The following is a 144,179-nucleotide window of genomic DNA, read 5'->3' on the forward strand; positions in this document are numbered from 1 at the left end:
ATTTTTGTATTCACATCAGAAATATTTAAGATTTTTGCATTGTAGCTGTGCTCTCATATTCTGTGAAGAAAAAAAAAAAAGAATGAGAGGTGACTTTGCGGAAGGGGAGAAGGGAAAACGCTGGTTTCAAAATTCCAAAACTCACCGTTTAATATTACCACGTTGTGTTTAGTTGGTGGGTGCGCAAATGGTAAGCCACCACGCTTGCATATAGCATTTTCCATAATAATAAAACCTAAAATTGTCAATCACAATACAAGATACCCATAAAACCAAAGCCCACAATAGTTCAAAAGAAAAAGAACCAGCCTTAAATAAAAGACCATAACTGAAAAACCTGCAAGAAAACCAAGAAGTTGCATGCAAAGTAACAATAGTAAACAAATAAAACCAAATGCAACTTACCAGGCCACTATGAGATACGCAAATACGGAAGACCAATTCTATCTTATGCGGAGAAGGCCTCTTAACTTGTTGGGCAACCTATCTTGATCACCATACCAAGTCTTATTTAGGCCCTCAGCTCCTACATGCGAAAGACTTGTATAATATTACATCATCAAAAATGCCTTTCACATCCGTCAATTACAACTTCACTAACTCTACCTGAACTCATTTTTCACACGACTTGTTTGAGTAACTAACAGTTTTGGACCTTTGGTGAATACTTGGGAGCTTTCATGTAAAGAAAATTGCATAATTCTAAGGAAGTTAAAAATTCAAGTTTTTTTTAATTTCATTTATTTATGTACCGCTCAAATAACATACATTTCAACACACCTAGCTAGTATAGTACTTACATGACATAATTTTATTTGAAATATAAATTTTAAAATTTGAATCCTACAAATCAAGTCTTACCATTTAAGTGACCAATTTTGGACACTTGTCATCTATGAACCATGATTTAATGAATTGCTAGTGTTGTGGTAAATGGATGGGACCATGTCGTCTCTTAATTTGCAACTATGTCATGATAATGAGCAAAAACACCGAAAGATGTGAGAATACTCCACATACCTGAGTTGATGGATTTGTGGTAGGAAGCGTTATAGGAGATACATACTCTTTCCCTTTCCCTTTCCCTTTCTTCATGTACAGAATATTTAACAATATTTTAGAACAAGAAAAATTATCTGAAAAAATTGAAGTTACTTAAGCCTTTAACTAAAGCTGCTTGTTAAAGCTAGCAAGTAACAGAATTTATAGAGTTCAGGTAATTAATAGAAAAGTAAATGAAAACCCAATTAGAGAATCTTGACCTGAGAGAAGAATCTTGTTAACTAGAACTAGTTGTCAAAATGATTGCACGTGCCAACTAGCTTGATCAGAAAAATCTAGGTGCAACCTTAAAACCTGCAAAAGGAAGAACACGATCAAGAACAAATATTCGATGCCACAAATAAATATAGGGGAAAGTTCGGTCTAGTCCGGTCCCGAGAGGTTTTGTGGACCGCACCGGACATATTCGGTTCAGGATTTTCTCACCCTGGACCTAACCGAACTCCCTAAGAACAGGGATGGTCTAGTCCGATCCGGTCTGGTCGTGCCACCTCAAACCTCCTTTTTTTTTATCCAAGGAAATTTTGTTTAATACTTATATAATTATATTGTGATATATTTAATATATATACATATAGTATACTATTATATATATCTATTAATATATATATATATATATATTAGTAGTACGCTAATACTATTAGTCTATTAGTATATAATAAATTAGTAATAGTCATTAACTTATTTACTATAACTAATAACTATATGTAATATACTAGTATTGCTATTTACTATATCTCTTCAAAACCCACATATTTATTAATACTCTATGTGATATTATATTAAATAATAGTAATACTCTTATTACTAATAATCTATGTAGTTATACTAATACTCTATGTAGTTATATTAAATACTATATTATTAATATTCTATGTAGTTATAGTGATTTAATACTAACATATTGCATATTAAGTTAACTATACTAATACTATTATAAATTTGTACATATATGATATATTATAATTTATACTATAACTCTTATAATATGTTAATATTAATATATACTAGTACTATATATTATATTTAATAGTTATACATTAAAGAATATAATAATACATTGATACTAAATGTATATAGTTATAGACTTATAATGATTTAATTATTATGAATTTATAATTAATATAGCTATATAATAGTATTAGTATTAGACTGTTAGTAATTTAGTATAGCTATATTATAATGGTAATATTAGTTATGTTGAATCAATAGTTAGTATAATTATACTCTACATTATTAGTATTAATATGAATATTAGTATTAGTTATAGCTATATACCCTATATTAGAATTGAGAGTCTTAGACTGTATAATAGACTAATAGTATTAGTACAATTATATATGTATATTGTATATCTATATATTAGTATTAATTATAGTAATTAGTATAATTATATAATAATATTAATAGTAGACTATTAGTATAGCTATATATTAGTATTAGTTATACTGTTATAGTGATTTAGTATATCATAATTTCTATATTATAATTTATACTTTTATAATATGTTAATATATACTAATACTATATAATATAGTTATACATTAAATACTTATAGTTATACTTATAGTTATACTTATATAGTTATACTAAATATATATAGTTATACTTATAGTGATTTAGTTATTAACTTAATATGATTAGTATAACTATATAAATTATAATAGTATTAGACTATTAATATAGCTATATATTAATAATATTAGTTATGGTGAATCAGTGATTTAATATAACTATATAAGTATTAATTATAGTGATTAGTGTAACTATATAAATTATATAATAGTATATTAGTATTAATAGTAGACTATTAGTATAGTTATATATTAGTATTAGTTATCGTGATTTAGTATAACTACAGTCTATATTAGACTATTAATATTTTTTTTATTGATTTCTCTCTATTAATTTAGAAATGACATCAGAAACACAACTTAGAAGATAAATTGGGTGCGTAGGAATGTCCAGCACATAGCTGTCTGGAGTGTTGTTTTCCTTTGGAAGGTGCCCCCACCCGGCCCCAACCCCAAGGTCAAAGGAAAGGGAGAAGTTGTGGTTGTCATTCTGCCTTAAACAAAGCATTAATCTTTGGTGCTACTTGTTCATGAAAATTTAAGCATCGATTACTTTGTAAGGAGAATCTGCAATCACCAATCTAAAAAATCTCACCGGAAATCTGCATCAAATGGAGAAGATGGCAAAGATTTTAGGATTTCTCAAGGACGAGAAGATGAAGCTTGAAACTGACGTTGGCTGCCTGCTGAGATTCTTCGGGTTTTCTTCTATTTCTTCTTCTTCTTCTATTGCACTTGTTTCATGTTGGAGTTTATGTTTACCAAAAATTCATTTAATATTTTGAGAAATTTGAGTGGACAAATTCATTTTCACGGCAAACCCCCCATTATATATAGAACACGTACACGTTAGATCTCGTATTTATCTTCTTCCTCTAAACTAGGGTTGCCGCTGCACCACCTTAAGGTAGCCACTGCTCAGTCCATGCACGGAACCTCAGCCACCCAAACTCCTTAAGAGTTCACCACTCAAGCCATGGCCATCTTCGGAAACACCATGAAAATAGCCAAGCCACCACAACACCGCCCTACCCCTCGGTGCCTAGCCAACCCGAAACCGCAACACCACTGCACAACCACTACACATGAGCCCCTCCAAACGACAACTCCACTCCCTTTCGTAGCAGCAACTCGACTCCCTTTCCTAGCAGCAACTCGAATGGAAAATCACCACCCTTGCTCCTCCACAGCACCCTACACGTCGAAAACACCACACGGGTTACGCCAGTGTACCTCCTCTTGGTCACCACCTCAGTGCACGGTTTATCCACCACAACAATCCCGGTTTTGCATGCATAAAAACATAGCATTGCCCCCTTCTCGTTGAACCACGACCCAACTTCTCCACCCACTCAACCACCAAACAGCCTTCAATTCCCTCTCCACTGCCATTAAGCCTCTATTTTTCTACCCCCAAAACAAAGCACGGGTTGTGCTCTCAACCCCTTGTGTGACGAAGGTCTAGCGTCATCACCATTTGCCACTCATTTGCCATCGTCTAGCCGTAAGACACAGTCACCTTTTCTACTGTTTCATTGTCCCTATCACACTAGATCCAACCCTCTTAGTTAGCCCAATTTTATGTATTTTTGGGTTCTTTTATCTTTTAGAAATTTTGTTTGTAAATATTTTTGTTTAACTTCCCAATTTATTTTCCTAAAACATCCAATTTACAAGTTATATGTTCAATTGGAGATTTATTGAAGTTATATGATTTTCTATAGGTGACGATTGATTATTCGTTCAGCACTGTTGTGAAGAATTTTTGCAAGACTAAGAAGTTCAGGTAAACGTGGTTCCTATACTAGACTTTGCATAAAAGATATGAAATGAGGTTGATTTTGAAAATATGCATATTTGTTGTGACGCCGCCAACTCCCATGTACGGACACGTGGAAATCGAGGCATCGGAATGATGACAACACGGGTCACGCATCCCATCGCTAAGTGCTAAGTGTGTGTACATGCAACACGTGTACAACAAAACAATGCAACGGATAATAAAAGTGAGTCTACTAAGTACCATAATTGTTTAAAATATAAATTCGTTTAAACATAAGCGTACTAAAAAAAATTACAATTAATCGGTAAAAAAGTCATAAACTAAATACATAATTTAAAAGTAAGAAAATAATTTCCAACATATACAAGCAAGAGGCACCCAATCAATTCTTCGGTAGAGCCGCATCCTCAAGCTCGGCCTCCTCATCATCTACATGAAAATTTATGATACCAAGAAACGGTACCGCAGGTAAGTAATCATCCAAACAAACGCCGTGATAAAAATACATTCATACCAAACAAAATGCATGAATATGATTCCATATGCATGAGACCCAAAAATCATCATTTTCTCGAAAAGAATAATTTTTTCACGCATGCAAAAAATCTCATTTGGCCCAAAAATTCAATCCAAATCAACAGTCCCGCCATTTTTCCAAAAAATGGCCCAATATAAAAATCCATTAATCCAATCTCGCAATTTTTCAAGAAAATGGCCCAATATCCGTTATTAAAACCAATATCCAATTTTAATTCGTATGCACCATGGTCTCCCCTAGGGACCATCCGCACACCCTGACTCCTTTCATCACACCATGGGTAATGACCATGCATGTAACGAGCAATGCCCAGTTCCACACCCAGCGCGTTCGTAGCCAAGCATCCTTTAGCCCTCACCGGTTTAAGTGCCATGAAGTCAGCACGAGAGCGTTACCATCCCGTCCAATCTTGTTGTTGTCCAGCAACAACTCAGGGGATGTCACTTAATATATTGCGTTCACGAGTGACCAAAGGAGCTCCACCGAGATAATGTCCCATCTTTGCTTGGGGTCGTGATACACACGCACCAAAAAATTCACTTTCACACGAAAACCCAATTTTTCATTCATATCCATGAATATGCATGCACTATGTGAAAATCTATTTTTCATTTTACAAACATGATCATGCGTGCACTATGCAATGCATGCGACAAGTCACAAAGATATCCAACAAACCCAACATCATCCAATCAACAAACAACTCCGTCCTCCATTCCAAATGACCCCCAAACTCATCGGACTCAATCCAGCACAACAAACAAATCACAGATTATTTGCTAAAGCATAAATATATTTAAATCACAAGAGTTGTTCGGAAAATACTTACAGCGCTATAAAATAATTTTTGAAGGATCACTGAATTGCAAAAAGGTTGTGGAAAGGCAACGTTACAGTGCAAAATGCACTATGGCCGTGGGTCTCAAAATATCCAAATTTGGACAGAGGCAAACGAAGGCTAGGGAAGGCTAGGGTATGGCTTAAGGGTGTTGGTGAAGTTAATAGTGGTGGTTGGTGGCCACGGGAGGTGGCGCACGGTGGAGATCGGCTATGAAAGGTGGAGAAAGGCCGTGGGAGAGTGAGGGAGAGTGTGACGGCTAGGGGTCACGGTGGGGCATGAGATTGGCTAGGGGAGGTCACCGGTGGATGGGGAAACCGATGGTGGTGGCGGTGAGGTGGCACAGTGGCGCACGGCGGCAGAACGGAGGAAAAGCCGTGGGTCTTGGTGGGCTTCGTGGTGGTGAACAACGGTGAGTTAGGGGCTAAGCTTGGTTGAGGATGTTGGCTGATGAGAGAGGAAGCTATAGTGGTAGTGGTTGCGCTGTTGGGTGGCGCACGGCGGCCCAGTAAGTTCATGGCCATTTTGGGCTCTACACAGCTAGGAAAGAGAAGGATGAGGTGTGGGGGTGGTGGCTGGGGTGGGTGAGGTCGTCGGCGTGAGGGTAGGGCTGAGCACCGATTCAACCGGAGTCGGATTTGGCCTCCTCCGACTCCGACTCCGACTTTGTCGGAGGCCGAATCCGACCTCCAACTCCGACTCCGCTTACACCCCACTCCGCTCCGACTCTAACTCTGACATGTCGGAGCGGAATCGGAATTGGGCTTTTTGTTGGGCTTTTTTATTGGGTTTTTTTTTAGACTTTTTTCTTTGACCCAATTACCATTTCAATTTTACAATTTGCAACTCTAATCGGATTTGGGCTTCTATATCAATTTTTTTTTAAAATATAATTTGAGATTTCTAATTTATCTAACCAAAATTATCACATTAGAAAATAAAACTAAATTCAAAATCTATCACTATAGCAAATAAAACTAAATTCAAATGTGCAACCAAAATTAAAAACTAAATACACACATTAAAATTACATAACCAAAATTAAAACTAAATACACACATTAAAATTACATAACCAAAATTACAACCTAAAATTAAAAATACATAACCAAAATTAAAACCTAAAATTAAAAATACGTAACCAAAATTAAAATCTAAAATTAAAAATACATAACCAAAGGTCCAAAATTACATCCTAAAATTAAAAATACATAACCAAAGGTCCAAAAAATGTCATTTTTCAACTTGTACCTGAAAAAAAAGAACAAAATTAGTAAAGAAATAAGATACCATATAAATTTATAAAAAAAAAAAAAAAAAAAAAAAAAAGCAAAATTGAAATAAGATACCAGAAATAAGATTGTCAATCCTCTTCACGAAGTATGCTGGCCATAGAATTGGCTAATTCTGCATTAAGATGTTAAAGTATAGGAAATTAGTATTACAAAATGTTAAAATCAACTCATATAACAACTTAAAAAAATCTCTAAATACATTACCTGAGTCGAACTTATAGCTCTCTGCATCATCAGTGGCTTCAGAATAATTTTGACTCAAGCATATGGGAGTAGACTTCAACCAATTTTGCGAGCACACGAGAGCTTCTACAGTTCTAGGAGCCAAAGAGCTCCTAAACGGATCCAGGACACGGCCTCCTGTGCTAAATGCTGACTCAGATGCAACGGTGGTGATAGGAATAGCCAAGATATCTCTTGCCATTAGAGCAAGAACTAGATACTTGGTGGAGTTGACTTTCCACCAAATTAAAATATCGAAACTCCCCATAGGAATCTCAATGTTCTCCAACAAATACCGCTCTAACTCCGACTTACAATCCATCAAGGATGCTGTATGCTCTTTATGGAACTCCCTAAAAGAATCCAAGGGATCATAATCTGTAACAGTACTACTACTCCCCATTGATGCACTAGCTTCACCGCTTTGAGTTTTGTTAGCACCAGTTACGCACCCACCACCAAACTCTACATATGCCTCATACAAATATTCCATATCCCTCTTGAGGAGTGCAACAAACTCCTCACCCTTCTCCTCACCCAATGTTTTCTTGAACCAATATGCTTGAGTAACCAATTTGAACCGCGGATCAAGAATAGCAGCAATAAACAACAACCGAAAGAAATACAGATTGGATAATAGATGCAATGGTTAGAATGTCATTTCAAATTATATGTAGTAAGGATTGTTTTATTAATGAAGTTCAACTTGCTAAAAAAAGAAAGAAATAAATAAAATAGACTCGAGGAATTTAAGAGGAAAGTGAAAGACTAATTGAGCTTTGCATCTTCATTTTCTTTTCTATATTGCAATCCTTCTTAGTCAAAAATTACTCTCCAGACTACGTAGGGCCATGGGGACTTAATAAAAGACACCATTGGCCCAAGCCTACACTCTATGACTCAAGTTTTAATGAAAATTCAACAAAAAATCGCAACGAGTCATTATCAAGTTGAATGAACCGCAAAAATTATGGAGAAGCATCTTAAACCGGACTGATTTTCCTCCTAATAGTGTGTCCCATACTAATACTAAAATACCAAAAGCATAATCACAACTTCGGCCACGAGCAACCAAATTGACGTGAAAAACTATCCAGTACATAGTGTGTCCCATCCAACATTCCAACCGCATGCTAAATGCAAAGGGACCCGTACAAAAATAGCACACAACAATCCTAAAATCCACAACTATCCAGCGATTCCAGCACACAAACAAACATAATATCCACAACTATCAAGAAAATAAACAAAAATATTGCAAAAATAGTTCAAATATACAAATTATAGAGAGAGAAAGAGAGAGAGAGAGGCACTTCGGTTACAACTCAAAATGGGATTTATGGGTTCACAAGTTCACGGAGGGACGACGGAGGAGCTCCGGCACGGCACGGGTTCAGAATCTTCAGATGAGAGGTACGGGTTCACGGGTTGGTGAAGGTTGAGATGAGAGGAAACGACACTGAGGGAGAAATCTGATTCAACGAAGGGGGAGGGAATTCGGGGGGGGATGTGGGGGGGGAAAACCCTAATAACTTAACAAAAACGGCGCCGTTTGGGGTTATTTTAACCCCAAACGGCGCCATTTGGGGTTAAAAATTGGGAAAAAAAAAGGGGTACGGCGCCGTTTACTGATTCGGTGATTCCTATTTCTAAATTCTACAATCTACTCATATTTCTAAATTCTATAATCTACTAATCTACTTTAAACAATAAAAATAAATTAATAAGTTAGTAAAAATATATTTAAGTTAGTAAAAATATATACTATTATATATATTATATATTAGTAATACACTAATACTAATACTATTAGTCTATTAATATATAGTAAATTAGTAATATTTATTAATTTATTTACTATAGTCTAATAACTAGATAGTCACCATAGTCTAGATGTAATAACTAGTAACTAATAATATCTAATAACACTAGTTACATTAGTACTAATAGATAATAACTTAAAGATACTAATTTAATATACATATAGCTAATATATACTATTAAATATATTATATATTAGTAATACACTAATACTAATAGATAATAACTTAGAAGATATTAATTTAATATATATTAACTAATAGTATACTATTATATATTAGTAATACACTAATACTAATACTATTAGTCTATTAATATATAGTAATATTTATTAACTTATTTACTATAGTCTAATAACTTATAACTGGATAGTCTAGATGTAATAACTAGTAACTAATAATATGTGATAACTAAATTACTAATAGATAATAACTTGAAGATAATAACTTAAAAGATATTAATTTAATATATACAACTAATAGTATACTATTATATATATTAGTAATTTACTATATACTAATAGTCTAATACTATTAGTCTATTAGTATATAGTAAATTAGTAATATTTATTAACTTATTTACTATAAGTTTATAACTAATAACTAGTGCTAATTGCTAGTATATTATTGGATTTAACTAATGATGTTACTATATTTATATTTATATGATTACTATATAGAAAAACACATATATTTTTTATAAAATATGTACACTAGCGGAGCGGAGTCGGATACGGAGTCGGAGTCGGAGTCGAAATAGGGAGTCGGAGTCGGAGGATCGGAGTCGGATCGGAGCGGAGTCGGAGTCAGATCCGCCTGGAATCCGACTCCGACTCTGACTCTGACTTTTCACTGGAAAAAAACTCCGACTCCGACTCCGACTTGTCAGAGTCGGAGCGGAGCCGGAGTGGAGTCGGGGTCGGAGTCGGATTTTCGAATTTCTGCTCAGCTCTACGTGAGGGGAAGGTGGTGGGCTAGGCAGTGGTGGCCACGCCGGCGTGCAGTGGTGCACTGGAAAGAGGGAAGAAAATGGACGGGAAGGAGAGGGGAGGGCTTGCACGAGCTGGGGGCAAAAATAGGGAGGAGAAAAAGAAAAAGAAAAAGAAAAGAAGAAAAAGGAAGAAGAAAGAGAAAGGGAAAAAAAAAGAGGGAAAAAGAAAAAGGAATGGACAGAAATAAGATCCAGTGTTTTCAATCTGGGTCTCAAAACTGATTCAACGAAATATATTCTAAAACGGCAAATGTAAATAAAATAATTTAAACGCAGTGACTTAGTAAAATAAAATAATAAAATCTAACAATATACTGATTTAAAATAAAAGGCACAATAAAATAAATAAAAACTAAATAAAAACACTACAACTCAATATTAATAAAATAAAATAGTTAAAACCCAACAATAAAACAATTCAAGCTAGAGATTAATTTAAATGTAAAATAATTATTAATATCAAGAAAACACATTATTTAAATCTCACAACTTAAAAAAATCATAAAACAATATAACGAGAAACACATTTAATTTCAAATAAAAGAACCACTAATTATAATAATTTAAATAATCATTTAATAAAAATATACGTAAATACGGGGTATCACATTTGTTTTTGAAAAGAAATCTAAAAATAGCCTCAATTATGTGTTCTGCATATACATAAAATCTATATAAGAAAAGTATTTTCCATCATGATTGGTGTAGACATGAGCTAATTTTGTGCATTCTGTTTTCTGAACTATGCAAAAAGAGCGAATATGAAATTTATGAAAATGTGTGCATGTGATGTGAAGATGTTTTGAATCTGTTTTTGAAAATGTGAAATGATCTGAATTTATTTCAGTACTCTGTTTTGATATGAAGTGGTATCTGAAAAACCTTTGTCATGACTTTCTAATTCTGTTCTAACTCTGATTCTGGTTTTGATATAGTGATTCTGATTTTGTTTTACTCTAATATCTTGCCCTGTCACGGGATACAATAGTGACCTTTGGCCCTGTCACGAGATACAATAGTGACATCTGGCCCTGTCACGGGATACAATAGTGATCTCTGGCCCTACCATGAGATATAATAGCGACCTTTGGCCTTACCACGGGATATAATAATGGTCTCTGCTCTTAGTGCAATCGCTTTGGTAACATGGTGGTTTATATTCGATCTGCTTGGTTTTCTACAGAATGCACAACCTTACGACGGAGGTTAAACATGGTTTCTATTTTGATATGATATGATAAGATGAAGATGTTTAGTTATGTTGTGCCAAAGGTGTATTTGAATATGGTTTTTTAATATGGACAATTTGAAGTGTCACTCTGATTTTCTAATAATATGTATTTTTGAGATTTGCATATTGAAAGTGAAATGTTTTGTTTCTGCATTATGAACTATATGAAAATGCTCATGTTTACATACTAGTATATGTTCTCTGCTTACTGAGTTGTTGATAACCCACCCCTTATCTCCATAATATTTTTCAGATGATTTTGGAATAGTTCAGCTAAGGATCAGAATTATGGAGCATGGGTGAGATGATTATTTAAGTATAGTGGATTGCTCATAGAAGATTTCTCAAGATTATTGGATTTTATTAAGAGATTTTGTAGTATTATGATGAAATGTGAGTTTTAAGTTACAAGAAGTAACTCTCCGACCCCTACGGGACTGGAGCTTTACCAAGATTATGTAAGAAAAATTTGGAAGCAAGCGATTTTGATCCAGTTATTGGAATACAAGTTCTCATTGAAAGATCTTTCGTGATTGTATACAAAAACAAATTGCAGACGCATGACTTGATTTATACAATTGACGTGTAGGAATATTGTTCATCAAGAATCTCCCAACAAGCGAGGAAAGCGTAGCCGATTATGGTCACATGAGGATATTCTTCATGTTCTTTTTAAAAACACGGTAAGAGCGACATGGAAAGAACAAAAAAAAAAAAAATTCTAGGCAAACCTAATAGAAAAATACATATATATAATTTTATTATTTTTCTTCTTTCAATTGAGTCCTAACATTTTGTCATCCACTTGTTCTATGATTTACTAGGGAACTAATGCAATTCAAGGCATAAAGCTAGATTTTCTCAAAGAAAAAGACATTTTGCTGAATCCTAGAGCCTTTACAAAAATGAAAAGGCTTAGACAGCTTATAATCCAAAATTCTTGCTTTTCGAAGGGTCCAAAGAGTTTGCCCAATGAGCTAAGATTTATTGATTGGGCTGGATACTCATCACCATCTCTGCCGTCCAATTTTAGTCTTCAGAAACTTGTTGTTCTCAACATGTGTCAGAGTAAAATCAAGCAATTTGAAGGAATAAAGGTGAAGTTATGATATAAATTTCGTATCTCTTTTCTGGTTTTTAAAATAAGAATTTAGATGCTAGATCAATTTTTCTTTTAAAAAAAGTTACTTGTAAAAAAAAATTATATGGGTAATTCTTGGAAGCTGATACATTGGTCCTTTCTCCTTTATTTTCCAGGTTTGTGAAAATCTGAGAGTAATAAATTTTTCTTGCTGTTAATACTTGACGTTCATCCCTGATGTCTCAATGATGGAAAATCTTGAGAGTTTGGATCTTCTAGGCTGTCGCAATTTAGTGAGGTTCATGAATCCGTTGGATTTCTTAAAAAACTGTTTCGTTTGGATGTTATAAACTGCTCTGAACTTAGACGTCTTCCTAGCCTGAAGTTGCCATGTCTTGAAAGCCTATATGTTTGAACGGGCACAAGTATGGAGAGATTTCCAGATATTGTGGTAGAAATGCATCGTTTAAGGGAAATTAATTTTATAAACAGTCCCATTCAAGAATTCCCTTCACCAATTGAATATCTCATTGGGCTTGAAAGGATAACAGTACGGTCATGCAAGAACTTTAGAGATCTCCCTAGAAGCATTTCTAAGTTGCCACGTTAAAGGTGTTGCACAAACCTTGGAAAGTTTCCAAAACCGTCATCATCATCATCTACAAGTTCGGGCTGGCTGGCTTGGTCAAAGAGGAACAAAACTCAAGGTATGAGCCTAGAAGCATTTCTAAGTTGAATAATGTATCAACTAATGTAGGGTCATGAAAGCTTTTGAATCGTTTAATAATGTATCAAGAAATAAGAAAAAAAAATTATTAAAATGATAATAAATAGTTTTTATTTTAAAAATGCATTCATATCCAAACTCAACATATATAAATATACAGAGATTTTATTTTTTCCCTTTTTCTTATAAATTTTCTAATGAAAGGAAAATCTCGAAAGAGAGTATTTATTTATCCAAAACTACAAGCGCCATAATTCCCTTACTTGAAATTAACAAGCCAACCGGATTATCATTCAATTATTGAGGATGGTGAAAACTGAAATCCCAAACTAGAACTCAACCTGAACTCATTTTTCACACTACTTCAGTTTTGGTGAATACTTGGAACTTTCATGTAAAGAAAATTGCATGATTATGAGGAACTTCAAAATTCAAGTTTTTGTAATTTCATCAATTTATGTGCTGCTCAAATTACATACATTTCAACAAACCTAGCTAGTATAGTACTTACATGGCATAATTTTATTTAACATATAAGTTTTAAAATTTGAATCATACAAATCAAATCTTATCATTTAAGTGATGTGGATGTTGTTTTCTACACACTAACTTGAAAATAGAATAATACTTTCAACTAGTATGATACATTATGTGAGCATATAAAACTTCTACTACCTGAATTTCTTCTTATTTCAAAACTACAGCATATTATAGATCATTATCAAAGAGGATTCCCATGTACGATTGTGGCGACTCCGTAATCAGTCAGGAATGCAAAGAATAAGTAATTAAACAACAACATCATTTCCACAAAAACGACTTTCAAGCTTAAAATGCAAATGAGTTGGGCCAGTTGGCAACAAAGATGGAAATTTCAATGTTTTGCAAAGGCTACATTACATACATAATTATTATGTGCTCTGTTCTTTACTTGCGTACTTAACAATGAAGTAGGGAAAATAACCTTTTGAATATGATTTTTAGCCTATCTACAAATCGGAAAATGATTTGTACTAGGGGTGCTACCCTGCCCCCTTGCACTCACATGGGTGGGGTGGTCACTTTTCATCTTGCCCTAGCCTTTCCCCGAGTTACTGTCCGCTCACTCTAGTTCTTTCCTCCTTGGCTTGGTCAGAGCGTGGAGTGTGTTGCCGGCATTGCTGAAGTTGTCAACCTGATCCATGAACTCCCCTAGTGTTGCGGGAGTCCTTCTTGCTAGCTCTGCCATGAACTAGGACCAAGGCCATACTCCTCCTAGGAGCACTATGGGGGTTATCTTCTTGTCCTGGCCATCCATCGTCATGCACTTCTTGTTGAACCTGGACAAGTATGGCGTGAGGCTTTCGTCCTCCCCTTGTTTGATGATGAGGTACGCCATAGGACGCCTTCTTCACTTGCTCACCATAAACTGAGCAAGGAACAGACGGGCCAGTTCCCTGAAACTGTCTATAGACCCCGACGTCAGGGACCCAAACCACACTCTTGCTGGTCCTTTCAAAGTCAGCGGGAAGACTCTATAAGACACTTCCCCTGGGAAACAGTGTAGGATCATGTGTGCCCTAAAGGTTTCCAGGTGCTCGAGCGGGTCTGCGGTTCCCGTCATACATTTTCATGAAAGGGACTTGAAACTTTGGTGGTAAGGGCACTGCCATCACTTCCTCGCTATAGGGCAGGCCCATGTTGGTGAGTAGTTGGTCCACTAATGACGAGGGGCCCATCTTTCTTGCCATCTCCTCATATTTTTCCTTAAGGTTATGCAGCTCATTTTGCATGTTCCTCATTTCCACCTCTGGGTGACCCTCCTCGCCAGCTTTTCTGGATCCAACATGCTCACTATTGCTAGATTCCACATCGTTCCTTGCCTCGTTGGTGGTTCCCTTGAGCGACCTGTTATCTTTTCGTAGGGTATCCACCTGAATAGTTAGCTTTTCCCACCAGCTAGTCCATGGCAGCTAATTTGGCTTCCATGTTCATTGACATTGCTTCCTCTTGTCCCCAGGTCGTCTAAGAATGAGTTCTCGCAACAAAGGATACGTGAAGTCTATTAAGATCCCACAAATGGCGCCATTGTTAACATCGTGTTTTGCACATCTTTGGGCCGAGCTCTTAGCAAATTGGGTCTTCGGTCTTGGGCTTACAAATACAAAGAAAATACCGCTAGACGGGGATCGTGGTGGTGGCCGAAGAGTCTTCGATGCCAAAATCATTCTTGCCTTAAAATTTTGTGTAAGTGAATAAAGAGTTCAGAGAGAGTTCCAAGTACTTGGGGATTACCTTTTATATCCCATTTCTTGGGTCAGTTGCCCATGCCTTGTGTTAGGGAGATGTGTCCCCTTAGTAGTTCCTTTAGTCAGGTTCCTTTAACGTGGCATAACTTTTGGAGTGGTGCAATTAATGCGGCTTAACTTTTGGGGTGGCATAACTTTTGAAAAGGTCAACATACTTATGTAAACAACTTCAATTGACTTCTTTTGCACTTTTCTTGTAGTTTTAATTTATATTTTGCTATTTTTTTATACTTTATGTTATGAGCAATATCATTTAATATATCTAGTATTGTTGTATTTCAATTATCAATCTTTTTTAATTTGAAATTCTATTTTTAATTTTAAACTTCACGTAATGAACAATATCTAGTGAAATGGACAAAAAAAATTCCATTTTTTTATTAATAATGAATAAAAAATCTAGTTATCTAGTGTAATTTTATGTAATGAAATGAATAAAGTTTTTACTCATATTTTACAAATTTTTTAATACTTTATGGAATGAATAATTTCATTTAATATATATAGTATTTTTTTTATTAATTCAATTCTCAATATTTTTTAATTTGAAATTTCATTTTTAATTTTAAAACAGTTCATGCTCAAACGTTAATGACTATTACCTGAACGTTAGAATGACTAATTTATACGTTCGAACGTAAGTGGGCTTAACGTTCAAATGTACATGAACAATTCGAATGTAACATTTTATATGTTAACATGTAACCCTTGAAAAACGACATCGTATGATTTATGTTCGAACGAAACATTATCATAGCTTGAACGTATAACCATTTCTCGTCCACTTTTAATGACGGTTTCATGAAACTTGGGTCCAATTAGTGTGTTAGGTCTGCGATCAACATCCTACACCATTGCCAATTGGGTCCACAATAATGGATACAGAACAAACCAATCAATTCCTTAAGAAGTGGTTGAATTTTCATTGTCATCCTTAATTTGTAAACGTGATAGAACACACACATGGCGAGTGTTATATAACATTTACGCCTGGAGATGTCAGTAATTGGCACCTCATTTTCAAGCCAAGTTTTACTGGAAGGTATTAGCCCCTAAGGAGAAGTAAATTGTGAAAGAATGCGATTATCACTTCGCCCTATTCATATTTCAATACATGGTTCAAAGCTAATACTTGAGAGATACCCCATGTGCAGGGGGGCCAAGGTGGAGAAGCAAACCTGGAGTTATCAGCTAAAACTATTCAGGATAGGCAGCAATCAACTGCAGACCTACCCAGCTTCCCCCTTTTTCAGCACCATAGATACTTTTCTGAGCAGCATCCAAGAAATTTCTGCCGCTAGATAAGCTGGCATGGGTAGTTTCTCACCCATCGTCCTCCTCAGCCTTCCTCAAACGTTTCCATCTTTGCTCTTCATGCAGTTCAACATCCACTTGCATCTCATACCGCCTAGTAGCCCGCTCTTCCTCTGAAAGTTTGGGAGCAACATTGTGACGCTTGAAGTGTGACTCAATCCCATTGTGATGACTTGAATCACAATACCCTCTGCCTTCTCTTTCCTTTTCATCAACATCAAGTGTCAATTTTCTGATGAACACAGAATAGAAGCAGAGGAAAAATGAAATGACAACCTTTCATGAATGGATTGAATGAATCAATTACAAGTATTGAATGTATTCAATGATTGATAAAGAACCCTGAGATATACTACTTATAGAGATTTTTTTAAAGTGAAAAACTCTTGAACCATCACTTCTTAAGTTTCTGGTTTTTAACTCCTTAAGTTTCTGGTTGTTAACTCATTCCAAAGATCAACAGCCGAGGCAACATAAAGCAAACTATTCCTTATTTCTTTAGAAATGGAATTCATTAACCAAGAAAGTACCAAATTGTTAACACGCAGCCAAGCACTATGAAGAACAAGTTGATCAGCAGGAGTAGCAGCAATCGAACCATTAATGAATGCCACCTTGTTCTTGACAGTCAATGCCATGGTGATTGATCGACTCCATGCAATGTAATTATCTCCAGAAAAAATTTCTGAAACGAGGAGGGCACCAGGATTGTCATTTGGATGTAGATAATAAGGACTAGAGGAATAATCTGAGAGATTTATGACAGAGCGAGGAGAAGTGGCAGAATTGGTAGAATCCATTTCGGGAATCTATTAGAGAAAGTGCAAGAAATGAAAGAAGACGAAGAAGACAACAACAAAAATTCTCGAGCAGAATTTTGTAATGCAGATTTCAAGAATTCAAAGTTTTAGAGACGAGAAGATGAATTTGCAGAAGCAAGAATGATTTTCAATCTGATACCATGTCAATTTTCTGATGAACACAGAATAGAAGCAGAGGAAAATGAAATGAAAACCTTTCGTGTGAATGAATTAATTACAAGTACTGAATGTATTTATACTAATGAAAGACAATAACAGAAAATAAATAACTTTCTGAATCTTTTTCTAATTTAACACATGCTATTTTAGACTTTAATTCCATTTGCTCAATTTATGAGGCTATACTACAACATCAAGATTTCTGTCTACTAGTCTTCCCCTTTTCCCCTTCTGCAGTGACATTTTCTAAATCTGATTGTTTCCTGGATGATGAATGCTTTTGATTCTTTAAACAGCTATGATGGTGCTTCATCCGGGGCTCCTTTTCACCATGAGCCTTCTTCTTGGGTTTCTGTTCTTCAACCTAACAAATGATCTCATAATTGAGAACAATCAGAAACATCTTTAATTCCAAATTTTTCAAGAAATGATAAGCTTAATTCCTAATGCATTTTTCGATGAAGTTTAAACTATTGCAACTCATACATTTTCCAACTGAAATTCTCCTCCAGAATATCATTTAATTTTTTTTTTTCTTTGGACAAGGAATAACTAATCCTATTTACAACAGCACAAACTCCTTGAAGCGAAACTTGACCAACCAAAACACCTTAGCACAAAATACTCCTGTATTTCTCTCTTTATTCAATCCAGAAGTTTTATATATTTTTTGACAACCAGAAGTTTGACTTCCACAAACAATCCCTATCCAGTGAACAATTCCAAACAATATAAATATATGCAGTTCTTGAATCAAATCCAGACAGGATGGACTACTTTGGTCAAGGTTCAACATGTAATCTTCCATGCACAGAAGCAAAAACGGTGAGAAAGACACGGAGAGGTGGAGAAACTGTAATACTAACATGTTAGTGAGGATAAATAAACTGTGGGAAGCAAGTAATGCAGTTAACTTTTTTATGAAAGAATGTATTTCCAGAAGAGAAAATGTTTCTAAATTACAGAATGGAAAGGCAAGTAAGGCATTTAACTTTTTTATCTAAGAATGTATTTACAAAAGAAAAAATGTTTCTAAATTACAGAATAGGAAGTCTAGAAACTTAAATAATAAAGGAATGGTAATGCACCAGGCAGAGATTTCAAGCTGTCTTCCTAAATGGTTTTCAAGTTGAAAGAATCTCAACACATTCCCTTTGTGGTCTCGTATCACCTAGACCTATAGACACTATAGAATCCTTAAGAAACAACTGATAATATGATTTAGCACTTCTTTTTATGCAATGGTTCCTGCGTGCCTTATGAGCACTGCATTGACTAGATGCAAGTATTTTAGTCAATTTAGCAAGTTAAAATGAGCATAGTCTGGTTCCGCGAGATCCAATATAGTGGCTCAGAATTCAGAAAGGGTAAAGATTAGATTGTAAACTCTAGTTCCGCGAAACAGCAGAAGTGACTTGGGTTTCATCAACAGCTTCTAAACAGCAGAATTGAGTGTCTCTGGCCTCTTTTGGTCATGTGCGATCCACATCATGATGTGCATGGCAATTATTCCTGCAAGCAACAAATTGTCTATTAAAGGTATTCAAAAAGAAAACACGTGTGGGGTACTCACTAAAGAAACCATGGATTCTTACGGGAGTCATTATTTTCCAAGCAAAGGGAGAAAAAGCTATACAAAGAAAAAGCAAGTGTTGTGAGCTTTCTTGGATCCTTCGGTGAAAGAAATGTAATTAAAGGTATTCAAAAAGAAAACACGTGTGGGGTACTCACTAAAGAAACCATGGATTCTTACGGGAGTCATTATTTTCCAAGCAAAGGGAGAAAAAGCTATAGAAAGAAAAAGCAAGTGTTGTGAGCTTTCTTGGATCCTTCGGTGAAAGAAATGTAATTAAAGGTATTCAAAAAGAAAACACGTGTGGGGTACTCACTAAAGAAACCATGGATTCTTAGGAGGGTCATTTCAATTTTCAGAGCGAAGGGAGAAAAAGCTATAAAAAGAAAAAGCGAGTGTTATGAACTTTGTTGGATCCTTCCGTGAAAGACAGAGAGATGGGAGAGACAAAGACTGAGGGCAAGTTTTTCTTCGAAGCGACGCGTAATGCATACCTTTTTTTGACAAAGAAGAAGAAATTTGCTGATCAGTTTGAAAGTAGCAGCTTCTCTGGTAATGCCCAGGAAATTTCATTAGAGTTTAATTACACAGTGACAGTGACCCACTCATACCATCTTGATCCACTTCCTTAATATAAAGCTCCTTACTCACATGTCTCTCTGCACTCAATAACTCGTGACCCTTCTTCCTTCAAAGAAGCTACCAAGATTTCAATCTCTTCCATGGCCATCCCAAATGTCTCCTTCACCTCCCCTTCTTCTTCCCATCCTCGGATTCATGATGTGTTTCTGAGTTTCAGAGGGGATGATACCCGCAACACCTTTACCGGTCATCTACATCACGCTCTCATTGAAAAGGGGATCAAAACCTTCATAGATGACAAGGATCTTCGGAAGGGAGACGAAATCTCCAAACTTTTGGAAGCCATTGAACAATCTAAAATTTCCATCATCATCTTCTCTAAGACCTATGCCACTTCCACGTGGTGCTTAGATGAACTTGTCAAGATTCTCGAGTGTCGGAAATCGATCGGCCAAATGGTTCAACCCATTTTCTACGATGTGGATCCTTCAGATGTGCGGAAGTTTGTAGAAGTGATCGACATGCATGAAAATAAAGTCAAGGATGATATACAAAGGGTGTTGAGGTGGAAGGTGGCTCTCAAAGAAGCAGCCAATTTGTCCGGTTGGCATTTGAACAATGGGTACGCTTTTAGTTTTTTTTTAATGCAAGCATTGATATCAAATACATGAGGTGTAACCAAATAGGTCTCTCTCCTCTTTTTCATTTCTCTCTGATTTTATGGTAACTGCACTTAATCGGTTCCAATTCCTTCTAGCTGCTTTACTTTTCATTTCTTAATTCCTCTATATTTGTGGCACTAGAGAAAGCCTTGATCAGATTCTTCTTAATTAGCAATTTCTAGACTGATCCTGAGATGCTTTTTATATGTAACAGTATGATTTCTAGATTGTCCTGTTTGAATGGCATGCAGGCATGAGTCCCATTTTATCCAACGCATTGTAGAAGAGATATCAAGTATATTAATGAAGCACACATTTTTAGATGTTGCGAAGAACCCAGTTGGATTAGATTCTCACATAAGGGCCATGAGTAAGTTGTTGAGTGTTGGGAATGATGACGTTCGCATGGTTGGAATCCATGGAATTGGTGGAATAGGTAAAACCACTATCGCAAAAGCTGTATACAACTCCTTTGCTCTTGAATTTCAAAGTTGCTGCTTTCTTGCTGAAGTCCGAGAAACTACAAACCTGTCCGGCCTTGTTCCATTACAAGAAACACTTCTATCTGAGACCTTGGGCAAGAATACCAACTTAAAGGGGGGAAGTGTGGATAGAGGAATTACTGTAATAAAGGAGAGGCTCTGCCATAAGAAGGTTCTTTTAGTTCTTGATGATGTCAATGAGGTGGAACAACTTGAGAAATTAGCAGGAGATAAGAATTGGTTTGGTCCAGGAAGTAGAATCATTATTACAACCAGAGATCAACATGTGCTAGAAACTCATGGGGTAGAAAGAAGATACAAGGTCCAAGAATTAAGTGATGCTGATGCTCTTCAACTTCTTAGTTTGAATGCTTTCCATAAGTCTTATCCTGAAGAAGGGTATGAGGAGCTCATAAATAGTGTGGTTCAGTACGCCAAGGGCCTTCCCTTGGTTCTAGTGGTGTTGGGGTCTTTCCTATGTGGTAGAAGCAAACCTCAATGGGAAAGCAAAATACGTAAAATGTTGGATTTTGAATAAATCCGAGATCACCAAGATCTCTTATCAAAATTGTGAAGAAAATTAACAAAGAACATACCTCCAATTTGTGATGAGTTTTCCATGGAGATGTAAGAATTCCTGCAAAAGAGAAAGAGAAATTTCTCTATGGAGTGAACTACTCTCTACCCTCTTTTTCTTCTTTTTTGTGTTTTCAATTACCGTGTGTCTATCAGCCCTCACTTTTTAAAGAGATGTGATAAAAGGGCCAGACAAAAAACACTAATAGAACTTAATGGGTTAGTTCTATTTAATTGGGGTGAGAGTAGGGGCCTCCATGTGTCTATAAAAAATAACCCATCCCATTATAAGTTTAATGATTAAACTATAATGCTAGTCCATTAAAAACAAATACAACAATCTTCCACTTGGACAACATTATAATTAATCACAACATAAACGCAAACACTCATTTCCAGAAGAAGCCCCAGAGATAAATCTTAATGTCTTTAAAACAATAGGCCTTGTCCAAAAAATGCAGTTGTAGTACCTAGTCTAGTGAATATATCGACAGGATATATGATACTAAACTTATACTCACAAGCACCTGACTCAGGCATAGACTAAATAGATTATCTCTGACAGGTAATAAGCCTTGTCCATAATGCGCGTGACTCAGACACGAGACTAATCAATATGTCTCAATACATAAAGTATGTCCTGTCCAAAATGCGCGTGACTCAGGCATGAGACCAAACATAATGTCTCATTATATAAACAATCGCCTTGTCCAAAATGCGCGTGACTCAGGCACGAAACTAATCAAAATGTCTCAATACATAAAGTACGCCCTGTCTAAAATGCGCGTGACTCAGGCATACATTGACATGGATATATATAAAAAACAGAATATGAGCATAAACAATATAAGTAAACAGTCAATGATCACATAACTCCCACTAACTAATTACAACAGAAGACTCTAACAATCCCAAATGAGTCACATGCTCCTGAAACAATTTTGGAGCTAAACCTGTAGTTAGTGGGTCAGCTAACATGTGTTCTGTGGAAACATGCTCAACACAAATACAAGACTCGGCTATTTTCTCTCTAACAAACAAAAACTTAATATCAATATGTTTGGAACGAGAAGAACTTATGGTGTTTTGAGAGAAAGCAACTGCTGCAGAATTGTCACAAAATATCTTCAGTGGCCTCGAAATGGTGTTCATAACACCTAGTCCCAAGATAAAGTTTCGCAACCATATAGCCTGACATGTAGCCTCATAACAAGCTACGTACTCTGCCTCCATTGTAGAGGAAGCTGTAAGTGTCTGTTTGACACTTTTCCAAGAAACAGCTCCTCCTGCCATCATAAAAACATAACCGGAAGTAGATTTCCTGTCATCTAAACAACCTGCAAAATCGGCATCAGAATATCCAACTATATCAAGAATGTCAGATCGCTGATATGTAAGCACTAGGTCTTTAGTGCCTTGCAAGTACCTAAGTACTTTCTTTGCAGCTTTCCAGTGAGCCAAACCAGGATCACTCAAGTATCTTCCAAGTACACCAACAACATAAGCAATATCAGGTTGTGTACATACTTGAGCATACATTAAATTGCCCACAACTGATGAATAGGGAATCGTTTGCATTTGAGTTCTCTCATTATCATTCTGAGGACATTGAGACTTAGAAAACTTATCACCCTTTATAATAGGTGCTTTCCCAGGAGAACAAGAATGCATATTAAACCTACTTAAAACTCGATCAATGTAGGTTTTCTGAGACAATCCAAGAATGCCTTTAGTTCTCTCACGAAATATCTGGATGCCCAAAACATAAGAGGCCTCACCAAGATCTTTCATATCAAAATGAGATGATAACATGCGTTTTGTCTCAAACAGAAGCTCAATGTCATTTGTGGCGAGTAATATATCATTAACATAAAGAACAAGAAAGATATACTTACTCCCATTGATCTTTAAATATATGCATTGATCAACAAGATTTTCCTTGAAATCACAAGAGGTAACAATTTCGTCAAACTTCAAGTACCATTGTCTTGATGCCTGTTTAAGCCCATAAATGGACTTATTAAGCTTACATACCATGTGTTCCTTTCCTTCCACTTGAAAACCATCTGGTTGCTTCATGTACACATCCTCAAATAGATGTCCATTGAGAAAAGCTGTTTTGACATCCATTTGATGCAGCTCGAGATCAAAATGAGCTACCAATGCCATAATAATTCGAAAAGAATCTTTGGTAGAAACAGGTGAGAAAGTGTCTTTATAATCAATACCTTCTCTTTGGTTAAAGCCCTTAGCAACAAGCCTAGCTTTATACCTTTCTACTTGACCTTCAGAATTATACTTGGTCTTAAAAATCCATTTGCAACCAATTGCCCTATAACCACATGGTAGTTCAACTAAGTCCCATACACTGTTTCGACACATCGATGCCATCTCATCATGCATAGCATCTATCCAATATGAAGATTGAGGACTATCAATGGCCTCATTAAAAGAGACTGGATCAAGAGACATACCAGTATTAAACTCATGCTCCTGCAAATAGACAATATAATCATTAGAAATTGCTGGTCTACGACTTCTTTGTGATCTCCTCAAAACAATATCATCTGATCTCATATCAACATCAGCTATAGCGTCAACAACCTGGTCTTGGACAATAGTACTAGTTCCCTCTGTCAATGGTGGTGCAGCAACTGCTAGGGAAGTAACCTGAACAGGTACAACAACACGCTCCTCCCTAAATACAATTTCACGTGTCGCTGAACTCCCACTGTCACTAACATCCTCAAAGAAGATGGCTCGATCAGATTCAATAATTCTAGTAACATTAGAAGGGCAATAGAATCTAGAGCCTCTTGATCCCACACAATAACCAACAAAATAACCAGTAATGGTCTTAGGATCAAGTTTCTTCTGCTGAGGATTATAATGCCTTATTTCCGCTTTACAGCCCCAAACACGAAAATGATGCAAACTAGGTCTTTTACCTGACCATAACTCATATGGAGTTTTAGGAACTGATTTACTTGGCACTTGATTCAAAATATATGTAGCAGTTTTTAGAGCCTCACCCCACAAAAACTCAGGCAAAGTGGAATGACTAAGCATACACCGCACCATATCCATGAGAGTACGATTTCTTCTTTCTGCAATACCATTCTGTTCAGGGGTTCCAGGCATTGTATACTGAGCCTCAATACCACATGCCTCGAGAAATCTAGCAAAAGGTCCAGGATTTCTACCAATTTCATCATATCTCCCATAAAACTCACCTCCTCTATCTGATCTTACCGCTTTGATTTTCTTATTTTTCTGGAGTTCCACAGCAGCCTTGAAAACCTTAAAAGCTTCCAATGAATCTGATTTTTCTCGAATGAGCTCAATACAACCATAACGAGAATAATCATCAATAAATGTAATGAAGTATCTATAATTTCCCAAAGCGGCAGGTAAAATGGGACCACAAATATCAGTATGAATTAAATCTAGAATCTCCTGACTTCTACTAATCTTTTGCTTTCTGGTTTTCGCTGGAAGTTTTCCTTTGATACAAGCAACACAAGTTTCAAAATCAGAAAAATCCAAGTCAACTAGAATGCCATCTTTAATCAACCTTTTCATTCTTTCTCTAGAAATATGACCCAACCTTTTGTGCCACAACATGGAAGAATTCTTATTGGATCTAGTACGTTTAGAGCCAACTACAGTATTCACAACAGAAACACTAGAAGAAGCAGGATTTAAAGAAGGAAATAAGTCGATTTTATATAAACCATCATACAAGGTAGCAGTACCAACTATAATACAGTCATAAAAGATTGTAGCCTTTCCATTTCCAAAATGAAAAACATATCCACATCTGTCCAAAACAGACACAGAGACTAGATTTCTTCTGATGGAAGGTATAAAAGCAGCATCAAACAAGTTCAAAACATGCTTAGAAGCCAAAATAAGTCTGATTGTACCAATGTGTTCAACTTCAACCTTCACCCCATTGCCCATATTTACTACTAACTCTGTGTCATTTGGTCTTCTGCGATTCCTTAGCTCCTGCAAAGAATTTGTAGTGTGAATGGTTGCACCAGTATCTAGCCACCAAGTATCAGAAGGTACATCGACTAGATTAGACTCAAAACACACTAGTAGTGAATGTGTACCTTTCTTATTTATCCAAGCCTTAAATCTCCTACAATCAATCCTCTTGTGCCCAAACAAATGACAAAAGTTGCACTTTCCCTTAAAGACTTCCTTCTTAGGCCCATTTGGAACACTCATACCAGCTTGTTGAGGAGGCTTTCCATATTTCTTCATCTTATGGAAGTTGCTATTATTACTCTTGAAGAACTTCTTCTTCCCTTTATCAACAGTTACCATAAAGGCAGCATGAGACTTGGCCTTTTTCATCATCTCCTCTTCTTGAGTTACAATAGCAGTCATTTCACTCAAACTCCATTCATCTTTCTGAGCATTATAAGTGGTCTTGAGTGCATCAAACTGAGGTGGTAAAGATTCAAGCACTTGCCATACAAGAAAGCTATCTGCTAACTCAACTTTCATTCCTTTGAGCTTATTAAATAAGTGAGTAAGCTTCATGATGTGCTCTCGGACTCCACTAACCCCATCATAGGTTGTGGTAGTAAGAAGTTTCATCAAAGTTCCCTTCTCTGCCTTATCAAACTTAATAAATTTCTTCCCAACGGCATCAAGATATTCTTTAGCACTATCAGTATCAGCTATGCTCAGCCTAATAGACTTGTCAATAGTATACTTCATAATCATGAGACAAGTCCTATTAGAATGCACCCATTGCTCATAACGAGTCTTTTCAGCCGCAGAACTTTCACTAGTGGGCTCAACAGGCGCATCGATCCTCAAAGCCAAATCCAAATTCATAATAGCCAAATTAATAGTAAGAGATTCATACCAATCCTCATAATTGGTTCCCGTCAGACTCTTGATGGCAGATAAAGAGAGAGACATAGCCGCATTGCCATAAGCTGAGGAGAATATAATAAAAATTATTATGCATGTGGAATAAGAAACATGCACCCATAAATGTCTCAAGGCAATCTTATATCCATGCCGAAGTTTTATTTAAAATAGACTCTTACATACTATGCTAGAGCCCATGATACATTAAAAGACTCTTACGCATGATAAAGCAGAATAATTAAATACATGGACTTAAAATGACCCGCTACCGAAAGGATAGGACTAGGCCACCAAGTGCCAAGTACTTAACTATTATCTTTATCGTCCTAAGCATCCTACCAAATAATGATTTGCCGACAGGGTAAATTCACTATTTGTATGAATCTTAGTATAATATCATTAAGCGGAAGCATGATCAATAATAATAACTCCGATAATTTGTTATTACTAGTCTCACGAGAGGTGGGTACATAGTCATTCCAAACCATCGGTATTACAACAAAATGACATAATCTCCATATAAGATTCTTTATTTCGAGAATAAAAAAAAATATGTAAAAAAAAAAAAATTAGTACAACAGCACTATTATACTACATTTTTTTTTAATTTTATTTAATTTTATTTTTTTTAATTTTATTTTATTTATTTATTTAATATTATAATAAGTCAAACCGGGTGGTCAAACCGGGTCAAAATCGGGTCAAAACTGGGTGGTCAAACCGGGTCAAACCGGGTCAAAATCGGGTCAAATCTGGGTGGTCAAACCGGGCAAAATCGGGTCAAATCTGGTGGTCAAACTGGGGTCAATTCAGCCCATATATAATCCATCAACCCATACGTATGGGCTTTGTCCACATTTACCTTTCTCAAAACTATTCCCTTAGTCAAGGGTCTAAATATCACATGGGCCAAATAGTTAGAATAAATCCAATCCAAAGCCCATACCATGAATCAAAACCCTACCCAGATAATTAACATGTTTTACCCGAGTTACTTTAGCGAAAAGGGACTCCGGCGCTGCAACCTTTCCGGACACTATTCCGGCCACCGGTTCGGCCATCCGAACCATTTTTCCGGCCGATCCGGATGAGGAGACGCCGGTGAGGACATTTCCGGCATCCTCCCATGTCTCCGGTAGTCCACTTTAGTCAAAAAAAAAAAAAAAAAAAAAAAAAACGAAGATACAAAAATAAAAAAAAAAATTGGCCACCAAAAGTGGCGGTTTTTGACATTTCCGGTGAGCTACACACCAGTGTTGGCAACAAAAACTCAAAAAACGAAATTTTTGGTCATCCAAGAACTCCAAAAAAAAAAAAAAAAAAAAAGGATGAACTTGAGTGGTGAAAAAAAAAAAAAATTCACAAAACAGGAACTTATTTCCTTACAAATATGACAAGTTGGCTCTGATACCAATTGTTGGATTTTGAATAAATCCGAGATCACCAAGATCTCTTATCAAAATTGTGAAGAAAATTAACAAAGAACATACCTCCAATTTGTGATGAGTTTTCCATGGAGATGTAAGAATTCCTGCAAAAGAGAAAGAGAAATTTCTCTATGGAGTGAACTACTCTCTACCCTCTTTTTCTTCTTTTTTGTGTTTTCAATTACCGTGTGTCTATCAGCCCTCACTTTTTAAAGAGATGTGATAAAAGGGCCAGACAAAAAACACTAATAGAACTTAATGGGTTAGTTCTATTTAATTGGAGTGAGAGTAGGGGCCTCCATGTGTCTATAAAAAATAACCCATCCCATTATAGGTTTAATGATTAAACTATAATGCTAGTCCATTAAAAACAAATACAACATAAAATGCAAAGAAGTCTTGACAAAGATATCTATGAAATACTTAAAATAAGCTTTGATGCACTGGACGACAATGAGAAGGCTATCTTCCTTGATATTGCGTGTTTCTTTAAGGGAGAAGAGAGAGATTTTGTAACAAAAATTTGGGAAGCGAGTGATTTTGATCCAGTTATTGGAATACAAGTTCTCATCGAAAGATCTTTGGTGAATGTTGATCAACATGAACGATTGCAGATGCATGACGTGATACAATTGATGGGTAGGAATATTGTTCATCAAGAATCTCCCGACGAGCCAGGAAAGCGAAGCCGATTATGGTCTCATGAGGATATTCTCCATGTTCTTAAGGAAAATACGGTAAGAGCACTTTAGTCCACTTGTTCTATCAATTTTATCATTTTATCATTTTTCTTCTATCAATTGAGTCCTAATATTTTTTCCTCCACTTGTTCTATGATTTATTAGGGAACTTATAATGCAATTCAAGCCATAAAGCTAGATTTGTTCGGGCAAAAAGATATTTTGCTGAATCCTAGTGCGTTTACAAGAATGAAAAGGCTTAGACTGCTTAGAATCCGTCATGCACGCTTTTCAGAGAGTCCTAAAAGTTTGTCTAATGAGCTAATATTGCTTGATTGGGATGGATACCCATCACCATCTCTGCCGTCCAATTTTCATCCTCAGAAACTTGTTACTCTCAACATGCATCACAGTAAACTCAAGCAATTCGAAGGAATAAAGGTAAATATCTTATCTCTTTTCTAGATTTTAAAATAAGAATTCAAATGTATGGATCCATTTTTCTTTTCAAAAAATTTACTTGTAAAAAAGAAATTATATTGGTAATTCTTGGAAGCTGATACAATATTGTTCCTTTCACCTTTATTTTCCAGGTTTGTGAAAATTTGAGAGAAATAAAATTTTCTTACTGTGTATACTTGACGTGCATCCCTGATGTCTCAATAATGGCAAATCTTGAGAGTTTGAATGTTAAGGGCTGTCGCAATTTAGTTGAGGTTCATCAATCTGTTGGATTTTTAAACAAACTGTCTCTGTTGAATGTTCAATATTGCTGTAAACTTAGACGCCTTCCTGACCTGAAGTTGCCACGTCTTCAAATCCTAGAACTTACTGGGTGCATAAGTCTGGAGAAATTTCCAAATATTGTTGGAGAAATTCCTCGTTTACGTGAACTTTGGTTAAATGACAGTCCCAATATTCAAGAACTGCCTTTGTCAGTTGAATATCTCATTGGGCTTCAAAGGATATCAATATTTTCATTCAAGAACCTTAGAGATCTCCCTAGAAGCATTTCTAAGTTGCCACGTCTCAGGGAGCTTGTTCTTAGGCATTGCAGAAACCTTGGAAGGTTTCCAAAATCGTCGTCATCATCATCAACAAATTTGGGCTGGCTGGCTTCGTCAAAGGGGAACAAAACTCAAGATAAGAGCCACTCTGTTGGGTGGTTTCCAGCCTTGAGAAAGTTGAAAATCATGTACTGTAATCTAGAAGAAGTTGATTTCCTCAACAGTCTTCATTGCCTTTCCACGCTAGAAGAATTATATCTATCAGGAAACAATTTCGTTAGCCTCCCTGCATCATGTAACACTGGATTTACCCATTTGCGATCGCTTGCATTGTGGCATTGCAATGGGCTTCAACAAAAGAATGCAAGTATTGATGTGTTTCCGAATGGTTTCGGAAAAATGATAACTACAATTAAAATTAGAGGAGGGGAGTTACCAGAATGGTTTCGGCATCAAACTAGGGAGATTGAGATGTGTTTCCGAGTGCCTCCACCTAAAAATGCCAAGTTAGCAGGTTTGGTTATCGGTCTTGCTTTCAAACCTCATTTTGAGCTCTCTTTCTGCAATTTGAGGGTGTCTATCATTATTAGTAATGGTCGTCAATCAACTCCCATAGCCAAATCCTACGAGGTTCCCTTTCATGGACATGAACTGGGATTAGATGGAGCACTGTGGCTGTTGTACCTTCCACGTGGTGCCCTTGAGTGGCGGGATGAGATCACCAATGAAGGGGATCACTTTGGAGTTTCATATCAAATTCATTTACGGACACCATTTGTGAAGTGTGATAAATATAATAACAGGTTGGGAGTTCATTTTGAATTCGAGCAAAACGACAACATGGATGATGATGATCCAAGAGTGATCCGGCATGACCCTTCTCCTAACAATAAGATAGCTATCTTGGAGAACGATAATTGTTGCCAACTACAGCAACAGCTAGCAGAACAACATGAACGGGCAAAGCGTGGACAAAGCAAATTTCTTTCTGATTTGTGAAATATTATTTTTTGTTTTAGAATTTAAAAAAATTGAATTACTTTTGTGTTTTTATTTAAAATTTTAGAAAAATTATAATGACTATATAATAGTTTACTTTTATTTTCTAAAACGAGTGAATTTTATTACTTGGGGACTTTTAAAAAACATTCATTAAGCCTTTCTTTTTTTTGACATATCAGTGTTGGAATCTTATAATCGGTTGTCTTTACACTTCATTTGGTTGCTTTTATTATTAACTTTTTTTAAGAAATTCATTTTACACCTCTTTTGAAGGTTCTTCAAGGTAAACTATCTTCAATTAAGAGTAATATTATGTATAAGTATTAAGTATGCAAGTTTTACACATTAAAAAAAAAAAACAAAAGGAAAAAAAAGTATGCAGGATCGATACAAACTCTTTTATAAAAAATAAATAAATCTCACAAAAAATAGACTTATCTTTTTACATTTTTATATGCTAAGATCTACATTTTTATAAACAGTTTTGCTACATACAAGCACAGTCGCGTACTAATATGTGTACCAACATTGATTTATTCATACTTAAAATTTAAATTAACACTGTTTTCAATAAAATCTACTTTTTGACCAATCACATCACATTGGTGCACAGATTAGTGCACAATTGTGCTTGCAACTATACTTTTCCTTTTATAAAAGATACGCACGCAAAAGGCTTTCTTTTTTCTTTTTTTAAAGAAGATGATAATACCCTAATTTTATTGATAATCATCACTTATAACGAAGGAAAATTGTGATTACACAAACAAATATTTGGTGATAACAAATAATCAAAAAAACCCAAACTCAGGCATAATAATAATAATAATAATAATAATAAGGAAAATGCTATATGCAAGTGTTGTGGCGCACCCATTGCGCACGAAACATGACGTGTCTACGTTTATGGTGTTTTGAAAACAGCGTCTTCTCTCCCATTACCTTCTCCCCCTCACCTTTTTCTCTGTTTCCTGCAAATTTTCAGCACATCTCATGTTCAGTACAGAAAATTCTCAACACCCTACTCCATATTTTCTTCCATAAAAGTACCTTTTACCCTTCTTTATTTTGGCTCTCTAGACTCTAGTCTAAAAGACTTTATGCCCAACCAAAAATTTTCCAGCACGAGTTGATCTACAATTTTGCAAAGAAGAGTAAAAATTTTAAGATCGGTCTTTTTTTTTAGTTTAGTATAAAAAGTTCAGACTTTCCAAATCGGCATCTCTAATCATTTAAGGCATGAGATTTTGGCGTGGGATTTTTTCAGCTTTGGTTTTCCATGTTAAACACTGTTTGTGAAATGAATTTCATCTGAGTTTGAAGTATAATCCCTGCTTGCCTACTCTGCAAGCTGTCAAAGTTCACTACTTTGATTCCATCTTAAACCTGGATATTGGGAGAAATGTTGAAGGAATCTAAAGTATAATACTTTCTGCAAGATTTTTGTATTCACATCAGAAATATTTAAGATTTTTGCATTGTAGCTGTGCTCTCATATTCTGTGAAGAAAAAAAAAAAAGAATGAGAGGTGACTTTGCGGAAGGGGAGAAGGGAAAACGCTGGTTTCAAAATTCCAAAACTCACCGTTTAATATTACCACGTTGTGTTTAGTTGGTGGGTGCGCAAATGGTAAGCCACCACGCTTGCATATAGCATTTTCCATAATAATAAAACCTAAAATTGTCAATCACAATACAAGATACCCATAAAACCAAAGCCCACAATAGTTCAAAAGAAAAAGAACCAGCCTTAAATAAAAGACCATAACTGAAAAACCTGCAAGAAAACCAAGAAGTTGCATGCAAAGTAACAATAGTAAACAAATAAAACCAAATGCAACTTACCAGGCCACTATGAGATACGCAAATACGGAAGACCAATTCTATCTTATGCGGAGAAGGCCTCTTAACTTGTTGGGCAACCTATCTTGATCACCATACCAAGTCTTATTTAGGCCCTCAGCTCCTACATGCGAAAGACTTGTATAATATTACATCATCAAAAATGCCTTTCACATCCGTCAATTACAACTTCACTAACTCTACCTGAACTCATTTTTCACACGACTTGTTTGAGTAACTAACAGTTTTGGACCTTTGGTGAATACTTGGGAGCTTTCATGTAAAGAAAATTGCATAATTCTAAGGAAGTTAAAAATTCAAGTTTTTTTTAATTTCATTTATTTATGTACCGCTCAAATAACATACATTTCAACACACCTAGCTAGTATAGTACTTACATGACATAATTTTATTTGAAATATAAATTTTAAAATTTGAATCCTACAAATCAAGTCTTACCATTTAAGTGACCAATTTTGGACACTTGTCATCTATGAACCATGATTTAATGAATTGCTAGTGTTGTGGTAAATGGATGGGACCATGTCGTCTCTTAATTTGCAACTATGTCATGATAATGAGCAAAAACACCGAAAGATGTGAGAATACTCCACATACCTGAGTTGATGGATTTGTGGTAGGAAGCGTTATAGGAGATACATACTCTTTCCCTTTCCCTTTCCCTTTCTTCATGTACAGAATATTTAACAATATTTTAGAACAAGAAAAATTATCTGAAAAAATTGAAGTTACTTAAGCCTTTAACTAAAGCTGCTTGTTAAAGCTAGCAAGTAACAGAATTTATAGAGTTCAGGTAATTAATAGAAAAGTAAATGAAAACCCAATTAGAGAATCTTGACCTGAGAGAAGAATCTTGTTAACTAGAACTAGTTGTCAAAATGATTGCACGTGCCAACTAGCTTGATCAGAAAAATCTAGGTGCAACCTTAAAACCTGCAAAAGGAAGAACACGATCAAGAACAAATATTCGATGCCACAAATAAATGTAGGGGAAAGTTCGGTCTAGTCCGGTCCCGAGAGGTTTTGTGGACCGCACCGGACATATTCGGTTCAGGATTTTCTCACCCTGGACCTAACCGAACTCCCTAAGAACAGGGATGGTCTAGTCCGATCCGGTCTGGTCGTGCCACCTCAAACCTCCTTTTTTTTTATCCAAGGAAATTTTGTTTAATACTTATATAATTATATTGTGATATATTTAATATATATACATATAGTATACTATTATATATATCTATTAATATATATATATATATATTAGTAGTACGCTAATACTATTAGTCTATTAGTATATAATAAATTAGTAATAGTCATTAACTTATTTACTATAACTAATAACTATATGTAATATACTAGTATTGCTATTTACTATATCTCTTCAAAACCCACATATTTATTAATACTCTATGTGATATTATATTAAATAATAGTAATACTCTTATTACTAATAATCTATGTAGTTATACTAATACTCTATGTAGTTATATTAAATACTATATTATTAATATTCTATGTAGTTATAGTGATTTAATACTAACATATTGCATATTAAGTTAACTATACTAATACTATTATAAATTTGTACATATATGATATATTATAATTTATACTATAACTCTTATAATATGTTAATATTAATATATACTAGTACTATATATTATATTTAATAGTTATACATTAAAGAATATAATAATACATTGATACTAAATGAATATAGTTATAGACTTATAATGATTTAATTATTATGAATTTATAATTAATATAGCTATATAATAGTATTAGTATTAGACTGTTAGTAATTTAGTATAGCTATATTATAATGGTAATATTAGTTATGTTGAATCAATAGTTAGTATAATTATACTCTACATTATTAGTATTAATATGAATATTAGTATTAGTTATAGCTATATACCCTATATTAGAATTGAGAGTCTTAGACTGTATAATAGACTAATAGTATTAGTACAATTATATATGTATATTGTATATCTATATATTAGTATTAATTATAGTAATTAGTATAATTATATAATAATATTAATAGTAGACTATTAGTATAGCTATATATTAGTATTAGTTATACTGTTATAGTGATTTAGTATATCATAATTTCTATATTATAATTTATACTTTTATAATATGTTAATATATACTAGTACTATATATTATAGTTATACATTAAATACTTATAGTTATACTTATAGTTATACTTATAGTTATACTTATATAGTTATACTAAATATATATAGTTATACTTATAGTGATTTAGTTATTAACTTAATATGATTAGTATAACTATATAAATTATAATAGTATTAGACTATTAATATAGCTATATATTAGTAATATTAGTTATGGTGAATCAGTGATTTAATATAACTATATAAGTATTAATTATAGTGATTAGTATAACTATATAAATTATATAATAGTATATTAGTATTAATAGTAGACTATTAGTATAGTTATATATTAGTATTAATTATCGTGATTTAGTATAACTACAGTCTATATTAGACTATTAATATTTTTTTTTATTGATTTCTCTCTATTAATTTAGAAATGACATCAGAAACACAACTTAGAAGATAAATTGGGTGCGTAGGAATGTCCAGCACATAGCTGTCTGGAGTGTTGTTTTCCTTTGGAAAGGTGCCCCCACCCGGCCCCAACCCCAAGGTCAAAGGAAAGGGAGAAGTTGTGGTTGTCATTCTGCCTTAAACAAAGCATTAATCTTTGGTGCTACTTGTTCATGAAAATTTAAGCATCGATTACTTTGTAAGGAGAATCTGCAATCACCAATCTAAAAAATCTCACCGGAAATCTGCATCAAATGGAGAAGATGGCAAAGATTTTAGGATTTCTCAAGGACGAGAAGATGAAGCTTGAAACTGACGTTGGCTGCCTGCTGAGATTCTTCGGGTTTTCTTCTATTTCTTCTTCTTCTTCTATTGCACTTGTTTCATGTTGGAGTTTATGTTTACCAAAAATTCATTTAATATTTTGAGAAATTTGAGTGGACAAATTCATTTTCACGGCAAACCCCCCATTATATATAGAACACGTACACGTTAGATCTCGTATTTATCTTCTTCCTCTAAACTAGGGTTGCCGCTGCACCACCTTAAGGTAGCCACTGCTCAGTCCATGCACGGAACCTCAGCCACCCAAACTCCTTAAGAGTTCACCACTCCAGCCATGGCCATCTTCGGAAACACCATGAAAATAGCCAAGCCACCACAACACCGCCCTACCCCTCGGTGCCTAGCCAACGCGAAACCGCAACACCACTGCACAACCACTACACATGAGCCCCTCCAAACGGCAACTCCACTCCCTTTCCTAGCAGCAACTCGACTCCCTTTCCTAGCAGCAACTCGAATGGAAAATCACCACCCTTGCTCCTCCACAGCACCCTACACGTCGGAAACACCACACGGGTTATGCCAGTGTACCTCCTCTTGGTCACCACCTCAGCGCACGGTTTATCCACCACAACAATCCCGGTTTTGCATGCATAAAAACATAGCATTGCCCCCTTCTCGTTGAACCACGGCCCAACTTCTCCACCCACTCAACCACCAAACAGCCTTCAATTCCCTCTCCACTGCCATTAAGCCTCTATTTTTCTACCCCCGAAACAAAGCACGGGTTGTGCTCTCAGCCCCTTGTGTGACGAAGGTCTAGCGTCATCACCATTTGCCACTCATTTGCCATCGTCTAGCCGTAAGACACAGTCACCTTTTCTACTGTTTCATTGTCCCTATCACACTAGATCCAACCCTCTTAGTTAGCCCAATTTTATGTATTTTTGGGTTCTTTTATCTTTTAGAAATTTTGTTTGTAAATATTTTTGTTTAACTTCCCAATTTATTTTCCTAAAACATCCAATTTACAAGTTATATGTTCAATTGGAGATTTATTGAAGTTATATGATTTTCTATAGGTGACGATTGATTATTCGTTCAGCACTGTTGTGAAGAATTTTTGCAAGACTAAGAAGTTCAGGTAAACGTGGTTCCTATACTAGACTTTGCATAAAAGATATGAAATGAGGTTGATTTTGAAAATATGCATATTTGTTGTGACGCCGCCAACTCCCATGTACGGACACGTGGAAATCGAGGCATCGGGATGATGACAACACGGGTCACGCATCCCATCGCTAAGTGCTAAGTGTGTGTACATGCAACACGTGTACAACAAAACAATGCAACGGATAATAAAAGTCAGTCTACTAAGTACCATAATTGTTTAAAATATAAATTCGTTTAAACATAAGCGTACTAAAAAAAATTACAATTAATCAGTAAAAAAGTCATAAACTAAATACATAATTTAAAAGTAAGAAAATAATTTCCAACATATACAAGCAAGAGGCACCCAATCAATTCTTCGGCAGAGCCGCATCCTCAAGCTCGGCCTCCTCATCATCTACATGAAAATTTATGATACCAAGAAACGGTACCGCAGGTAAGTAATCATCCAAACAAACGCCGAGATAAAAATACATTCATGCCAAACAAAATGCATGAATATGATTCCATATGCATGAGACCCAAAAATCATCATTTTTCTCGAAAAGAATAATTTTTTCACGCATGCAAAAAATCTCATTTGGCCCAAAAATTCAATCCAAATCAACAGTCCCGCCATTTTTCCAAAAAATGGCCCAATATAAAAATCCATTAATCAAATCTCGCAATTTTTCAAGAAAATGGCCCAATATCCGTTATTAAAACCAATATCCAATTTTAATTCGTATGCACCATGGTCTCCCCTAGGAACCATCCGCACACCCTGACTCCCTTCATCACACCATGGGTAATGACCATGCATGTAACGAGCAATGCCCAGTTCCGCACCCAGCGCGTTCGTAGCCAAGCATCCTTTAGCCCTCACCGGTATAAGTGCCATGAAGTCAGCACGAGAGCGTTACCATCCCGTCCAATCTTGTTATTGTCCAGCAACAACTCAGGGGATGTCACTTAATATATTGTGTTCACGAGTGACCAAAGGAGCTCCACCGAGATAATGCCCCATCTTTGCTTGGGGTCGTGATACACACGCACCAAAAAATTCACTTTCACATGAAAACCAATTTTTCATCCATGAATATGCATGCACTATGTGAAAATCTATTTTTCATTTTACAAACATGATCATGCGTGCACTATGCAATGCATGCGACAAGTCACAAAGATATCCAACAAACCCAACATCATCCAATCAACAAACAACTCCGTCCTCCATTCCAAATGACCCCCAAACTCATCGGACTCAATCCAGCACAACAAACAAATCACAGATTATTTGCTAAAGCATAAATATATTTAAATCACAAGAGTTGTTCGGAAAATACTTACAGCGCTATAAAATAATTTTTGAAGGATCACTGAATTGCAAAAAGGCTGTGGAAAGGCAACGTTACAGTGCAAAATGCACTATGGCCGTGGGTCTCAAAATATCCAAATTTGGACAGAGGCAAACGAAGGCTAGGGAAGGCTAGGGTATGGCTTAAGGGTGTTGGTGAAGTTAATAGTGGTGGTTGGTGGCCACGGGAGGTGGCGCACGGTGGAGATCGGCTATGAAAGGTGGAGAAAGGCCGTGGGAGAGTGAGGGAGAGTGTGACGGCTAGGGGTCACGGTGGGGCATGAGATTGGCTAGGGGAGGTCACCGGTGGATGGGGAAACCGATGGTGGTGGCGGTGAGGTGGCACAGTGGCGCACGGCGGCAGAACGGAGGAAAAGCCGTGGGTCTTGGTGGGCTTCGTGGTGGTGAACAACGGTGAGTTAGGGGCTAAGCTTGGTGGAGGATGTTGGCTGATGAGAGGGGAAGCTATAGTGGTAGTGGTTGCGCCGTTGGGTGGCGCACGGCGGCCCAGTAAGTTCATGGCCATTTTGGGCTCTACACAGCTAGGAAAGAGAAGGATGAGGTGTGGGGGTGGTGGCTGGGGTGGGTGAGGTCGCCGGCGTGAGGGTAGGGCTGAGCACCGATTCAACCGGAGTCGGATTTGGCCTCCTCCGACTCCGACTCCGACTTTGTCGGAGGCCGAATCCGACCTCCAACTCCGACTCCGCTTACACCCCACTCCGCTCCGACTCCGACTCTGACATGTCGGAGCGGAGTCGGAATTGGGCTTTTTGTTGGGCTTTTTTATTGGGCTTTTTTTTAGACTTTTTTCTTTGACCCAATTACCCTTTCAATTTTACAATTTGCAACTCTAATCGGATTTGGGCTTCTATATCAATTTTTTTTTTAAAATATAATTTGAGATTTCTAATTTATCTAACCAAAATTATCACATTAGAAAATAAAACTAAATTCAAAATCTATCACTATAAAAAATAAAACTAAATTCAAATGTGCAACCAAAATTAAAAACTAAATACACACATTAAAATTACATAACCAAAATTAAAACTAAATACACACATTAAAATTACATAACCAAAATTACAACCTAAAATTAAAAATACGTAACCAAAATTAAAACCTAAAATTAAAAATACATAACCAAAATTAAAATCTAAAATTAAAAATACATAACCAAAGGTCCAAAATTAAAACCTAAAATTAAAAATACATAACCAAAGGTCCAAAATTACATCCTAAAATTAAAAATACATAACCAAAGGTCCAAAAAATGTCATTTTTCAACTTGTACCTGAAAAAAAAGAACAAAATTAGTAAAGAAATAAGATACCATATAAATTTATAAAAAAAAAAAAAAAAAAAAAGCAAAATTGAAATAAGATACCAGAAATAAGATTGTCAATCCTCTTCACGAAGTATGCTGGCCATAGAATTGGCTAATTCTGCATTAAGATGTTAAAGTATAGGAAATTAGTATTACAAAATGTTAAAATCAACTCATATAACAACTTAAAAAAATCTCTAAATACATTACTTGAGTCGAACTTATAGCTCTCTGCATCATCAGTGGCTTTAGAATAATTTTGACTCAAGCATATGGGAGTAGACTTCAACCAATTTTGCGAGCACACGAGAGCTTCTACAGTTCTAGGAGCCAAAGAGCTCCTAAACGGATCCAGGACACGGCCTCCTGTGCTAAATGCTGACTCAGATGCAACGGTGGTGATAGGAATAGCCAAGATATCTCTTGCCATTAGAGCAAGAACTGGATACTTGGTGGAGTTGACTTTCCACCAAATTAAAATATCGAAACTCCCCATAGGAATCTCAATGTTCTCCAACAAATACCGCTCTAACTCCGACTTACAATCCATCAAGGATGCTGTATGCTCTTTATGGAACTCCCTAAAAAAATCCAAGGGATCATAATCTGTAACAGTACTACTACTCCCCATTGATGCACTAGCTTCACCGCTTTGAGTTTTGTTAGCACCAGTTACGCACCCACCACCAAACTCTACATATGCCTCATACAAATATTCCATATCCCTCTTGAGGAGTGCAACAAACTCCTCACCCTTCTCCTCACCCAATGTTTTCTTGAACCAATATGCTTGAGTAACCAATTTGAACCGCGGATCAAGAATAGCAGCAATAAACAACAACCGAAAGAAATACAGATTGGATAATAGATGCAATGGTTAGAATGTCATTTCAAATTATATGTAGTAAGGATTGTTTTATTAATGAAGTTCAACTTGCTAAAAAAAGAAAGAAATAAATAAAATAGACTCGAGGAATTTAAGAGGAAAGTGAAAGACTAATTGAGCTTTGCATCTTCATTTTCTTTTCTATATTGCAATCCTTCTTAGTCAAAAATTACTCTCCAGACTACGTAGGGCCATGGGGACTTAATAAAAGACACCATTGGCCCAAGCCTACACTCTATGACTCAAGTTTTAATGAAAATTCAACAAAAAATCGCAACGAGTCATTATCAAGTTGAATGAACCGCAAAAATTATGGAGAAGCATCTTAAACCGGACTGATTTTCCTCCTAATAGTGTGTCCCATACTAATACTAAAATACCAAAAGCATAATCACAACTTCGGCCACGAGCAACCAAATTGACATGAAAAACTATCCAGTACATAATGTGTCCCATCCAACATTCCAACCGCATGCTAAATGCAAAGGGACCCGTATAAAAATAGCACACAACAATCCTAAAATCCACAACTATCCAGTGATTCCAGCACACAAACAAACATAATATCCACAACTATCAAGAAAATAAACAAAAATATTGCAAAAATAGTTCAGATATACAAATTATAGAGAGAGAAAGAGAGAGAGAGAGGCACTTCGGTTACAACTCAAAATGGGATTTATGGGTTCACAAGTTCACGGAGGGACGACGGAGGAGCTCCGGCACGGCACGGGTTCAGAATCTTCAGATGAGAGGTACGGGTTCACGGGTTGGTGAAGGTTGAGATGAGAGGAAACGACACTGAGGGAGAAATCTGATTCAACGAAGGGGGAGGGAATTCGGGGGGGGGGGGGGTGTGGGGGGGGAAAACCCTAATAACTTAACAAAAACGGCGCCGTTTGGGGTTATTTTAACCCCAAACGGCGCCATTTGGGGTTAAAAATTGGGAAAAAAAAAGGGGTACGGCGCCGTTTACTGATTCGGTGATTCCTATTTCTAAATTCTACAATTTACTCCTATTTCTAAATTCTACAATCTACTAATCTACTTTAAACAATAAAAATAAATTAATAAGTTAGTAAAAATATATTTAAGTTAGTAAAAATATATACTATTATATATATTATATATTAGTAATACACTAATACTAATACTATTAGTCTATTAATATATAGTAAATTAGTAATATTTATTAATTTATTTACTATAGTCTAATAACTAGATAGTCACCATAGTCTAGATGTAATAACTAGTAACTAATAATATCTAATAACACTAGTTACATTAGTACTAATAGATAATAACTTAAAGATACTAATTTAATATACATATAGCTAATATATACTATTAAATATATTATATATTAGTAATACACTAATACTAATACTATTGGTCTATTAATATATAGTAAATTAGTAATATTTATTAATTTATTTACTATAGTCTAATAACTAGATAGTCTAGATGTAATAACTAGTAACTAATAATATGTCTATAACACTAGTTACACTAGTACTAATAGATAATAACTTAAAGATAACTAGATGTAATAACTAGTAACTAATTATATGTAATAACACTAGTTACACTAATACTAATAGATAATAACTTAGAAGATATTAATTTAATATATATTAACTAATAGTATACTATTATATATTAGTAATACACTAATACTAATACTATTAGTCTATTAATATATAGTAATATTTATTAACTTATTTACTATAGTCTAATAACTTATAACTGGATAGTCTAGATGTAATAACTAGTAACTAATAATATGTGATAACTAAATTACTAATAGATAATAACTTGAAGATAATAACTTAAAAGATATTAATTTAATATACTATTATATATATTAGTAATTTACTATATACTAATAGTCTAATACTATTAGTCTATTAGTATATAGTAAATTAGTAATATTTATTAACTTATTTACTATAAGTTTATAACTAATAACTAGTGCTAATTGCTAGTATATTATTGGATTTAACTAATGATGTTACTATATTTATATTTATATGATTACTATATAGAAAAACACATATATATTTTTTAAAATATGTACACTAGCGGAGCGGAGTCGGATACGGAGTCGGAGTCAGAGTCGAAATAGGGAGTCGGAGTCGGAGGATCGGAGTCGGATCGGAGCGGAGTCGGAGTCAGATCCGCCTGGAATCCGACTCCGACTCCGACTCTGACTTTTCACTGGAAAAAAACTCCGACTCCGACAAGTCGGAGTCGGAGCGGAGCCGGAGTGGAGTCGGGGTCGGAGTCGGATTTTTGGATTTCTGCTCAGCTCTACGTGAGGGGAAGGTGGTGGGCTAGGCAGTGGTGGCCACGCCGGCGTGCAGTGGTGCACTGGAAAGAGAGAAGAAAATGGACGGGAAGGAGAGGGGAGGGCTTGCACGAGCTGGGGGCTAAAATAGGGAGGAGAAAAAGAAAAAGAAAAGAAGAAAAAGGAAGAAGAAAGAGAAAGGGAAAAAAAAAGAGGGAAAAAGAAAAAGGAATGGACAGAAATAAGATCCAGTGTTTTCAATCTGGGTCTCAAAACTGATTCAACGAAATATATTCTAAAACGGAAAATTTAAATAAAATAATTTAAACGCAGTGACTTAGTAAAATAAAATAATAAAATCTAACAATATACTGATTTAAAATAAAAGGCACAATAAAATAAATAAAAACTAAATAAAAACACTACAACTCAATATTAATAAAATAAAATAGTTAAAACCCAACAATAAAACAATTCAAGCTAGAGATTAATTTAAATGTAAAATAATTATTAATATAAAGAAAACACATTATTTAAATCTCACAACTTAAAAAAATCATAAAACAATATAACGAGAAACACATTTAATTTCAAATAAAAGAACCACTAATTATAATAATTTAAATAATCATTTAATAAAAATATACGTAAATACGGGGTATCACATTTGTTTTTGAAAAGAAATCTAAAAATAGCCTCAATTATGTGTTCTGCATATACATAAAATCTATATAAGAAAAGTATTTTCCGTCATGATTGGTGTAGACATGAGCTAATTTTGTGCATTCTGTTTTCTGAACTATGCAAAAAGAGCGAATATGAAATTTATGAAAATGTGTGCATCTGATGTGAAAATGTTTTGAATCTGTTTTTGAAAATGTGAAATGATCTGAATTTATTTCAATACTCTGTTTTGATATGAAGTGGTATTTGAAAAACCTTTGTCATGACTTTCTAATTCTGTTCTAACTCTGATTCTGGTTTTGATATAGTGATTCTGATTTTGTTTTACTCTAATATCTTGCCCTGTCACGGGATACAATAGTGACCTTTGGCCCTGTCACGAGATACAATAGTGACCTCTGGCCCTGTCACGGGATACAATAGTGATCTCTGGCCCTACCATGAGATATAATAGCGACCTTTGGCCTTACCACGAGATATAATAATGGTCTCTGCTCTTAGTGCAATCGCTTTGGTAACATGGTGGTTTATATTCGATCTGCTTGGTTTTTTGCAGAATGCACAACCTTACGACGGAGGTTAAACATGGTTTCTATTTTGATATGATATGATAAGATGAAGATGTTTAGTTATGTTGTGCCAAAGGTGTATTTGAATATGGTTTTTTAATATGGACAGTTTGAAGTGTCACTTTGATTTTCTAATAATATGTATTTTTGAGATTTGCATATTGAAACTGAAATGTTTTGTTTCTGCATTATGAACTATATGAAAATGCTCATGTTTACATACTAGTATATGTTCTCTGCTTACTGAGTTGTTGATAACCCACCCCTTATCTCCATAATATTTTTCAGATGATTTTGGAATAGTTCAGCTAAGGATCAGAATTATGGAGCATGGGTGAGATGATTATTTAAGTATAGTGGATTGCTCATAGAAGATTTCTCAGGATTATTGGATTTTATTAAGAGATTTTGTAGTATTATGATGAAATGTGAGTTTTAAGTTACAAGAAGTAACTCTCCGACCCCTACGGGACTGGAGCTTTACCAAGATTATGTAAGAAAAATTTGGAAGCAAGCGATTTTGATCCAGTTATTGGAATACAAGTTCTCATTGAAAGATCTTTCGTGATTGTATACAAAAACAAATTGCAGACGCATGACTTGATTTATACAATTGACGTGTAGGAATATTGTTCATCAAGAATCTCCCAACAAGCGAGGAAAGCGTAGCCGATTATGGTCACATGAGGATATTCTTCATGTTCTTTTTAAAAACACGGTAAGAGCGACATGGAAAGAAAAAAAAAAAAAAAATTCTAGGCAAACCTAATAGAAAAATACATATATATAATTTTATTATTTTTCTTCTTTCAATTGAGTCCTAACATTTTGTCATCCACTTGTTCTATGATTTACTAGGGAACTAATGCAATTCAAGGCATAAAGCTAGATTTTCTCAAAGAAAAAGACATTTTGCTGAATCCTAGAGCCTTTACAAAAATGAAAAGGCTTAGACAGCTTATAATCCAAAATTCTTGCTTTTCGAAGGGTCCAAAGAGTTTGCCCAATGAGCTAAGATTTATTGATTGGGCTGGATACTCATCACCATCTCTGCCGTCCAATTTTAGTCTTCAGAAACTTGTTGTTCTCAACATGTGTCAGAGTAAAATCAAGCAATTTGAAGGAATAAAGGTGAAGTTATGATATAAATTTCGTATCTCTTTTCTGGTTTTTAAAATAAGAATTTAGATGCTAGATCAATTTTTCTTTTAAAAAAAGTTACTTGTAAAAAAAAATTATATGGGTAATTCTTGGAAGCTGATACATTGGTCCTTTCTCCTTTATTTTCCAGGTTTGTGAAAATCTGAGAGTAATAAATTTTTCTTGCTGTTAATACTTGACGTTCATCCCTGATGTCTCAATGATGGAAAATCTTGAGAGTTTGGATCTTCTAGGCTGTCGCAATTTAGTGAGGTTCATGAATCCGTTGGATTTCTTAAAAAACTGTTTCGTTTGGATGTTATAAACTGCTCTGAACTTAGACGTCTTCCTAGCCTGAAGTTGCCATGTCTTGAAAGCCTATATGTTTGAACGGGCACAAGTATGGAGAGATTTCCAGATATTGTGGTAGAAATGCATCGTTTAAGGGAAATTAATTTTATAAACAGTCCCATTCAAGAATTCCCTTCACCAATTGAATATCTCATTGGGCTTGAAAGGATAACAGTACGGTCATGCAAGAACTTTAGAGATCTCCCTAGAAGCATTTCTAAGTTGCCACGTTAAAGGTGTTGCACAAACCTTGGAAAGTTTCCAAAACCGTCATCATCATCATCTACAAGTTCGGGCTGGCTGGCTTGGTCAAAGAGGAACAAAACTCAAGGTATGAGCCTAGAAGCATTTCTAAGTTGAATAATGTATCAACTAATGTAGGGTCATGAAAGCTTTTGAATCGTTTAATAATGTATCAAGAAATAAGAAAAAAAAATTATTAAAATGATAATAAATAGTTTTTATTTTAAAAATGCATTCATATCCAAACTCAACATATATAAATATACAGAGATTTTATTTTTTCCCTTTTTCTTATAAATTTTCTAATGAAAGGAAAATCTCGAAAGAGAGTATTTATTTATCCAAAACTACAAGCGCCATAATTCCCTTACTTGAAATTAACAAGCCAACCGGATTATCATTCAATTATTGAGGATGGTGAAAACTGAAATCCCAAACTAGAACTCAACCTGAACTCATTTTTCACACTACTTCAGTTTTGGTGAATACTTGGAACTTTCATGTAAAGAAAATTGCATGATTATGAGGAACTTCAAAATTCAAGTTTTTGTAATTTCATCAATTTATGTGCTGCTCAAATTACATACATTTCAACAAACCTAGCTAGTATAGTACTTACATGGCATAATTTTATTTAACATATAAGTTTTAAAATTTGAATCATACAAATCAAATCTTATCATTTAAGTGATGTGGATGTTGTTTTCTACACACTAACTTGAAAATAGAATAATACTTTCAACTAGTATGATACATTATGTGAGCATATAAAACTTCTACTACCCGAATTTCTTCTTATTTCAAAACTACAGCATATTATAGATCATTATCAAAGAGGATTCCCATGTACGATTGTGGCGACTCCGTAATCAGTCAGGAATGCAAAGAATAAGTAATTAAACAACAACATCATTTCCACAAAAACGACTTTCAAGCTTAAAATGCAAATGAGTTGGGCCAGTTGGCAACAAAGATGGAAATTTCAATGTTTTGCAAAGGCTACATTACATACATAATTATTATGTGCTCTGTTCTTTACTTGCGTACTTAACAATGAAGTAGGGAAAATAACCTTTTGAATATGATTTTTAGCCTATCTACAAATCGGAAAATGATTTGTACTAGGGGTGCTACCCTGCCCCCTTGCACTCACATGGGTGGGGTGGTCACTTTTCATCTTGCCCTAGCCTTTCCCCGAGTTACTGTCCGCTCACTCTAGTTCTTTCCTCCTTGGCTTGGTCAGAGCGTGGAGTGTGTTGCCGGCATTGCTGAAGTTGTCAACCTGATCCATGAACTCCCCTAGTGTTGCGGGAGTCCTTCTTGCCAGCTCTGCCATGAACTAGGACCAAGGCCATACTCCTCCTAGGAGCACTATGGGGGTTATCTTCTTGTCCTGGCCATCCATCGTCATGCACTTCTTGTTGAACCTGGACAAGTATGGCGTCAGGCTTTCGTCCTCCCCTTGTTTGATGATGAGGTACGCCATAGGACGCCTTCTTCACTTGCTCACCATAAACTGAGCAAGGAACAGACGGGCCAGTTCCCTGAAACTGTCTATAGACCCCGACGTCAGGGACCCAAACCACACTCTTGCTGGTCCTTTCAAAGTCAGCGGGAAGACTCTATAAGACACTTCCCCTGGGAAACAGTGTAGGATCATGTGTGCCCTAAAGGTTTCCAGGTGCTCGAGCGGGTCTGCGGTTCCCGTCATACATTTTCATGAAAGTGACTTGAAACTTTGGTGGTAAGGGCACTGCCATCACTTCCTCGCTATAGGGCAGGCCCATGTTGGTGAGTAGTTGGTCCACTAATGACGAGGTGCCCATCTTTCTTGCCATCTCCTCATATTTTTCCTTAAGGTTATGCAGCTCATTTTGCATGTTCCTCATTTCCACCTCTGTGTGACCCTCCTCGCCAGCTTTTCTGGATCCAACATGCTCACTATTGCTGGGTTCCACATCGTTCCTTGCCTCGTTGGTGGTTCCCTTGAGCGACCTGTTATCTTTTCGTAGGGTATCCACCTGAATAGTTAGCTTTTCCCACCAGCTAGTCCATGGCAGCTAATTTGGCTTCCATGTTCATTGACATTGCTTCCTCTTGTCCCCAGGTCGTCTAAGAATGAGTTCTCGCAAGCATACAAAGGATACGTGAAGTCTATTAAGATCCCACAAATGGCGCCATTGTTAACATCGTGTTTTGCACATCTTTGGGCCGAGCTCTCAGCAAATTGGGTCTTCGGTCTTGGGCTTACAAATACAAAGAAAATACCGCTAGACGGGGATCGTGGTGGTGGCCGAAGAGTCTTCGATGCCAAAATCATTCTTGCCTTAAAATTTTGTGTAAGTGAATAAAGAGTTCAGAGAGAGTTCCAAGTACTTGGGGATTACCTTTTATATCCCATTTCTTGGGTCAGTTGCCCATGCCTTGTGTTAGGGAGATGTGTCCCCTCAGCAGTTCCTTTAGTCAGGTTCCTTTAACGTGGCATAACTTTTGGAGTGGTGCAATTAATGCGGCTTAACTTTTGGGGTGGCATAACTTTTGAAAAGGTCAACATACTTATGTAAACAACTTCAATTGACTTCTTTTGCACTTTTCTTGTAGTTTTAATTTATATTTTGCTATTTTTTTATACTTTATGTTATGACCAATATCATTTAATATATCTAGTATTGTTGTATTTCAATTATCAATCTTTTTTAATTTGAAATTCTATTTTTAATTTTAAACTTCACGTAATGAACAATATCTAGTGAAATGGACAAAAAAAATTCCATTTTTTAATGAATAATGAATAATGAATAAAAAATCTAGTTATCTAGTGTAATTTTATGTAATGAAATGAATAAAGTTTTTACTCATATTTTACAAATTTTTTAATACTTTATGGAATGAATAATATCATTTAATATATATAGTATTTTTTTTATTAATTCAATTCTCAATATTTTTTAATTTGAAATTTCATTTTTAATTTTAAAACAGTTCATGCTCAAACGTTAATGACTATTACCTGAACGTTAGAATGACTAATTTATACGTTCGAACGTAAGTGGGCTTAACGTTCAAATGTACATGAACAATTCGAATGTACCATTTTATATGTTAACATGTAACCCTTGAAAAACGACATCGTATGATTTATGTTCGAACGAAACATTATCATAGTTCGAACGTATAACCATTTCTCGTCCACTTTTAATGACGGTTTCATGAAACTTGGGTCCAATTAGTGTGTTAGGTCTGCGATCAACATCCTACACCATTACCAATTGGGTCCACAATAATGGATACAGAACAAACCAATCAATTCCTTAAGAAGTGGTTGAATTTTCATTGTCATCCTTAATTTGTAAACGTGATAGAACACACACATGGCGAGTGTTATATAACATTTACGCCTGGAGATGTCAGTAATTGGCACCTCATTTTCAAGCCAAGTATTACTGGAAGGTATTAGCCCCTAAGGAGAAGTAAATTGTGAAAGAATGCGATTATCACTTCGCCCTATTCATATTTCAATACATGGTTCAAAGCTAATACTTGAGAGATACCCCATGTGCAGGGGGGCCAAGGCGGAGAAGCAAACCTAGAGTTATCAGCTAAAACTATTCAGGATAGGCAGCAATCAACTGCAGACCTACCCAGCTTCCCCCTTTTTCAGCACCATAGATACTTTTCTGAGCAGCATCCAAGAAATTTCTGCCGCTAGATAAGCTGGCATGGGTAGTTTCTCACCCATCGTCCTCCTCAGCCTTCCTCAAACGTTTCCATCTTTGCTCTTCATGCAGTTCAACATCCACTTGCATCTCATACCGCCTAGTAGCCCGCTCTTCCTCTGAAAGTTTGGGAGCAACATTGTGACGCTTGAAGTGTGACTCAATCCCATTGTGATGACTTGAATCACAATACCCTCTGCCTTCTCTTTCCTTTTCATCAACATCAAGTGTCAATTTTCTGATGAACACAGAATAGAAGCAGAGGAAAAATGAAATGACAACCTTTCATGAATGGATTGAATGAATCAATTACAAGTATTGAATGTATTCAATGATTGATAAAGAACCCTGAGTTATACTACTTATAGAGATTTTTTTAAAGTGAAAAACTCTTGAACCATCACTTCTTAAGTTTTTGGTTTTTAACTCCTTAAGTTTCTGGTTGTTAACTCATTCCAAAGATCAACAGCCGAGGCAACATAAAGCAAACTATTCCTTATTTCTTTAGAAATGGAATTCATTAACCAAGAAAGTACCAAATTGTTAACACGCAGCCAAGCACTATGAAGAACAAGTTGATCAGCAGGAGTAGCAGCAATCGAACCATTAATGAATGCCACCTTGTTCTTGACAGTCAATGCCATGGTGATTGATCGACTCCATGCAATGTAATTATCTCCAGAAAAAATTTCTGAAACGAGGAGGGCACCAGGATTGTCATTTGGATGTAGATAAGAAGGACTAGAGGAATAATCTGAGAGATTTATGACAGAGCGAGGAGAAGTGGCAGAATTGGTAGAATCCATTTCAGGAATCTATTAGAGAAAGTGCAAGAAATGAAAGAAGACGAAGAAGACAACAACAAAAATTCTCGAGCAGAATTTTGTAATTCAGATTTCAAGAATTCAAAGTTTTAGAGACGAGAAGATGAATTTGCAGAAGCAAGAATGATTTTCAATCTGATACCATGTCAATTTTCTGATGAACACAGAATAGAAGCAGAGGAAAAATGAAATGAAAACCTTTTGTGTGAATGAATTAATTACAAGTACTGAATGTATTTATACTAATGAAAGACAATAACAGAAAATAACTAACTTTCTGAATCTTTTTCTAATTTAACACATGCTATTTTAGACTTTAATTCCATTTGCTCAATTTATGAGGCTATACTACAACATCAAGATTTCTGTCTACTAGTCTTCCCCTTTTCCCCTTCTGCAGTGACATTTTCTAAATCTGATTGTTTCCTGGATGATGAATGCTTTTGATTCTTTAAACAGCTATGATGGTGCTTCATCCGGGGCTCCTTTTCACTATGAGCCTTCTTCTTGGGTTTCTGTTCTTCAACCTAGCAAATGATCTCATAATTGAGAACAATCAGAAACATCTTTAATTCCAAATTTTTCAAGAAATGATAAGCTTAATTCCTAATGCATTTTTCGAAGAAGTTTAGACTATTGCAGCTCATACATTTTCCAACTGAAATTCTCCTCCAGAATATCATTTAATTCTTGTTTTTCTTTGGACAATGAATAACTAATCCTATTTACAACAGCACAAACTCCTTGAAGCGAAACTTGACCAACCAAAACACCTTAGCACAAAATACTCCTGTATTTCTCTCTTTATTCAAACCATTATAGTACTTTCCAACTAGCTACATAAATCAATAATTCTAACCCAGGGGAAAGAAAAACATTTCTGTTGTAGAAGTAGCTAATTGCATCTCATCTCACTTTTCAGTTTTATATATTTTTTGACAACCAGAAGTTTGACTTCCACAAACAATCCCTATACAGTGAACAAGTATTTTAGTCAATTTAAAATGAGCATAGCAAGTTAAGATTAGATTGTAAACTCTAGTTCCGCGAAACAGCTTCTAAACTGTTGTACCAGAAACCCTTTTTTTTTTTCTTTTTTTATGATAGGTAAAGAAACTTTCCCATCAATGATTCAATAGCATCACCTTATACCACATCCAACAGAAGCCAGAGACTTGTTTGCCTAAAGAGTCTCAAATAGTCCACATAAACAGCTCTTAATATTCCCCTTTAGATCAAACAAATCATAAATATTCCCCATTTTTTAATCCCGAGACGAATTGCGAGAATAGAACCCCATAAAATTTCTTTCCAGCGTAAAAAATTGAGAACAGGAGGTGGACGTTCCACGGTGAGTGAAGGTGCAGATCAAGAGAGAGAGAAAAGGAGGGTGTCGGGCTAGAGAAACAGAGGCTCGGTGCGGCGGACCTTTGTCTTTAGGGAAACAACACTTCTCGTCTAATATTTATTAAAATGATTAATCTTTTCATATGATTTTAAAGTTAATTCAATATTAGATTACGTGATAAACGCGGAGAAGCTTCTTATCTTCTCCATGGGAATTATACTGAACGACTACATCAAAGCTTACGTGATAAACGCGGAGAAGTAAATCATGTGATTCCCAAGCTTCTCCATGGGAACGAACATCCATTCTTCCTTGTGTTATGTGCGTCACACGTTCTTAACACTGAGTTGACCCAATTGAGTGTCTCTGGCCTCTTTTGGTCATGTGCGATCCACATCATGACGTGCATGGCAATTATTCCTGCAAGCAACAAATTGTCTATTAAAGGTATTCAAAAAGAAAACACGTGTGGGGTACTCACTAAAGAAACCATGGATTCTTACGGGAGTCATTATTTTCCAAGCAAAGGGAGAAAAAGCTATAGAAAGAAAAAGCAAGTGTTGTGAGCTTTCTTGGATCCTTCGGTGAAAGAAATGTAATTAAAGGTATTCAAAAAGAAAACACGTGTGGGGTACTCACTAAAGAAACCATGGATTCTTACGGGAGTCATTATTTTCCAAGCAAAGGGAGAAAAAGCTATAGAAAGAAAAAGCAAGTGTTGTGAGCTTTCTTGGATCCTTCGGTGAAAGAAATGTAATTAAAGGTATTCAAAAAGAAAACACGTGTGGGGTACTCACTAAAGAAACCATGGATTCTTAGGAGGGTCATTTCAATTTTCAGAGCGAAGGGAGAAAAAGCTATAAAAAGAAAAAGCGAGTGTTATGAACTTTGTTGGATCCTTCCGTGAAAGACAGAGAGATGGGAGAGACAAAGACTGAGGGCAAGTTTTTCTTCGAAGCGACGCGTAATGCATACCTTTTTTTGACAAAGAAGAAGAAATTTGCTGATCAGTTTGAAAGTAGCAGCTTCTCTGGTAATGCCCAGGAAATTTCATTAGAGTTTAATTACACAGTGACAGTGACCCACTCATACCATCTTGATCCACTTCCTTAATATAAAGCTCCTTACTCACATGTCTCTCTGCACTCAATAACTCGTGACCCTTCTTCCTTCAAAGAAGCTACCAAGATTTCAATCTCTTCCATGGCCATCCCAAATGTCTCCTTCACCTCCCCTTCTTCTTCCCATCCTCGGATTCATGATGTGTTTCTGAGTTTCAGAGGGGATGATACCCGCAACACCTTTACCGGTCATCTACATCACGCTCTCATTGAAAAGGGGATCAAAACCTTCATAGATGACAAGGATCTTCGGAAGGGAGACGAAATCTCCACACTTTTGGAAGCCATTGAACAATCTAAAATTTCCATCATCATCTTCTCTAAGACCTATGCCACTTCCACGTGTTGCTTAGATGAACTTGTCAAGATTCTGGAGTGTCGGAAATCGATCGGCCAAATGGTTCAACCCATTTTCTACGATGTGGATCCTTCAGATGTGCGGAAGTTTGTAGAAGTGATCGATATGCATGAAAATAAAGTCAAGGATGATATACAAAGGGTGTTGAGGTGGAAGGTGGCTCTCAAAGAAGCAGCCAATTTGTCCGGTTGGCATTTGAACAATGGGTACGCTTTTAGTTTTTTTTTAATGCAAGCATTGATATCAAATACATGAGGTGTAACCAAATAGGTCTCTCTCCTCTTTTTCATTTCTCTCTGATTTTATGGTAACTGCACTTAATCGGTTCCAATTCCTTCTAGCTGCTTTACTTTTCATTTCTTAATTCCTCTATATTTGTGGCACTAGAGAAAGCCTTGATCAGATTCTTCTTAATTAGCAATTTCTAGACTGATCCTGAGATGCTTTTTATATGTAACAGTATGATTTCTAGATTGTCCTGTTTGAATGGCATGCAGGCATGAGTCCCATTTTATCCAACGCATTGTAGAAGAGATATCAAGTATATTAATGAAGCACACATTTTTAGATGTTGCGAAGAACCCAGTTGGATTAGATTCTCACATAAGGGCCATGAGTAAGTTGTTGAGTGTTGGGAATGATGACGTTCGCATGGTTGGAATCCATGGAATTGGTGGAATAGGTAAAACCACTATCGCAAAAGCTGTATACAACTCCTTTGCTCTTGAATTTCAAAGTTGCTGCTTTCTTGCTGAAGTCCGAGAAACTACAAACCTGTCCGGCCTTGTTCCATTACAAGAAACACTTCTATCTGAGACCTTGGGCAAGAATACCAACTTAAAGGGGGGAAGTGTGGATAGAGGAATTACTGTAATAAAGGAGAGGCTCTGCCATAAGAAGGTTCTTTTAGTTCTTGATGATGTCAATGAGGTGGAACAACTTGAGAAATTAGCAGGAGATAAGAATTGGTTTGGTCCAGGAAGTAGAATCATTATTACAACCAGAGATCAACATGTGCTAGAAACTCATGGGGTAGAAAGAAGATACAAGGTCCAAGAATTAAGTGATGCTGATGCTCTTCAACTTCTTAGTTTGAATGCTTTCCATAAGTCTTATCCTGAAGAAGGGTATGAGGAGCTCATAAATAGTGTGGTTCAGTACGCCAAGGGCCTTCCCTTGGTTCTAGTGGTGTTGGGGTCTTTCCTATGTGGTAGAAGCAAACCTCAATGGGAAAGCAAAATACGTAAAATGTTGGATTTTGAATAAATCCGAGATCACCAAGATCTCTTATCAAAATTGTGAAGAAAATTAACAAAGAACATACCTCCAATTTGTGATGAGTTTTCCATGGAGATGTAAGAATTCCTGCAAAAGAGAAAGAGAAATTTCTCTATGGAGTGAACTACTCTCTACCCTCTTTTTCTTCTTTTTTGTGTTTTCAATTACCGTGTGTCTATCAGCCCTCACTTTTTAAAGAGATGTGATAAAAGGGCCAGACAAAAAACACTAATAGAACTTAATGGGTTAGTTCTATTTAATTGGGGTGAGAGTAGGGGCCTCCATGTGTCTATAAAAAATAACCCATCCCATTATAAGTTTAATGATTAAACTATAATGCTAGTCCATTAAAAACAAATACAACAATCTTCCACTTGGACAACATTATAATTAATCACAACATAAACGCAAACACTCATTTCCAGAAGAAGCCCCAGAGATAAATCTTAATGTCTTTAAAACAATAGGCCTTGTCCAAAAAATGCAGTTGTAGTACCTAGTCTAGTGAATATATCGACAGGATATATGATACTAAACTTATACTCACAAGCACCTGACTCAGGCATAGACTAAATAGATTATCTCTGACAGGTAATAAGCCTTGTCCATAATGCGCGTGACTCAGACACGAGACTAATCAATATGTCTCAATACATAAAGTATGTCCTGTCCAAAATGCGCGTGACTCAGGCATGAGACCAAACATAATGTCTCATTATATAAACAATCGCCTTGTCCAAAATGCGCGTGACTCAGGCACGAAACTAATCAAAATGTCTCAATACATAAAGTACGCCCTGTCTAAAATGCGCGTGACTCAGGCATACATTGACATGGATATATATAAAAAACAGAATATGAGCATAAACAATATAAGTAAACAGTCAATGATCACATAACTCCCACTAACTAATTACAACAGAAGACTCTAACAATCCCAAATGAGTCACATGCTCCTGAAACAATTTTGGAGCTAAACCTGTAGTTAGTGGGTCAGCTAACATGTGTTCTGTGGAAACATGCTCAACACAAATACAAGACTCGGCTATTTTCTCTCTAACAAACAAAAACTTAATATCAATATGTTTGGAACGAGAAGAACTTATGGTGTTTTGAGAGAAAGCAACTGCTGCAGAATTGTCACAAAATATCTTCAGTGGCCTCGAAATGGTGTTCATAACACCTAGTCCCAAGATAAAGTTTCGCAACCATATAGCCTGACATGTAGCCTCATAACAAGCTACGTACTCTGCCTCCATTGTAGAGGAAGCTGTAAGTGTCTGTTTGACACTTTTCCAAGAAACAGCTCCTCCTGCCATCATAAAAACATAACCGGAAGTAGATTTCCTGTCATCTAAACAACCTGCAAAATCGGCATCAGAATATCCAACTATATCAAGAATGTCAGATCGCTGATATGTAAGCACTAGGTCTTTAGTGCCTTGCAAGTACCTAAGTACTTTCTTTGCAGCTTTCCAGTGAGCCAAACCAGGATCACTCAAGTATCTTCCAAGTACACCAACAACATAAGCAATATCAGGTCGTGTACATACTTGAGCATACATTAAACTGCCCACAACTGATGAATAGGGAATCGTTTGCATTTGAGTTCTCTCATTATCATTCTGAGGACATTGAGACTTAGAAAACTTATCACCCTTTATAATAGGTGCTTTCCCAGGAGAACAAGAATGCATATTAAACCTACTTAAAACTCGATCAATGTAGGTTTTCTGAGACAATCCAAGAATGCCTTTAGTTCTCTCACGAAATATCTGGATGCCCAAAACATAAGAGGCCTCACCAAGATCTTTTATATCAAAATGAGATGATAACATGCGTTTTGTCTCAAACAGAAGCTCAATGTCATTTGTGGCGAGTAATATATCATCAACATAAAGAACAAGAAAGATATACTTACTCCCATTGATCTTTAAATATATGCATTGATCAACAAGATTTTCCTTGAAATCACAAGAGGTAACAATTTCGTCAAACTTCAAGTACCATTGTCTTGATGCCTGTTTAAGCCCATAAATGGACTTATTAAGCTTACATACCATGTGTTCCTTTCCTTCCACTTGAAAACCATCTGGTTGCTTCATGTACACATCCTCAAATAGATGTCCATTGAGAAAAGCTGTTTTGACATCCATTTGATGCAGCTCGAGATCAAAATGAGCTACCAATGCCATAATAATTCGAAAAGAATCTTTGGTAGAAACAGGTGAGAAAGTGTCTTTATAATCAATACCTTCTCTTTGGTTAAAGCCCTTAGCAACAAGCCTAGCTTTATACCTTTCTACTTGACCTTCAGAATTATACTTGGTCTTAAAAATCCATTTGCAACCAATTGCCCTATAACCACATGGTAGTTCAACTAAGTCCCATACACTGTTTCGACACATCGATGCCATCTCATCATGCATAGCATCTATCCAATATGAAGATTGAGGACTATCAATGGCCTCATTAAAAGAGACTGGATCAAGAGACATACCAGTATTAAACTCATGCTCCTGCAAATAGACAATATAATCATTAGAAATTGCTGGTCTACGACTTCTTTGTGATCTCCTCAAAACAATATCATCTGATCTCATATCAACATCAGCTATAGCGTCAACAACCTGGTCTTGGACAATAGTACTAGTTCCCTCTGTCAATGGTGGTGCAGCAACTGCTGGGGAAGTAACCTGAACAGGTACAACAACACGCTCCTCCCTAAATACAATTTCACGTGTCGCTGAACTCCCACTGTCACTAACATCCTCAAAGAAGATGGCTCGATCAGATTCAATAATTCTAGTAACATTAGAAGGGCAATAGAATCTAGAGCCTCTTGATCCCACACAATAACCAACAAAATAACCAGTAATGGTCTTAGGATCAAGTTTCTTCTGCTGAGGATTATAATGCCTTATTTCCGCTTTACAGCCCCAAACACGAAAATGATGCAAACTAGGTCTTTTACCTGACCATAACTCATATGGAGTTTTAGGAACTGATTTACTTGGCACTTGATTCAAAATATATGTAGCAGTTTTTAGAGCCTCACCCCACAAAAATTCAGGCAAAGTGGAATGACTAAGCATACACCGCACCATATCCATGAGAGTACGATTTCTTCTTTCTGCAATACCATTCTGTTCAGGGGTTCCAGGCATTGTATACTGAGCCTCAATACCACATGCCTCGAGAAATCTAGCAAAAGGTCCAGGATTTCTACCAATTTCATCATATCTCCCATAAAACTCACCTCCTCTATCTGATCTTACCGCTTTGATTTTCTTATTTTTCTGGAGTTCCACAGCAGCCTTGAAAACCTTAAAAGCTTCCAATGAATCTGATTTTTCTCGAATGAGCTCAATACAACCATAACGAGAATAATCATCAATAAATGTAATGAAGTATCTATAATTTCCCAAAGCGGCAGGTAAAATGGGACCACAAATATCAGTATGAATTAAATCTAGAATCTCCTGACTTCTACTAATCTTTTGCTTTCTGGTTTTCGCTGGAAGTTTTCCTTTGATACAAGCAACACAAGTTTCAAAATCAGAAAAATCCAAGTCAACTAGAATGCCATCTTTAATCAACCTTTTCATTCTTTCTCTAGAAATATGACCCAACCTTTTGTGCCACAACATGGAAGAATTCTTATTGGATCTAGTACGTTTAGAGCCAACTACAGTATTCACAACAGAAACACTAGAAGAAGCAGGATTTAAAGAAGGAAATAAGTCGATTTTATATAAACCATCATACAAGGTAGCAGTACCAACTATAATACAGTCATAAAAGATTGTAGCCTTTCCATTTCCAAAATGAAAAACATATCCACATCTGTCCAAAACAGACACAGAGACTAGATTTCTTCTGATGGAAGGTATAAAAGCAGCATCAAACAAGTTCAAAACATGCTTAGAAGCCAAAATAAGTCTGATTGTACCAATGTGTTCAACTTCAACCTTCACCCCATTGCCCATATTTACTACTAACTCTGTGTCATTTGGTCTTCTGCGATTCCTTAGCTCCTGCAAAGAATTTGTAGTGTGAATGGTTGCACCAGTATCTAGCCACCAAGTATCAGAAGGTACATCGACTAGATTAGACTCAAAACACACTAGTAGTGAATGTGTACCTTTCTTATTTATCCAAGCCTTAAATCTCCTACAATCAATCCTCTTGTGCCCAAACAAATGACAAAAGTTGCACTTTCCCTTAAAGACTTCCTTCTTAGGCCCATTTGGAACACTCATACCAGCTTGTTGAGGAGGCTTTCCATATTTCTTCATCTTATGGAAGTTGCTATTATTACTCTTGAAGAACTTCTTCTTCCCTTTATCAACAGTTACCATAAAGGCAGCATGAGACTTGGCCTTTTTCATCATCTCCTCTTCTTGAGTTACAATAGCAGTCATTTCACTCAAACTCCATTCATCTTTCTGAGCATTATAAGTGGTCTTGAGTGCATCAAACTGAGGTGGTAAAGATTCAAGCACTTGCCATACAAGAAAGCTATCTGCTAACTCAACTTTCATTCCTTTGAGCTTATTAAATAAGTGAGTAAGCTTCATGATGTGCTCTCGGACTCCACTAACCCCATCATAGGTTGTGGTAGTAAGAAGTTTCATCAAAGTTCCCTTCTCTGCCTTATCAAACTTAATAAATTTCTTCCCAACGGCATCAAGATATTCTTTAGCACTATCAGTATCAGCTATGCTCAGCCTAATAGACTTGTCAATAGTATACTTCATAATCATGAGACAAGTCCTATTAGAATGCACCCATTGCTCATAACGAGTCTTTTCAGCCGCAGAACTTTCACTAGTGGGCTCAACAGGCGCATCGATCCTCAAAGCCAAATCCAAATTCATAATAGCCAAATTAATAGTAAGAGATTCATACCAATCCTCATAATTGGTTCCCGTCAGACTCTTGATGGCAGATAAAGAGAGAGACATAGCCGCATTGCCATAAGCTGAGGAGAATATAATAAAAATTATTATGCATGTGGAATAAGAAACATGCACCCATAAATGTCTCAAGGCAATCTTATATCCATGCCGAAGTTTTATTTAAAATAGACTCTTACATACTATGCTAGAGCCCATGATACATTAAAAGACTCTTACGCATGATAAAGCAGAATAATTAAATACATGGACTTAAAATGACCCGCTACCGAAAGGATAGGACTAGGCCACCAAGTGCCAAGTACTTAACTATTATCTTTATCGTCCTAAGCATCCTACCAAATAATGATTTGCCGACAGGGTAAATTCACTATTTGTATGAATCTTAGTATAATATCATTAAGCGGAAGCATGATCAATAATAACAACTCCGATAATTTGTTATTACTAGTCTCACGAGAGGTGGGTACATAGTCATTCCAAACCATCGGTATTACAACAAAATGACATAATCTCCATATAAGATTCTTTATTTCGAGAATAAAAAAAATATGTAAAAAAAAAAAAAATTAGTACAACAGCACTATTATACTACATTTTTTTTTTAATTTTATTTAATTTAATTTTTTTTAATTTTATTTTATTTATTTATTTAATATTATAATAAGTCAAACCGGGTGGTCAAACCGGGTCAAAATCGGGTCAAATCTGGGTGGTCAAACCGGGAAAAATCGGGTCAAATCTGGTGGTCAAACTGGGGTCAATTCAGCCCATATATAATCCATCAACCCATACGTATGGGCTTTGTCCACATTTACCTTTCTCAAAACTATTCCCTTAGTCAAGGGTCTAAATATCACATGGGCCAAATAGTTAGAATAAATCCAATCCAAAGCCCATACCATGAATCAAAACCCTACCCAGATAATTAACATGTTTTACCCGAGTTACTTTAGCGAAAAGGGACTCCGGCGCCGCAACCTTTCCGGACACTATTCCGGCCACCGGTTCGGCCATCCGAACCATTTTTCCGGCCGATCCGGATGAGGAGACGCCGGTGAGGACATTTCCGGCATCCTCCCATGTCTCCGGTAGTCCACTTTAGTCAAAAAAAAAAAAAAAAAAAAAAAAAAAAAACGAAGATACAAAAATAAAAAAAAAAATTGGCCACCAAAAGTGGCGGTTTTTGACATTTCCGGTGAGCTACACACCAGTGTTGGCAACAAAAACTCAAAAAACGAAATTTTTGGTCATCCAAGAACTCCAAAAAAAAAAAAAAAAAAAAAAAAGGATGAACTTGAGTGGTGAAAAAAAAAAAAAATTCACAAAACAGGAACTTATTTCCTTACAAATATGACAAGTTGGCTCTGATACCAATTGTTGGATTTTGAATAAATCCGAGATCACCAAGATCTCTTATCAAAATTGTGAAGAAAATTAACAAAGAACATACCTCCAATTTGTGATGAGTTTTCCATGGAGATGTAAGAATTCCTGCAAAAGAGAAAGAGAAATTTCTCTATGGAGTGAACTACTCTCTACCCTCTTTTTCTTCTTTTTTGTGTTTTCAATTACCGTGTGTCTATCATCCCTCACTTTTTAAAGAGATGTGATAAAAGGGCCAGACAAAAAACACTAATAGAACTTAATGGGTTAGTTCTATTTAATTGGAGTGAGAGTAGGGGCCTCCATGTGTCTATAAAAAATAACCCATCCCATTATAGGTTTAATGATTAAACTATAATGCTAGTCCATTAAAAACAAATACAACATAAAATGCAAAGAAGTCTTGACAAAGATATCTATGAAATACTTAAAATAAGCTTTGATGCACTGGACGACAATGAGAAGGCTATCTTCCTTGATATTGCGTGTTTCTTTAAGGGAGAAGAGAGAGATTTTGTAACAAAAATTTGGGAAGCGAGTGATTTTGATCCAGTTATTGGAATACAAGTTCTCATCGAAAGATCTTTGGTGAATGTTGATCAACATGAACGATTGCAGATGCATGACGTGATACAATTGATGGGTAGGAATATTGTTCATCAAGAATCTCCCGACGAGCCAGGAAAGCGAAGCCGATTATGGTCTCATGAGGATATTCTCCGTGTTCTTAAGGAAAATACGGTAAGAGCACTTTAGTCCACTTGTTCTATCAATTTTATCATTTTATCATTTTTCTTCTATCAATTGAGTCCTAATATTTTTTCCTCCACTTGTTCTATGATTTATTAGGGAACTTATAATGCAATTCAAGCCATAAAGCTAGATTTGTTCGGGCAAAAAGATATTTTGCTGAATCCTAGTGCGTTTACAAGAATGAAAAGGCTTAGACTGCTTAGAATCCGTCATGCACGCTTTTCAGAGAGTCCTAAAAGTTTGTCTAATGAGCTAATATTGCTTGATTGGGATGGATACCCATCACCATCTCTGCCGTCCAATTTTCATCCTCAGAAACTTGTTACTCTCAACATGCATCACAGTAAACTCAAGCAATTCGAAGGAATAAAGGTAAATATCTTATCTCTTTTCTAGATTTTAAAATAAGAATTCAAATGTATGGATCCATTTTTCTTTTCAAAAAATTTACTTGTAAAAAAGAAATTATATTGGTAATTCTTGGAAGCTGATACAATATTGTTCCTTTCACCTTTATTTTCCAGGTTTGTGAAAATTTGAGAGAAATAAAATTTTCTTACTGTGTATACTTGACGTGCATCCCTGATGTCTCAATAATGGCAAATCTTGAGAGTTTGAATGTTAAGGGCTGTCGCAATTTAGTTGAGGTTCATCAATCTGTTGGATTTTTAAACAAACTGTCTCTGTTGAATGTTCAATATTGCTGTAAACTTAGACGCCTTCCTGACCTGAAGTTGCCACGTCTTCAAATCCTAGAACTTACTGGGTGCATAAGTCTGGAGAAATTTCCAAATATTGTTGGAGAAATTCCTCGTTTACGTGAACTTTGGTTAAATGACAGTCCCAATATTCAAGAACTGCCTTTGTCAGTTGAATATCTCATTGGGCTTCAAAGGATATCAATATTTTCATTCAAGAACCTTAGAGATCTCCCTAGAAGCATTTCTAAGTTGCCACGTCTCAGGGAGCTTGTTCTTAGGCATTGCAGAAACCTTGGAAGGTTTCCAAAATCGTCGTCATCATCATCAACAAATTTGGGCTGGCTGGCTTCGTCAAAGGGGAACAAAACTCAAGATAAGAGCCACTCTGTTGGGTGGTTTCCAGCCTTGAGAAAGTTGAAAATCATGTACTGTAATCTAGAAGAAGTTGATTTCCTCAACAGTCTTCATTGCCTTTCCACGCTAGAAGAATTATATCTATCAGGAAACAATTTCGTTAGCCTCCCTGCATCATGTAACACTGGATTTACCCATTTGCGATCGCTTGCATTGTGGCATTGCAATGGGCTTCAACAAAAGAATGCAAGTATTGATGTGTTTCCGAATGGTTTCGGAAAAATGATAACTACAATTAAAATTAGAGGAGGGGAGTTACCAGAATGGTTTCGGCATCAAACTAGGGAGATTGAGATGTGTTTCCGAGTGCCTCCACCTAAAAATGCCAAGTTAGCAGGTTTGGTTATCGGTCTTGCTTTCAAACCTCATTTTGAGCTCTCTTTCTGCAATTTGAGGGTGTCTATCATTATTAGTAATGGTCGTCAATCAACTCCCATAGCCAAATCCTACGAGGTTCCCTTTCATGGACATGAACTGGGATTAGATGGAGCACTGTGGCTGTTGTACCTTCCACGTGGTGCCCTTGAGTGGCGGGATGAGATCACCAATGAAGGGGATCACTTTGGAGTTTCATATCAAATTCATTTACGGACACCATTTGTGAAGTGTGATAAATATAATAACAGGTTGGGAGTTCATTTTGAATTCGAGCAAAACGACAACATGGATGATGATGATCCAAGAGTGATCCGGCATGACCCTTCTCCTAACAATAAGATAGCTATCTTGGAGAACGATAATTGTTGCCAACTACAGCAACAGCTAGCAGAACAACATGAACGGGCAAAGCGTGGACAAATTTCTTTCTGATTTGTGAAATATTATTTTTTGTTTTAGAATTTAAAAAAATTGAATTACTTTTGTGTTTTTATTTAAAATTTTAGAAAAATTATAATGACTATATAATAGTTTACTTTTATTTTCTAAAACGAGTGAATTTTATTACTTGGGGACTTTTAAAAAACATTCATTAAGCCTTTCTTTTTTTTGACATATCAGTGTTGGAATCTTATAATCGGTTGTCTTTACACTTCATTTGGTTGCTTTTATTATTAACTTTTTTTAAGAAATTCATTTTACACCTCTTTTGAAGGTTCTTCAAGGTAAACTATCTTCAATTAAGAGTAATATTATGTATAAGTATTAAGTATGCAAGTTTTACACATTAAAAAAAAAAACAAAAGGAAAAAAAAGTATGCAGGATCGATACAAACTCTTTTATAAAAAATAAATAAATCTCACAAAAAATAGACTTATCTTTTTACATTTTTATATGCTAAGATCTACATTTTTATAAACAGTTTTGCTACATACAAGCACAGTCGCGTACTAATATGTGTACCAACATTGATTTATTCATACTTAAAATTTAAATTAACACTGTTTTCAATAAAATCTACTTTTTGACCAATCACATCACATTGGTGCACAGATTAGTGCACAATTGTGCTTGCAACTATACTTTTCCTTTTATAAAAGATACGCACGCAAAAGGCTTTCTTTTTTCTTTTTTTAAAGAAGATGATAATACCCTAATTTTATTGATAATCATCACTTATAACGAAGGAAAATTGTGATTACACAAACAAATATTTGGTGATAACAAATAATCAAAAAAACCCAAACTCAGGCATAATAATAATAATAATAATAATAATAAGGAAAATGCTATATGCAAGTGTTGTGGCGCACCCATTGCGCACGAAACATGACGTGTCTACGTTTATGGTGTTTTGAAAACAGCGTCTTCTCTCCCATTACCTTCTCCCCCTCACCTTTTTCTCTGTTTCCTGCAAATTTTCAGCACATCTCATGTTCAGTACAGAAAATTCTCAACACCCTACTCCATATTTTCTTCCATAAAAGTACCTTTTACCCTTCTTTATTTTGGCTCTCTAGACTCTAGTCTAAAAGACTTTATGCCCAACCAAAAATTTTCCAGCACGAGTTGATCTACAATTTTGCAAAGAAGAGTAAAAATTTTAAGATCGGTCTTTTTTTTTAGTTTAGTATAAAAAGTTCAGACTTTCCAAATCGGCATCTCTAATCATTTAAGGCATGAGATTTTGGCGTGGGATTTTTTCAGCTTTGGTTTTCCATGTTAAACACTGTTTGTGAAATGAATTTCATCTGAGTTTGAAGTATAATCCCTGCTTGCCTACTCTGCAAGCTGTCAAAGTTCACTACTTTGATTCCATCTTAAACCTGGATATTGGGAGAAATGTTGAAGGAATCTAAAGTATAATACTTTCTGCAAGATTTTTGTATTCACATCAGAAATATTTAAGATTTTTGCATTGTAGCTGTGCTCTCATATTCTGTGAAGAAAAAAAAAAAAGAATGAGAGGTGACTTTGCGGAAGGGGAGAAGGGAAAACGCTGGTTTCAAAATTCCAAAACTCACCGTTTAATATTACCACGTTGTGTTTAGTTGGTGGGTGCGCAAATGGTAAGCCACCACGCTTGCATATAGCATTTTCCATAATAATAAAACCTAAAATTGTCAATCACAATACAAGATACCCATAAAACCAAAGCCCACAATAGTTCAAAAGAAAAAGAACCAGCCTTAAATAAAAGACCATAACTGAAAAACCTGCAAGAAAACCAAGAAGTTGCATGCAAAGTAACAATAGTAAACAAATAAAACCAAATGCAACTTACCAGGCCACTATGAGATACGCAAATACGGAAGACCAATTCTATCTTATGCGGAGAAGGCCTCTTAACTTGTTGGGCAACCTATCTTGATCACCATACCAAGTCTTATTTAGGCCCTCAGCTCCTACATGCGAAAGACTTGTATAATATTACATCATCAAAAATGCCTTTCACATCCGTCAATTACAACTTCACTAACTCTACCTGAACTCATTTTTCACACGACTTGTTTGAGTAACTAACAGTTTTGGACCTTTGGTGAATACTTGGGAGCTTTCATGTAAAGAAAATTGCATAATTCTAAGGAAGTTAAAAATTCAAGTTTTTTTTAATTTCATTTATTTATGTACCGCTCAAATAACATACATTTCAACACACCTAGCTAGTATAGTACTTACATGACATAATTTTATTTGAAATATAAATTTTAAAATTTGAATCCTACAAATCAAGTCTTACCATTTAAGTGACCAATTTTGGACACTTGTCATCTATGAACCATGATTTAATGAATTGCTAGTGTTGTGGTAAATGGATGGGACCATGTCGTCTCTTAATTTGCAACTATGTCATGATAATGAGCAAAAACACCGAAAGATGTGAGAATACTCCACATACCTGAGTTGATGGATTTGTGGTAGGAAGCGTTATAGGAGATACATACTCTTTCCCTTTCCCTTTCCCTTTCTTCATGTACAGAATATTTAACAATATTTTAGAACAAGAAAAATTATCTGAAAAAATTGAAGTTACTTAAGCCTTTAACTAAAGCTGCTTGTTAAAGCTAGCAAGTAACAGAATTTATAGAGTTCAGGTAATTAATAGAAAAGTAAATGAAAACCCAATTAGAGAATCTTGACCTGAGAGAAGAATCTTGTTAACTAGAACTAGTTGTCAAAATGATTGCACGTGCCAACTAGCTTGATCAGAAAAATCTAGGTGCAACCTTAAAACCTGCAAAAGGAAGAACACGATCAAGAACAAATATTCGATGCCACAAATAAATGTAGGGGAAAGTTCGGTCTAGTCCGGTCCCGAGAGGTTTTGTGGACCGCACCGGACATATTCGGTTCAGGATTTTCTCACCCTGGACCTAACCGAACTCCCTAAGAACAGGGATGGTCTAGTCCGATCCGGTCTGGTCGTGCCACCTCAAACCTCCTTTTTTTTTATCCAAGGAAATTTTGTTTAATACTTATATAATTATATTGTGATATATTTAATATATATACATATAGTATACTATTATATATATCTATTAATATATATATATATGTATTAGTAGTACGCTAATACTATTAGTCTATTAGTATATAATAAATTAGTAATAGTCATTAACTTATTTACTATAACTAATAACTATATGTAATATACTAGTATTGCTATTTACTATATCTCTTCAAAACCCACATATTTATTAATACTCTATGTGATATTATATTAAATAATAGTAATACTCTTATTACTAATAATCTATGTAGTTATACTAATACTCTATGTAGTTATATTAAATACTATATTATTAATATTCTATGTAGTTATACTGATTTAATACTAACATATTGCATATTAAGTTAACTATACTAATACTATTATAAATTTGTACATATATGATATATTATAATTTATACTATAACTCTTATAATATGTTAATATTAATATATACTAGTACTATATATTATATTTAATAGTTATACATTAAAGAATATAATAATACATTGATACTAAATGTATATAGTTATAGACTTATAATGATTTAATTATTATGAATTTATAATTAATATAGCTATATAATAGTATTAGTATTAGACTGTTAGTAATTTAGTATAGCTATATTATAATGGTAATATTAGTTATGTTGAATCAATAGTTAGTATAATTATACTCTACATTATTAGTATTAATATGAATATTAGTATTAGTTATAGCTATATACCCTATATTAGAATTGAGAGTCTTAGACTGTATAATAGACTAATAGTATTAGTACAATTATATATGTATATTGTATATCTATATATTAGTATTAATTATAGTAATTAGTATAATTATATAATAATATTAATAGTAGACTATTAGTATAGCTATATATTAGTATTAGTTATACTGTTATAGTGATTTAGTATATCATAATTTCTATATTATAATTTATACTTTTATAATATGTTAATATATACTAATACTATATATTATAGTTATACATTAAATACTTATAGTTATACTTATAGTTATACTTATATAGTTATACTAAATATATATAGTTATACTTATAGTGATTTAGTTATTAACTTAATATGATTAGTATAACTATATAAATTATAATAGTATTAGACTATTAATATAGCTATATATTAATAATATTAGTTATGGTGAATCAGTGATTTAATATAACTATATAAGTATTAATTATAGTGATTAGTGTAACTATATAAATTATATAATAGTATATTAGTATTAATAGTAGACTATTAGTATAGTTATATATTAGTATTAGTTATCGTGATTTAGTATAACTACAGTCTATATTAGACTATTAATATTTTTTTTATTGATTTCTCTCTATTAATTTAGAAATGACATCAGAAACACAACTTAGAAGATAAATTGGGTGCGTAGGAATGTCCAGCACATAGCTGTCTGGAGTGTTGTTTTCCTTTGGAAGGTGCCCCCACCCGGCCCCAACCCCAAGGTCAAAGGAAAGGGAGAAGTTGTGGTTGTCATTCTGCCTTAAACAAAGCATTAATCTTTGGTGCTACTTGTTCATGAAAATTTAAGCATCGATTACTTTGTAAGGAGAATCTGCAATCACCAATCTAAAAAATCTCACCGGAAATCTGCATCAAATGGAGAAGATGGCAAAGATTTTAGGATTTCTCAAGGACGAGAAGATGAAGCTTGAAACTGACGTTGGCTGCCTGCTGAGATTCTTCGGGTTTTCTTCTATTTCTTCTTCTTCTTCTATTGCACTTGTTTCATGTTGGAGTTTATGTTTACCAAAAATTCATTTAATATTTTGAGAAATTTGAGTGGACAAATTCATTTTCACGGCAAACCCCCCATTATATATAGAACACGTACACGTTAGATCTCGTATTTATCTTCTTCCTCTAAACTAGGGTTGCCGCTGCACCACCTTAAGGTAGCCACTGCTCAGTCCATGCACGGAACCTCAGCCACCCAAACTCCTTAAGAGTTCACCACTCAAGCCATGGCCATCTTCGGAAACACCATGAAAATAGCCAAGCCACCACAACACCGCCCTACCCCTCGGTGCCTAGCCAACCCGAAACCGCAACACCACTGCACAACCACTACACATGAGCCCCTCCAAACGACAACTCCACTCCCTTTCCTAGCAGCAACTCGACTCCCTTTCCTAGCAGCAACTCGAATGGAAAATCACCACCCTTGCTCCTCCACAGCACCCTACACGTCGAAAACACCACACGGGTTACGCCAGTGTACCTCCTCTTGGTCACCACCTCAGTGCACGGTTTATCCACCACAACAATCTCGGTTTTGCATGCATAAAAACATAGCATTGCCCCCTTCTCGTTGAACCACGACCCAACTTCTCCACCCACTCAACCACCAAACAGCCTTCAATTCCCTCTCCACTGCCATTAAGCCTCTATTTTTCTACCCCCAAAACAAAGCACGGGTTGTGCTCTCAACCCCTTGTGTGACGAAGGTCTAGCGTCATCACCATTTGCCACTCATTTGCCATCGTCTAGCCGTAAGACACAGTCACCTTTTCTACTGTTTCATTGTCCCTATCACACTAGATCCAACCCTCTTAGTTAGCCCAATTTTATGTATTTTTGGGTTCTTTTATCTTTTAGAAATTTTGTTTGTAAATATTTTTGTTTAACTTCCCAATTTATTTTCCTAAAACATCCAATTTACAAGTTATATGTTCAATTGGAGATTTATTGAAGTTATATGATTTTCTATAGGTGACGATTGATTATTCGTTCAGCACTGTTGTGAAGAATTTTTGCAAGACTAAGAAGTTCAGGTAAACGTGGTTCCTATACTAGACTTTGCATAAAAGATATGAAATGAGGTTGATTTTGAAAATATGCATATTTGTTGTGACGCCGCCAACTCCCATGTACGGACACGTGGAAATCGAGGCATCGGAATGATGACAACACGGGTCACGCATCCCATCGCTAAGTGCTAAGTGTGTGTACATGCAACACGTGTACAACAAAACAATGCAACGGATAATAAAAGTTAGTCTACTAAGTACCATAATTGTTTAAAATATAAATTCGTTTAAACATAAGCGTACTAAAAAAAATTACAATTAATCGGTAAAAAAGTCATAAACTAAATACATAATTTAAAAGTAAGAAAATAATTTCCAACATATACAAGCAAGAGGCACCCAATCAATTCTTCGGTAGAGCCGCATCCTCAAGCTCGGCCTCCTCATCATCTACATGAAAATTTATGATACCAAGAAACGGTACCGCAGGTAAGTAATCATCCAAACAAACGCCGTGATAAAAATACATTCATACCAAACAAAATGCATGAATATGATTCCATATGCATGAGACCCAAAAATCATCATTTTCTCGAAAAGAATAATTTTTTCACGCATGCAAAAAATCTCATTTGGCCCAAAAATTCAATCCAAATCAACAGTCCCGCCATTTTTCCAAAAAATGGCCCAATATAAAAATCCATTAATTCAATCTCGCAATTTTTCAAGAAAATGGCCCAATATCCGTTATTAAAACCAATATCCAATTTTAATTCGTATGCACCATGGTCTCCCCTAGGGACCATCCGCACACCCTGACTCCTTTCATCACACCATGGGTAATGACCATGCATGTAACGAGCAATGCCCAGTTCCACACCCAGCGCGTTCGTAGCCAAGCATCCTTTAGCCCTCACCGGTTTATGTGCCATGAAGTCAGCACGAGAGCGTTACCATCCCGTCCAATCTTGTTGTTGTCCAGCAACAACTCAGGGGATGTCACTTAATATATTGCGTTCACGAGTGACCAAAGGAGCTCCACCGAGATAATGTCCCATCTTTGCTTGGGGTCGTGATACACAGGCACCAAAAAATTCACTTTCACACGAAAACCCAATTTTTCATTCATATCCATGAATATGCATGCACTATGTGAAAATCTATTTTTCATTTTACAAACATGATCATGCGTGCACTATGCAATGCATGCGACAAGTCACAAAGATATCCAACAAACCCAACATCATCCAATCAACAAACAACTCCGTCCTCCATTCCAAATGACCCCCAAACTCATCGGACTCAATCCAGCACAACAAACAAATCACAGATTATTTGCTAAAGCATAAATATATTTAAATCACAAGAGTTGTTCGGAAAATACTTACAGCGCTATAAAATAATTTTTGAAGGATCACTGAATTGCAAAAAGGCTGTGGAAAGGCAACGTTACAGTGCAAAATGCACTATGGCCGTGGGTCTCAAAATATCCAAATTTGGACAGAGGCAAACGAAGGCTAGGGAAGGCTAGGGTATGGCTTAAGGGTGTTGGTGAAGTTAATAGTGGTGGTTGGTGGCCACGGGAGGTGGCGCACGGTGGAGATCGGCTATGAAAGGTGGAGAAAGGCCGTGGGAGAGTGAGGGAGAGTGTGACGGCTAGGGGTCACGGTGGGGCATGAGATTGGCTAGGGGAGGTCACCGGTGGATGGGGAAACCGATGGTGGTGGCGGTGAGGTGGCACAGTGGCGCACGGCGGCAGAACGGAGGAAAAGCCGTGGGTCTTGGTGGGCTTCGTGGTGGTGAACAACGGTGAGTTAGGGGCTAAGCTTGGTTGAGGATGTTGGCTGATGAGAGAGGAAGCTATAGTGGTAGTGGTTGCGCTGTTGGGTGGCGCACGGCGGCCCAGTAAGTTCATGGCCATTTTGGGCTCTACACAGCTAGGAAAGAGAAGGATGAGGTGTGGGGGTGGTGGCTGGGGTGGGTGAGGTCGTCGGCGTGAGGGTAGGGCTGAGCACCGATTCAACCGGAGTCGGTTTTGGCCTCCTCCGACTCCGACTCCGACTTTGTCGGAGGCCGAATCCGACCTCCAACTCCGACACCGCTTACACCCCACTCCGCTCCGACTCTAACTCTGACATGTCGGAGCGGAATCGGAATTGGGCTTTTTGTTGGGCTTTTTTATTGGGTTTTTTTTTAGACTTTTTTCTTTGACCCAATTACCATTTCAATTTTACAATTTGCAACTCTAATCGGATTTGGGCTTCTATATCAATTTTTTTTTAAAATATAATTTGAGATTTCTAATTTATCTAACCAAAATTATCACATTAGAAAATAAAACTAAATTCAAAATCTATCACTATAACAAATAAAACTAAATTCAAATGTGCAACCAAAATTAAAAACTAAATACACACATTAAAATTACATAACCAAAATTAAAGTATGCTGGCCATAGAATTGGCTAATTCTGCATTAAGATGTTAAAGTATAGGAAATTAGTATTACAAAATGTTAAAATCAACTCATATAACAACTTAAAAAAATCTCTAAATACATTACCTGAGTCGAACTTATAGCTCTCTGCATCATCAGTGGCTTCAGAATAATTTTGACTCAAGCATATGGGAGTAGACTTCAACCAATTTTGCGAGCACACGAGAGCTTCTACAGTTCTAGGAGCCAAAGAGCTCCTAAAAGGATCCAGGACACGGCCTCCTGTGCTAAATGCTGACGCAGATGCAACGGTGGTGATAGGAATAGCCAAGATATCTCTTGCCATTAGAGCAAGAACTAGATACTTGGTGGAGTTGACTTTCCACCAAATTAAAATATCGAAACTCCCCATAGGAATCTCAATGTTCTCCAACAAATACCGCTCTAACTCCGACTTACAATCCATCAAGGATGCTGTATGCTCTTTATGGAACTCCCTAAAAGAATCCAAGGGATCATAATCTGTAACAGTACTACTACTCCCCATTGATGCACTAGCTTCACCGCTTTGAGTTTTGTTAGCACCAGTTACGCACCCACCACCAAACTCTACATATGCCTCATACAAATATTCCATATCCCTCTTGAGGAGTGCAACAAACTCCTCACCCTTCTCCTCACCCAATGTTTTCTTGAACCAATATGCTTGAGTAACCAATTTGAACCGCGGATCAAGAATAGCAGCAATAAACAACAACCGAAAGAAATACAGATTGGATAATAGATGCAATGGTTAGAATGTCATTTCAAATTATATGTAGTAAGGATTGTTTTATTAATGAAGTTCAACTTGCTAAAAAAAGAAAGAAATAAATAAAATAGACTCGAGGAATTTAAGAGGAAAGTGAAAGACTAATTGAGCTTTGCATCTTCATTTTCTTTTCTATATTGCAATCCTTCTTAGTCAAAAATTACTCTCCAGACTACGTAGGGCCATGGGGACTTAATAAAAGACACCATTGGCCCAAGCCTACACTCTATGACTCAAGTTTTAATGAAAATTCAACAAAAAATCGCAACGAGTCATTATCAAGTTGAATGAACCGCAAAAATTATGGAGAAGCATCTTAAACCGGACTGATTTTCCTCCTAATAGTGTGTCCCATACTAATACTAAAATACCAAAAGCATAATCACAACTTCGGCCACGAGCAACCAAATTGACATGAAAAACTATCCAGTACATAGTGTGTCCCATCCAACATTCCAACCGCATGCTAAATGCAAAGGGACCCGTACAAAAATAGCACACAACAATCCTAAAATCCACAACTATCCAGCGATTCCAGCACACAAACAAACATAATATCCACAACTATCAAGAAAATAAACAAAAATATTGCAAAAATAGTTCAGATATACAAATTATAGAGAGAGAAAGAGAGAGAGAGAGGCACTCGGTTACAACTCAAAATGAGATTTATGGGTTCACAAGTTCACGGAGGGACGACGGAGGAGCTCCGGCACGGCACGGGTTCAGAATCTTCAGATGAGAGGTACGGGTTCACGGGTTGGTGAAGGTTGAGATGAGAGGAAACGGCACTGAGGGAGAAATCTGATTCAACGAAGGGGGAGGGAATTCAGGGGGGGGGTGTGGGGGGGGAAAACCCTAATAACTTAACAAAAACGGCGCCGTTTGGGGTTATTTTAACCCCAAACGGCGCCATTTGGGGTTAAAAATTGGGAAAAAAAAAGGGGTACGGCGCCGTTTACTGATTCGGTGATTCCTATTTCTAAATTCTACAATCTACTGCTATTTCTAAATTCTACAATCTACTAATCTACTTTAAACAATAAAAATAAATTAATAAGTTAGTAAAAATATATTTAAGTTAGTAAAAATATATACTATTATATATATTATATATTAGTAATACACTAATACTAATACTATTAGTCTATTAATATATAGTAAATTAGTAATATTTATTAATTTATTTACTATAGTCTAATAACTAGATAGTCACCATAGTCTAGATGTAATAACTAGTAACTAATAATATCTAATAACACTAGTTACATTAGTACTAATAGATAATAACTTAAAGATACTAATTTAATATACATATAGCTAATATATACTATTAAATATATTATATATTAGTAATACACTAATACTAATAGATAATAACTTAGAAGAATATTAATTAATATATATTAACTAATAGTATACTATTATATATTAGTAATACACTAATACTAATACTATTAGTCTATTAATATATAGTAATATTTATTAACTTATTTACTATAGTCTAATAACTTATAACTGGATAGTCTAGATGTAATAACTAGTAACTAATAATATGTGATAACTAAATTACTAATAGATAATAACTTGAAGATAATAACTTAAAAGATATTAATTTAATATATACAACTAATAGTATACTATTATATATATTAGTAATTTACTATATACTAATAGTCTAATACTATTAGTCTATTAGTATATAGTAAATTAGTAATATTTATTAACTTATTTACTATAAGTTTATAACTAATAACTAGTGCTAATTGCTAGTATATTATTGGATTTAACTAATGATGTTACTATATTTATATTTATATGATTACTATATAGAAAAACACATATATTTTTTATAAAATATGTACACTAGCGGAGCGGAGTCGGATACGGAGTCGGAGTCGGAGTCGAAATAGGGAGTCGGAGTCGGAGGATCGGAGTCGGATCGGAGCGGAGTCGGAGTCAGAAATAAGAAAAAGGAATGGACAGAAGTAAGATCCAGTGTTTTCAATCTGGGTCTCAAAACTGATTCAACGAAATATATTCTAAAACGGCAAATTTAAATAAAATAATTTAAACGCAGTGACTTAGTAAAATAAAATAATAAAATCTAACAATATACTGATTTAAAATAAAAGGCACAATAAAATAAATAAAAACTAAATAAAAACACTACAACTCAATATTAATAAAATAAAATAGTTAAAACCCAACAATAAAACAATTCAAGCTAGAGATTAATTTAAATGTAAAATAATTATTAATATCAAGAAAACACATTATTTAAATCTCACAACTTAAAAAAAATCATAAAACAATATAACGAGAAACACATTTAATTTCAAATAAAAGAACCACTAATTATAATAATTTAAATAATCATTTAATAAAAATATACGTAAATACGGGGTATCACATTTGTTTTTGAAAAGAAATCTAAAAATAGCCTCAATTATGTGTTCTGCATATACATAAAATCTATATAAGAAAAGTATTTTCCGTCATGATTGGTGTAGACATGAGCTAATTTTGTGCATTCTGTTTTCTGAACTATGCAAAAAGAGCGAATATGAAATTTATGAAAATGTGTGCATGTGATGTGAAAATGTTTTGAATCTGTTTTTGAAAATGTGAAATGATCTGAATTTATTTCAATACTCTGTTTTGATATGAAGTGGTATTTGAAAAACCTTTGTCATGACTTTCTAATTCTGTTCTAACTCTGATTCTGGTTTTGATATAGTGATTCTGATTTTGTTTTACTCTAATATCTTGCCCTGTCACGGGATACAATAGTGACCTTTGGCCCTGTCACGAGATACAATAGTGACCTCTGGCCCTGTCACGGGATACAATAGTGATCTCTGGCCCTACCATGAGATATAATAGCGACCTTTGGCCTTACCACGAGATATAATAATGGTCTCTGCTCTTAGCGCAATCGCTTTGGTAACATGGTGGTTTATATTCGATCTGCTTGGTTTTCTGCAGAATGCACAACCTTACGATGGAGGTTAAACATGGGTTTCTATTTTGATATGATATGATAAGATGAAGATGTTAGTTATGTTGTGCCAAAGGTGTATTTGAATATGGTTTTTTAATATGGACAGTTTGAAGTGTCACTTTGATTTTCTAATAATATGTATTTTTGAGATTTGCATATTGAAACTGAAATGTTTTGTTTCTGCATTATGAACTATATGAAAATGCTCATGTTTACATACTAGTATATGTTCTCTGCTTACTGAGTTGTTGATAACCCACCCCTTATCTCCATAATATTTTTCAGATGATTTTGGAATAGTTCAGCTAAGGATCAGAATTATGGAGCATGGGTGAGATGATTATTTAAGTATAGTGGATTGCTCATAGAAGATTTCTCAGGATTATTGGATTTTATTAAGAGATTTTGTAGTATTATGATGAAATGTGAGTTTTAAGTTACAAGAAGTAACTCTCCGACCCCTACGGGACTGGAGCTTTACCAAGATTATGTAAGAAAAATTTGGAAGCAAGCGATTTTGATCCAGTTATTGGAATACAAGTTCTCATTGAAAGATCTTTCGTGATTGTATACAAAAACAAATTGCAGACGCATGACTTGATTTATACAATTGACGTGTAGGAATATTGTTCATCAAGAATCTCCCAACAAGCGAGGAAAGCGTAGCCGATTATGGTCACATGAGGATATTCTTCATGTTCTTTTTAAAAAACACGGTAAGAGCGACATGGAAAGAAAAAAAAAAAAAAAAATTCTAGGCAAACCTAATAGAAAAATACATATATATATAATTTTATTATTTTTCTTCTTTCAATTGAGTCCTAACATTTTGTCATCCACTTGTTCTATGATTTACTAGGGAACTAATGCAATTCAAGGCATAAAGCTAGATTTGCTCAAAGAAAAAGACATTTTGCTTAATCCTAGAGCCTTTACAAAAATGAAAAGGCTTAGACAGCTTATAATCCAAAATTCTTGCTTTTCGAAGGGTCCAAAGAGTTTGCCCAATGAGCTAAGATTTATTGATTGGGCTGGATACTCATCACCATCTCTGCCGTCCAATTTTAGTCTTCAGAAACTTGTTGTTCTCAACATGTGTCAGAGTAAAATCAAGCAATTTGAAGGAATAAAGGTGAAGTTATGATATAAATTTCGTATCTCTTTTCTGGTTTTTAAAATAAGAATTTAGATGCTAGATCAATTTTTCTTTTAAAAAAAGTTACTTGTAAAAAAAAATTATATGGGTAATTCTTGGAAGCTGATACATTGGTCCTTTCTCCTTTATTTTCCAGGTTTGTGAAAATCTGAGAGTAATAAATTTTTCTTGCTGTTAATACTTGACGTTCATCCCTGATGTCTCAATGATGGAAAATCTTGAGAGTTTGGATCTTCTAGGCTGTCGCAATTTAGTGAGGTTCATGAATCCGTTGGATTTCTTAAAAAACTGTTTCGTTTGGATGTTATAAACTGCTCTGAACTTAGACGTCTTCCTAGCCTGAAGTTGCCATGTCTTGAAAGCCTATATGTTTGAACGGGCACAAGTATGGAGAGATTTCCAGATATTGTGGTAGAAATGCATCGTTTAAGGGAAATTAATTTTATAAACAGTCCCATTCAAGAATTCCCTTCACCAATTGAATATCTCATTGGGCTTGAAAGGATAACAGTACGGTCATGCAAGAACTTTAGAGATCTCCCTAGAAGCATTTCTAAGTTGCCACGTTAAAGGTGTTGCACAAACCTTGGAAAGTTTCCAAAACCGTCATCATCATCATCTACAAGTTCGGGTTGGCTGGCTTGGTCAAAGAGGAACAAAACTCAAGGTATGAGCCTAGAAGCATTTCTAAGTTGAATAATGTATCAACTAATGTACGGTCATGAAAGCTTTTGAATCGTTTAATAATGTATCAAGAAATAAGAAAAAAAAAATAATTAAAATGATAATAAATAGTTTTTATTTTAAAAATGCATTTATATCCAAACTCAACATATATAAATATACAGAGATTTTATTTTTTCCCTTTTTCTTATAAATTTTCTAATGAAAGGAAAATCTCGAAAGAGAGTATTTATTTATCCAAAACTACAAGCGCCATAATTCCCTTACTTGAAATTAACAAGCCAACCGGATTATCATTCAATTATTGAGGATGGTGAAAACTGAAATCCCAAACTAGAACTCAACCTGAACTCATTTTTCACACTACTTCAGTTTTGGTGAATACTTGGAACTTTCATGTAAAGAAAATTGCATGATTATGAGGAACTTCAAAATTCAAGTTTTTGTAATTTCATCAATTTATGTGCTGCTCAAATAACATACATTTCAACAAACCTAGCTAGTATAGTACTTACATGGCATAATTTTATTTAACATATAAGTTTTAAAATTTGAATCATACAAATCAAATCTTATCATTTAAGTGATGTGGATGTTGTTTTCTACACACTAACTTGAAAATAGAATAATACTTTCAACTAGTATGATACATTATGTGAGCATATAAAACTTCTACTACCCGAATTTCTTCTTATTTCAAAACTACAGCATATTATAGATCATTATCAAAGAGGATTCCCATGTAGGATTGTGGCGACTCCGTAATCAGTCAGGAATGCAAAGAATAAGTAATTAAACAACAACATCATTTCCACAAAAACGACTTTCAAGCTTAAAATGCAAATGAGTTGGGCCAGTTGGCAACAAAGATGGAAATTTCAATGTTTTGCAAAGGCTACATTACATACATAATTATTATGTGCTCTGTTCTTTACTTGCGTACTTAACAATGAAGTAGGGAAAATAACCTTTTGAATATGATTTTTAGCCTATCTACAAATCGGAAAATGATTTGTACTAGGGGTGCTACCCTGCCCCCTTGCACTCACATGGGTGGGGTGGTCACTTTTCATCTTGCCCTAGCCTTTCCCCGAGTTACTGTCCGCTCACTCTAGTTCTTTCCTCCTTGGCTTGGTCAGAGCGTGGAGTGTGTTGCCGGCATTGCTGAAGTTGTCAACCTGATCCATGAACTCCCCTAGTGTTGCGGGAGTCCTTCTTGCCAGCTCTGCCATGAACTAGGACCAAGGCCATACTCCTCCTAGGAGCACTATGGGGGTTATCTTCTTGTCCTGGCCATCCATCGTCATGCACTTCTTGTTGAACCTGGACAAGTATGGCGTCAGGCTTTCGTCCTCCCCTTGTTTGATGATGAGGTACGCCATAGGACGCCTTCTTCACTTGCTCACCATAAACTGAGCAAGGAACAGACGGGCCAGTTCCCTGAAACTGTCTATAGACCCCGACGTCAGGGACCCAAACCACACTCTTGCTGGTCCTTTCAAAGTCAGCGGGAAGACTCTATAAGACACTTCCCCTGGGAAACAGTGTAGGATCATGTGTGCCCTAAAGGTTTCCAGGTGCTCGAGCGGGTCTGCGGTTCCCGTCATACATTTTCATGAAAGTGACTTGAAACTTTGGTGGTAAGGGCACTGCCATCACTTCCTCGCTATAGGGCAGGCCCATGTTGGTGAGTAGTTGGTCCACTAATGACGAGGTGCCCATCTTTCTTGCCATCTCCTCATATTTTTCCTTAAGGTTATGCAGCTCATTTTGCATGTTCCTCATTTCCACCTCTGTGTGACCCTCCTCGCCAGCTTTTCTGGATCCAACATGCTCACTATTGCTGGGTTCCACATCGTTCCTTGCCTCGTTGGTGGTTCCCTTGAGCGACCTGTTATCTTTTCGTAGGGTATCCACCTGAATAGTTAGCTTTTCCCACCAGCTAGTCCATGGCAGCTAATTTGGCTTCCATGTTCATTGACATTGCTTCCTCTTGTCCCCAGGTCGTCTAAGAATGAGTTCTCGCAAGCATACAAAGGATACGTGAAGTCTATTAAGATCCCACAAATGGCGCCATTGTTAACATCGTGTTTTGCACATCTTTGGGCCGAGCTCTCAGTAAATTGGGTCTTCGGTCTTGGGCTTACAAATACAAAGAAAATACCGCTAGACGGGGATCGTGGTGGTGGCCGAAGAGTCTTCGATGCCAAAATCATTCTTGCCTTAAAATTTTGTGTAAGTGAATAAAGAGTTCAGAGAGAGTTCCAAGTACTTGGGGATTACCTTTTATATCCCATTTCTTGGGTCAGTTGCCCATGCCTTGTGTTAGGGAGATGTGTCCCCTCAGCAGTTCCTTTAGTCAGGTTCCTTTAACGTGGCATAACTTTTGGAGTGGTGCAATTAATGCGGCTTAACTTTTGGGGTGGCATAACTTTTGAAAAGGTCAACATACTTGTGTAAACAACTTCAATTGACTTCTTTTGCACTTTTCTTGTAGTTTTAATTTATATTTTGCTATTTTTTTATACTTTATGTTATGAGCAATATCATTTAATATATCTAGTATTGTTGTTTTTCAATTATCAATCTTTTTTAATTTGAAATTCTATTTTTAATTTTAAACTTCACGTAATGAACAATATCTAGTGAAATGGACAAAAAAAATTCCATTTTTTAATGAATAATGAATAATGAATAAAAAATCTAGTTATCTAGTGTAATTTTATGTAATGAAATGAATAAAGTTTTTACTCATATTTTACAAATTTTTTAATACTTTATGGAATGAATAATATCATTTAATATATATAGTATTTTTTTTATTAATTCAATTCTCAATATTTTTTAATTTGAAATTTCATTTTTAATTTTAAAACAGTTCATGCTCAAACGTTAATGACTATTACCTGAACGTTAGAATGACTAATTTATACGTTCGAACGTAAGTGGGCTTAACGTTCAAATGTACATGAACAATTCGAATGTACCATTTTATATGTTAACATGTAACCCTTGAAAAACGACATCGTATGATTTATGTTCGAACGAAACATTATCATAGTTCGAACGTATAACCATTTCTCGTCCACTTTTAATGACGGTTTCATGAAACTTGGGTCCAATTAGTGTGTTAGGTCTGCGATCAACATCCTACACCGTTACCAATTGGGTCCACAATAATGGATACAGAACAAACCAATCAATTCCTTAAGAAGTGGTTGAATTTTCATTGTCATCCTTAATTTGTAAACGTGATAGAACACACACATGGCGAGTGTTATATAACATTTACGCCTGGAGATGTCAGTAATTGGCACCTCATTTTCAAGCCAAGTATTACTGGAAGGTATTAGCCCCTAAGGAGAAGTAAATTGTGAAAGAATGCGATTATCACTTCGCCCTATTCATATTTCAATACATGGTTCAAAGCTAATACTTGAGAGATACCCCATGTGCAGGGGGGCCAAGGCGGAGAAGCAAACCTAGAGTTATCAGCTAAAACTATTCAGGATAGGCAGCAATCAACTGCAGACCTACCCAGCTTCCCCCTTTTTCAGCACCATAGATACTTTTCTGAGCAGCATCCAAGAAATTTCTGCCGCTAGATAAGCTGGCATGGGTAGTTTCTCACCCATCGTCCTCCTCAGCCTTCCTCAAACGTTTCCATCTTTGCTCTTCATGCAGTTCAACATCCACTTGCATCTCATACCGCCTAGTAGCCCGCTCTTCCTCTGAAAGTTTGGGAGCAACATTGTGACGCTTGAAGTGTGACTCAATCCCATTGTGATGACTTGAATCACAATACCCTCTGCCTTCTCTTTCCTTTTCATCAACATCAAGTGTCAATTTTCTGATGAACACAGAATAGAAGCAGAGGAAAAATGAAATGACAACCTTTCATGAATGGATTGAATGAATCAATTACAAGTATTGAATGTATTCAATGATTGATAAAGAACCCTGAGTTATACTACTTATAGAGATTTTTTTAAAGTGAAAAACTCTTGAACCATCACTTCTTAAGTTTTTGGTTTTTAACTCCTTAAGTTTCTGGTTGTTAACTCATTCCAAAGATCAACAGCCGAGGCAACATAAAGCAAACTGTTCCTTATTTCTTTAGAAATGGAATTCATTAACCAAGAAAGTACCAAATTGTTAACACGCAGCCAAGCACTATGAAGAACAAGTTGATCAGCAGGAGTAGCAGCAATCGAACCATTAATGAATGCCACCTTGTTCTTGACAGTCAATGCCATGGTGATTGATCGACTCCATGCAATGTAATTATCTCCAGAAAAAATTTCTGAAACGAGGAGGGCACCAGGATTGTCATTTGGATGTAGATAAGAAGGACTAGAGGAATAATCTGAGAGATTTATGACAGAGCGAGGAGAAGTGGCAGAATTGGTAGAATCCATTTCAGGAATCTATTAGAGAAAGTGCAAGAAATGAAAGAAGACGAAGAAGACAACAACAAAAATTCTCGAGCAGAATTTTGTAATTCAGATTTCAAGAATTCAAAGTTTTAGAGACGAGAAGATGAATTTGCAGAAGCAAGAATGATTTTCAATCTGATACCATGTCAATTTTCTGATGAACACAGAATAGAAGCAGAGGAAAAATGAAATGAAAACCTTTTGTGTGAATGAATTAATTACAAGTACTGAATGTATTTATACTAATGAAAGACAATAACAGAAAATAACTAACTTTCTGAATCTTTTTCTAATTTAACACATGCTATTTTAGACTTTAATTCCATTTGCTCAATTTATGAGGCTATACTACAACATCAAGATTTCTGTCTACTAGTCTTCCCCTTTTCCCCTTCTGCAGTGACATTTTCTAAATCTGATTGTTTCCTGGATGATCAATGCTTTTGATTCTTTAAACAGCTATGATGGTGCTTCATCCGGGGCTCCTTTTCACTATGAGCCTTCTTCTTGGGTTTCTGTTCTTCAACCTAGCAAATGATCTCATAATTGAGAACAATCAGAAACATCTTTAATTCCAAATTTTTCAAGAAATGATAAGCTTAATTCCTAATGCATTTTTCGAAGAAGTTTAGACTATTGCAGCTCATACATTTTCCAACTGAAATTCTCCTCCAGAATATCATTTAATTCTTGTTTTTCTTTGGACAATGAATAACTAATCCTATTTACAACAGCACAAACTCCTTGAAGCGAAACTTGACCAACCAAAACACCTTAGCACAAAATACTCCTGTATTTCTCTCTTTATTCAAACCATTATAGTACTTTCCAACTAGCTACATAAATCAATAATTCTAACCCAGGGGAAAGAAAAACATTTCTGTTGTAGAAGTAGCTAATTGCATCTCATCTCACTTTTCAGTTTTATATATTTTTTGACAACCAGAAGTTTGACTTCCACAAACAATCCCTATACAGTGAACAAGTATTTTAGTCAATTTAAAATGAGCATAGCAAGTTAAGATTAGATTGTAAACTCTAGTTCCGCGAAACAGCTTCTAAACTGTTGTACCAGAAACCCTTTTTTTTTTTCTTTTTTTATGATAGGTAAAGAAACTTTCCCATCAATGATTCAATAGCATCACCTTATACCACATCCAACAGAAGCCAGAGACTTGTTTGCCTAAAGAGTCTCAAATAGTCCACATAAACAGCTCTTAATATTCCCCTTTAGATCAAACAAATCATAAATATTCCCCATTTTTTAATCCCGAGACGAATTGCGAGAATAGAACCCCATAAAATTTCTTTCCAGCGTAAAAAATTGAGAACAGGAGGTGGACGTTCCACGGTGAGTGAAGGTGCAGATCAAGAGAGAGAGAAAAGGAGGGTGTCGGGCTAGAGAAACAGAGGCTCGGTGCGGCGGACCTTTGTCTTTAGGGAAACAACACTTCTCGTCTAATATTTATTAAAATGATTAATCTTTTCATATGATTTTAAAGTTAATTCAATATTAGATTACGTGATAAACGCGGAGAAGCTTCTTATCTTCTCCATGGGAATTATACTGAACGACTACATCAAAGCTTACGTGATAAACGCGGAGAAGTAAATCATGTGATTCCCAAGCTTCTCCATGGGAACGAACATCCATTCTTCCTTGTGTTATGTGCGTCACACGTTCTTAACACTGAGTTGACCCAATTGAGTGTCTCTGGCCTCTTTTGGTCATGTGCGATCCACATCATGACGTGCATGGCAATTATTCCTGCAAGCAACAAATTGTCTATTAAAGGTATTCAAAAAGAAAACACGTGTGGGGTACTCACTAAAGAAACCATGGATTCTTACGGGAGTCATTATTTTCCAAGCAAAGGGAGAAAAAGCTATAGAAAGAAAAAGCAAGTGTTGTGAGCTTTCTTGGATCCTTCGGTGAAAGAAATGTAATTAAAGGTATTCAAAAAGAAAACACGTGTGGGGTACTCACTAAAGAAACCATGGATTCTTAGGAGGGTCATTTCAATTTTCAGAGCGAAGGGAGAAAAAGCTATAAAAAGAAAAAGCGAGTGTTATGAACTTTGTTGGATCCTTCCGTGAAAGACAGAGAGATGGGAGAGACAAAGACTGAGGGCAAGTTTTTCTTCGAAGCGACGCGTAATGCATACCTTTTTTTGACAAAGAAGAAGAAATTTGCTGATCAGTTTGAAAGTAGCAGCTTCTCTGGTAATGCCCAGGAAATTTCATTAGAGTTTAATTACACAGTGACAGTGACCCACTCATACCATCTTGATCCACTTCCTTAATATAAAGCTCCTTACTCACATGTCTCTCTGCACTCAATAACTCGTGACCCTTCTTCCTTCAAAGAAGCTACCAAGATTTCAATCTCTTCCATGGCCATCCCAAATGTCTCCTTCACCTCCCCTTCTTCTTCCCATCCTCGGATTCATGATGTGTTTCTGAGTTTCAGAGGGGATGATACCCGCAACACCTTTACCGGTCATCTACATCACGCTCTCATTGAAAAGGGGATCAAAACCTTCATAGATGACAAGGATCTTCGGAAGGGAGACGAAATCTCCACACTTTTGGAAGCCATTGAACAATCTAAAATTTCCATCATCATCTTCTCTAAGACCTATGCCACTTCCACGTGGTGCTTAGATGAACTTGTCAAGATTCTCGAGTGTCGGAAATCGATCGGCCAAATGGTTCAACCCATTTTCTACGATGTGGATCCTTCAGATGTGCGGAAGTTTATAAAAGTGATCGATATGCATGAAAATAAAGTCAAGGATGATATACAAAGGGTGTTGAGGTGGAAGGTGGCTCTCAAAGAAGCAGCCAATTTGTCCGGTTGGCATTTGAACAATGGGTACGCTTTTAGTTTTTTTTTAATGCAAGCATTGATATCAAATACATGAGGTGTAACCAAATAGGTCTCTCTCCTCTTTTTCATTTCTCTCTGATTTTATGGTAACTGCACTTAATCGGTTCCAATTCCTTCTAGCTGCTTTACTTTTCATTTCTTAATTCCTCTATATTTGTGGCACTAGAGAAAGCCTTGATCAGATTCTTCTTAATTAGCAATTTCTAGATTGATCCTGACATGCTTTTGATATGTAACAGTATGATTTCTAGATTGTCCTGTTTGAATGGCATGCAGGAATGAGTCCGATTTTATCCAGCGCATTGTTGAAGAGATATCAAGTATATTAATGAAGCACACATTTTTAGATGTTGCGAAGAACCCAGTCGGATTAGATTCTCATATAGTGGCCATGAGTGAGTTGTTGAGTGTTGAGAATGATGACGTTCGCATGGTTGGAATCCATGGAATTGGTGGAATAGGTAAAACCACTATCGCAAAAGCTGTATACAACTCCTTTGCTCTTGAATTTCAAAGTTGCTGCTTTCTTGCTGAAGTCCGAGAAACTACAAACGGGTCCGGCCTTGTTCCATTACAAGAAAAACTTCTATATGAGACCTTGGGCATGAATACCAACTTAAAGGTGGGAAGTGTGGATGGAGGAATTACTTTAATAAAGGAGAGGCTCTGCCATAAGAAGGTTCTTTTAGTTCTTGATGATGTCAATAAGGTGGAACAACTTGAAAAATTAGCAGGAGATAAGAATTGGTTTGGTCCAGGAAGTCGAATCATTATTACAACTAGAGATCAACATGTGCTAGATACTCATGGAGTAGAAAGAAGATACAAGGTCCAAGAATTAAGTGCTGCTGATGCTCTTCAACTTCTTAGTTTGAATGCTTTCCATAAGTCTTATCCTGAAGAAGGGTATGAGGAGCTCATAAATAGTGTGGTTCAGTACGCCAAGGGCCTTCCCTTGGTTCTAGTGGTGTTGGGGTCTTTCCTATGTGGTAGAAGCAAACCTCAATGGGAAAGCACAATACGTAAAATGTTGGATTTTGAATAAATCCGAGATCACCAAGATCTCTTATCAAAATTGTGAAGAAAATTAACAAAGAACATACCTCCAATTTGTGATGAGTTTTCCATGGAGATGTAAGAATTCCTGCAAAAGAGAAAGAGAAATTTCTCTATGGAGTGAACTACTCTCTACCCTCTTTTTCTTCTTTTTTGTGTTTTCAATTACCGTGTGTCTATCAGCCCTCACTTTTTAAAGAGATGTGATAAAAGGGCCAGACAAAAAACACTAATAGAACTTAATGGGTTAGTTCTATTTAATTGGGGTGAGAGTAGGGGCCTCCATGTGTCTATAAAAAATAACCCATCCCATTATAAGTTTAATGATTAAACTATAATGCTAGTCCATTAAAAACAAATACAACAATCTTCCACTTGGACAGCATTATAATTAATCACAACATAAACGCAAACACTCATTTCCAGAAGAAGCCCCAGAGATAAATCTTAATGTCTTTAAAACAATAGGCCTTGTCCAAAAAATGCAGTTGTAGTACCTAGTCTAGTGAATATATCGACAGGATATATGACACTAAACTTATACTCACAAGCACCTGACTCAGGCATAGACTAAATAGATTATCTCTGACAGGTAATAAGCCTTGTCCATAATGCGCGTGACTCAGACACGAGACTAATCAATATGTCTCAATACATAAAGTATGTCCTGTCCAAAATGCGCGTGACTCAGGCATGAGACCAAACATAATGTCTCATTATATAAACAATCGCCTTGTCCAAAATGCGCGTGACTCAGGCACGAAACTAATCAAAATGTCTCAATACATAAAGTACGCCCTGTCTAAAATGCGCGTGACTCAGGCATACATTGACATGGATATATATAAAAAACAGAATATGAGCATAAACAATATAAGTAAACAGTCAATGATCACATAACTCCCACTAACTAATTACAACAGAAGACTCTAACAATCCCAAATGAGTCACATGCTCCTGAAACAATTTTGGAGCTAAACCTGTAGTTAGTGGGTCAGCTAACATGTGTTCTGTGGAAACATGCTCAACACAAATACAAGACTCGGCTATTTTCTCTCTAACAAACAAAAACTTAATATCAATATGTTTGGAACGAGAAGAACTTATGGTGTTTTGAGAGAAAGCAACTGCTGCAGAATTGTCACAAAATATCTTCAGTGGCCTCGAAATGGTGTTCATAACACCTAGTCCCAAGATAAAGTTTCGCAACCATATAGCCTGACATGTAGCCTCATAACAAGCTACGTACTCTGCCTCCATTGTAGAGGAAGCTGTAAGTGTCTGTTTGACACTTTTCCAAGAAACAGCTCCTCCTGCCATCATAAAAACATAACCGGAAGTAGATTTCCTGTCATCTAAACAACCTGCAAAATCGGCATCAGAATATCCAACTATATCAAGAATGTCAGATCGCTGATATGTAAGCACTAGGTCTTTAGTGCCTTGCAAGTACCTAAGTACTTTCTTTGCAGCTTTCCAGTGAGCCAAACCAGGATCACTCAAGTATCTTCCAAGTACACCAACAACATAAGCAATATCAGGTCGTGTACATACTTGAGCATACATTAAACTGCCCACAACTGATGAATAGGGAATCGTTTGCATTTGAGTTCTCTCATTATCATTCTGAGGACATTGAGACTTAGAAAACTTATCACCCTTTATAATAGGTGCTTTCCCAGGAGAACAAGAATGCATATTAAACCTACTTAAAACTCGATCAATGTAGGTTTTCTGAGACAATCCAAGAATGCCTTTAGTTCTCTCACGAAATATCTGGATGCCCAAAACATAAGAGGCCTCACCAAGATCTTTCATATCAAAATGAGATGATAACATGCGTTTTGTCTCAAACAGAAGCTCAATGTCATTTGTGGCGAGTAATATATCATCAACATAAAGAACAAGAAAGATATACTTACTCCCATTGATCTTTAAATATATGCATTGATCAACAAGATTTTCCTTGAAATCACAAGAGGTAACAATTTCGTCAAACTTCAAGTACCATTGTCTTGATGCCTGTTTAAGCCCATAAATGGACTTATTAAGCTTACATACCATGTGTTCCTTTCCTTCCACTTGAAAACCATCTGGTTGCTTCATGTACACATCCTCAAATAGATGTCCATTGAGAAAAGCTGTTTTGACATCCATTTGATGCAGCTCGAGATCAAAATGAGCTACCAATGCCATAATAATTCGAAAAGAATCTTTGGTAGAAACAGGTGAGAAAGTGTCTTTATAATCAATACCTTCTCTTTGGTTAAAGCCCTTAGCAACAAGCCTAGCTTTATACCTTTCTACTTGACCTTCAGAATTATACTTGGTCTTAAAAATCCATTTGCAACCAATTGCCCTATAACCACATGGTAGTTCAACTAAGTCCCATACACTGTTTCGACACATCGATGCCATCTCATCATGCATAGCATCTATCCAATATGAAGATTGAGGACTATCAATGGCCTCATTAAAAGAGACTGGATCAAGAGACATACCAGTATTAAACTCATGCTCCTGCAAATAGACAATATAATCATTAGAAATTGCTGGTCTACGACTTCTTTGTGATCTCCTCAAAACAATATCATCTGATCTCATATCAACATCAGCTATAGCGTCAACAACCTGGTCTTGGACAATAGTACTAGTTCCCTCTGTCAATGGTGGTGCAGCAACTGCTGGGGAAGTAACCTGAACAGGTACAACAACACGCTCCTCCCTAAATACAATTTCACGTGTCGCTGAACTCCCACTGTCACTAACATCCTCAAAGAAGATGGCTCGATCAGATTCAATAATTCTAGTAACATTAGAAGGGCAATAGAATCTAGAGCCTCTTGATCCCACACAATAACCAACAAAATAACCAGTAATGGTCTTAGGATCAAGTTTCTTCTGCTGAGGATTATAATGCCTTATTTCCGCTTTACAGCCCCAAACACGAAAATGATGCAAACTAGGTCTTTTACCTGACCATAACTCATATGGAGTTTTAGGAACTGATTTACTTGGCACTTGATTCAAAATATATGTAGCAGTTTTTAGAGCCTCACCCCACAAAAATTCAGGCAAAGTGGAATGACTAAGCATACACCGCACCATATCCATGAGAGTACGATTTCTTCTTTCTGCAATACCATTCTGTTCAGGGGTTCCAGGCATTGTATACTGAGCCTCAATACCACATGCCTCGAGAAATCTAGCAAAAGGTCCAGGATTTCTACCAATTTCATCATATCTCCCATAAAACTCACCTCCTCTATCTGATCTTACCGCTTTGATTTTCTTATTTTTCTGGAGTTCCACAGCAGCCTTGAAAACCTTAAAAGCTTCCAATGAATCTGATTTTTCTCGAATGAGCTCAATACAACCATAACGAGAATAATCATCAATAAATGTAATGAAGTATCTATAATTTCCCAAAGCGGCAGGTAAAATGGGACCACAAATATCAGTATGAATTAAATCTAGAATCTCCTGACTTCTACTAATCTTTTGCTTTCTGGTTTTCGCTGGAAGTTTTCCTTTGATACAAGCAACACAAGTTTCAAAATCAGAAAAATCCAAGTCAACTAGAATGCCATCTTTAATCAACCTTTTCATTCTTTCTCTAGAAATATGACCCAACCTTTTGTGCCACAACATGGAAGAATTCTTATTGGATCTAGTACGTTTAGAGCCAACTACAGTATTCACAACAGAAACACTAGAAGAAGCAGGATTTAAAGAAGGAAATAAGTCGATTTTATATAAACCATCATACAAGGTAGCAGTACCAACTATAATACAGTCATAAAAGATTGTAGCCTTTCCATTTCCAAAATGAAAAACATATCCACATCTGTCCAAAACAGACACAGAGACTAGATTTCTTCTGATGGAAGGTATAAAAGCAGCATCAAACAAGTTCAAAACATGCTTAGAAGCCAAAATAAGTCTGATTGTACCAATGTGTTCAACTTCAACCTTCACCCCATTGCCCATATTTACTACTAACTCTGTGTCATTTGGTCTTCTGCGATTCCTTAGCTCCTGCAAAGAATTTGTAGTGTGAATGGTTGCACCAGTATCTAGCCACCAAGTATCAGAAGGTACATCGACTAGATTAGACTCAAAACACACTAGTAGTGAATGTGTACCTTTCTTATTTATCCAAGCCTTAAATCTCCTACAATCAATCCTCTTGTGCCCAAACAAATGACAAAAGTTGCACTTTCCCTTAAAGACTTCCTTCTTAGGCCCATTTGGAACACTCATACCAGCTTGTTGAGGAGGCTTTCCATATTTCTTCATCTTATGGAAGTTGCTATTATTACTCTTGAAGAACTTCTTCTTCCCTTTATCAACAGTTACCATAAAGGCAGCATGAGACTTGGCCTTTTTCATCATCTCCTCTTCTTGAGTTACAATAGCAGTCATTTCACTCAAACTCCATTCATCTTTCTGAGCATTATAAGTGGTCTTGAGTGCATCAAACTGAGGTGGTAAAGATTCAAGCACTTGCCATACAAGAAAGCTATCTGCTAACTCAACTTTCATTCCTTTGAGCTTATTAAATAAGTGAGTAAGCTTCATGATGTGCTCTCGGACTCCACTAACCCCATCATAGGTTGTGGTAGTAAGAAGTTTCATCAAAGTTCCCTTCTCTGCCTTATCAAACTTAATAAATTTCTTCCCAACGGCATCAAGATATTCTTTAGCACTATCAGTATCAGCTATGCTCAGCCTAATAGACTTGTCAATAGTATACTTCATAATCATGAGACAAGTCCTATTAGAATGCACCCATTGCTCATAACGAGTCTTTTCAGCCGCAGAACTTTCACTAGTGGGCTCAACAGGCGCATCGATCCTCAAAGCCAAATCCAAATTCATAATAGCCAAATTAATAGTAAGAGATTCATACCAATCCTCATAATTGGTTCCCGTCAGACTCTTGATGGCAGATAAAGAGAGAGACATAGCCGCATTGCCATAAGCTGAGGAGAATATAATAAAAATTATTATGCATGTGGAATAAGAAACATGCACCCATAAATGTCTCAAGGCAATCTTATATCCATGCCGAAGTTTTATTTAAAATAGACTCTTACATACTATGCTAGAGCCCATGATACATTAAAAGACTCTTACGCATGATAAAGCAGAATAATTAAATACATGGACTTAAAATGACCCGCTACCGAAAGGATAGGACTAGGCCACCAAGTGCCAAGTACTTAACTATTATCTTTATCGTCCTAAGCATCCTACCAAATAATGATTTGCCGACAGGGTAAATTCACTATTTGTATGAATCTTAGTATAATATCATTAAGCGGAAGCATGATCAATAATAACAACTCCGATAATTTGTTATTACTAGTCTCACGAGAGGTGGGTACATAGTCATTCCAAACCATCGGTATTACAACAAAATGACATAATCTCCATATAAGATTCTTTATTTCGAGAATAAAAAAAATATGTAAAAAAAAAAAAAATTAGTACAACAGCACTATTATACTACATTTTTTTTTTAATTTTATTTAATTTTATTTTTTTTAATTTTATTTTATTTATTTATTTAATATTATAATAAGTCAAACCGGGTGGTCAAACCGGGTCAAAATCGGGTCAAATCTGGGTGGTCAAACCGGGAAAAATCGGGTCAAATCTGGTGGTCAAACTGGGGTCAATTCAGCCCATATATAATCCATCAACCCATACGTATGGGCTTTGTCCACATTTACCTTTCTCAAAACTATTCCCTTAGTCAAGGGTCTAAATATCACATGGGCCAAATAGTTAGAATAAATCCAATCCAAAGCCCATACCATGAATCAAAACCCTACCCAGATAATTAACATGTTTTACCCGAGTTACTTTAGCGAAAAGGGACTCCGGCGCCGCAACCTTTCCGGACACTATTCCGGCCACCGGTTCGGCCATCCGAACCATTTTTCCGGCCGATCCGGATGAGGAGACGCCGGTGAGGACATTTCCGGCATCCTCCCATGTCTCCGGTAGTCCACTTTAGTCAAAAAAAAAAAAAAAAAAAACGAAGATACAAAAATAAAAAAAAATATTGGCCACCAAAAGTGGCGGTTTTTGACATTTCCGGTGAGCTACACACCAGTGTTGGCAACAAAAACTCAAAAAACGAAATTTTTGGTCATCCAAGAACTCCAAAAAAAAAAAAAAAAAAAAAAAGGATGAACTTGAGTGGTGAAAAAAAAAAAAAATTCACAAAACAGGAACTTATTTCCTTACAAATATGACAAGTTGGCTCTGATACCAATTGTTGGATTTTGAATAAATCCGAGATCACCAAGATCTCTTATCAAAATTGTGAAGAAAATTAACAAAGAACATACCTCCAATTTGTGATGAGTTTTCCATGGAGATGTAAGAATTCCTGCAAAAGAGAAAGAGAAATTTCTCTATGGAGTGAACTACTCTCTACCCTCTTTTTCTTCTTTTTTGTGTTTTCAATTACCGTGTGTCTATCATCCCTCACTTTTTAAAGAGATGTGATAAAAGGGCCAGACAAAAAACACTAATAGAACTTAATGGGTTATTTCTATTTAATTGGAGTGAGAGTAGGGGCCTCCATGTGTCTATAAAAAATAACCCATCCCATTATAGGTTTAATGATTAAACTATAATGCTAGTCCATTAAAAACAAATACAACATAAAATGCAAAGAAGTCTTGACAAAGATATCTATGAAATACTTAAAATAAGCTTTGATGCACTGGACGACAATGAGAAGGCTATCTTCCTTGATATTGCGTGTTTCTTTAAGGGAGAAGAGAGAGATTTTGTAACAAAAATTTGGGAAGCGAGTGATTTTGATCCAGTTATTGGAATACAAGTTCTCATCGAAAGATCTTTGGTGAATGTTGATCAACATGAACGATTGCAGATGCATGACGTGATACAATTGATGGGTAGGAATATTGTTCATCAAGAATCTCCCGACGAGCCAGGAAAGCGAAGCCGATTATGGTCTCATGAGGATATTCTCCGTGTTCTTAAGGAAAATACGGTAAGAGCACTTTAGTCCACTTGTTCTATCAATTTTATCATTTTATCATTTTTCTTCTATCAATTGAGTCCTAATATTTTTTCCTCCACTTGTTCTATGATTTATTAGGGAACTTATAATGCAATTCAAGCCATAAAGCTAGATTTGTTCGGGCAAAAAGATATTTTGCTGAATCCTAGTGCGTTTACAAGAATGAAAAGGCTTAGACTGCTTAGAATCCGTCATGCACGCTTTTCAGAGAGTCCTAAAAGTTTGTCTAATGAGCTAATATTGCTTGATTGGGATGGATACCCATCACCATCTCTGCCGTCCAATTTTCATCCTCAGAAACTTGTTACTCTCAACATGCATCACAGTAAACTCAAGCAATTCGAAGGAATAAAGGTAAATATCTTATCTCTTTTCTAGATTTTAAAATAAGAATTCAAATGTATGGATCCATTTTTCTTTTCAAAAAATTTACTTGTAAAAAAGAAATTATATTGGTAATTCTTGGAAGCTGATACAATATTGTTCCTTTCACCTTTATTTTCCAGGTTTGTGAAAATTTGAGAGAAATAAAATTTTCTTACTGTGTATACTTGACGTGCATCCCTGATGTCTCAATAATGGCAAATCTTGAGAGTTTGAATGTTAAGGGCTGTCGCAATTTAGTTGAGGTTCATCAATCTGTTGGATTTTTAAACAAACTGTCTCTGTTGAATGTTCAATATTGCTGTAAACTTAGACGCCTTCCTGACCTGAAGTTGCCACGTCTTCAAATCCTAGAACTTACTGGGTGCATAAGTCTGGAGAAATTTCCAAATATTGTTGGAGAAATTCCTCGTTTACGTGAACTTTGGTTAAATGACAGTCCCAATATTCAAGAACTGCCTTTGTCAGTTGAATATCTCATTGGGCTTCAAAGGATATCAATATTTTCATTCAAGAACCTTAGAGATCTCCCTAGAAGCATTTCTAAGTTGCCACGTCTCAGGGAGCTTGTTCTTAGGCATTGCAGAAACCTTGGAAGGTTTCCAAAATCGTCGTCATCATCATCAACAAATTTGGGCTGGCTGGCTTCGTCAAAGGGGAACAAAACTCAAGATAAGAGCCACTCTGTTGGGTGGTTTCCAGCCTTGAGAAAGTTGAAAATCATGTACTGTAATCTAGAAGAAGTTGATTTCCTCAACAGTCTTCATTGCCTTTCCACGCTAGAAGAATTATATCTATCAGGAAACAATTTCGTTAGCCTCCCTGCATCATGTAACACTGGATTTACCCATTTGCGATCGCTTGCATTGTGGCATTGCAATGGGCTTCAACAAAAGAATGCAAGTATTGATGTGTTTCCGAATGGTTTCGGAAAAATGATAACTACAATTAAAATTAGAGGAGGGGAGTTACCAGAATGGTTTCGGCATCAAACTAGGGAGATTGAGATGTGTTTCCGAGTGCCTCCACCTAAAAATGCCAAGTTAGCAGGTTTGGTTATCGGTCTTGCTTTCAAACCTCATTTTGAGCTCTCTTTCTGCAATTTGAGGGTGTCTATCATTATTAGTAATGGTCGTCAATCAACTCCCATAGCCAAATCCTACGAGGTTCCCTTTCATGGACATGAACTGGGATTAGATGGAGCACTGTGGCTGTTGTACCTTCCACGTGGTGCCCTTGAGTGGCGGGATGAGATCACCAATGAAGGGGATCACTTTGGAGTTTCATATCAAATTCATTTACGGACACCATTTGTGAAGTGTGATAAATATAATAACAGGTTGGGAGTTCATTTTGAATTCGAGCTAAACGACAACATGGATGATGATGATCCAAGAGTGATCCGGCATGACCCTTCTCCTAACAATAAGATAGCTATCTTGGAGAACGATAATTGTTGCCAACTACAGCAACAGCTAGCAGAACAACATGAACGGGCAAAGCGTGGACAAAGCAAATTTCTTTCTGATTTGTGAAATATTATTTTTTGTTTTAGAATTTAAAAAAATTGAATTACTTTTGTGTTTTTATTTAAAATTTTAGAAAAATTATAATGACTATATAATAGTTTACTTTTATTTTCTAAAACGAGTGAATTTTATTACTTGGGGACTTTTAAAAAACATTCATTAAGCCTTTCTTTTTTTTGACATATCAGTGTTGGAATCTTATAATCGGTTGTCTTTACACTTCATTTGGTTGCTTTTATTATTAACTTTTTTTAAGAAATTCATTTTACACCTCTTTTGAAGGTTCTTCAAGGTAAACTATCTTCAATTAAGAGTAATATTATGTATAAGTATTAAGTATGCAAGTTTTACACATTAAAAAAAAAAACAAAAGGAAAAAAAAGTATGCAGGATCGATACAAACTCTTTTATAAAAAATAAATAAATCTCACAAAAAATAGACTTATCTTTTTACATTTTTATATGCTAAGATCTACATTTTTATAAACAGTTTTGCTACATACAAGCACAGTCGCGTACTAATATGTGTACCAACATTGATTTATTCATACTTAAAATTTAAATTAACACTGTTTTCAATAAAATCTACTTTTTGACCAATCACATCACATTGGTGCACAGATTAGTGCACAATTGTGCTTGCAACTATACTTTTCCTTTTATAAAAGATACGCACGCAAAAGGCTTTCTTTTTTCTTTTTTTAAAGAAGATGATAATACCCTAATTTTATTGATAATCATCACTTATAACGAAGGAAAATTGTGATTACACAAACAAATATTTGGTGATAACAAATAATCAAAAAAACCCAAACTCAGGCATAATAATAATAATAATAATAATAATAATAAGGAAAATGCTATATGCAAGTGTTGTGGCGCACCCATTGCGCACGAAACATGACGTGTCTACGTTTATGGTGTTTTGAAAACAGCGTCTTCTCTCCCATTACCTTCTCCCCCTCACCTTTTTCTCTGTTTCCTGCAAATTTTCAGCACATCTCATGTTCAGTACAGAAAATTCTCAACACCCTACTCCATATTTTCTTCCATAAAAGTACCTTTTACCCTTCTTTATTTTGGCTCTCTAGACTCTAGTCTAAAAGACTTTATGCCCAACCAAAAATTTTCCAGCACGAGTTGATCTACAATTTTGCAAAGAAGAGTAAAAATTTTAAGATCGGTCTTTTTTTTTAGTTTAGTATAAAAAGTTCAGACTTTCCAAATCGGCATCTCTAATCATTTAAGGCATGAGATTTTGGCGTGGGATTTTTTCAGCTTTGGTTTTCCATGTTAAACACTGTTTGTGAAATGAATTTCATCTGAGTTTGAAGTATAATCCCTGCTTGCCTACTCTGCAAGCTGTCAAAGTTCACTACTTTGATTCCATCTTAAACCTGGATATTGGGAGAAATGTTGAAGGAATCTAAAGTATAATACTTTCTGCAAGATTTTTGTATTCACATCAGAAATATTTAAGATTTTTGCATTGTAGCTGTGCTCTCATATTCTGTGAAGAAAAAAAAAAAAGAATGAGAGGTGACTTTGCGGAAGGGGAGAAGGGAAAACGCTGGTTTCAAAATTCCAAAACTCACCGTTTAATATTACCACGTTGTGTTTAGTTGGTGGGTGCGCAAATGGTAAGCCACCACGCTTGCATATAGCATTTTCCATAATAATAAAACCTAAAATTGTCAATCACAATACAAGATACCCATAAAACCAAAGCCCACAATAGTTCAAAAGAAAAAGAACCAGCCTTAAATAAAAGACCATAACTGAAAAACCTGCAAGAAAACCAAGAAGTTGCATGCAAAGTAACAATAGTAAACAAATAAAACCAAATGCAACTTACCAGGCCACTATGAGATACGCAAATACGGAAGACCAATTCTATCTTATGCGGAGAAGGCCTCTTAACTTGTTGGGCAACCTATCTTGATCACCATACCAAGTCTTATTTAGGCCCTCAGCTCCTACATGCGAAAGACTTGTATAATATTACATCATCAAAAATGCCTTTCACATCCGTCAATTACAACTTCACTAACTCTACCTGAACTCATTTTTCACACGACTTGTTTGAGTAACTAACAGTTTTGGACCTTTGGTGAATACTTGGGAGCTTTCATGTAAAGAAAATTGCATAATTCTAAGGAAGTTAAAAATTCAAGTTTTTTTTAATTTCATTTATTTATGTACCGCTCAAATAACATACATTTCAACACACCTAGCTAGTATAGTACTTACATGACATAATTTTATTTGAAATATAAATTTTAAAATTTGAATCCTACAAATCAAGTCTTACCATTTAAGTGACCAATTTTGGACACTTGTCATCTATGAACCATGATTTAATGAATTGCTAGTGTTGTGGTAAATGGATGGGACCATGTCGTCTCTTAATTTGCAACTATGTCATGATAATGAGCAAAAACACCGAAAGATGTGAGAATACTCCACATACCTGAGTTGATGGATTTGTGGTAGGAAGCGTTATAGGAGATACATACTCTTTCCCTTTCCCTTTCCCTTTCTTCATGTACAGAATATTTAACAATATTTTAGAACAAGAAAAATTATCTGAAAAAATTGAAGTTACTTAAGCCTTTAACTAAAGCTGCTTGTTAAAGCTAGCAAGTAACAGAATTTATAGAGTTCAGGTAATTAATAGAAAAGTAAATGAAAACCCAATTAGAGAATCTTGACCTGAGAGAAGAATCTTGTTAACTAGAACTAGTTGTCAAAATGATTGCACGTGCCAACTAGCTTGATCAGAAAAATCTAGGTGCAACCTTAAAACCTGCAAAAGGAAGAACACGATCAAGAACAAATATTCGATGCCACAAATAAATGTAGGGGAAAGTTCGGTCTAGTCCGGTCCCGAGAGGTTTTGTGGACCGCACCGGACATATTCGGTTCAGGATTTTCTCACCCTGGACCTAACCGAACTCCCTAAGAACAGGGATGGTCTAGTCCGATCCGGTCTGGTCGTGCCACCTCAAACCTCCTTTTTTTTTATCCAAGGAAATTTTGTTTAATACTTATATAATTATATTGTGATATATTTAATATATATACATATAGTATACTATTATATATATCTATTAATATATATATATATATATATTAGTAGTACGCTAATACTATTAGTCTATTAGTATATAATAAATTAGTAATAGTCATTAACTTATTTACTATAACTAATAACTATATGTAATATACTAGTATTGCTATTTACTATATCTCTTCAAAACCCACATATTTATTAATACTCTATGTGATATTATATTAAATAATAGTAATACTCTTATTACTAATAATCTATGTAGTTATACTAATACTCTATGTAGTTATATTAAATACTATATTATTAATATTCTATGTAGTTATACTGATTTAATACTAACATATTGCATATTAAGTTAACTATACTAATACTATTATAAATTTGTACATATATGATATATTATAATTTATACTATAACTCTTATAATATGTTAATATTAATATATACTAGTACTATATATTATATTTAATAGTTATACATTAAAGAATATAATAATACATTGATACTAAATGTATATAGTTATAGACTTATAATGATTTAATTATTATGAATTTATAATTAATATAGCTATATAATAGTATTAGTATTAGACTGTTAGTAATTTAGTATAGCTATATTATAATGGTAATATTAGTTATGTTGAATCAATAGTTAGTATAATTATACTCTACATTATTAGTATTAATATGAATATTAGTATTAGTTATAGCTATATACCCTATATTAGAATTGAGAGTCTTAGACTGTATAATAGACTAATAGTATTAGTACAATTATATATGTATATTGTATATCTATATATTAGTATTAATTATAGTAATTAGTATAATTATATAATAATATTAATAGTAGACTATTAGTATAGCTATATATTAGTATTAGTTATACTGTTATAGTGATTTAGTATATCATAATTTCTATATTATAATTTATACTTTTATAATATGTTAATATATACTAATACTATATATTATAGTTATACATTAAATACTTATAGTTATACTTATAGTTATACTTATATAGTTATACTAAATATATATAGTTATACTTATAGTGATTTAGTTATTAACTTAATATGATTAGTATAACTATATAAATTATAATAGTATTAGACTATTAATATAGCTATATATTAATAATATTAGTTATGGTGAATCAGTGATTTAATATAACTATATAAGTATTAATTATAGTGATTAGTGTAACTATATAAATTATATAATAGTATATTAGTATTAATAGTAGACTATTAGTATAGTTATATATTAGTATTAGTTATCGTGATTTAGTATAACTACAGTCTATATTAGACTATTAATATTTTTTTTATTGATTTCTCTCTATTAATTTAGAAATGACATCAGAAACACAACTTAGAAGATAAATTGGGTGCGTAGGAATGTCCAGCACATAGCTGTCTGGAGTGTTGTTTTCCTTTGGAAGGTGCCCCCACCCGGCCCCAACCCCAAGGTCAAAGGAAAGGGAGAAGTTGTGGTTGTCATTCTGCCTTAAACAAAGCATTAATCTTTGGTGCTACTTGTTCATGAAAATTTAAGCATCGATTACTTTGTAAGGAGAATCTGCAATCACCAATCTAAAAAATCTCACCGGAAATCTGCATCAAATGGAGAAGATGGCAAAGATTTTAGGATTTCTCAAGGACGAGAAGATGAAGCTTGAAACTGACGTTGGCTGCCTGCTGAGATTCTTCGGGTTTTCTTCTATTTCTTCTTCTTCTTCTATTGCACTTGTTTCATGTTGGAGTTTATGTTTACCAAAAATTCATTTAATATTTTGAGAAATTTGAGTGGACAAATTCATTTTCACGGCAAACCCCCCATTATATATAGAACACGTACACGTTAGATCTCGTATTTATCTTCTTCCTCTAAACTAGGGTTGCCGCTGCACCACCTTAAGGTAGCCACTGCTCAGTCCATGCACGGAACCTCAGCCACCCAAACTCCTTAAGAGTTCACCACTCAAGCCATGGCCATCTTCGGAAACACCATGAAAATAGCCAAGCCACCACAACACCGCCCTACCCCTCGGTGCCTAGCCAACCCGAAACCGCAACACCACTGCACAACCACTACACATGAGCCCCTCCAAACGACAACTCCACTCCCTTTCCTAGCAGCAACTCGACTCCCTTTCCTAGTAGCAACTCGAATGGAAAATCACCACCCTTGCTCCTCCACAGCACCCTACACGTCGAAAACACCACACGGGTTACGCCAGTGTACCTCCTCTTGGTCACCACCTCAGTGCACGGTTTATCCACCACAACAATCTCGGTTTTGCATGCATAAAAACATAGCATTGCCCCCTTCTCGTTGAACCACGACCCAACTTCTCCACCCACTCAACCACCAAACAGCCTTCAATTCCCTCTCCACTGCCATTAAGCCTCTATTTTTCTACCCCCAAAACAAAGCACGGGTTGTGCTCTCAACCCCTTGTGTGACGAAGGTCTAGCGTCATCACCATTTGCCACTCATTTGCCATCGTCTAGCCGTAAGACACAGTCACCTTTTCTACTGTTTCATTGTCCCTATCACACTAGATCCAACCCTCTTAGTTAGCCCAATTTTATGTATTTTTGGGTTCTTTTATCTTTTAGAAATTTTGTTTGTAAATATTTTTGTTTAACTTCCCAATTTATTTTCCTAAAACATCCAATTTACAAGTTATATGTTCAATTGGAGATTTATTGAAGTTATATGATTTTCTATAGGTGACGATTGATTATTCGTTCAGCACTGTTGTGAAGAATTTTTGCAAGACTAAGAAGTTCAGGTAAACGTGGTTCCTATACTAGACTTTGCATAAAAGATATGAAATGAGGTTGATTTTGAAAATATGCATATTTGTTGTGACGCCGCCAACTCCCATGTACGGACACGTGGAAATCGAGGCATCGGAATGATGACAACACGGGTCACGCATCCCATCGCTAAGTGCTAAGTGTGTGTACATGCAACACGTGTACAACAAAACAATGCAACGGATAATAAAAGTTAGTCTACTAAGTACCATAATTGTTTAAAATATAAATTCGTTTAAACATAAGCGTACTAAAAAAAATTACAATTAATCGGTAAAAAAGTCATAAACTAAATACATAATTTAAAAGTAAGAAAATAATTTCCAACATATACAAGCAAGAGGCACCCAATCAATTCTTCGGTAGAGCCGCATCCTCAAGCTCGGCCTCCTCATCATCTACATGAAAATTTATGATACCAAGAAACGGTACCGCAGGTAAGTAATCATCCAAACAAACGCCGTGATAAAAATACATTCATACCAAACAAAATGCATGAATATGATTCCATATGCATGAGACCCAAAAATCATCATTTTCTCGAAAAGAATAATTTTTTCACGCATGCAAAAAATCTCATTTGGCCCAAAAATTCAATCCAAATCAACAGTCCCGCCATTTTTCCAAAAAATGGCCCAATATAAAAATCCATTAATCCAATCTCGCAATTTTTCAAGAAAATGGCCCAATATCCGTTATTAAAACCAATATCCAATTTTAATTCGTATGCACCATGGTCTCCCCTAGGGACCATCCGCACACCCTGACTCCTTTCATCACACCATGGGTAATGACCATGCATGTAACGAGCAATGCCCAGTTCCACACCCAGCGCGTTCGTAGCCAAGCATCCTTTAGCCCTCACCGGTTTATGTGCCATGAAGTCAGCACGAGAGCGTTACCATCCCGTCCAATCTTGTTGTTGTCCAGCAACAACTCAGGGGATGTCACTTAATATATTGCGTTCACGAGTGACCAAAGGAGCTCCACCGAGATAATGTCCCATCTTTGCTTGGGGTCGTGATACACAGGCACCAAAAAATTCACTTTCACACGAAAACCCAATTTTTCATTCATATCCATGAATATGCATGCACTATGTGAAAATCTATTTTTCACTTTACAAACATGATCATGCGTGCACTATGCAATGCATGCGACAAGTCACAAAGATATCCAACAAACCCAACATCATCCAATCAACAAACAACTCCGTCCTCCATTCCAAATGACCCCCAAACTCATCGGACTCAATCCAGCACAACAAACAAATCACAGATTATTTGCTAAAGCATAAATATATTTAAATCACAAGAGTTGTTCGGAAAATACTTACAGCGCTATAAAATAATTTTTGAAGGATCACTGAATTGCAAAAAGGCTGTGGAAAGGCAACGTTACAGTGCAAAATGCACTATGGCCGTGGGTCTCAAAATATCCAAATTTGGACAGAGGCAAACGAAGGCTAGGGAAGGCTAGGGTATGGCTTAAGGGTGTTGGTGAAGTTAATAGTGGTGGTTGGTGGCCACGGGAGGTGGCGCACGGTGGAGATCGGCTATGAAAGGTGGAGAAAGGCCGTGGGAGAGTGAGGGAGAGTGTGACGGCTAGGGGTCACGGTGGGGCATGAGATTGGCTAGGGGAGGTCACCGGTGGATGGGGAAACCGATGGTGGTGGCGGTGAGGTGGCACAGTGGCGCACGGCGGCAGAACGGAGGAAAAGCCGTGGGTCTTGGTGGGCTTCGTGGTGGTGAACAACGGTGAGTTAGGGGCTAAGCTTGGTTGAGGATGTTGGCTGATGAGAGAGGAAGCTATAGTGGTAGTGGTTGCGCTGTTGGGTGGCGCACGGCGGCCCAGTAAGTTCATGGCCATTTTGGGCTCTACACAGCTAGGAAAGAGAAGGATGAGGTGTGGGGGTGGTGGCTGGGGTGGGTGAGGTCGTCAGCGTGAGGGTAGGGCTGAGCACCGATTCAACCGGAGTCGGTTTTGGCCTCCTCCGACTCCGACTCCGACTTTGTCGGAGGCCGAATCCGACCTCCAACTCCGACTCCGCTTACACCCCACTCCGCTCCGACTCTAACTTTGACATGTCGGAGCGGAATCAGAATTGGGCTTTTTGTTGGGCTTTTTTATTGGGTTTTTTTTTAGACTTTTTTCTTTGACCCAATTACCATTTCAATTTTACAATTTGCAACTCTAATCGGATTTGGGCTTCTATATCAATTTTTTTTTAAAATATAATTTGAGATTTCTAATTTATCTAACCAAAATTATCACATTAGAAAATAAAACTAAATTCAAAATCTATCACTATAACAAATAAAACTAAATTCAAATGTGCAACCAAAATTAAAAACTAAATACACACATTAAAATTACATAACCAAAATTAAAACTAAATACACACATTAAAATTACATAACCAAAATTACAACCTAAAATTAAAAATACATAACCAAAATTAAAACCTAAAATTAAAAATACGTAACCAAAATTAAAATCTAAAATTAAAAATACATAACCAAAGGTCCAAAATTAAAACCTAAAATTAAAAATACATAACCAAAGGTCCAAAATTACATCCTAAAATTAAAAATACATAACCAAAGGTCCAAAAAATGTCATTTTTCAACTTGTACCTGAAAAAAAAGAACAAAATTAGTAAAGAAATAAGATACCATATAAATTTATAAAAAAAAAAAAAAAAAAAAAAGCAAAATTGAAATAAGATACCAGAAATAAGATTGTCAATCCTCTTCACGAAGTATGCTGGCCATAGAATTGGCTAATTCTGCATTAAGATGTTAAAGTATAGGAAATTAGTATTACAAAATGTTAAAATCAACTCATATAACAACTTAAAAAAATCTCTAAATACATTACCTGAGTCGAACTTATAGCTCTCTGCATCATCAGTGGCTTCAGAATAATTTTGACTCAAGCATATGGGAGTAGACTTCAACCAATTTTGCGAGCACACGAGAGCTTCTACAGTTCTAGGAGCCAAAGAGCTCCTAAACGGATCCAGGACACGGCCTCCTGTGCTAAATGCTGACTCAGATGCAACGGTGGTGATAGGAATAGCCAAGATATCTCTTGCCATTAGAGCAAGAACTAGATACTTGGTGGAGTTGACTTTCCACCAAATTAAAATATCGAAACTCCCCATAGGAATCTCAATGTTCTCCAACAAATACCGCTCTAACTCCGACTTACAATCCATCAAGGATGCTGTATGCTCTTTATGGAACTCCCTAAAAGAATCCAAGGGATCATAATCTGTAACAGTACTACTACTCCCCATTGATGCACTAGCTTCACCGCTTTGAGTTTTGTTAGCACCAGTTACGCACCCACCACCAAACTCTACATATGCCTCATACAAATATTTCATATCCCTCTTGAGGAGTGCAACAAACTCCTCACCCTTCTCCTCACCCAATGTTTTCTTGAACCAATATGCTTGAGTAACCAATTTGAACCGCGGATCAAGAATAGCAGCAATAAACAACAACCGAAAGAAATACAGATTGGATAATAGATGCAATGGTTAGAATGTCATTTCAAATTATATGTAGTAAGGATTGTTTTATTAATGAAGTTCAACTTGCTAAAAAAAGAAAGAAATAAATAAAATAGACTCGAGGAATTTAAGAGGAAAGTGAAAGACTAATTGAGCTTTGCATCTTCATTTTCTTTTCTATATTGCAATCCTTCTTAGTCAAAAATTACTCTCCAGACTACGTAGGGCCATGGGGACTTAATAAAAGACACCATTGGCCCAAGCCTACACTCTATGACTCAAGTTTTAATGAAAATTCAACAAAAAATCGCAACGAGTCATTATCAAGTTGAATGAACCGCAAAAATTATGGAGAAGCATCTTAAACCGGACTGATTTTCCTCCTAATAGTGTGTCCCATACTAATACTAAAATACCAAAAGCATAATCACAACTTCGGCCACGAGCAACCAAATTGACATGAAAAACTATCCAGTACATAGTGTGTCCCATCCAACATTCCAACCGCATGCTAAATGCAAAGGGACCCGTACAAAAATAGCACACAACAATCCTAAAATCCACAACTATCCAGCGATTCCAGCACACAAACAAACATAATATCCACAACTATCAAGAAAATAAACAAAAATATTGCAAAAATAGTTCAGATATACAAATTATAGAGAGAGAAAGAGAGAGAGAGAGGCACTTCGGTTACAACTCAAAATGGGATTTATGGGTTCACAAGTTCACGGAGGGACGACGGAGGAGCTCCGGCACGGCACGGGTTCAGAATCTTCAGATGAGAGGTACGGGTTCACGGGTTGGTGAAGGTTGAGATGAGAGGAAACGGCACTGAGGGAGAAATCTGATTCAACGAAGGGGGAGGGAATTTGGGGGGGGGGGTGTGGGGGGGGAAAACCCTAATAACTTAACAAAAACGGCGCCGTTTGGGGTTATTTTAACCCCAAACGGCGCCATTTGGGGTTAAAAATTGGGAAAAAAAAAGGGGTACGGCGCCGTTTACTGATTCGGTGATTCCTATTTCTAAATTCTACAATCTACTCCTATTTCTAAATTCTACAATCTACTAATCTACTTTAAACAATAAAAATAAATTAATAAGTTAGTAAAAATATATTTAAGTTAGTAAAAATATATACTATTATATATATTATATATTAGTAATACACTAATACTAATACTATTAGTCTATTAATATATAGTAAATTAGTAATATTTATTAATTTATTTACTATAGTCTAATAACTAGATAGTCACCATAGTCTAGATGTAATAACTAGTAACTAATAATATCTAATAACACTAGTTACATTAGTACTAATAGATAATAACTTAAAGATACTAATTTAATATACATATAGCTAATATATACTATTAAATATATTATATATTAGTAATACACTAATACTAATAGATAATAACTTAGAAGATATTAATTTAATATATATTAACTAATAGTATACTATTATATATTAGTAATACACTAATACTAATACTATTAGTCTATTAATATATAGTAATATTTATTAACTTATTTACTATAGTCTAATAACTTATAACTGGATAGTCTAGATGTAATAACTAGTAACTAATAATATGTGATAACTAAATTACTAATAGATAATAACTTGAAGATAATAACTTAAAAGATATTAATTTAATATATACAACTAATAGTATACTATTATATATATTAGTAATTTACTATATACTAATAGTCTAATACTATTAGTCTATTAGTATATAGTAAATTAGTAATATTTATTAACTTATTTACTATAAGTTTATAACTAATAACTAGTGCTAATTGCTAGTATATTATTGGATTTAACTAATGATGTTACTATATTTATATTTATATGATTACTATATAGAAAAACACATATATTTTTTATAAAATATGTACACTAGCGGAGCGGAGTCGGATACGGAGTCGGAGTCGGAGTCGAAATAGGGAGTCGGAGTCGGAGGATCGGAGTCGGATCGGAGCGGAGTCGGAGTCAGATCCGCCTGGAATCCGACTCCGACTCTGACTCTGAATTTCACTGGAAAAAAACTCCGACTCCGACTCCGACTTGTCGGAGTCGGAGCGGAGCCGGAGTGGAGTCGGGGTCGGAGTCGGATTTTCGAATTTCTGCTCAGCTCTACGTGAGGGGAAGGTGGTGGGCTAGGCAGTGGTGGCCACGCCGGCGTGCAGTGGTGCACTGGAAAGAGGGAAGAAAATGGACGGGAAGGAGAGGGGAGGGCTTGCACGCGCTGGGGGCAAAAATAGGGAGGAGAAAAAGAAAAAGAAAAAGAAAAGAAGAAAAAGGAAGAAGAAAGAGAAAGGGAAAAAAAAAGAGGGAAAAAGAAAAAGGAATGGACAGAAATAAGATCCAGTGTTTTCAATCTGGGTCTCAAAACTGATTCAACGAAATATATTCTAAAACGGAAAATTTAAATAAAATAATTTAAACGCAGTGACTTAGTAAAATAAAATAATAAAATCTAACAATATACTGATTTAAAATAAAAGGCACAATAAAATAAATAAAAACTAAATAAAAACACTACAACTCAATATTAATAAAATAAAATAGTTAAAACCCAACAATAAAACAATTCAAGCTAGAGATTAATTTAAATGTAAAATAATTATTAATATCAAGAAAACACATTATTTAAATCTCACAACTTAAAAAAATCATAAAACAATATAACGAGAAACACATTTAATTTCAAATAAAAGAACCACTAATTATAATAATTTAAATAATCATTTAATAAAAATATACGTAAATACGGGGTATCACATTTGTTTTTGAAAAGAAATCTAAAAATAGCCTCAATTATGTGTTCTGCATATACATAAAATCTATATAAGAAAAGTATTTTCCATCATGATTGGTGTAGACATGAGCTAATTTTGTGCATTCTGTTTTCTGAACTATGCAAAAAGAGCGAATATGAAATTTATGAAAATGTGTGCATGTGATGTGAAGATGTTTTGAATCTGTTTTTGAAAATGTGAAATGATCTGAATTTATTTCAGTACTCTGTTTTGATATGAAGTGGTATCTGAAAAACCTTTGTCATGACTTTCTAATTCTGTTCTAACTCTGATTCTGGTTTTGATATAGTGATTCTGATTTTGTTTTACTCTAATATCTTGCCCTGTCACGGGATACAATAGTGACCTTTGGCCCTGTCACGAGATACAATAGTGACATCTGGCCCTGTCACGGGATACAATAGTGATCTCTGGCCCTACCATGAGATATAATAGCGACCTTTGGCCTTACCACGGGATATAATAATGGTCTCTGCTCTTAGTGCAATCGCTTTGGTAACATGGTGGTTTATATTCGATCTGCTTGGTTTTCTACAGAATGCACAACCTTACGACGGAGGTTAAACATGGTTTCTATTTTGATATGATATGATAAGATGAAGATGTTTAGTTATGTTGTGCCAAAGGTGTATTTGAATATGGTTTTTTAATATGGACAATTTGAAGTGTCACTCTGATTTTCTAATAATATGTATTTTTGAGATTTGCATATTGAAACTGAAATGTTTTGTTTCTGCATTATGAACTATATGAAAATGCTCATGTTTACATACTAGTATATGTTCTCTGCTTACTGAGTTGTTGATAACCCACCCCTTATCTCCATAATATTTTTCAGATGATTTTGGAATAGTTCAGCTAAGGATCAGAATTATGGAGCATGGGTGAGATGATTATTTAAGTATAGTGGATTGCTCATAGAAGATTTCTCAAGATTATTGGATTTTATTAAGAGATTTTGTAGTATTATGATGAAATGTGAGTTTTAAGTTACAAGAAGTAACTCTCCGACCCCTACGGGACTGGAGCTTTACCAAGATTATGTAAGAAAAATTTGGAAGCAAGCGATTTTGATCCAGTTATTGGAATACAAGTTCTCATTGAAAGATCTTTCGTGATTGTATACAAAAACAAATTGCAGACGCATGACTTGATTTATACAATTGACGTGTAGGAATATTGTTCATCAAGAATCTCCCAACAAGCGAGGAAAGCGTAGCCGATTATGGTCACATGAGGATATTCTTCATGTTCTTTTTAAAAACACGGTAAGAGCGACATGGAAAGAACAAAAAAAAAAAAAATTCTAGGCAAACCTAATAGAAAAATACATATATATAATTTTATTATTTTTCTTCTTTCAATTGAGTCCTAACATTTTGTCATCCACTTGTTCTATGATTTACTAGGGAACTAATGCAATTCAAGGCATAAAGCTAGATTTTCTCAAAGAAAAAGACATTTTGCTGAATCCTAGAGCCTTTACAAAAATGAAAAGGCTTAGACAGCTTATAATCCAAAATTCTTGCTTTTCGAAGGGTCCAAAGAGTTTGCCCAATGAGCTAAGATTTCTTGATTGGGCTGGATACTCATCACCATATCTGCCGTCCAATTTTAGTCTTCAGAATTTAAAATAAGAATTTAGATGCTAGATCAATTTTTCTTTTAAAAAAAGTTACTTGTAAAAAAAAATTATATGGGTAATTCTTGGAAGCTGATACATTGGTCCTTTCTCCTTTATTTTCCAGGTTTGTGAAAATATGAGAGTAATAAATTTTTCTTGCTGTGAATACTTGACGTTCATCCCTGATGTCTCAATGATGGAAAATCTTGAGAGTTTGGATCTTCTAGGCTGTCGCAATTTAGTGAGGTTCATGAATCCGTTGGATTTCTTAAAAAACTGTTTCGTTTGGATGTTATAAACTGCTCTGAACTTAGACGTCTTCCTAGCCTGAAGTTGCCATGTCTTGAAAGCCTATATGTTTGAACGGGCACAAGTATGGAGAGATTTCCAGATATTGTGGTAGAAATGCATCGTTTAAGGGAAATTAATTTTATAAACAGTCCCATTCAAGAATTCCCTTCACCAATTGAATATCTCATTGGGCTTGAAAGGATAACAGTACGGTCATGCAAGAACTTTAGAGATCTCCCTAGAAGCATTTCTAAGTTGCCACGTTAAAGGTGTTGCACAAACCTTGGAAAGTTTCCAAAACCGTCATCATCATCATCTACAAGTTCGGGCTGGCTGGCTTGGTCAAAGAGGAACAAAACTCAAGGTATGAGCCTAGAAGCATTTCTAAGTTGAATAATGTATCAACTAATGTAGGGTCATGAAAGCTTTTGAATCGTTTAATAATGTATCAAGAAATAAGAAAAAAAAATTATTAAAATGATAATAAATAGTTTTTATTTTAAAAATGCATTCATATCCAAACTCAACATATATAAATATACAGAGATTTTATTTTTTCCCTTTTTCTTATAAATTTTCTAATGAAAGGAAAATCTCGAAAGAGAGTATTTATTTATCCAAAACTACAAGCGCCATAATTCCCTTACTTGAAATTAACAAGCCAACCGGATTATCATTCAATTATTGAGGATGGTGAAAACTGAAATCCCAAACTAGAACTCAACCTGAACTCATTTTTCACACTACTTCAGTTTTGGTGAATACTTGGAACTTTCATGTAAAGAAAATTGCATGATTATGAGGAACTTCAAAATTCAAGTTTTTGTAATTTCATCAATTTATGTGCTGCTCAAATTACATACATTTCAACAAACCTAGCTAGTATAGTACTTACATGGCATAATTTTATTTAACATATAAGTTTTAAAATTTGAATCATACAAATCAAATCTTATCATTTAAGTGATGTGGATGTTGTTTTCTACACACTAACTTGAAAATAGAATAATACTTTCAACTAGTATGATACATTATGTGAGCATATAAAACTTCTACTACCTGAATTTCTTCTTATTTCAAAACTACAGCATATTATAGATCATTATCAAAGAGGATTCCCATGTACGATTGTGGCGACTCCGTAATCAGTCAGGAATGCAAAGAATAAGTAATTAAACAACAACATCATTTCCACAAAAACGACTTTCAAGCTTAAAATGCAAATGAGTTGGGCCAGTTGGCAACAAAGATGGAAATTTCAATGTTTTGCAAAGGCTACATTACATACATAATTATTATGTGCTCTGTTCTTTACTTGCGTACTTAACAATGAAGTAGGGAAAATAACCTTTTGAATATGATTTTTAGCCTATCTACAAATCGGAAAATGATTTGTACTAGGGGTGCTACCCTGCCCCCTTGCACTCACATGGGTGGGGTGGTCACTTTTCATCTTGCCCTAGCCTTTCCCCGAGTTACTGTCCGCTCACTCTAGTTCTTTCCTCCTTGGCTTGGTCAGAGCGTGGAGTGTGTTGCCGGCATTGCTGAAGTTGTCAACCTGATCCATGAACTCCCCTAGTGTTGCGGGAGTCCTTCTTGCTAGCTCTGCCATGAACTAGGACCAAGGCCATACTCCTCCTAGGAGCACTATGGGGGTTATCTTCTTGTCCTGGCCATCCATCGTCATGCACTTCTTGTTGAACCTGGACAAGTATGGCGTGAGGCTTTCGTCCTCCCCTTGTTTGATGATGAGGTACGCCATAGGACGCCTTCTTCACTTGCTCACCATAAACTGAGCAAGGAACAGACGGGCCAGTTCCCTGAAACTGTCTATAGACCCCGACGTCAGGGACCCAAACCACACTCTTGCTGGTCCTTTCAAAGTCAGCGGGAAGACTCTATAAGACACTTCCCCTGGGAAACAGTGTAGGATCATGTGTGCCCTAAAGGTTTCCAGGTGCTCGAGCGGGTCTGCGGTTCCCGTCATACATTTTCATGAAAGGGACTTGAAACTTTGGTGGTAAGGGCACTGCCATCACTTCCTCGCTATAGGGCAGGCCCATGTTGGTGAGTAGTTGGTCCACTAATGACGAGGGGCCCATCTTTCTTGCCATCTCCTCATATTTTTCCTTAAGGTTATGCAGCTCATTTTGCATGTTCCTCATTTCCACCTCTGGGTGACCCTCCTCGCCAGCTTTTCTGGATCCAACATGCTCACTATTGCTGGATTCCACATCGTTCCTTGCCTCGTTGGTGGTTCCCTTGAGCGACCTGTTATCTTTTCGTAGGGTATCCACCTGAATAGTTAGCTTTTCCCACCAGCTAGTCCATGGCAGCTAATTTGGCTTCCATGTTCATTGACATTGCTTCCTCTTGTCCCCAGGTCGTCTAAGAATGAGTTCTCGCAACAAAGGATACGTGAAGTCTATTAAGATCCCACAAATGGCGCCATTGTTAACATCGTGTTTTGCACATCTTTGGGCCGAGCTCTTAGCAAATTGGGTCTTCGGTCTTGGGCTTACAAATACAAAGAAAATACCGCTAGACGGGGATCGTGGTGGTGGCCGAAGAGTCTTCGATGCCAAAATCATTCTTGCCTTAAAATTTTGTGTAAGTGAATAAAGAGTTCAGAGAGAGTTCCAAGTACTTGGGGATTACCTTTTATATCCCATTTCTTGGGTCAGTTGCCCATGCCTTGTGTTAGGGAGATGTGACCCCTTAGTAGTTCCTTTAGTTAGGTTCCTTTAACGTGGCATAACTTTTGGAGTGGTGCAATTAATGCGGCTTAACTTTTGGGGTGGCATAACTTTTGAAAAGGTCAACATACTTATGTAAACAACTTCAATTGACTTCTTTTGCACTTTTCTTGTAGTTTTAATTTATATTTTGCTATTTTTTTATACTTTATGTTATGAGCAATATCATTTAATATATCTAGTATTGTTGTATTTCAATTATCAATCTTTTTTAATTTGAAATTCTATTTTTAATTTTAAACTTCACGTAATGAACAATATCTAGTGAAATGGACAAAAAAAATTCCATTTTTTTATTAATAATGAATAAAAAATCTAGTTATCTAGTGTAATTTTATGTAATGAAATGAATAAAGTTTTTACTCATATTTTACAAATTTTTTAATACTTTATGGAATGAATAATTTCATTTAATATATGTAGTATTTTTTTTATTAATTCAATTCTCAATATTTTTTAATTTGAAATTTCATTTTTAATTTTAAAACAGTTCATGCTCAAACGTTAATGACTATTACCTGAACGTTAGAATGACTAATTTATACGTTCGAACGTAAGTGGGCTTAACGTTCAAATGTACATGAACAATTCGAATGTAACATTTTATATGTTAACATGTAACCCTTGAAAAACGACATCGTATGATTTATGTTCGAACGAAACATTATCATAGCTCGAACGTATAACCATTTCTCGTCCACTTTTAATGACGGTTTCATGAAACTTGGGTCCAATTAGTGTGTTAGGTCTGCGATCAACATCCTACACCATTGCCAATTGGGTCCACAATAATGGATACAGAACAAACCAATCAATTCCTTAAGAAGTGGTTGAATTTTCATTGTCATCCTTAATTTGTAAACGTGATAGAACACACACATGGCGAGTGTTATATAACATTTACGCCTGGAGATGTCAGTAATTGGCACCTCATTTTCAAGCCAAGTTTTACTGGAAGGTATTAGCCCCTAAGGAGAAGTAAATTGTGAAAGAATGCGATTATCACTTCGCCCTATTCATATTTCAATACATGGTTCAAAGCTAATACTTGAGAGATACCCCATGTGCAGGGGGGCCAAGGCGGAGAAGCAAACCTGGAGTTATCAGCTAAAACTATTCAGGATAGGCAGCAATCAACTGCAGACCTACCCAGCTTCCCCCTTTTTCAGCACCATAGATACTTTTCTGAGCAGCATCCAAGAAATTTCTGCCGCTAGATAAGCTGGCATGGGTAGTTTCTCACCCATCGTCCTCCTCAGCCTTCCTCAAACGTTTCCATCTTTGCTCTTCATGCAGTTCAACATCCACTTGCATCTCATACCGCCTAGTAGCCCGCTCTTCCTCTGAAAGTTTGGGAGCAACATTGTGACGCTTGAAGTGTGACTCAATCCCATTGTGATGACTTGAATCACAATACCCTCTGCCTTCTCTTTCCTTTTCATCAACATCAAGTGTCAATTTTCTGATGAACACAGAATAGAAGCAGAGGAAAAATGAAATGACAACCTTTCATGAATGGATTGAATGAATCAATTACAAGTATTGAATGTATTCAATGATTGATAAAGAACCCTGAGATATACTACTTATAGAGATTTTTTTAAAGTGAAAAACTCTTGAACCATCACTTCTTAAGTTTCTGGTTTTTAACTCCTTAAGTTTCTGGTTGTTAACTCATTCCAAAGATCAACAGCCGAGGCAACATAAAGCAAACTATTCCTTATTTCTTTAGAAATGGAATTCATTAACCAAGAAAGTACCAAATTGTTAACACGCAGCCAAGCACTATGAAGAACAAGTTGATCAGCAGGAGTAGCAGCAATCGAACCATTAATGAATGCCACCTTGTTCTTGACAGTCAATGCCATGGTGATTGATCGACTCCATGCAATGTAATTATCTCCAGAAAAAATTTCTGAAACGAGGAGGGCACCAGGATTGTCATTTGGATGTAGATAATAAGGACTAGAGGAATAATCTGAGAGATTTATGACAGAGCGAGGAGAAGTGGCAGAATTGGTAGAATCCATTTCGGGAATCTATTAGAGAAAGTGCAAGAAATGAAAGAAGACGAAGAAGACAACAACAAAAATTCTCGAGCAGAATTTTGTAATGCAGATTTCAAGAATTCAAAGTTTTAGAGACGAGAAGATGAATTTGCAGAAGCAAGAATGATTTTCAATCTGATACCATGTCAATTTTCTGATGAACACAGAATAGAAGCAGAGGAAAAATGAAATGAAAACCTTTCGTGTGAATGAATTAATTACAAGTACTGAATGTATTTATACTAATGAAAGACAATAACAGAAAATAAATAACTTTCTGAATCTTTTTCTAATTTAACACATGCTATTTTAGACTTTAATTCCATTTGCTCAATTTATGAGGCTATACTACAACATCAAGATTTCTGTCTACTAGTCTTCCCCTTTTCCCCTTCTGCAGTGACATTTTCTAAATCTGATTGTTTCCTGGATGATGAATGCTTTTGATTCTTTAAACAGCTATGATGGTGCTTCATCCGGGGCTCCTTTTCACCATGAGCCTTCTTCTTGGGTTTCTGTTCTTCAACCTAACAAATGATCTCATAATTGAGAACAATCAGAAACATCTTTAATTCCAAATTTTTCAAGAAATGATAAGCTTAATTCCTAATGCATTTTTCGATGAAGTTTAAACTATTGCAACTCATACATTTTCCAACTGAAATTCTCCTCCAGAATATCATTTAATTTTTTTTTTTCTTTGGACAAGGAATAACTAATCCTATTTACAACAGCACAAACTCCTTGAAGCGAAACTTGACCAACCAAAACACCTTAGCACAAAATACTCCTGTATTTCTCTCTTTATTCAATCCAGAAGTTTTATATATTTTTTGACAACCAGAAGTTTGACTTCCACAAACAATCCCTATCCAGTGAACAATTCCAAACAATATAAATATATGCAGTTCTTGAATCAAATCCAGACAGGATGGACTACTTTGGTCAAGGTTCAACATGTAATCTTCCATGCACAGAAGCAAAAACGGTGAGAAAGACACGGAGAGGTGGAGAAACTGTAATACTAACATGTTAGTGAGGATAAATAAACTGTGGGAAGCAAGTAATGCAGTTAACTTTTTTATGTAAGAATGTATTTCCAGAAGAGAAAATGTTTCTAAATTACAGAATGGAAAGGCAAGTAAGGCATTTAACTTTTTTATCTAAGAATGTATTTACAAAAGAAAAAATGTTTCTAAATTACAGAATAGGAAGTCTAGAAACTTAAATAATAAAGGAATGGTAATACACCAGGCAGAGATTTCAAGCTGTCTTCCTAAATGGTTTTCAAGTTGAAAGAATCTCAACACATTCCCTTTGTGGTCTCGTATCACCTAGACCTATAGACACTATAGAATCCTTAAGAAACAACTGATAATATGATTTAGCACTTCTTTTTATGCAATGGTTCCTGCGTGCCTTATGAGCACTGCATTGACTAGATGCAAGTATTTTAGTCAATTTAGCAAGTTAAAATGAGCATAGTCTGGTTCCGCGAGATCCAATATAGTGGCTCAGAATTCAGAAAGGGTAAAGATTAGATTGTAAACTCTAGTTCCGCGAAACAGCAGAAGTGACTTGGGTTTCATCAACAGCTTCTAAACAGCAGAATTGAGTGTCTCTGGCCTCTTTTGGTCATGTGCGATCCACATCATGATGTGCATGGCAATTATTCCTGCAAGCAACAAATTGTCTATTAAAGGTATTCAAAAAGAAAACACGTGTGGGGTACTCACTAAAGAAACCATGGATTCTTACGGGAGTCATTATTTTCCAAGCAAAGGGAGAAAAAGCTATACAAAGAAAAAGCAAGTGTTGTGAGCTTTCTTGGATCCTTCGGTGAAAGAAATGTAATTAAAGGTATTCAAAAAGAAAACACGTGTGGGGTACTCACTAAAGAAACCATGGATTCTTACGGGAGTCATTATTTTCCAAGCAAAGGGAGAAAAAGCTATAGAAAGAAAAAGCAAGTGTTGTGAGCTTTCTTGGATCCTTCGGTGAAAGAAATGTAATTAAAGGTATTCAAAAAGAAAACACGTGTGGGGTACTCACTAAAGAAACCATGGATTCTTAGGAGGGTCATTTCAATTTTCAGAGCGAAGGGAGAAAAAGCTATAAAAAGAAAAAGCGAGTGTTATGAACTTTGTTGGATCCTTCCGTGAAAGACAGAGAGATGGGAGAGACAAAGACTGAGGGCAAGTTTTTCTTCGAAGCGACGCGTAATGCATACCTTTTTTTGACAAAGAAGAAGAAATTTGCTGATCAGTTTGAAAGTAGCAGCTTCTCTGGTAATGCCCAGGAAATTTCATTAGAGTTTAATTACACAGTGACAGTGACCCACTCATACCATCTTGATCCACTTCCTTAATATAAAGCTCCTTACTCACATGTCTCTCCTTACTCAATAACTCGTGACCCTTCTTCCTTCAAAGAAGCTACCAAGATTTCAATCTCTTCCATGGCCATCCCAAATGTCTCCTTCACCTCCCCTTCTTCTTCCCATCCTCGGATTCATGATGTGTTTCTGAGTTTCAGAGGGGATGATACCCGCAACACCTTTACCGGTCATCTACATCACGCTCTCATTGAAAAGGGGATCAAAACCTTCATAGATGACAAGGATCTTCGGAAGGGAGACGAAATCTCCAAACTTTTGGAAGCCATTGAACAATCTAAAATTTCCATCATCATCTTCTCTAAGACCTATGCCACTTCCACGTGGTGCTTAGATGAACTTGTCAAGATTCTCGAGTGTCGGAAATCGATCGGCCAAATGGTTCAACCCATTTTCTACGATGTGGATCCTTCAGATGTGCGGAAGTTTGTAGAAGTGATCGACATGCATGAAAATAAAGTCAAGGATGATATACAAAGGGTGTTGAGGTGGAAGGTGGCTCTCAAAGAAGCAGCCAATTTGTCCGGTTGGCATTTGAACAATGGGTACGCTTTTAGTTTTTTTTTAATGCAAGCATTGATATCAAATACATGAGGTGTAACCAAATAGGTCTCTCTCCTCTTTTTCATTTCTCTCTGATTTTATGGTAACTGCACTTAATCGGTTCCAATTCCTTCTAGCTGCTTTACTTTTCATTTCTTAATTCCTCTATATTTGTGGCACTAGAGAAAGCCTTGATCAGATTCTTCTTAATTAGCAATTTCTAGACTGATCCTGAGATGCTTTTTATATGTAACAGTATGATTTCTAGATTGTCCTGTTTGAATGGCATGCAGGCATGAGTCCCATTTTATCCAACGCATTGTAGAAGAGATATCAAGTATATTAATGAAGCACACATTTTTAGATGTTGCGAAGAACCCAGTCGGATTAGATTCTCATATAGTGGCCATGAGTGAGTTGTTGAGTGTTGAGAATGATGACGTTCGCATGGTTGGAATCCATGGAATTGGTGGAATAGGTAAAACCACTATCGCAAAAGCTGTATACAACTCCTTTGCTCTTGAATTTCAAAGTTGCTGCTTTCTTGCTGAAGTCCGAGAAACTACAAACGGGTCCGGCCTTGTTCCATTACAAGAAAAACTTCTATCTGAGACCTTGGGCATGAATACCAACTTCAAGGTGGGAAGTGTGGATGGAGGAATTACTTTAATAAAGGAGAGGCTCTGCCATAAGAAGGTTCTTTTAGTTCTTGATGATGTCAATAAGGTGGAACAACTTCAAAAATTAGCAGGAGATAAGAATTGGTTTGGTCCAGGAAGTCGAATCATTATTACAACTAGAGATCAACATGTGCTAGGTACTCATGGAGTAGAAAGAAGATACAAGGTCCAAGAATTAAGTGCTGCTGATGCTCTTCAACTTCTTAGTTTGAATGCTTTCCATAAGTCTTATCCTGAAGAAGGGTATGAGGAGCTCATAAATAGTGTGGTTCAGTACGCCAAGGGCCTTCCCTTGGTTCTAGTGGTGTTGGGGTCTTTCCTATGTGGTAGAAGCAAACCTCAATGGGAAAGCACAATACGTAAAATGCAAAGAAGTCTTGACAAAGATATCTATGAAATACTTAAAATAAGCTTTGATGCACTGGACGACAATGAGAAGGCTATCTTCCTTGATATTGCGTGTTTCTTTAAGGGAGAAGAGAGAGATTTTGTAACAAAAATTTGGGAAGCGAGTGATTTTGATCCAGTTATTGGAATACAAGTTCTCATCGAAAGATCTTTGGTGAATTTTGATCAACATGAACGATTGCAGATGCATGACGTGATACAATTGATGGGTAGGAAGATTGTTCATCAAGAATCTCCCGACGAGCCAGGAAAGCGAAGCCGATTATGGTCTCATGAGGATATTCTCCGTGTTCTTAAGGAAAATACGGTAAGAGCACTTTAGTCCACTTGTTCTATCAATTTTATCATTTTATCATTTTTCTTCTATCAATTGAGTCCTAATATTTTTTCCTCCACTTGTTCTATGATTTATTAGGGAACTTATAATGCAATTCAAGCCATAAAGCTAGATTTGTTCGGGCAAAAAGATATTTTGCTGAATCCTAGTGCGTTTACAAGAATGAAAAGGCTTAGACTGCTTCGAATCCGTCATGCACGCTTTTCAGAGAGTCCTAAAAGTTTGTCTAATGAGCTAATATTGCTTGATTGGGATGGATACCCATCACCATCTCTGCCGTCCAATTTTCATCCTCAGAAACTTGTTACTCTCAACATGCATCACAGTAAAATCAAGCAATTAGAAGGAATAAAGGTAAATATCTTATCTCTTTTCTAGATTTTAAAATAAGAATTCAAATGTATGGATCCATTTTTCTTTTCAAAAAATTTACTTGTAAAAAAGAAATTATATTGGTAATTCTTGGAAGCTGATACAATATTGTTCCTTTCACCTTTATTTTCCAGGTTTGTGAAAATTTGAGAGAAATAAAATTTTCTTACTGTGTATACTTGACGTGCATCCCTGATGTCTCAATAATGGCAAATCTTGAGAGTTTGAATGTTGAGGGCTGTCGCAATTTAGTTGAGGTTCATCAATCTGTTGGATTTTTAAACAAACTGTCTCTGTTGAATGTTCGATATTGCTGTAAACTTAGACGCCTTCCTGACCTGAAGTTGCCACATCTTCAAATCCTAGAACTTACTGGGTGCACAAGTCTGGAGAAATTTCCAAATATTGTTGGAGAAATTCCTCGTTTACGTGAACTTTGGTTAAATGACAGTCCCAATATTCAAGAACTGCCTTTGTCAGTTGAATATCTCATTGGGCTTCAAAGGATATCAATATTTTCATTCAAGAACCTTAGAGATCTCCCTAGAAGCATTTCTAAGTTGCCACTTCTCAGGGAGCTTGTTCTTAGGCATTGCAGAAACCTTGGAAGGTTTCCAAAATCGTCGTCATCATCATCAACAAATTTGGGCTGGCTGGCTTCGTCAAAGGGGAACAAAACTCAAGATAAGAGCCACTCTGTTGGGTGGTTTCCAGCCTTGAGAAAGTTGAAAATCATGTACTGTAATCTAGAAGAAGTTGATTTCCTCAACAGTCTTCATTGCCTTTCCACGCTAGAAGAATTATATCTATCAGGAAACAATTTCGTTTGCCTCCCTGCATCATGTAACACTGGATTTACCCATTTGCGATCGCTTGCATTGTGGCATTGCAATGGGCTTCAACAAAAGAATGCAAGTAGTGATGTGTTTCCGAATGGTTTCGGAAAAATGATAACTACAATTAAAATTAGAGGAGGGGAGTTACCAGAATGGTTTCGGCATCAAACTAGGGAGATTGAGATGTGTTTCCGAGTGCCTCCACCTAAAAATGCCAAGTTAGCAGGTTTGGTTATCGGTCTTGCTTTCAAACCTCATTTTGAGCTCTCTTTCTGCTATTTGAGGGTGTCTATCATTATTAGTAATGGTCGTCAATCAACTCCCATAGCCAAATCCTACGAGGTTCCCTTTCATGGACATGAACTGGGATTAGATGGAGCACTGTGGCTGTTGTACCTTCCACGTGGTGCCCTTGAGTGGCGGGATGAGATCACCAATGAAATGGATCACTTTGGAGTTTCATATCAAATTCATTTACGGACACCATTTGTGAAGTGTGATAAATATAATAACAGGTTGGGAGTTCATTTTGAATTCGAGCAAAACGACAACATGGATGATGATGATCCTAACAATAAGATAGCTATCTTGGAGAACGATAATTGTTGCCAACTACAGCAACAGCTAGCAGAACAACATGAACGGGCAAAGCGTGGACAAAGCAAATTTCTTTCTGATTTGTGAAATATTATTTTTTGTTTTAGAATTTAAAAAAATTGAATTACTTTTGTGTTTTTATTTAAAATTTTAGAAAAATTATAATGACTATATAATAGTTTACTTTTATTTTCTAAAACGAGTGAATTTTATTACTTGGGGACTTTTAAAAAACATTCATTAAGCCTTTCTTTTTTTTGACATATCAGTGTTGGAATCTTATAATCGGTTGTCTTTACACTTCATTTGGTTGCTTTTATTATTAACTTTTTTTAAGAAATTCATTTTACACCTCTTTTGAAGGTTCTTCAAGGTAAACTATCCTCAATTAAGAGTAATATTATGTATAAGTATTAAGTATGCAAGTTTTACACATTAAAAAAAAATACAAAAGGAAAAAAAAGTATGCAGGATCGATACAAACTCTTTTATAAAAAATAAATAAATCTCACAAAAAATAGACTCACTACAAGAAATCTGGCTTTTTGCAGCGATTTTTATAATGTTGCAAATAAATTCGCTGCAATAGATAACTTTTTGCAACGAAATATGAGTCCTTGTAAGTGTTTGTTGCAATAGGTGAATGCTACATATGCAGTTACTTAACTTATTTTTTTGCAGCGTTTTTTTCTTTTATAAAGGCGAAAGTATGCGTTGCAATAATAAAAAAAATTATTACAACGGATTACATCGTTGCTAATAGATCGAGGCGGCAACTTAAACAAAAATGATAAGATTTTCCCCCCCGAAATCAAACCCACTCTGTTACCGCGTATCTCCTTCTCCACTTCGACTTGCTTGCCCATTTCTCGTACCATTGCAGTGTCCACCCACCCCTGCACGGCGAGACCTAACCTTCACCACCCAAGCTGATTTTTCCTCCACTTCGTTAGCCTTCCCAGCGGAAGCTAGAGTCGTCTTCTCCTCCCCATACAACTGGGTGCCGTGCGATTGGGGATTTGGTAAAGGGAAGTTTTTGTCAACGATTTTGACCAAGATTGATCAAACGATTGTCTAGGTATCGTTATTGTCTCCGTTTGGGAAGCTGAAGGACTACGTTTCCACTTTTGCTGGAATAGATGATTCCAGCCCTCCATCTATAGTCCGAAGTTATCAGTCCTCTGTTTTGCAAGAATGATCAAACGATTGTCTAGGTATCCACTGAATTTATGAAACCCCTTTACGAGTAGGTTGCATTACAAAAGTTATCGTAACATTGATGTACACTTGTATTTTTTGGGTCATGTGAAACTGATGTGCATGTGCGTTTACCTGAGGTATACTGGTTGTGTATCTGCCTCTTGTGTTTGGATTGCTCAATCAGTTGTGTGTATTAGATAATTTGGGTATTAAGCAAATAGAACTTCTTGTAGCTAAACCAGAAGCATGTTGATTTCAACAACAATACCCAAAAAAGGTGTTTGGTCATAGGTTTCCTGTGGGTTTCCAGCGTGATTTTCCTTCTAACAATTTGTATGACAGAAGATTTATATATAAATACATTATAACATAACATCAAAATATGTATAAGAGATGCTACAAAAAAAAAAAAAAACCGCTGCAATACAAGTTGTGATAATTAATTAAAGAATGTTCCTTTTCCATCTCATGACTGGTGAGATTTGGTCCTGTTTTTCCAACTTATTTGCAATAAGTAACTTAATGATATATTTATAGCGCCAAGCAATTAAATGTCTCTTTAATGAAATGTGGAAAGCCCCAACTTCTTTCCAAAATTATCCAACTGCCATACTCTATAAATAAGATAGGAGCATTTTAAGTGTTTGCTGGCTGTTATGCTGCTCTAAATACTTACAAATAAACATTGGCTGAAGAGTTTTTGGGATTGAATAAAGTAGAGTAAGATGTATCCTTCTGCCCCCACTATGGGCATCTCTTTCAATCAATATAGGAAGGTTCACTGCGTGTCATTATATGTAGTTTTATCATACAGGCCTAATTATGCCCTTCCTTAATGAATTGCAGCAAAAACTGTTAGGGCTAGAGTCTAACAGTCAATTCTCATATTTTTAAAGCCTAGAATGATTGCCTTAAAACTAATGGAAAACAAAACCCTTACATATTATTTACAAACTTTTATGATGATCACTGAAAAGTCACAATACAGTGAGAAGCTGCCACATTTTCTTTTTATATGAATAATATTACTAAATATTGTTCATATTAGTGCTTCCCATTATACATATATAATGGGAAGTTTCCACCCATCGATATTTAGTAATATCTTTAGTGCATTTCTCTATTTTTATAGCAATGAATGTCATGCCTTCAGATCCTCTACATGTGTTTAATGAAAGTTTTATATTTCAAATTACTAAAACTTATATTGAAAAAACAAAAAAACTTAAAGATCAATTAGTGGCCTTCAGCTTGTGTTGTCTGCATTCTACTAGTCTTTGTGACAGCTTGCACTACAAACTTAATCTGTTGTGTCGTTTTTGTGGATGTGCAGTGGGATTTGTTTGCACAAAACAGTTATGGTTCTGTTTTAATGCATCTGAGTTATGGTTCTTTTCTGTGCATCTGTGTTGTGGGTCTGTTGTGGGGGTAGTTGGTTGCTGTCATTTGCCACTGACCAAGACTCTTGCATTTTATTTTATTTTCTTTTTATTGTTTTTTCTGATCTAATCTCTTTTCATGCCTGTTAATTTGAATTGATATTAATGCTTGTGGGGACTCAAACTCAAGAGCATAATTTAGTCCAATGAATTATGTTAGATGGCAAGGAAAACTTAACCAGTATATATTAGCATACTTATTATGCAGATCACTTAGAACTCCCATGCAGTAAGAAGCTGCCTGTATTCAGGGATGATTAATCTTATTCACATGACTACATAATTACACTTCAATTTATGTAGTATATTAGAAGAGCTTCCATGCAGTAAGCATATTACATGGAGGCTGTTTCTTCATGTACATTCATATACATTAAGTGACAGCCTCCACCCATTAATTTCTTTAATAAACTCGGGACTTTCCTTAGAGCCTCCATTAATCTTAAGAGCTTTTTTTGACACCAGTAACTTGGACCTCCACTTACCCTACTGGCAACCCTGCAGTTGTGCCAAATTTAATCTTGAGGACTCTAATGAGTACAATCTCTCATTGACTGGGCTTCAGAGCAAGACTTCATTCTAGAAACACTCCCAATTGTCTTCCTTTCAAGTGCACTTACGAATTCATACAGGCTTTAACAATTACAATCTCAACCATTTCCTAAAACCATACTTTTAGATGAAATTAAATGACAATCCATATTGATTCATGTGATCAATATTGATAATTAATGAAATGATAAACTAGGCTTTCTAGTTTGTAGAGAAAAAAACTATTTCTTCAATAAACTCCTGTAAGTAGAGGAAAAATTTTATTATATTAGTAGTAAATTGGAAAATAAAATGCTATTTGAAACTTAAAAGGGAAATTAAATGCTTAATTTCTTTGATTTTACATATTATGGGCATTGTTGAGCTGCTCGAACCACAACCTAAATGATCAAGCCATTATGCATCGATTTTCCATCTGTCAAACCTACTTATTGTACTGTCAAACTCACTGGTATTAACTTATTTCCATCTTTTGATGATCCCCATCATCATCCAACAATCAAGTTTTAGGGCCAGATTTACAGTTTATCCTGACTTTTCAAAAGAGAAAAGATAGAAACTTATCTGAATATTTCTTTATGTCCTGACCTTTGTAGTCTTATCAACCTAAACCAGAATAGTTTGATTAAACCACTTTCTATGATACCTTTCAGCCTCTCATTTAGTATAGAAATGCTTGTTCTTTTTCATATATATATATATATATATATATATATATATATAATATTTTCTTATTTTTACAAGTTTTAGAATCCTGATATAGTATAGAAATGTCTGTCTCCATATCTAGCTTATACCATAAATTGTATATAACAGAGGTTTCTATCTTTTTCTGTTTAAAAAAATTACTAAAAGTAGTTTGAATTGATATTGGGGTCTATGTTAATTTAAAACATTCAGGTGAGATGTGGCCTAGCGTTTTTGCAGCTTCTATGTATGATTGTTGTGCAGCACTATCCTGCCTGACAGCAGGCATAATGCAATCTTTGAGAAGTACCATACATCTTTTATGTCTTGCCAAACCCAGACACCTTAACCTAATTAATTTTCATTAGTATAGTCTCCATTGGATATGCGGCAGGGGCATTTGTGAGTAACTGATATCGCTTGTAGGGCACATGTTTTAGAATCATTATGTGTAGCAAGGTCATTTCATATAAAAATGGGATCTGTAAAGGGTCATTTTGACCTACTTGATCTGTAGAGGGACATTTCAGTTGGCTACTTAGTGTAGCAAACTTTTAGATGTCTTATGGGGTTGGGTCCAAACTCATTCTTTTATTATATAGATATGCTAATCTTTTACATAATACCAATTAAGTAATCAACCTTGCTTGTCATAAATATGTGAATCCAACCTGATTATTGTAAGGATAGTCGACAATTCTGGATCAACACGAGTAGGTGATTAATTTTAGAGTGCAAGTTGAAGAAAACACATCCTAAGACAAAAAAATGGGATCTGAATGTCACATGGGCTAAGTGGATAATGTGTGTAGAGCATAGGAATGAAAGTTCATTTGTTCAATAATTGAATTTGCTAGTTTTGTTTGGACATAAGAAAGAGCCACAGTAGATCCCTTTAAAACCGTTTGTGACCTGGATTAATTCAAAATTTTCCGGTTATTTTCAATATGCTAGCATGCCTTTGGTCCTGGAGACTCACATGATGGTTTTTGGTTATTGCAAAGTTGGTGGCAGATGCTTACTTTTTTCTGTTAAACAAATAGATAATGTCTACCACATGGCTGTGAACCTTTGCATTATCGAGTGCTAGCTACCTAGAAGATCAAGACAAGACAAGAATCCCATCCTAATGGTTTGAAAGATGATTACACCTACAGAAAATCTAGCTAGATTTATTTGGAATGTGTTTCAGATGGGTTTATTTGAAACCCATATTTCTCCATGAGTGTTCATGATTTTCTAAGTCTCTCCCTTGGTGTGTTCCATCCAAGTAACAGAAAATACTAAGACACACACACAAAAAATATATCTTTATATATCTTTCATGTAGAATTTATAATTTGACTTGGGTAAGGATCCTTGAGTACTTTGTTGTTATTTTCTATGTACCCTTTGTATTATTAAGTAAAGGGAATTAAATCCTAGCTGATCTACTAACTTTGCTTCTAATACAGTGAAAAAAATTACTGAAATTGTATGCTTCAGTAGTAATTTTTTTTTTTTTATTTTGTAATTAAGTATTTGCAGCGATTTTTAGTCGATGCAAAAACGCCAAAATTTGTTGCAAATAATCAGTTTCAGCGATTTTAGTCCTTGAAAAAAATGAAAAATGCAACAAAGGAAGCAAGCGTTGCTTTTGGGCATTTGCAGCGCTTTTTGATTTTTTGCAGCGATTTTAGTCCTTGCAAAAAATATTAAATGCAACAAAAAAGCAAGTGCTGCTTCTGATATGGAACATTTGCAGCGTTTTTATGGAAATTTGCAGCGATAAATAGACGCTGCAAAAAGTATCAAAAGCAGCGCTAGAATGGTATGTTGCTTTTGACGTACACAAATTGCAGCGCTTATAAATCAATTGCAGCGATTTTAAGTGTTGCAAAAAATGGGAAAAGCAACGAACCAAATGTAGCGCTGCTGTTGTTGGGAGTCTATTGCAGCGAAATTTAATGATATAGCAAGGATAAATTTCGCTGCAATTGATCAAATGCAGCGCCATGGCAGTCACATGGGGTGGCCTTTTGCAGCGTGAAATTAGTGAGTTTGCAGCGGTTCAAAAACGCTGCAAATGAAGTCGTTTGCAGCGTTTTTTCAATAACGTTGCTATTGATCAAAAATATCACTTTTATACTGTCGAACATGCAAGGAGGGTAATAACGCTGCAATTGATCAATTACAGCGTTTTTTGAATGTATTTGCAACGATTTTACGCTCTGCAAAAGGGCTAATTTCTTGTAGTGACTTATCTTTTTACATTTTTATATGCTAAGATCTACATTTTTATAAACAGTTTTGCTACATACAAGCACAGTCGCGTACTAATATGTGTACCAATATTGATTTATTCATACTTAAAATTTAAATTAACATTGTTTTCAATAAAATCTACTTTTTGACCAATCACATCACATTGGTGCACAGATTAGTGCACAATTGTGCTTGCAACTATACTTTTCCTTTTATAAAAGATACGCACGCAAAAGGCTTTCTTTTTTCTTTTTTTAAAAAAGATGATAATACCCTAATTTTATTGATAATCTTCACTTATAACGAAGGAAAATTGTGATTACACAAACAAATATTTGGTGATAACAAATAATCAAAAAAACCCAAACTCAGGCATAATAATAATAATAATAATAATAATAAGGAAAATGCTATATGCAAGTGTTGTGGCGCACCCATTGCGCACGAAACATGACGTGTCTACGTTTATGGTGTTTTGAAAACAGCGTCTTCTCTCCCATTACCTTCTCCCCCTCACCTTTTTCTCTGTTTCCTGCAAATTTTCAGCACATCTCATGTTCAGTACAGAAAATTCTCAACACCCTACTCCATATTTTCTTCCATAAAAGTACCTTTTACCCTTCTTTATTTTGGCTCTCTAGACTCAAGTCTAAAAGACTTTATGCCCAACCAAAAATTTTCCAGCACGAGTTGATCTACAATTTTGCAAAGAAGAGTAAAAATTTTAAGATCGGTCTTTTTTTTTTTAGTTTAGTATAAAAAGTTCAGACTTTCCAAATCGGCATCTCTAATCATTTAAGGCATGAGATTTTGGCGTGGGATTTTTTCAGCTTTGGTTTTCCATGTTAAACACTGTTTGTGAAATGAATTTCATCTGAGTTTGAAGTATAATCCCTGCTTGCCTACTCTGCAAGCTGTCAAAGTTCACTACTTTGATTCCATCTTAAACCTGGATATTGGGAGAAATGTTGAAGGAATCTAAAGTATAATACTTTCTGCAAGATTTTTGTATTCACATCAGAAATATTTAAGATTTTTGCATTGTAGCTGTGCTCTCATATTCTGTGAAGAAAAAAAAAAAAAAGAATGAGAGGTGACTTTATGGAAGGGGAGAAGGGAAAACGCTGGTTTCAAAATTCCAAAACTCACCGTTTAATATTACCACGTTGTGTTTAGTTGGTGGGTGCGCAAATGGTAAGCCACCACGCTTGCATATAGCATTTTCCATAATAATAAAACCTAAAATTGTCAATCACAATACAAGATACCCATAAAACCAAAGCCCACAATAGTTCAAAAGAAAAAGAACCAGCCTTAAATAAAAGACCATAACTGAAAAACTTGCAAGAAAACCAAGAAGTTGCATGCAAAGTAACAATAGTAAACAAATAAAACCAAATGCAACTTACCAGGCCACTATGAGATACGCAAATACGGAAGACCAATTCTATCTTATGCGGAGAAGGCCTCTTAACTTGTTGGGCAACCTATCTTGATCACCATACCAAGTCATATTTAGGCCCTCAGCTCCTACATGCGAAAGACTTGTATAATATTACATCATCAAAAATGCCTTTCACATCCGTCAATTACAACTTCACTAACTCCACCTGAACTCATTTTTCACACGACTTGTTTGAGTAACTAACAGTTTTGGACCTTTGGTGAATACTTGGGAGCTTTCATGTAAAGAAAATTGCATAATTCTAAGGAAGTTAAAAATTCAAGTTTTTTTTAATTTCATTTATTTATGTACCGCTCAAATAACATACATTTCAACACACCTAGCTAGTATAGTACTTACATGACATAATTTTATTTGAAATATAAATTTTAAAATTTGAATCCTACAAATCAAGTCTTACCATTTAAGTGACCAATTTTGGACACTTGTCAGCTATGAACCATGATTTAATGAATTGCTAGTGTTGTGGTAAATGGATGGGACCATGTCGTCTCTTAATTTGCAACTATGTCATGATAATGAGCAAAAACACTGAAAGATGTGAGAATACTCCACATACCTGAGTTGATGGATTTGTGGTAGGAAGCGTTATAGGAGATACATACTCTTTCCCTTTCCCTTTCCCTTTCTTCATGTACAGAATATTTAACAATATTTTAGAACAAGAAAAATTATCTGAAAATATTGAAGTTACTTAAGCCTTTAACTAAAGCTGCTTGTTAAAGCTAGCAAGTAACAGAATTTATAGAGTTCAGGTAATTAATAGAAAAGTAAATGAAAACCCAATTAGAGAATCTTGACCTGAGAGAAGAATCTTGTTAACTAGAACTAGTTGTCAAAATGATTGCACGTGCCAACTAGCTTGATCAGAAAAATCTAGGTGCAACCTTAAAACCTGCAAAAGGAAGAACACGATCAAGAACAAATATTCGATGCCACAAATAAATGTAGGGGAAAGTTCGGTCTAGTCCGGACCCGAGAGGTTTTGTGGACCGCACCGGACATATTCGGTTCAGGATTTTCTCACCCTGGACCAGGATTCGGTTAGTTCCAGGGTTGAGAAAATCGCTGAACCGAATATGTCCGTTGCGGTCAAAACCTCCTTTTTTTTTATCCAAGGGAAATTTTGTTTAATACTTATATAATTATATTGTGATATATTTAATATATATACATATAGTATACTATTATATATATATTAATATATATATATATTAGTAGTACGCTAATACTATTAGTCTATTAGTATATAATAAATTAGTAATAGTCATTAACTTATTTACTATAACTAATAACTATATGTAATATACTAGTATTGCTATTTACTATATCTCTTCAAAACCCACATATTTATTAATATTCTATGTGATATTATATTAAATAATAGTAATACTCTTATTACTAATAATCTATGTAGTTATACTAATACTCTATGTAGTTATATTAAATACTATATTATTAATATTCTACGTAGATATAGTGATTTAATACTAACATATTGCATATTAAGTTAACTATACTAATACTATTATAAATTTGTACATATATGATATATTATAATTTATACTATAACTCTTATAATATGTTAATATTAATATATACTAGTACTATATATTATATTTAATAGTTATACATTAAAGAATATAATAATACATTGATACTAAATGTATATAGTTATAGACTTATAATGATTTAATTATTATGAATTTATAATTAATGTAGCTATATAATAGTATTAGTATTAGACTGTTAGTAATTTAGTATAGCTATATTATAATGGTAATATTAGTTATGTTGAATCAATAGTTAGTATAATTATACTCCACATTATTAGTATTAATATGAATATTAGTATTAGTTATAGCTATATACCCTATATTAGAATTGAGAGTCTTAGACTGTATAATAGACTAATAGTATTAGTACAACTATATATGTATATTGTATATCTATATATTAGTATTAATTATAGTAATTAGTATAATTATATAATAATATTAATAGTAGACTATTAGTATAGCTATATATTAGTATTAGTTATACTGTTATAGTGATTTAGTATATCATAATTTCTATATTATAATTTATACTTTTATAATATGTTAATATATACTAGTACTATATATTATAGTTATACATTAAATACTTATAGTTATACTTATAGTTATACTTATATAGTTATACTAAATATATATAGTTATACTTATAGTGATTTAGTTATTAACTTAATATGATTAGTATAACTATATAAATTATAATAGTATTAGACTATTAATATAGCTATATATTAGTAATATTAGTTATGGTGAATCAGTGATTTAATATAACTATATAAGTATTAATTATAGTGATTAGTATAACTATATAAATTATATAATAGTATATTAGTATTAATAGTAGACTATTAGTATAGTTATATATTAGTATTAGTTATCGTGATTTAGTATAACTACAGTCTATATTAGACTATTAATATTTTTTTTATTGATTTCTCTATTAATTTAGAAATGACATCAGAAACACAACTTAGAAGATAAATTGGGTGCGTAGGAATGTCCAGCACATAGCTGTCTGGAGTGTTGTTTTCCTTTGGAAGGTGCCCCCACCCGGCCCCAACCCCAAGTTCAAAGGAAAGGGAGAAATTGTGGTTGTCATTCTGCCTTAAACAAAGCATTAATCTTTGGTGCTACTTGTTCATGAAAATTTAAGCATCGATTACTTTGTAAGGAGAATCTGCAATCACCAATCTAAAAAATCTCACCGGAATCTGCATCAAATGGAGAAGATGGCAAAGATTTTAGGATTTCTCAAGGACGAGAAGATGAAGCTTGAAACTGACGTTGGCTGCCTTCTGAGATTCTTCGGGTTTTCTTCTATTTCTTCTTCTTCTTCTATTGCACTTGTTTCATGTTGGAGTTTATGTTTACCAAAAATTCATTTAATATTTTGAGAAATTTGAGTGGACAAATTCATTTTCACGGCAAACCCCCCATTATATATAGAACACGTACACGTTAGATCTCGTATTTATCTTCTTCCTCTAAACTAGGGTTGCCGCTGCACCACCTTAAGGTAGCCACTGCTCAGTCCATGCACGGAACCTCAGCCACCCAAACTCCTTAAGAGTTCACCACTCCAGCCATGGCCATCTTCGGAAACACCATGAAAATAGCCAAGCCACCACAACACCGCCCTACCCCTCGGTGCCTAGCCAACGCGAAACCGCAACACCACTGCACAACCACTACACATGAGCCCCTCCAAACGGCAACTCCACTCCCTTTCCTAGCAGCAACTCGACTCCCTTTCCTAGCAGCAACTCGAATGGAAAATCACCACCCTTGCTCCTCCACAGCACCCTACACGTTGGAAACACCACACGGGTTACGCCAGTGTACCTCCTCTTGGTCACCACCTCAGCGCACGGTTTATCCACCACAACAATCCCGGTTTTGCATGCATAAAAACATAGCATTGCCACCTTCTCGTTGAACCACGGCCCAACTTCTCCAACCACTCAACCACCAAACAGCCTTCAATTCCCTCTCCACTGCCATTAAGCCTCTATTTTTCTACCCCCGAAACAAAGCACGGGTTGTGCTCTCAGCCCCTTGTGTGACGAAGGTCTAGCGTCATCACCATTTGCCACTCATTTGCCACTCATTTGCCATCGTCTAGCCGTAAGACACAGTCACCTTTTCTACTGTTTCATTGTCCCTATCACACTAGATCCAACCCTCTTAGTTAGCCCAATTTTATGTATTTTTGGGTTCTTTTATCTTTTAGAAATTTTGTTTGTAAATCTTTTTGTTTAACTTCCCAATTTATTTTCCTAAAACATCCAATTTACAAGTTATATGTTCAATTGGAGATTTATTGAAGTTATATGATTTTCTATAGGTGACGATTGATTATTCGTTCAGCACTGTTGTGAAGAATTTTTGCAAGACTAAGAAGTTCAGGTAAACGTGGTTCCTATACTAGACTTTGCATAAAAGATATGAAATGAGGTTGATTTTGAAAATATGCATATTTGTTGTGACGCCGCCAACTCCCATGTACGGACACGTGGAAATCGAGGCATCGGGATGATGACAACACGGGTCACGCATCCCATCGCTAAGTGCTAAGTGTGTGTACATGCAACACGTGTACAACAAAACAATGCAACGGATAATAAAAGTCAGTCTACTAAGTATCATAATTGTTTAAAATTTAAATTCATTTAAACATAAGCGTGCTAAAAAAAATTACAATTAATCGGTAAAAAAGTCATAAACTAAATACATAATTTAAAAGTAAGAAAATAATTTCCAACATATACAAGCAAGAGGCACCCAATCAATTCTTCGGCAGAGCCGCATCCTCAAGCTCGGCCTCCTCATCATCTACATGAAAATTTATGATACCAAGAAACGGTACCGCAGGTAAGTAATCATCCAAACAAACGCCGAGATAAAAATACATTCATGCCAAACAAAATGCATGAATATGATTCCATATGCATGAGACCCAAAAATCATCATTTTCTCGAAAAGAATAATTTTTTCACGCATGCAAAAAATCTCATTTGGCCCAAAAATTCAATCCAAATCAACAGTCCCGCCATTTTTCCAAAAAATGGCCCAATATAAAAATCCATTAATCCAATCTCGCAATTTTTCAAGAAAATGGCCCAATATCCGTTATTAAAACCAATATCCAATTTTAATTCGTATGCACCATGGTCTCCCCTAGGGACCATCCGCACACCCTGACTCCCTTCATCACACCATGGGTAATGACCATGCATGTAACGAGCAATGCCCAGTTCCGCACCCAGCGCGTTCGTAGCCAAGCATCCTTTAGCCCTCACCGGTATAAGTGCCATGAAGTCAGCACGAGAGCGTTACCATCCCGTCCAATCTTGTTGTTGTCCAGCAACAACTCAGGGGATATCACTTAATATATTACGTTCACGAGTGACCAAAGGAGCTCCACCGAGATAATGCCCCATCTTTGCTTGGGGTCGTGATACACACGCACCAAAAAATTCACTTTCACACGAAAACCCAATTTTTCATTCATATCCATGAATATGCATGCACTATGTGAAAATCTATTTTTCATTTTACAAACATGATCATGCGTGCACTATGCAATGCATGCGACAAGTCACAAAGATATCCAACAAACCCAACATCATCCAATCAACAAACAACTCCGTCCTCCATTCCAAATGACCCCCAAACTCATCGGACTCAATCCAGCACAACAAACAAATCACAGATTATTTGCTAAAGCATAAATATATTTAAATCACAAGAGTTGTTCGGAAAATACTTACAGCACTATAAAATAATTTTTGAAGGATCACTGAATTGCAAAAAGGCTGTGGAAAGGCAACGTTACAGTGCAAAATGCACTATGGCCGTGGGTCTCAAAATATCCAAATTTGGACAGAGGCAAACGAAGGCTAGGGAAGGCTAGGGTATGGCTTAAAGGTGTTGGTGAAGTTAATAGTGGTGGTTGGTGGCCACGGGAGGTTGCGCACGGTGGAGATCGGCTATGAAAGGTAGAGAAAGGCCGTGGGAGAGTGAGGGAGAGTGTGACGGCTAGGGGTCACGGTGGGGCATGAGATTGGCTAGGGGAGGTCACCGGTGGATGGGGAAACCGATGGTGGTGGCGGTGAGGTGGCACAGTGGCGCACGGCGGCAGAACGGAGGAAAAGCCGTGGGTCTTGGTGGGCTTCGTGGTGGTGAACAACGGTGAGTTAGGGGCTAAGCTTGGTGGAGGATGTTGGCTGATGAGAGGGGAAGCTATAGTGGTAGTGGTTGCGCCGTTGGGTGGCGCACGGCGGCCCAGTAAGTTCATGGCCATTTTGGGCTCTACACAGCTAGGAAAGAGAAGGATGAGGTGTGGGGGTGGTGGCTGGGGTGGGTGAGGTCGCCGGCGTAAGGGTAGGGCTGAGCACCGATTCAACCGGAGTCAGATTTGGCCTCCTCCGACTCCGACTCCGACTTTGTCGGAGGCCGAATCCGACCTCCAACTCCGACTCCGCTTACACCCCACTCCGCTCCGACTCCGACTCTGACATGTCAGAGCGGAGTCGGAATTGGGCTTTTTGTTGGGCTTTTTTTTAGACTTTTTTTTTTTACCCAATTACCATTTCAATTTTACAATTTGCAACTCTAATCGGATTTGGGCTTCTATATCAATATTTTTTAAAATATAATTTGAGATTTCTAATTTATCTAACCAAAATTATCACATTAGAAAATAAAACTAAATTCAAAATCTATCACTATAAAAAATAAAACTAAATTCAAATGTGCAACCAAAATTAAAAACTAAATACACACATTAAAATTACATAACCAAAATTAAAACTAAATACACACATTAAAATTACATAACCAAAATTACAACCTAAAATTAAAAATACATAACCAAAATTAAAACCTAAAATTAAAAATACATAACCAAAATTAAAATCTAAAATTAAAAATACATAACCAAAGGTCCAAAATTAAAACCTAAAATTAAAAATACATAACCAAAGGTCCAAAATTACATCCTAAAATTAAAAATACATAACCAAAGGTCCAAAAAATGTCATTTTTCAACTTGTACCTGAAAAAAAAGAACAAAATTAGTAAAGAAATAAGATACCATATAAATTTATAAAAAAAAAAAAAAAAAAAAAAAGCAAAATTGAAATAAGATACCAGAAATAAGATTGTCAATCCTCTTCACGAAGTATGCTGGCCATAGAATTGGTTAATTCTGCATTAAGATGTTAAAATATAGGAAATTAGTATTACAAAATGTTAAAATCAACTCATATAACAACTTAAAAAAATCTCTAAATACATTACCTGAGTCGAACTTATAGCTCTCTGCATCATCAGTGGCTTCAGAATAATTTTGACTCAAGCATATGGGAGTAGACTTCAACCAATTTTGCGAGCACACGAGAGCTTCTACAGTTCTAGGAGCCAAAGAGCTCCTAAACGGATCCAGGACACGGCCTCCTGTGCTAAATGCTGACTCAAATGCAACGGTGGTGATAGGAATAGCCAAGATATCTCTTGCCATTAGAGCAAGAACTGGATACTTGGTGGAGTTGACTTTCCACCAAATTAAAATATCGAAACTCCCCATAGGAATCTCAATGTTCTCCAACAAATACCGCTCTAACTCCGACTTACAATCCATCAAGGATGTTGTATGCTCTTTATGGAACTCCCTAAAAAAATCCAAGGGATCATAATCTGTAACAGTACTACTACTCCCCATTGATGCACTAGCTTCACCGCTTTGAGTTTTGTTAGCACCAGTTACGCACCCACCACCAAACTCTACATATGCCTCATACAAATATTCCATATCCCTCTTGAGGAGTGCAACAAACTCCTCACCCTTCTCCTCACCCAATGTTTTCTTGAACCAATATGCTTGAGTAACAAATTTGAACCGCAGATCAAGAATAGCAGCAATAAACAACAACCGAAAGAAATACAGATTGGATAATAGATGCAATGGTTAGAATGTCATTTCAAATTATATGTAGTAAGGATTGTTTTATTAATGAAGTTCAACTTGCTAAAAAAAGAAAGAAATAAATAAAATAGACTCGAGGAATTTAAGAGGAAAGTGAAAGACTAATTGAGCTTTGCATCTTCATTTTCTTTTCTATATTGCAATCCTTCTTAGTCAAAAATTACTCTCCAGACTATGTAGGGCCATGGGGACTCAATAAAAGACACCATTGGCCCAAGCCTACACTCTATGACTCAAGTTTTAATGAAAATTCAACAAAAAATCGCAACGAGTCATTATCAAGTTGAATGAACCGCAAAAATTATGGAGAAGCATCTTAAACCGGACTGATTTTCCTCCTAATAGTGTGTCCCATACTAATACTAAAATACCAAAAGCATAATCACAACTTCGGCCACGAGCAACCAAATTGACATGAAAAACTATCCAGTACATAGTGTGTCCCATCCAACATTCCAACCGCATGCTAAATGCAAAGGGACCCGTACAAAAATAGCACACAACAATCCTAAAATCCACAACTATCCAGCGATTCCAGCACACAAACAAACCTAATATCCACAACTATCAAGAAAATAAACAAAAATATTGCAAAAATAGTTCAGATATACAAATTATAGAGAGAGAAAGAGAGAGAGAGGCACTTCGGTTACAACTCAAAATGGGATTTATGGGTTCACAAGTTCACGGAGGGACGATGGAGGAGCTCCGGCACGGCACGGGTTCAGAATCTTCAGATGAGAGGTATGGGTTCACGGGTTGGTGAAGGTTGAGATGAGAGGAAACGGCACTGAGGGAGAAATCTGATTCAGCGAAGGGGGAGGGAATTCAGGGGGGTGTGGGGGGGGGGGGGGGGGGGGAACCCTAATAACTTAACAAAAACGGCGCCGTTTGGGATTATTTTAACCCCAAACGGCGCCATTTGGGGTTAAAAATTGGGAAAAAAAAGGGGTACGGCGCCGTTTACTGATTCGGTGATTCCTATTTCTAAATTCTACAATCTACTCCTATTTCTAAATTCTACAATCTACTAATCTACTTTAAACAATAAAAATAAATTAATAAGTTAGTAAAAATAAATTAATAAGTTAGTAAAAATATATTTAAGTTAGTAAAAATATATACTATTATATATATTATATATTAGTAATACACTAATACTAATACTATTAGTCTATTAATATATAGTAAATTAGTAATATTTATTAATTTATTTACTATAGTCTAATAACTAGATAGTCTAGATGTAATAACTAGTAACTAATAATATCTAATAACACTAGTTACATTAGTACTAATAGATAATAACTTAAAGATACTAATTTAATATACATATAGCTAATATATACTATTAAATATATTATATATTAGTAATACACTAATACTAATACTATTGGTCTATTAATATATAGTAAATTAGTAATATTTATTAATTTATTTACTATAGTCTAATAACTAGATAGTCTAGATGTAATAACTAGTAACTAATAATATGTCTATAACACTAGTTACACTAGTACTAATAGATAATAACTTAAAGATAACTAGATGTAATAACTAGTAACTAATTATATGTAATAACACTAGTTACACTAATACTAATAGATAATAACTTAGAAGATATTAATTTAATATATATTAACTAATAGTATACTATTATATATTAGTAATACACTAATACTAATACTATTAGTCTATTAATATATAGTAATATTTATTAACTTATTTACTATAGTCTAATAACTTATAACTGGATAGTCTAGATGTAATAACTAGTAACTAATAATATGTGATAACTAAATTACTAATAGATAATAACTTGAAGATAATAACTTAAAAGATATTAATTTAATATATACAACTAATAGTATACTATTATATATATTAGTAATTTACTATATACTAATAGTCTAATACTATTAGTCTATTAGTATATAGTAAATTAGTAATATTTATTAACTTATTTACTATAAGTTTATAACTAATAACTAGTGCTAATTGCTAGTATATTATTGGATTTAACTAATGATGTTACTATATTTATATTTATATGACTACTATATAGAAAAACACATATTTTTTATAAAATATGTACACTAGCGGAGCGGAGTCGGATACGGAGTCGGAGTCGGAGTCGAAATAGGGAGTCGGAGTCGGAGGATCGGAGTCGGATCGGAGCGGAGTCGGAGTCAGATCCGCCTGGAATTCGACTCCGACTTTTCATTGGAAAAAAACTCCGTCTCCGACTCCGACTTGTCGGAGTCGGAGCGGAGCCGGAGTGGAGTCGGGGTTGGAGTTGGATTTTCGGATTTCTGCTCAGCTCTACGTGAGGGGAAGGTGGTGGGCTAGGCAGTGGTGGCCACGCCGGCGTGCAGTGGTGCACTGGAAAGAGGGAAGAAAATGGACGGGAAGGAGAGGGGAGGGCTTGCACGAGCTGGGGGCAAAAATAGGGAGGAGAAAAAGAAAAAGAAAAGAAGAAAAAGGAAGAAGAAAGAGAAAGGGGAAAAAAAAAAAGAGGGAAAAAGAAAAAGGAATGGACAGAAATAAGATCCAGTGTTTTCAATCTGGGTCTCAAAACTGATTCAACGAAATATATTCTAAAACGGCAAATTTAAATAAAATAATTTAAACGCAGTAACTTAGTAAAATAAAATAATAAAATCTAACAATATACTGATTTAAAATAAAAGGCACAATAAAATAAATAAAAACTAAATAAAAACACTACAACTCAATATTAATAAAATAAAATAGTTAAAACCCAACAATAAAACAATTCAAGCTAGAGATTAATTTAAATGCAAAATAATTATTAATATCAAGAAAACACATTATTTAAATCTCACAACTTAAAAAAATCATAAAACAATATAATGAGAAACACATTTAATTTCAAATAAAAGAACCACTAATTATAATAATTTAAATAATCATTTAATAAAAATATACGTAAATACGGGGTATCACATTTGTTTTTGAAAAGAAATCTAAAAATAGCCTCAATTATGTGTTCTGCATATACATAAAATCTATATAAGAAAAGTATTTTCCGTCATGATTGGTGTAGACATGAGCTAATTTTGTGCATTCTGTTTTCTGAACTATGCAAAAAGAGCGAATATGAAATTTATGAAAATGTGTGCATGTGATGTGAAGATGTTTTGAATCTGTTTTTGAAAATGTGAAATGATCTGAATTTATTTCAGTACTCTGTTTTGATATGAAGTGGTATCTGAAAAACCTTTGTCATGACTTTCTAATTATGTTCTAACTCTGATTCTGGTTTTGATATAGTGATTCTGATTTTGTTTTACTCTAATATCTTGCCCTGTCACGGGATACAATAGTGACCTCTGGCCCTGTCACGGGATACAATAGTGACCTCTGGCCCTGTCATGGGATACAATAGTGATCTCTGGCCCTACCATGAGATATAATAGCGACCTTTGGCCTTACCACGGGATATAATAATGGTCTCTGCTCTTAGTGCAATCGCTTTGGTAACATGGTGGTTTATATTCGATCTGCTTGGTTTTCTGCAGAATGCACAACCTTACGGCGGAGGTTAAACATGGTTTCTATTTTGATATGATATGATAAGATGAAGATGTTTAGTTATGTTGTGCCAAAGGTGTATTTGAATATGGTTTTTTAATATGGACAGTTTGAAGTGTCACTCTGATTTTCTAATAATATGTATTTTTGAGATTTGCATATTGAAACTGAAATGTTTTGTTTCTGCATTATGAACTATATGAAAATGCTCATGTTTACATACTAGTATATGTTCTCTGCTTACTGAGTTGTTGATAACCCACCCCTTATCTCCATAATATTTTTCAGATGATTTTGGAATAGTTCAGCTAAGGATCAGAATTATGGAGCATGGGTGAGATGATTATTTAAGTATAGTGGATTGCTCATAGAAGATTTCTCAGGATTATTGGATTTTATTAAGAGATTTTGTAGTATTATGATGAAATGTGAGTTTTAAGTTACAAGAAGTAACTCTCCGACCCCTACGGGACTGGAGCTTTACCAAGATTATGTAAGAAAAATTTGGAAGCAAGCGATTTTGATCCAGTTATTGGAATACAAGTTCTCATTGAAAGATCTTTCGTGATTGTATACAAAAACAAATTGCAGACGTATGACTTGATTTATACAATTGACGTGTAGGAATATTGTTCATCAAGAATCTCCCAACAAGCGAGGAAAGCGTAGCCGATTATGGTCACATGAGGATATTCTTCATGTTCTTTTTAAAAACACGGTAAGAGCGGCATGGAAAGAACAAAAAAAAAAAAAAAATTCTAGGCAAACCTAATAGAAAAATACATATATATAATTTTATTATTTTTCTTCTTTCAATTGAGTCCTAACATTTTGTCATCCACTTGTTCTATGATTTACTAGGGAACTAATGCAATTCAAGGCATAAAGCTAGATTTTCTCAAAGAAAAAGACATTTTGCTGAATCCTAGAGCCTTTACAAAAATGAAAAGGCTTAGACAGCTTATAATCCAAAATTCTTGCTTTTCGAAGGGTCCAAAGAGTTTGCCCAATGAGCTAAGATCTCTTGATTGGGCTGGATACTCATCACCATCTCTGCCGTCCAATTTTAGTCTTCAGAAACTTGTTGTTCTCAACATGTGTCAGAGTAAAATCAAGCAATTTGAAGGAATAAAGGTGAAGTTATGATATAAATTTCGTATCTCTTTTCTGGTTTTTAAAATAAGAATTTAGATGCTAGATCAATTTTTCTTTTAAAAAAAGTTACTTGTAAAAAAAAATTATATGGGTAATTCTTGGAAGCTGATACATTGGTCCTTTCTCCTTTATTTTCCAGGTTTGTGAAAATCTGAGAGTAATAAATTTTTCTTGCTGTTAATACTTGACGTTCATCCCTGATGTCTCAATGATGGAAAATCTTGAGAGTTTGGATCTTCTAGGCTCTCGCAATTTAGTGAGGTTCATGAATCCGTTGGATTTCTTAAAAAACTGTTTCGTTTGGATGTTATAAACTGCGCGCTCTAAACTTAGACGTCTTCGTAGCCTGAAGTTGCCATGTCTTGAAAGCCTATATGTTTTAACGGGCACAAGTATGGAGAGATTTCCAGATATTGTGGTAGAAATGCATCGTTTAAGGGAAATTAATTTTATAAACAGTCCCATTCAAGAATTCCCTTCACCAATTGAATATCTCATTGGGCTTGATAGGATAACAGTACGGTCATGCAAGAACTTTAGAGATCTCCCTAGAAGCATTTCTAAGTTGAATATGTATCAACTAATGTACGGTCATGAAAGCTTTCGAATCGTTTAATAATGTATCAAGAAATAAGATAAAAAGAAATAATTAAAATGATAATAAATAGTTTTTATTTTAAAAATGCATTCATATCCAAACTCAACATATATAAATATACATAGATTTTATTTTTTCCCTTTTTCTTATAAATTTTCTAATGAAAGGAAAATCTCGACAGAGAGTATTTATTTATCCAAAACTACAAGCGCCATAATTCCCTTACTTGAAATTAACAAGCCAACCGGATTATCATTCAATTATTGAGGATGGTGAAAACTGAAATCCCAAACTAGAACTCAACCTGAACTCATTTTTCACACTACTTCAGTTTTGGTGAATACTTGGAACTTTCATGTAAAGAAAATTGCATGATTACGAGGAACTTCAAAATTCAAGTTTTTGTAATTTCATCAATTTATGTGCTGCTCAAATAACATACATTTCAACAAACCTAGCTAGTATAGTACTTACATGGCATAATTTTATTTAACATATAAGTTTTAAAATTTGAATCATACAAATCAAATCTTATCATTTAAGTGGTGTGGATGTTGTTTTCTACACACTAACTTGAAAATAGAATAATACTTTCAACTAGTATGATACATTATGTGAGCATATAAAACTTCTACTACCCGAATTTCTTCTTATTTCAAAACTACAGCATATTATAGAGCATTATCAAAGAGGATTCCAATGTACAATTGTGGCGACTCTGTAATCAGTCAGGAATGCAAAGAATAAGTAATTAAACAACAACATCCTTTCCACAAAAACGACTTTCAAGCTTAAAATGCAAATGAGTTGGGCCAGTTGGCAACAAAGACGGAAATTTCAATGTTTTGCAAAGGCTACATTACATACATAATTATTATGTGCTATGTTCTTAACTTGCGTACTTAACAATGGAGTAGGGAAAATAACCTTTTGAATATGATTTTTAGGCTATCTACAAATCGGAAAATGATTTGTACTAGGGGTGCTACCCTGCCCCCTTGCACTCACATGGGTGGGGTGGTCATTTTTCATCCTACCCTAGCCTTTCCCCGAGTTACTATCCGCTCACTCTAATTCTTTCCTCCTTGGCTTGGTTAGAGTGTGGAGTGTGTTGCCGGCATTGCTGAAGTTGTCAACCTGATCCATGAACTCCCCTAGTGTTGCGGGAGTCCTTCTTGCCAGCTCTGCCATGAACTAGGACCAAGGCCATACTCCTCCTAGGAGCATTATGGGGGTGATCTTCTCGTCCTGGCCATCCATCGTCATGCACTTCTTGTTGAACTTGGACAAGTATGGCTTCAGGCTTTCGTCCTCCCCTTGTTTGATGATGAGGTACGCCATAGGACGCCTTCTTCACTTGCTCACCATAAACTGAACAAGGAACAGACGGGCCAGTTCCCTGAAACTGTCTATAGACCTCAACGTCAGGGACCCAAACCACACTCTTGCTGGTCCTTTCAAAGTCAGTGGGAAGACTCTATAAGACACTTCCCCTGGGAAATAGTGTAGGATCATGTGTGCCCTAAAGGTTTCCAGGTGCTTGAGCGGGTCTGCGGTTCCCGTCATACATTTTCATGAAAGGGACTTGAAACTTTGGTGGTAAAGGCACTGCCATCACTTCCTCGCTATAGGGCAGGCCCATGTTGGTGAGTAGTTGGTCCACTAATGACGAGGTGCCAATCTTTCTTGCCATCTTCTTGTATTTTTCCTTAAGGTTATGCAGCTCATTTTGCATGTTCCTCATTTCCTCCTCTGTGTGACCCTCCTCACCAGCTTTTCTGGATCCAACATGCTCACTATTGCTGGGTTCCACGTCGTTCCTTGCCTCGCTGGTGGTTCCCTTGAGCGACCTATTATCTTTTCGTAGGGTATCCACCTGAATAGTTAGCTTTTCCCACCAGTTAGTCCATGACAGCTAATTTGGCTTCCATGTTCATTGACATTGCTTCCTCTTGTCCCCAGGTCGTCTAAGAATGAGTTCTCGCAAGCATACAAAGGATACGTGAAGTCTATTAAGATCCCACAAATGGCGCCATTGTTAACATTGTGTTTTGCACATCTTTGGGCCGGGCTCTCAGCAAATTGGGTCTTCGGTCTTGGGCCTACAAATACAAAGAAAATACTGCTAGACGGGGATCGTGGTGGTGGCCGGAGAGTCTTCGATGCCAAAATCATTCTTGCCTTAAAATTTTGTGTAAGTAAATAAAGAGTTCAGAGAGAGTTCCAAGTACTTGGGGATTACCTTTTATATCCCATTTCTTGGGTCAGTTGCCCATGCCTTGTGTTAGAGAGATATGTCCCCTCAGCAGTTCCTTTAGTCAGGTTCCTTTAACGTGGCATAACTTTTGGAGTGGCGCAATTAATGCGGCTTAACTTTTGGGGTAGCATAACTTTTGAAAAGGTCAACATACTTATGTAAACAACTTCAACTGACTTCTTTTGCACTTTTCTTGTAGTTTTAATTTATATTTTGCTATTTTTTTATACTTTATCTAATGAGCAATATCATTTAATATATCTAGTATTGTTGTATTTCAATTATCAATATTTTTTAATTTGAAATTCTATTTTTAATTTTAAACTTCACGTAATGAACAATATCTAGTGAAATGGACGAAAAAAATTCCATTTTTTAATGAATAATGAATAAAAAATCTAGTTATCTAGTGTAATTTTATGTAATGAAATGAATAAAGTTTTTACTCATATTTTACAAATTTTTTAATACTTTATGGAATGAATAATATCATTTAATATATCTAGTATTTTTTTTATTAATTCAATTCTCAATATTTTTTAATTTGAAATTTCATTTTTAATTTTAAAACAGTTCATGTTCAAACATTAATGACTATTACCTGAACGTTAGAACGAATAATTTACACGTTCGAACGTAAGTGGGCTTAATGTTCAAATGTACATAAACAATTCGAATGTAACATTTTATATGTTCACATGTAACCCTTGAAAAATGACATCGTATGATTTATGTTCGAACGAAACATTATCATAGTTCGAACGTATAACCATTTCTCGTCCACTTTTAATGACGGTTTCATGAAACTTGGGGTCCAATTAGTGTGTTAGGTCTGCGATCAACATCCTACACCATTACCAATTGGGTCCACAATAATGGATACAGAACAAACCAATCAATTCCTTAAGAAGTGGTTGAATTTTCATTGTCATCCTTAATTTGTAAACGTGATAGAACACACACATGGCGAGTGTTATATAACATTTACGCCTGGAGATGTCAGTAATTGGCACCTCATTTTCAAGCCAAGTATTACTGGAAGGTATTAGCCCCTAAGGAGAAGTAAATTGTGAAAGAATGCGATTATCACTTCGCCCTATTCATATTTCAATACATGGTTCAAAGCTAATACTTGAGAGATACCCCATGTGCAGGGGGGCCAAGGCGGAGAAGCAAACCTAGAGTTATCAGCTAAAACTATTCAGGATAGGCAGCAATCAACTGCAGACCTACCCAGCTTCCCCCTTTTTCAGCACCATAGATACTTTTCTGAGCAGCATCCAAGAAATTTCTGCCGCTAGATAAGCTGGCATGGGTAGTTTCTCACCCATCGTCCTCCTCAGCCTTCCTCAAACGTTTCCATCTTTGCTCTTCATGCAGTTCAACATCCACTTGCATCTCATACCGCCTAGTAGCCCGCTCTTCCTCTGAAAGTTTGGGAGCAACATTGTGACGCTTGAAGTGTGACTCAATCCCATTGTGATGACTTGAATCACAATACCCTCTGCCTTCTCTTTCCTTTTCATCAACATCAAGTGTCAATTTTCTGATGAACACAGAATAGAAGCAGAGGAAAAATGAAATGACAACCTTTCATGAATGGATTGAATGAATCAATTACAAGTATTGAATGTATTCAATGATTGATAAAGAACCCTGAGTTATACTACTTATAGAGATTTTTTTAAAGTGAAAAACTCTTGAACCATCACTTCTTAAGTTTTTGGTTTTTAACTCCTTAAGTTTCTGGTTGTTAACTCATTCCAAAGATCAACAGCCGAGGCAACATAAAGCAAACTATTCCTTATTTCTTTAGAAATGGAATTCATTAACCAAGAAAGTACCAAATTGTTAACACGCAGCCAAGCACTATGAAGAACAAGTTGATCAGCAGGAGTAGCAGCAATCGAACCATTAATGAATGCCACCTTGTTCTTGACAGTCAATGCCATGGTGATTGATCGACTCCATGCAATGTAATTATCTCCAGAAAAAATTTCTGAAACGAGGAGGGCACCAGGATTGTCATTTGGATGTAGATAAGAAGGACTAGAGGAATAATCTGA

At 35.5% G+C, this 144,179-nt stretch overlaps 9 protein-coding genes across 22 annotated transcripts in view; 4 read left to right on the forward strand and 5 right to left on the reverse strand.

The window, feature by feature from the left end:
• Nucleotides 1–16,329: 16,329 nt before the first annotated feature.
• LOC122275934 lies at nt 16,330–19,274 on the reverse strand. Of its 4 annotated transcripts, none has more exons than XM_043085283.1 (3): nt 18,832–19,274; nt 17,294–17,448; nt 16,330–16,967 (listed from the first exon to the last, which is right to left on the reverse strand). In XM_043085283.1, the coding sequence occupies exons 2-3, from the start codon at nt 17,399–17,401 to the stop codon at nt 16,773–16,775; spliced, it is 303 nt and encodes a 100-aa protein (XP_042941217.1). In that variant the 5' UTR covers nt 17,402–17,448; nt 18,832–19,274; the 3' UTR covers nt 16,330–16,772. The 4 variants fall into 4 exon arrangements, 3 of the variants coding, with proteins under 3 accessions (XP_042941217.1, XP_042941216.1, XP_042941215.1); XM_043085282.1 differs by having other exon boundaries at nt 17,294–18,107; nt 18,832–19,272; XR_006228722.1 differs by lacking the exon at nt 18,832–19,274 and having other exon boundaries at nt 16,330–16,995; nt 17,294–18,825.
• Nucleotides 19,275–19,720: 446 nt separating this feature from the next.
• Nucleotides 19,721–30,736, forward strand: LOC122275933 (disease resistance protein RUN1-like). Of its 2 annotated transcripts, none has more exons than XM_043085279.1 (5): nt 19,721–20,520; nt 20,812–21,562; nt 28,325–28,675; nt 28,784–29,059; nt 29,212–30,736. In XM_043085279.1, the coding sequence occupies exons 1-5, from the start codon at nt 20,039–20,041 to the stop codon at nt 30,622–30,624; spliced, it is 3,273 nt and encodes a 1,090-aa protein (XP_042941213.1). In that variant the 5' UTR covers nt 19,721–20,038; the 3' UTR covers nt 30,625–30,736. The 2 variants fall into 2 exon arrangements, with proteins under 2 accessions (XP_042941213.1, XP_042941214.1); XM_043085280.1 differs by having other exon boundaries at nt 20,378–20,520; nt 20,775–21,562.
• Nucleotides 30,737–48,640: 17,904 nt separating this feature from the next.
• On the reverse strand, nt 48,641–52,054 carry LOC122276143. 2 transcript variants are annotated; one of them, XR_006228765.1, is made up of 2 exons: nt 49,605–52,054; nt 48,641–49,306 (listed from the first exon to the last, which is right to left on the reverse strand). XR_006228765.1 is itself a non-coding variant. In XM_043085643.1 (2 exons), the coding sequence occupies exons 1-2, from the start codon at nt 49,872–49,874 to the stop codon at nt 49,084–49,086; spliced, it is 465 nt and encodes a 154-aa protein (XP_042941577.1). In that variant the 5' UTR covers nt 49,875–51,604; the 3' UTR covers nt 48,641–49,083. The 2 variants fall into 2 exon arrangements, 1 of the variants encoding a protein (XP_042941577.1); XM_043085643.1 differs by having other exon boundaries at nt 48,641–49,278; nt 49,605–51,604.
• Nucleotides 52,055–52,126: 72 nt separating this feature from the next.
• Nucleotides 52,127–62,980, forward strand: LOC122276820 (disease resistance protein RUN1-like). The gene is made up of 5 exons (XM_043086719.1): nt 52,127–52,925; nt 53,217–53,967; nt 60,693–61,043; nt 61,152–61,427; nt 61,580–62,980. The coding sequence occupies exons 1-5, from the start codon at nt 52,444–52,446 to the stop codon at nt 62,978–62,980; spliced, it is 3,261 nt and encodes a 1,086-aa protein (XP_042942653.1). The 5' UTR covers nt 52,127–52,443.
• A 17,119-nt stretch (nt 62,981–80,099) lies between these two features.
• Nucleotides 80,100–83,355, reverse strand: LOC122276357. Of its 2 annotated transcripts, none has more exons than XR_006228839.1 (2): nt 81,064–83,355; nt 80,100–80,765 (listed from the first exon to the last, which is right to left on the reverse strand). XR_006228839.1 is itself a non-coding variant. In XM_043086000.1 (2 exons), exons 1-2 carry the CDS (start codon nt 81,331–81,333, stop codon nt 80,543–80,545), a joined length of 465 nt encoding a protein of 154 aa, XP_042941934.1. In that variant the 5' UTR covers nt 81,334–83,063; the 3' UTR covers nt 80,100–80,542. The 2 variants fall into 2 exon arrangements, 1 of the variants encoding a protein (XP_042941934.1); XM_043086000.1 differs by having other exon boundaries at nt 80,100–80,737; nt 81,064–83,063.
• Nucleotides 83,356–83,419: 64 nt separating this feature from the next.
• On the forward strand, nt 83,420–94,394 carry LOC122276356 (disease resistance protein RUN1-like). Its single transcript, XM_043085999.1, has 5 exons — nt 83,420–84,226; nt 84,518–85,268; nt 91,983–92,333; nt 92,442–92,717; nt 92,870–94,394. The coding sequence occupies exons 1-5, from the start codon at nt 83,745–83,747 to the stop codon at nt 94,280–94,282; spliced, it is 3,273 nt and encodes a 1,090-aa protein (XP_042941933.1). The 5' UTR covers nt 83,420–83,744; the 3' UTR covers nt 94,283–94,394.
• A 17,605-nt stretch (nt 94,395–111,999) lies between these two features.
• LOC122275959 lies at nt 112,000–115,320 on the reverse strand. 4 transcript variants are annotated; one of them, XM_043085315.1, is made up of 3 exons: nt 114,503–114,945; nt 112,964–113,118; nt 112,000–112,637 (listed from the first exon to the last, which is right to left on the reverse strand). In XM_043085315.1, exons 2-3 carry the CDS (start codon nt 113,069–113,071, stop codon nt 112,443–112,445), a joined length of 303 nt encoding a protein of 100 aa, XP_042941249.1. In that variant the 5' UTR covers nt 113,072–113,118; nt 114,503–114,945; the 3' UTR covers nt 112,000–112,442. The 4 variants fall into 4 exon arrangements, 3 of the variants coding, with proteins under 3 accessions (XP_042941249.1, XP_042941248.1, XP_042941247.1); XM_043085314.1 differs by having other exon boundaries at nt 112,964–113,778; nt 114,503–114,943; XR_006228727.1 differs by having other exon boundaries at nt 112,000–112,665; nt 112,964–115,320.
• An 80-nt stretch (nt 115,321–115,400) lies between these two features.
• On the forward strand, nt 115,401–119,618 carry LOC122275958 (disease resistance protein RUN1-like). 2 transcript variants are annotated; one of them, XM_043085310.1, is made up of 4 exons: nt 115,401–116,191; nt 116,483–117,584; nt 117,693–117,968; nt 118,121–119,618. In XM_043085310.1, the coding sequence occupies exons 1-4, from the start codon at nt 115,710–115,712 to the stop codon at nt 119,504–119,506; spliced, it is 3,246 nt and encodes a 1,081-aa protein (XP_042941244.1). In that variant the 5' UTR covers nt 115,401–115,709; the 3' UTR covers nt 119,507–119,618. The 2 variants fall into 2 exon arrangements, with proteins under 2 accessions (XP_042941244.1, XP_042941246.1); XM_043085312.1 differs by having other exon boundaries at nt 116,049–116,191; nt 116,446–117,584.
• A 23,375-nt stretch (nt 119,619–142,993) lies between these two features.
• Nucleotides 142,994–144,179, reverse strand: part of LOC122276099 — a 3,321-nt gene continuing 2,135 nt past the window's right edge. For 2 of the 4 annotated variants that reach the window (XM_043085566.1, XM_043085565.1), the window contains 2 exons: nt 143,958–144,179; nt 142,994–143,631 (listed from right to left, as the gene is read on the reverse strand). The exon at nt 143,958–144,179 is cut by the window's right edge. In XM_043085566.1, coding sequence (XP_042941500.1) covers nt 143,437–143,631; nt 143,958–144,179 — 417 coding nt within the window. In that variant the 3' untranslated portion in view covers nt 142,994–143,436. Of the gene's footprint in view, nt 143,660–143,957 lie in introns of all 4 variants that reach the window. The other 2 variants (XR_006228751.1, XM_043085567.1) reach the window with 2 other exon arrangements.

Source organism: Carya illinoinensis, chromosome 9, assembly GCF_018687715.1.
Source record: "Carya illinoinensis cultivar Pawnee chromosome 9, C.illinoinensisPawnee_v1, whole genome shotgun sequence".
Lineage (NCBI taxonomy): Eukaryota > Viridiplantae > Streptophyta > Magnoliopsida > Fagales > Juglandaceae > Carya > Carya illinoinensis.

What these genes read in the sequence shown, in the direction of transcription:
- LOC122275934 (XM_043085282.1), bottom strand. Translation starts at nt 17,563, where the DNA reads ATGGATTCTACCAATTCTGCCACTTCTCCTCGCTCTGTCATAAATCTC. An exon ending in GGCTGCGTGTTAACAATTTG is followed by an intron (nt 16,968 to 17,293) that starts GTACTTTCTTGG and finishes GTTGATGAAAAG; the next exon opens with GAAAGAGAAGGCAGAGGGTA.
- LOC122275933 (XM_043085279.1), top strand. Translation starts at nt 20,039, where the DNA reads ATGGCCATCCCAAATGTCTCCTTCACCTCCCCTTCTTCTTCCCATCCT. An exon ending in GGGAAAGCAAAATACGTAAA is followed by an intron (nt 21,563 to 28,324) that starts ATGTTGGATTTT and finishes ATACAACATAAA; the next exon opens with ATGCAAAGAAGTCTTGACAA. An exon ending in AGCAATTCGAAGGAATAAAG is followed by an intron (nt 29,060 to 29,211) that starts GTAAATATCTTA and finishes TTTATTTTCCAG; the next exon opens with GTTTGTGAAAATTTGAGAGA.
- LOC122276143 (XM_043085643.1), bottom strand. Translation starts at nt 49,874, where the DNA reads ATGGATTCTACCAATTCTGCCACTTCTCCTCGCTCTGTCATAAATCTC. An exon ending in GGCTGCGTGTTAACAATTTG is followed by an intron (nt 49,279 to 49,604) that starts GTACTTTCTTGG and finishes GTTGATGAAAAG; the next exon opens with GAAAGAGAAGGCAGAGGGTA.
- LOC122276820 (XM_043086719.1), top strand. Translation starts at nt 52,444, where the DNA reads ATGGCCATCCCAAATGTCTCCTTCACCTCCCCTTCTTCTTCCCATCCT. An exon ending in GGTTGGCATTTGAACAATGG is followed by an intron (nt 52,926 to 53,216) that starts GTACGCTTTTAG and finishes AATGGCATGCAG; the next exon opens with GCATGAGTCCCATTTTATCC. An exon ending in GGGAAAGCAAAATACGTAAA is followed by an intron (nt 53,968 to 60,692) that starts ATGTTGGATTTT and finishes ATACAACATAAA; the next exon opens with ATGCAAAGAAGTCTTGACAA.
- LOC122276357 (XM_043086000.1), bottom strand. Translation starts at nt 81,333, where the DNA reads ATGGATTCTACCAATTCTGCCACTTCTCCTCGCTCTGTCATAAATCTC. An exon ending in GGCTGCGTGTTAACAATTTG is followed by an intron (nt 80,738 to 81,063) that starts GTACTTTCTTGG and finishes GTTGATGAAAAG; the next exon opens with GAAAGAGAAGGCAGAGGGTA.
- LOC122276356 (XM_043085999.1), top strand. Translation starts at nt 83,745, where the DNA reads ATGGCCATCCCAAATGTCTCCTTCACCTCCCCTTCTTCTTCCCATCCT. An exon ending in GGGAAAGCACAATACGTAAA is followed by an intron (nt 85,269 to 91,982) that starts ATGTTGGATTTT and finishes ATACAACATAAA; the next exon opens with ATGCAAAGAAGTCTTGACAA. An exon ending in AGCAATTCGAAGGAATAAAG is followed by an intron (nt 92,718 to 92,869) that starts GTAAATATCTTA and finishes TTTATTTTCCAG; the next exon opens with GTTTGTGAAAATTTGAGAGA.
- LOC122275959 (XM_043085314.1), bottom strand. Translation starts at nt 113,233, where the DNA reads ATGGATTCTACCAATTCTGCCACTTCTCCTCGCTCTGTCATAAATCTC. An exon ending in GGCTGCGTGTTAACAATTTG is followed by an intron (nt 112,638 to 112,963) that starts GTACTTTCTTGG and finishes GTTGATGAAAAG; the next exon opens with GAAAGAGAAGGCAGAGGGTA.
- LOC122275958 (XM_043085310.1), top strand. Translation starts at nt 115,710, where the DNA reads ATGGCCATCCCAAATGTCTCCTTCACCTCCCCTTCTTCTTCCCATCCT. An exon ending in GTGTTCTTAAGGAAAATACG is followed by an intron (nt 117,585 to 117,692) that starts GTAAGAGCACTT and finishes ATGATTTATTAG; the next exon opens with GGAACTTATAATGCAATTCA. An exon ending in AGCAATTAGAAGGAATAAAG is followed by an intron (nt 117,969 to 118,120) that starts GTAAATATCTTA and finishes TTTATTTTCCAG; the next exon opens with GTTTGTGAAAATTTGAGAGA.